Source organism: Spea bombifrons, chromosome 4 (genome assembly GCF_027358695.1).
Source record: "Spea bombifrons isolate aSpeBom1 chromosome 4, aSpeBom1.2.pri, whole genome shotgun sequence".
In the NCBI taxonomy this organism is placed as follows: domain Eukaryota; kingdom Metazoa; phylum Chordata; class Amphibia; order Anura; family Pelobatidae; genus Spea; species Spea bombifrons.
The window spans coordinates 41,724,465-41,868,643 of NC_071090.1; the positions used below are offsets into that span (position 1 = coordinate 41,724,465).

The 144,179-nt window shown below is 36.7% G+C and overlaps 3 protein-coding genes across 3 annotated transcripts; all 3 read left to right on the forward strand.

Moving 5' to 3' along the window:
- Nucleotides 1-2,351: 2,351 nt before the first annotated feature.
- On the forward strand, nt 2,352-103,078 carry PTPRQ (protein tyrosine phosphatase receptor type Q). Its single transcript, XM_053463664.1, has 64 exons — nt 2,352-2,431; nt 4,683-4,820; nt 5,192-5,333; nt 5,510-5,761; nt 6,374-6,591; nt 7,724-7,913; nt 8,981-9,265; nt 9,380-9,664; nt 10,851-11,120; nt 11,671-11,937; nt 12,537-12,667; nt 13,417-13,546; nt 13,771-13,921; nt 14,373-14,479; nt 15,660-15,757; nt 21,233-21,395; nt 22,128-22,388; nt 26,485-26,645; nt 27,548-27,659; nt 29,636-29,862; nt 33,480-33,549; nt 36,528-36,727; nt 37,186-37,429; nt 39,959-40,087; nt 40,320-40,466; nt 43,160-43,332; nt 44,971-45,148; nt 46,842-47,003; nt 47,094-47,273; nt 47,421-47,528; nt 48,337-48,618; nt 48,895-49,176; nt 50,291-50,575; nt 50,884-51,066; nt 51,963-52,064; nt 53,707-53,827; nt 55,338-55,498; nt 56,111-56,256; nt 56,461-56,629; nt 58,327-58,602; nt 61,057-61,208; nt 62,079-62,220; nt 62,655-62,924; nt 68,329-68,655; nt 71,161-71,282; nt 74,124-74,310; nt 74,973-75,217; nt 75,839-75,905; nt 77,229-77,387; nt 79,976-80,198; nt 81,146-81,219; nt 83,197-83,296; nt 84,145-84,273; nt 88,573-88,617; nt 91,402-91,428; nt 91,861-91,942; nt 93,553-93,643; nt 96,329-96,405; nt 97,202-97,336; nt 97,464-97,589; nt 97,898-98,046; nt 101,071-101,206; nt 101,916-102,042; nt 102,658-103,078. The coding sequence occupies exons 1-64, from the start codon at nt 2,357-2,359 to the stop codon at nt 102,693-102,695; spliced, it is 10,491 nt and encodes a 3,496-aa protein (XP_053319639.1). The 5' UTR covers nt 2,352-2,356; the 3' UTR covers nt 102,696-103,078.
- A 17,638-nt stretch (nt 103,079-120,716) lies between these two features.
- Nucleotides 120,717-123,034, forward strand: MYF6 (myogenic factor 6). Its single transcript, XM_053463235.1, has 3 exons — nt 120,717-121,324; nt 122,149-122,233; nt 122,540-123,034. The coding sequence occupies exons 1-3, from the start codon at nt 120,812-120,814 to the stop codon at nt 122,665-122,667; spliced, it is 726 nt and encodes a 241-aa protein (XP_053319210.1). The 5' UTR covers nt 120,717-120,811; the 3' UTR covers nt 122,668-123,034.
- A 6,253-nt stretch (nt 123,035-129,287) lies between these two features.
- On the forward strand, nt 129,288-131,601 carry MYF5 (myogenic factor 5). The gene is made up of 3 exons (XM_053464129.1): nt 129,288-129,886; nt 130,641-130,716; nt 130,867-131,601. Exons 1-3 carry the CDS (start codon nt 129,386-129,388, stop codon nt 131,058-131,060), a joined length of 771 nt encoding a protein of 256 aa, XP_053320104.1. The 5' UTR covers nt 129,288-129,385; the 3' UTR covers nt 131,061-131,601.
- Nucleotides 131,602-144,179: the final 12,578 nt, after the last annotated feature.

A 144,179-nucleotide genomic window follows, 5' to 3' on the forward strand; every position in this document is an offset into this window, starting at 1 on the left:
CCTGTTGCATCCTTTTGGGACAAGTGGCCTTCATGTGGTCATGATAAACAGTGTAGTAGAACAGTGTAGCAAATGCTCTGAAAAATACCCCTTGTCTAATAATCAGACCTCAAATAGGTCTGACTATGAGACTAAGATCCAGATCCCCCACATCGCTGCAGGGGACCTCCTGTCTTATGCCCCCCAACTTACCGGTGCTTCTGACTCCCGGTGTGTTGTCCGGGCAGCTGGTAGACGTCTACGCGATTTGCGTAGACAACTTCCACTGCAGCCGGAAGTTGGTGTGGTTAGCAGCGGGGTTTGTCTGCGTAGACCTGCGCAGACCTTCCCCGGCTGTCAGAGATCAGAGTTCCCCGCACCGGTGAGGGGAATTCTCTCTGACAGTCGGAGGGTGTATGCACGATGGACGCAGACAACCCCCGCTGTCAACCTCACCTCATTCCGGCTGCAGCGGAAGTTGTCTACGCAAATCGCATAGACGTCTACCTGCTGCCCGGACAACACACCGGGAGTCAGAAGCACCGGTAAGTTGGGGGGGTGTTAAATGGGGGGTATAAGGCATTTCTGTAGGCAGAGTACTCTATGAAATGCCTTTTAACCCTCTATACGCCACTCTGCCTCCTGAAATACCTTATACCTCCCTATATGCCACTCTGCCCCATAATATGCCTTTTTCCCCCTAAATGCCAGAGTGGCATATAGAGGTATAAGGCATTTCTGGAGGCTTGAGTGGCACATAGGGGGTCAAAAGGCATATAATGGGGCACAGAGGCATATAGAGGGTTAAAAGGCATATCATGGGGCAGAGTGGCATATAGAGGGTTAAAAGGCATATCATGGGGCACATGTGCATAACTGGAGGGGCAGGTTGGAAAATAAAAGGAAATAAAAACAAAATATTTTTCTCAATCATAGCTTTTATTAAAAAAAAAAATAGTTTACATTGATTAACATTTACTGGTAAAACTTTTTTCCTATTGGGTGGTCTTATATTCAGGCTTTTTCTTTTTCCCCCTAAATTAATATTCAGATTGGGGGGGTCGTCTTATAATCGAGCAAATACGGTAATTAAAAAGAGAAGCAATATATTTCATGGCTATTTCATCAAAACATTTATACTTTCCACAATTAATAAAATCGTAAATAAAGCCATTGTTTATTACATGAGAAAAAAGCATGCCACGTTTTTGGGACATATGTATAATACACACTTAACCTAAAATAGGGGTAAACTGTGTAACTAAACTACCTTTACAACATTCCCTCGCCCTGTCTCTTGGGCCGGCCTTGGACAAACTTTCTGTCCGATCTGGAATATAATTTGAATAATTTTAAAGTAGAGTGCTAAATAAAATTACGCAAATGAAATATGATTCACAGTGTAATTAACAGCTATGGGTCTAACTCTATGTGAACGCTCTCTTTAAAAACTCCTACCACACTAAGCAAGTACATATCTGACCATTGTGTTATAATACAATTATATTATATACTAATGTACCCAGTTTTTTTAAGTGTTTTTTCTGTGATGTCATTCGCTTTACAAGCAGCTGATTAAAAGAATGTGCAGTCCTTGCTGCTCTGTGGTTTACTTTCCCCTTCAAGTAATTAGCGCTTGTTTTTTTATTTGTGCTTCATTCTGTCTCTTTTTTATTATTTTCCTCCTCCTCATGTCAGATATACCATGACTCCCACATTCTCCCAGCCTTGATTTGACCAAGGCTGCCTGCCTGTCACCATGGAGACCCCCCCTCTCACTTTAACAAAATGCAAAGGGCAAGAATGGCCAGAACAAATTGGGGGATAGACGACAAACTGACTGAGTGTGAAAGAAACTTTTTCCATTCAGTCATAAGACGCAAGGAGGGTCCCTGCACAGCACATGCCGGAGAGGCTGAGGGTCTGAGGCCAAGGCCAGGCCTGTTATATCTGCCCCAGTATAACACGTGCGGAGCAGCAAGCAGTGCAGAGGGAGCAGCTGATTGGACGGTGAGTAGGTAATGAGGAATGGAAGCTTCCTGCTTGTTGTGCATGTATGTCACGTATGTATGGAACACGCATAGCTCTATATTCTGTGCAAACAATAATAAGTGAGGCATGTCGCCTTAACTGTGCCGTATATGTTTTATATCCTATTTTTTTCCTTAGGCCTTACACTATTTCTAGTGTCTCAGGCAGCCTCATAAACAAATAATGCAATTAAAGTACTTTGTAAATAATTAATATTTAATTTCATTTTAAGGTCATTTTGTCTGACGTGTTAGGGCTCATTATTCCACAGCCTCCTACTGTAAATGTCATAGTCATATTATTAACATGTGTTTCCTTTATTTAAGGTGTGAGAACATTTCCAAAAATGCTTATATTATCATATATTTCCATGGTGGACAATTTAATTTTCCATCTGCTACTTTTGAAGAGTATTTTTCAGGTATGAGCATTTGAGACTTTGTACATTCATTTTTATTTTGCTATTTCGTTTTTTTATATATTCTCCTCCAGAATTGCCTGGTTTTGCTGGCATATTCCTATGTTGATATCACGGAGGCCGACAGTCACCAGTTCACATCAAGGATAAAAAAGGTGATATGTGCGTCCTAGTGATATCTCTGATAAACCAAAAACATACAGTGGGGCAAAAAAGTATTTAGTCAGCCACCAATTGTGCAAGTTCTCCCACTTACAAAGATGAGAGAGGCCTGTAATTTTCACCATAGGTACACTTCAACTATGAGAGACAGAATGAGACAACAAAGTCCATAAATCACATTGTCTGATTTTTAAAGAATTTATTTGCAAATTATGGTGGAAAATAAGTATTTGGTCAATAACAAAAGTTCATATCAATACTTTGTTATATACCCTTTGTTGGCAATGACAGAGGTCAAACCTTTTCTGTAAGTCTTCACAAGATTTTCACACACTGTTGCTGGTATTTTGGACCATTTTGCACCAGATCTCCTCTAGAGCAGTGATGTTTTGGGGCTGTCGCTGGGCAACACGGACTTTCAACTCCCTCCAAAGGTTTTCTATGGGGTTGAGATCTGAAGACTGGGTAGGCCACTCCAGGACCTTGAAATGCTTCTTACGAAGCCACTCCTTCGTTGCCCGGGCGTTGTGTTTAGGATCATTGTCATGCTGAAAGACCCAGCCATGTTTCATCTTCAATGCCCTTGCTGATGGAAGGAGGTTTTCACTCAAAATCTCGCGATACATGGCCCCATTCATTCATTCCTTTACACGGATCAGTCGTCCTGGTCCCTTTGCAGAAAAACAGCCCCAAAGCATGATGTTTCCACCCCCATGCTTCACCGTAGGTATGGTGTTCTTTGGATGCAACTCAGCATTCTTTCTCCTCCAAAGACGACGAGTTGAGTTTCTACCAAAAAGTTCTACCTTGGTTTCATCTGACCATATGACATTCACCCAATCCTCTTCTGGATCATCCAAATGCTCTCTAGCAAACTTCAGACGGGCCCGGACATGTACTGGCTTAAGCAGGGGGACACGTCTGGCGCTGCATGATTTGAGTAGCTGGCGGCGTAGTGTGTTACTGATGGTAGCCTTTGTTACTTTGGCCCCAGCTCTCTGCAGGTCATTCACTAGGTCCCCCGTGTGGTTCTGGGATTTTTGCTTACCGTTCTTGTGATCGTTTTGACACCATGGGGTGAGATCGAGGGAGATTTTCAGTGGTCCTGTATGTCTTCCATTTTCGAATAATTGCTCCCACAGTTGATTTCTTCACACCAAGCTGCTTGCCTATTGCAGATTCAGTCTTCCCAGCCTGGTGCAGGTCTACAATTTTGTTTCTGGTGTCCTTCGACAGCTCTTTGGTCTTGGCCATAGTGGGGTTCGGAGTGTGACTGTTTGAGGTTGTGGACAGGTGTCTTTTATACTGATAACAAGTTCAAACAGGTGCCATTAATACAGGTAACGAGTGGAGGACAGAGGAGACTCTTAAAGAAGATGTTACAGGTCTGTGAGAGCCAGATATCTTGTTTGTTTGTAGGTGACGAAATACTTATTTTACCGAGGTATTTACCAATTAATTCATTAGAAATCCTACAATGTGATTTCCTGTATTCTTTCCCCCCATTCTGTCTCTCATAGTTGAAGTGTACCTATGGTGAAAATTACAGGCCTCTCTCATCTTTTTAAGTGGGAGAACTTTCACAATTGGTGGCTGACTAAATACTTTTTTGCCCCACTGTATCCCTCTAGATTGTAAGCTCCTTTGAGCAGGGCCCTCGTCACCTGTTCCTGTAAATCAAATTGTTATGTTATATACTACTTATTAAGTCCTGTCTACCCATTGTACAGCGCTAGGGAATATGATGGGGCTATATGAAAAATAAATAATAATAATAAAATACAACCTTTCAGCAGCATATTTAGCATTAGGTAAGTACGCTGCTGAGCAGTTGTATATGTTTTTAATTTATCCGAGATATCACTAAAGCACACATACCTTTTTATTTTAATTTAGCACTGGTCCAACCAATGTAATAACTTAAAATCACACATAACAACATAGGGAGTCTGGGTTTTATTCATATTCTGTTAATTAAATTAATATTAGTAATGGTTGCTTTGTGTCTATCCTACTATTAAATGAACCAATCCCTGGAAAGTAAAAATCAGAAATATCTAATTTTATTTATTTAAGCATTTTTTTTTATAAGATTGTACAGAATTTAGAATGTGATGAACGGGGCACAGAAAGGACAACGATTCATGTTGAGTGGGACACATTTCCTGAAGGGCAAAGTCCTGACTATTATTTTGTGACATTTGAAAGCAATCACGATGGAAATAAACAGGTAAGTGGGCCACAGTGGACTCCTGTTGCATGTATATTTCTGTGACAGAATCATACTAATTATCTGTTCACATACATACCATTTTTATAATAAATTCTCAGGAGAGAAGTATTTTAGATGAAAGCTATCTCATATATTCTCTTCAACATTTTGGAGTTATTTCCTTTGAATTGCTCGTGATATATGCATATTTATGTGATTATTCAAGTAGTCTTCTGTACAATGTTTGAGAAAATCCATTTCACAGTTATGTAGTAAAATGCTAAATTACATTTATAATTTGAACTCGTAAATTTATGGATTCCTGATTGTCAGATGGTTAATATTGTTATACTCAACTGTGAGTTATATTCTTCTTTTGTAATTTGTAGAATTCATTGAAAAAAACACCTAGTCATCAGGTTTATAATTCTTCTATACTATTGGATGTCTCTGATGAAAGGCATGTTTACAATCTTACAATTAAGTCAATGAAAGATGGCAACATCTTAGCTGTCAAATCTCTGATAACAAGTAAGTATATATTCACTAAAATTCAAGTTCTGACTTAATTTAAACATTTGGTAAAATACTTACGGGTGATATAGATAATTATTACACAAGGTGTCCATGTAATTAATTTCAACCAATGATATGCATTCATTGCTTTATTGTACAATACACTAACAATATTGTATATCTCCCCTCAGATACAATCAATCTCTCTGATATTACCACGCTCATAACAAGCACATCTGTGTCTTTTAACTGGAACATGCTACGTGGTGATTTTTATGTGACTATAATATTAAATAAGGCCACACATTCAATGTCACTGAATGATGAATTTTATGAATGGGATAATTTGATTCCTGGAAACATGTACAATTTTGTTTTTTTCTTCAAGCAACGTTTGGGCAATATAAATGTCTCCCAAAGTATCGATGTTCCAGTTGAAACAGGTATGTAATGTTTCCACCAAACAAAATATCGCAACATTTTCTTAATGTGGCTATTTCTTCCTCAATGTTTACTTTGTCTCTAAACTCAGTTTTCGCCTTAAGTTACGTCCAGCATAACCGACAGTTCCCTGGGTGACATGCCTTTTATATGTATAAATATAAAAGGCATGTATATGTGCTTGCTTTTGCTATCTGTATTATAATATATATATATATATATATATATATATATATATATATATATATATATGCATTATTAGGTAAAGTATAGGACATTAAGGTATTTTGTGTGGAAATTGGCTCTGGCATAAACCTCCATAGGGAATGTTAGACCTTCAATGTTCTTTGGAGTTCTATGGAGTACAAACATAGAAGAGTGTCAAATATAACTTTGAATAATGATATTTTTTGGATCATTTAACATTTTTTAGGTGGTTACTAAATGTGAGTGGTGTTTCTACATCTAGTCTTTTTTATCTGTTATTATGTGTTTGTTGTATAAATTGAAGATATAACATTATTTATTTTGTTATTGTCCCAGTATTCATTTCCTTCCTCAAAATGATGACATGTTAAGAAGGCAAGTGACATAAAGTAACTTTTTTTATACAGGGCTCTGTTCTGATGGCTGGTTGTCATTTAAGAACAGTTGTTATAGAATTGTTGTTGACAGTAAGGATTGGGAAAATGCTGGACGCAGCTGTGAGATGTTATATACAGGAGCCCATCTTGTAAACATACATAGTGGCGAGGAGCATCACTTCTTATCGTCCTATCTTCGTAATATAAATGAAATAATATTACTGTGGAGTGGGCTGGCTGACAGAAGGGTATGTTACAATCCTTTTACTATGCTCTTTACTCAGAATTACATTTTTGTGAGCTACTTTGTGCTTCTGTTTTGAAACTTATTTTCATTTTCATTAGATACAACACAGTATTTGATAGTATAGTGTGGTTTGGTGTTTTGTACTTAAGTACAATGTTCTCTAAGTTTTGCTTCTGCAAAGTAAGTAAAATCTAGTTGTAAATAACAAAAATAGCAAGGGTTTGCTTACAATATAATTAGAACTACAAGAAAATATGAACCAGTGCAATAGCTGGGACAGCATGTAAAAGCTAACACAAACCCTCTAATACCATTATTATTATTATTATTATTATTATTATTATACCATGTGCTACAGCATACACTCTTACACTTTATGCTAACACATACCCAATCTAACACCATACAGTAACACAGACTGCCTCCGAGACAAGGATAAGCAAAGTGTCCGTACAAGGATACCAGTGTCCATGGCAATGTTTTTGAATGTCCATAGACGATCATTAAATTGTTCATGACAGACCCCAGTAAATGTCCACCATGAGCAATGTTGATGCCTATCCCCTGCTCTGACACCATACACTAACAAACAAACACTCTCATTCACACTGTCACCTTGTGGGCAGTCTGTCTTCAGACTGTGCTGCATGAGCCAGCTGAGTGTCTCACTTACAGAGATACAATAAATATATATGATAGATATATATATATATTATAGTGTGAATTTACAAATGCCAGATTGCATACAATTTTCTATTGTAATATTTACGTGTGGGATCAGTTATAGTTCAATTATCTCCCCCTTGAATGAAAAACACAGTAACATTGAACTTTTGAAATGTACATATCTATCCACCCCTTCCTGTCTGCTAATGACTTAGTAATTTAAATAGAATATAACGGGCTAACAGCTAATTTTAAAGATTTTAGGTAGATAAGACTTTTGTTGAATTATATTGGATCTGTATTTGTGATAATTCTAGATCGTTAAAAGATTTCAAAGAAAATCATAGCCTAACAATATAAATGAAAAAAGTGTTACTATTAAAGATGGTTTTGCCTTTTAAAGTATGTACACACGATACGTTAATTCTTGCACAAATTATATTTGAAAATCTACATTTATTTTACAGGTTGAAGGAGAGCTTTTGTGGACAGATGGATCATTTTATAATCTAGACAAGGCTGAAGTGCACTTGTTATCAACATTATCACAAAATGAAACTGACTGCTATGCTTTACAACAAAATGCCACCGGACCAAATTATTTTTATACTGCATTTTTTTGCCAAATGGACTTGCCATACATTTGTGAATATGAGTGTAATATGAATTTATTTGTATATACTATAGTAGTTATTATCCCAACCATCCGTATGCATTATTTTATCTGCAAGGCTTCATGTATGAGTGCAGCCTGTCTATGTGTCTGTATTTCTGTGATATAAACACATAAAGGGATTTAACAAGGTACAGGAGTGAAATTTATTTTAAATTAGGAGAAATAGATAGAAGAAGGGGCCATCATCTAAAATTAGTAGGTCAGAGGCTTAGATGTAATTTAAGGAGGTAGATAACTGGAACACCCTCCCAACAGAATGCTAGAATTTAATGCATTTAGGGAATTTAACCCTGCTTTGCATAAGAAAACAAATATCTTGAATTTAACAAAAGATTAAGGTCTAAATCTTTACACCAGGAGAAATGGACCAAATAGTTCTTATCTCATTCCGTGGTAGAAAACATACTACTCATGCCTCAATATGGATCTTGTCTTTAGAGAAAATCTACCAAACACAAGAGCTTTCAGTGGGACAGAGATTTGGATGGATGAAACCAAAAAATGTATACATTTAAGTTAAAATTGGCAAATAAACTATTTATTATATAGTATTAATATAGTTTTTTTCCCACATGATTGCACTGATTTTTTTTCACAGAGCACATGTGTTTTTTTGTATTTTGAATACTTATTTTCAATAAACACAGATTTGAGGAGAAAAGGAAGGGCCGCATATCCTTTGTGGAGTGCGACCCTCGAAGAAAATTAAGAAGGGGACCTGGTGTCCGTCGCAGCCTTATGCCATGCTGGCACTAGCCACTTTTTTTGTTTTTCTTTGTTACAGAGCCACTGACCTCAGGGCTTAAAAAAAAATATATATATTAATATATTAATATATTCTATTAATACAAAGATTTGTTTAAATTGCTCTATTTTTGAGAACAGCTGCATGTTATAGACATGTTAAACATGTTAAAAGTCCTCAAATTTATTTTTAATGAATTGAAATATATTTGTTTAGATTTGCTAAAAGTGTCATGGCAAGGGGAGAAATTCAGAATGAGAATTAGTTTATGTTTACAACAAATGTTTTTCTTCTTCATTGCAGTACCACTAATTTCAGAAAATGTTACGTTTGCCCTGGAAGATACAACAGAAACGGAAGTTATCTTGAAGTGGAATAATGCCCCTAACTGGTCTAAGTTAGGTTATTACCCTCTCATTAAATATTTTTCCAGTGGGACAGATCCACAATTTGAAAATGTGTCTCCAAATATGACTGAAAAATCAATCCACAGTCTATTTCCAGGCCACAAATACAGTTTTATTTTTTGTATGAAGAATAAACTTGGGACACAGCTTAATCTAAGTCCAGTTCTTTCGAAAAAAACACGTATGTTAACCTTTTATATTATATTAATAATGTATTTTAAAGAAAAGCCTGTAATATTTATACTATGTTCTTTCAGTATGACGATAACATGAATGCTTCGCTGTCTGTTTCTAGGTCCTTCACCTCCTATAAACCTGCGTGCTAACTCTATATCATCAACAAGCATAGTTTTAGAATGGGAGCCACCAGGAGATCCATTTGGTAAATCTTTTTGTGGATACCTATTGACACTTTGGGATGTTGAAGAGAACACATTTGTAACTTTCCTAGAGCCTCAGAATATTACTTCTTTAACAATTACAAATGTGAAACCCTATCATGAATACAATATTGTGTTGCAAACTATGACTGAGGGCGGAAAACTGAGTTTTGGGAAAACCCTCTCTCCATTAATAACAGGTAATATTTGTTTTTATGCATTAAATACAGCACTTGTTACACGTATTTACATCATGAATTAGCTTATTTATGTGGAAAAATATAACTAAAGTCATATGTATACCATTTTTCAAAGATATTCTGTCTTCTGATAGAAACATATATTTGGTATTATACTACTAATACTTATAATTTGAATCAATTAACAAACCCAGTCAGTTAACTGTTGCTGTCTGCCACAGTGCCACTAATTTGTTTTTGATAACTACTACATCATTATTAACTCATTTGGCTTTTTCGGATTGGTTCCCTGTATTGCAAACATTTTATAATGTTACAAGCATTACCATTTAAAATATAGGTCAGAAGAAGACTGTAGTTTAATGAAGCCACATTTAAAAACCTAGAAAATATATCTATATCTATATAAAAAGAAAGTATACTCTTATTGAATTCTATTAACATTTAACAAACTAACTGAGGCCTATAGAGTCTGAGATGTTACTCTGTTTTTTTTTATTTATGTGAGCATTGCATGGTCTGACATTGGGGTGAATTAGCTGGGACATCCACTCCTGTAAACATTGGTAAACTGTCTTGAATGTTTTCCTCTTTTGAATACGCTTTCTAACTGTAGAATGATGGACTTTAAATTGTTTGGAAATGGCCTTATAACCCTTTCCAGAATGATGGGCAGCAACAGTTGCTTCTCCAAGATCATCTTAATGCTGAAAACCAGCAAACTGCTAAAGCAGCGGCTTTTATAGAGGTGGTCACACCTGTTTGCTACTTAGCATCTTAAATCCTATGAAAGCTGTAAGGGTGTACTTAGTTTTTCGCACATGGCTTCTCCATTTTGGCTTTATTTTTGTTGACTAAATCATGACACGGTGTCATGTGTTGTTATTCATCTGAGGTTCTATTTAAAGTACTTTCATTATTTATAGTTTTATATAATGTCATCATATTCTGCAGCACTGTACAATGGGTAAATAGAACATAAGTAGTGCATCACATAACAATTCAACTTGCAGAAACAAGAGGTAAGGAGGGCCCTGCCCAAACCAGCTTATGATCTAATGCAAACGTTCTGACTCTGAGTGTAATCTTTTAGTTTAAGATATTGAAAACTAATACACTGTCTATATAAATCAGGTATTATATTTACCGTATTTTATTTAATATTAGTCTTACATTCTTTAATTAGGAGTTAGTCCTCCTCAAGGTATGTGGATCGACCCTGCAGAAGTGGAAGTAGATTATTTGATTCTCCACTGGGAACCTCTACCACAAGCTGACCAGTTCTGCATTCAAGTAAAAGCTCTCAAGGATCCTGCAGAAACTGTTGTATATTTTTCAAATAATACAAAAAAGATGAAAATTGGCTCACTAGAGCCTGGAATGACTTATGAAATAGGAATGTCTGCAGTGCAAAATGGGAATATGAGTGAAATGAAAACCATTCAGCAGACTCTAAGTATGATTCATATTATCTCATTATTTTATTATATACAAATGTTTACATTTCATTTTTTTTTTAATACGTACTTTAACTTTGGTTTCACTTAGGGAGCTTTTAAACCAAACATCTGCTGTTTAAAGGTGCAATGGCTTTTCATTATGTATTATTACTATTTATTGGTTTATATAGTGCTATCATATTCAGCACCGCTGTACAGTGGTAAACAGGACATAACAAGTAGTGCATAACAATTTGACTTACAGCAACAACATGCGAGGGGGCCCTTGCTTAAAGAGCTTACAATCTAGAAAGAGGTAGAGTGTACTACACAAGAGTTCCACTCTTTGCGATGGACCAGCCACACTAGTCAATTAAATAATAATATTTCTGAACATTCTGAAAGCAGGAGAGGGACTAGGAAAGTTGAGGTAGAATTTGGTGGGAGAAAGGGAGTTAAGGTGTTTATACATATATTATCAAGTGAGATACACGGCAAGTACACTGATATGGTTGCAGAAAAATAATCTATATGTTTTCATTAAAACTTTTATTCCTCTTTTTCCAGGACCTAGGCCCGTAACTTTAGTGATTCCGTTTGAACTGAATACACATACAGTAGTCTTGTTTGTTCAAATGCCTGATTTAGGTGTATATGATGGTGTGAAGATTATATGCAGAAGTGATGTTAACAGAAGCATGTCATTTCCACTGAAGGCTGATGGTAAATACACAATTGATAAATTGATCCCAGGCACGGATTATGAATTCAGCATTCACACACAAAGTAAAAACATGCTGAGCATTCCATATGAATTATCTGCAGTCAAAACCTGTAAGTACCATGGAAACCATGCCTTTAAATACAATGTACTTATTTTGTTTGAAATCACAAGAGAAACAATATGTAGAAGGTTGCTGTTATGTGGGATGTGCATGCACAGTATGCTACTGGAATCTTAACATTTGCAGAGTTATGTGGAATAGTATAATAATTTAACTGATTGTTTTATCAACTTACTACTCCCTAAGAAGACTAAGTGTTCTTTTGGCATTAAAGAACTGCCTTTCACTACCATTCCACTTTAAGGGCTTCAATCGTTAAGCATCAGATTTTAGGTGGACCTCTGGCAAAACTTAACTGGTGCATGTGTGCAATCAACTGGGAGGCCTCTGATAGAGGAAGACAGATTGCTGGTGATCGGCCAGGGACAGACTGGCAGCATCATTCTGTAAACAGGGATTGGTGCACCACTGCCATCTTATTGTAGATTAGTTTATCCAGTTACAGGAACAATTGTACAATTCCTGCTTCCATGGAAAAGTTCAGATATTATTACGTGTCCAAATATATAAAAAAATCAAATATAAGATGAAATAAACTAAGAAGGCCATTTTAAGAAGCTAATTGTGTTTTCTTCACTGTAAATATAGGTCTTGCCAGCCCATCTCATGTGCATGAAGGTATGGTAACGGAAACCTCCATACAGATAGTTTGGGAAAGAGCTGAAGGAAATTTCCAACAATATGAAATTATATGTAAAAACTGCTCTAGCACATATATGGTAAGTGAAAAATTATATCCATTGCACCTATACACACATTTCACAAAAGACTGGAATTGTGCTGAGTAGACGCGGTTATATGTTGTTTGTTGTGGCCATGGGACCCTTCCTATTATTCCCAGTGGCCCATGGTAATGTATTGCCTGATACAGCAGCTCTCCTTAAAATGAAATACCTGTGTTCTTTAGAAGAATATATATATATATATACTTAAAAGGCAAGGTTCGCAATAGGGACTCCTCTAAAACTTTTACCTACAGAATTCACATTGATATTATATTCTAGCTGTGTTCCAGTCAATGGAGACAGGACATACAGTTGGGACTGGAATTAGGGATCACTTCACCAAGGATGTGGTCCTGCCATAGGAGATTTAGCTGTTGCTGAGGTTACCCATTAATCTAAAGGATCCTAATAAAATGGTGACACAGATAATAATAGTATCACTGTAATGCATTTTCTTATTTAAAACAAATTTGTGTTCATAAAAAAAAAAAATCCTCTGAATATAAATGGTTTAAAGTAAGTAACATTTCTAATGAGTTTCACTTTACAAACAACTGTGGATATTATTTGTAGTTGATATTTTTAAATCTTTTTTATCTCTTATAATTTAGTAAGCCATGATTTAAAAGCCATTGTTTCTAATTCTATTGAACGTATGGTACCTGCTACACATTTTTTAATTGAAATCATTGAATATTATCATGGTTCTGTATATGGTGATGTATTTGTACCCATTTTTTTAGGTGCAAAAAGTAGCCCAAGAGGAAGCAGTGTTTCTGCAGTTAATGCCTGGCACGGTTTACTCTTTTTCTGTGCGTACAGAAAAGGAACAATTCAAAGACAGCCACCCTGTTACAATACACATTCAGACAGGTAAGCTTACACCATGTTAAATTACAAAAATGAAAACAAGAAATACAAAAAAAATATGTATATAATATGTATGTATATAATATAGTCAATCTGACAAATATTATACATTTTTTTCTGAAGACATTTACAAGTATACAAATACACATTTATGTTATACAATGTACCTAATGTTGCTGATAATACTTTCAACCCCCAAACATAAGTTTTTGTTTGTCTGAGAACAGTTCCAAGTCCAGTGGAATACATGAATTGCACAAAAGATTCTGGGTCAATAACTGTCAGATGGTCACTAGCGTTTGGACAGATTGACAGCTACATTATTTTCTTGGAATCTGAGAATATCAATCGAACTGTAGTATTACCTCCCACAGAAAGGTAGGATGTTTGGCTTTAATAATGTTTTGCAGTGTAAAATTTTCATATTGTGATAGATATTGGCCAAAGGCATATTTTGCAAATTATCCTCAAATGACCTTATGCAAAAAAATATTATTTGTTTAGCATTTCCGAGTGTAGACCAGATAGCATTTCCATTTCGGCTTTTAATGAATATTATAAATAACCCAAACATTATGAACATAATATCTCTGTATGTATTCTTTTTAGATAATATTGAAAAAATGTATTTACAATCAATGTGAGTATTGGAGAGGAAGGCCATTATAATGTATGCTAATCAGGGGTAGTACAGCACAATATGTCTGTGAACCATAGTATAGATTAGATGCCCTCCTCTTCTCCATTAGGGAGTGGTAGAATGCAAGGTTTGGCTTGTTTGCTGTCTTGTTCTCCTTTCCAAACAGTTTTGTTTTGATTACTTTTATAGAATGTACAGATTTAATGAACTTTCGCCTGGAGTGGAACATTTAATCAATATTGTGACCACTTATGGACCCAAGAAGAGTTCACCTACTGTAGTAAATGTCTCCACAGGTATGTGCAAAGCTTATGTATACAGTGTGACAAAAAATCCTCACTTATTATAAGGTAGTCATATTTGTTTTTCAGGACACATTGTAGATGTTGCTGACCAGAATACGTAAAGAGATCCCTACAGTGTAGGATGTATCAGAAACCTATGAAATGTGTCATGGAAAATGGACAATGTAGTCACTTTAGGTTAACAAACCAGGCTGGGTCTGGTGGTCGGTTTGTAAATACTGAGCCTGGAGCAGATATTATTATTTCTTGATTTATATAGCTCCATTGTATTCCACAGCACTGTACACTGGGTAAACAGGAAATAACATGTACATCACAAAACAATTTAGAATTACAAGAATAAAAGGTAAGGAGGACCATACGATCTAGAAGGAGGTAGAAGTGAATTACACAAGAGGGCAAGAAACAAATATGTGAGGTGGACTGGCCACACGTGTATCACATTGCTAACTAAATAAATATATTACTAGATTACGGTATATCAAAAGACTGACTGAAGGTATAACATAATTCTTTTGATTGTAAAATATTGCAAGAATATGAAGGGGTTTTTAAGAATCAAATTTAGTTATAGGTTTGCAGATATTTGTGTTTGAGGAATTCAGTGTTACTTTGGAAAGCAGGTGCTGGTAAATAAAATTTCAACACCCTGATTAAACTCACTGCCTGATCCAAATAAAATAACTTATCTACAGAGTTATTATCAGGTGAGGAATAACACCTTACACCAAAGTACTATACTATTCCTAATGGTTGCACACATTATTGTTGATAGGGAAGCGTTGTTGGGGAGTTGAGTGGGCCGCAACACCGCTCTTCACCCAGAGAGTTCCTAGGTATGTGTATGAGGAGCGAGACAGTTTTCTACTTTAGACTCACTTATGCCACTGAGTACTCTCATAAAGCATCTACAATCCTGTATTTTCACACGTTTAAGTTCACTTTGCAAATACTATAATATTGGAAGGTTTGTTGGCCCTCAAGGTCTTATGTTTAAAATCATGCCTGAAAAACCCAACTGTTCTATGGCTCCAAAGTATGTGTTTTTTTTTTTTTTTTTAAAGGTAATACTGTAAAGTACTGATAAGCAATATATTTTATGTACAATCTATGCAATGTCCAGTTAACAATTGTAAATCATGATCATATGACTGAATACCTTTTGTTTTAGATCCTGAGCCACCATCAGAGTTACAAGTTTTTGCACAAGAGGAGCGCTCAGTATATGTGTCTTGGAAGCTTCCACGGGGAAGGTACCATCATTTCCAGGTACATTACTTTCTATGATATTATTACTTTCCTAATACATATTTATAGCTACACATATCTGGTCATCTACATGTTAAATAAATGCAATTTTAATGTATCTGAGAATACAACTCATACTTTGGTTCTTTGTCTGATGAGTAAGCATACCTAGCTGTATGGTTGAGGAGCACCGACCAGACTTTGAGGTCTGATGGAATGAACATATTCTAGGCACAGCAACCCACCATATCTTTTCTTTAATTAGGCCTGCAGTGTATGCCCCATGCTCCAGTGCTCAGGCAGCAGGGGCCTTCGCTTTGTACTCCAGTATGGTTAGCTTATTATATATGTTTGAATATAGCCTTTTTGGATAATAGTCTTCCTTGGCTTTTTGGGGTAAGTGTGTCTTACTTATTCTTCTGGAGTACTGTTGGGGCTCTGTAATGCTTTGCCTTTTTTGTGCCTACACCCGAAGGATCAATGTTATCCCCTTTTGCTGATGTCCTATAAATCACCTATTACATTTTGAGTTTCCTCAGGACTGTTGTTCTACACCAGTAACAGGTTGGGGATAAAAATTAAAAACTCTAAATTAATTTTATTTGACCGAAATAGTGAAGGGAAAATGTACTTTTTGTTAGTCTACTTACTATCTAACCTTAAATATAACATAAATATTTGGTACTAAAGATCTAGGTATAGAATAGCACATTCATTCTAAGTTTCCAATTTCTTGCTGTCAGAGTTATTTACTGCACTTTGCATAGCAGACTGGGCTTTAAGAGGTAAATAGGTAACTTAATCTTTGTGTTTGATGTCCAGAAGCGCTGGCTGAGAGGTCACAAGGTCACGCTCTATCACACTAAGGGCAACTACAAGGAAGCTCTCTAACTGATGTGAAATTACCACTCGGGTGATGGTCAGCCATCATTCTAAAGTTCTCTCCATAGTCAACTGACATCATGGGAGGAGTAGTTCCACATCCAAAGGAGAGAGAGTAGTTAATTACTCATTGATTTCACAGTAGCTCAGATATTGTGCCACGTAAATCCACAGACAAATGACAAATAATTCCAGTCAACATACATTAGGTGATCTTTACATTCAATCCTGTTACAACATTCAAAATTCTTCCACTAGGCGAAGCTCTTACTTTAGGAATGATGTTGATGACCCATAGCATATTATAGCATACAAGGAACTGTGAAAGAAATAAAATAATATTATCAAATGCATAGCTTGGTGAAAAATGACTTCAATTTCATAATCCTTTACATTTCATAGCGTCTGTTAAAACCTTTTAATAAACAGAAATTTTAAGCCAGATGAAAAGAATGTTCCTTCTAAACAATTGGTGCTGATGGTTAAATATTAATGGAGCAGGCATCAGTGTCCAGGTTGCCTAGCAAACACCACTAACTCAGCCAAGATCACTTTACTAATCATGTAAAATTTATCTTCATCCATGCCATCTAACTTACCATCTTTCTGTCAAAAACACACAACAACAGGAGAAATAATATTAGTACAGTTAATTAATTACTTTTGAAGTAGTGTTGCTTTTTCTTTCATAGGTATAGCATTTGAAAAGGGATGGTACGAAATCCCGTATAGAATATTACATATGAAATGACATACACTATACAGTATGGTGTTTTAGCAGATTTTCTGTCTAATGCGTAGATCAAATGAAAGTAATTGACAGAACTGGAATCAGTAGTGATCCGGATATCTCGCCTTCCCAGTTACTCTGACTCCTGCTTCGGTAATTGTGGCTAGAATTATCTGTAATACTCAAATAATGCAAACATTATTATTATTATTATTATTATTATTATTTATTGTTTTATATAGCGCCATCAAATTCCGTTTTGGAAAACTACACCAGTATTCACATTCCCCCCTTATCGTATGTGACAACACTGCTCTGCCATTGACAGGAGGAATATATGTATACCATTGCTAATACATTGTGAACAATTACTATATATCCTGTGTGGCATTTGGGTACAGGTGCTATCCAGATCATAAATATGGGTCCCTGGGGTGGAGCAATTGGAGAGCAGGGTAGGCCAATGCTCCGTTTCCCCATTTTGTGGAAATTCCATGCCGGGTTTCCCAGGAGGCAAGAAGTCCGCAGGATCTGGTCCGGGATTCCTATGGGGCCAGCGTCAGGCACAGGTGCTGGGCATTAAAAACCCCTGGAGCCTGATACTCAGGAAGACTGTTGGGGGAAACCCGGCATGGAATTTCCACAAAATGGGGAAACGGAGCATTGGCCCATACTGCTCTCCAATTCCTCCACCCCAGAGACCCATATTTATGATCTGGATAGCACCTGTACCCAAATGCCACACTAAGCATCTCCCTGGGGTTTACACTGTCACAATATATAGTATCTTTGTGAAAAATGAGCATGGTCAACTCCCTTTGAAAACTCTCTTTTATAAAGTAATGAAAATACGTTCAAAGCAATATATAAGCAGAAACTTTATGACGAATGCATGTAATGCAATATTGATTAACATGCAAAAGAAAGATTTTCCACTTTTAACTTTTCAACCTTAAGCCAAATATTAGAAATGGCATAATTGTTCACCCATCTCTAGCTCTAACATTGATTAGTCACTTTCAGAGGTTTTGAGTTAAAAATCTAGTATATCAAATGGTTTATTACATGATGCATTGCCCATTTAAATGTCAAAATTGGTTTTATGTTTTGCTTTTAATGTACATTTTTTCTCAGATAAAATTTAAGTTAATTATTTTTAAGTTTCCTAGGAGACGAGGCTAAAAACAAAATTGATGGATGATTTAAAATGCTCATAGTTCTGATTTGTGTTCTGAGTAATTGCTTGTGAGAAAGGTGTATCAATATATATATGCCATTTATTCTGTCCAGTTATAAAGACCCATGTGATCCTGCCAACGCTAAAACATCTGACTTTATTTTAATTTTTTCCATATGAAAGCTGTTATTTTCCTCAATTCCTCACATAGTTCACAAGGAAAAGTCATTACCATTAGTGGTGGGCCCAAAATATAGATATTGGTTAAAAAAGCATGATCTGGTTGGTTTCAAATGTTAAAATATTACATGTTATCTGTACATGACTCATCTACTCGGTAAATGAAACATTGATTAGTGTTTTTACGTATTATCACTTATCACGAACAGACTATTTAAAGAACGGAATTGAATATATGTTGTCATTTATAGCATGTTATTGTTGAAAACACTTTTTATCCATACTGAATGCCGTATGAATGTTTTTTTCCCCACCACACCTAATTCCTGCTACGATTTAGTCAATAAGTAACACCAAAGCCAAGAATAAGGGGCACTTAAAATATTGTTAATGTTACTCACACTCTATGGCATGTTAAGCAAAAAAAACAATAGCAGTTCTGTAATTTCATTATTTCTGCTGAAGGGTTAATCACATAGAAAACCTGAAGAAGCTTTTTCAGATTCTATGGCAACACCCTATCAGTGCTTGCGTTTATGTCATGGGACACTTAAGCGTTCCCTGCAAATTTTATGAATGAGGCAATATTTTTATTTTACCAGAAATGGTTTTGAAGAAAAAAATGTTTCTAAACCTGCATTTAGTTACATTTAGTAGAACAGGTGGAACAACAAAACAACAATTAAAATATGTTTTGCCTTTTTTACTTACTTTGTTTTATGTATTTTTGTGCTTTATTTGGCCTATATAGATGGCCCTTGAGGTTCAGGCTGGACACCATTACTTACTTACAGTAAAGATCAGCCTTGTAGCTATAGGATCGCTTCGTGGATGGAATGCAATTTTCAACATGCAAATATCATCCAACAGTGTAAATCATTTCATTCTGGATGGGTTTCTGAAACAGGGCACCAATAACGCTGATGGATAAGCACCAACAATCCGTTTGACTTTTTCACCCTACAGCTCTTTATCTCTTGCAATAAACTAGGGAGGAGGTTAAAAGGAAACACACCTCACCGGGAAAGGAATGCACAGTAGCGCGACCCCCCCTAACCTTCAGTAGAATTGCTTTTCTTTTCATATTTAAGGCTCATATCAAAGAAATAAGCTACTTTTTCTTTACCAAGAGGATGGTAGATAAATGGAACAGCCTCTCGGAAGTGGTAGAGGCTAATGCAGTGCGGGGTTTAAACAGGCATGGGATAGGCATAAAGCGATCCTCAATCTAAGACAAGATCAGTGATTGATTAAGGTCTAAGTCTCTAGAGAAAACAAAATGGTCAGACTAGATCAGCGGAATGGTTCTTATCTGCCATCCAAATCTATGTTTCAAAGAAAGAGCAACACGTATTTCTAATGCCTATTTGCATGCTTGCATTTAAAGATAATGTTCTACCTTCTGTGCCAACTGTAACCCTTTTATAACTAAACGCACCCATTTTTGGGACATCTGAAGTGCCAGAAATAATTAGTCAAAGTCAAATTTTGACTTAATCATACTTTTCAAAAGGGACCCTTAATTGTCTTATGATTCAAAAGCAGGCACTGAGGATGCGCCATAGAAACTAAGAAAGCTCTTTAAAGTTTATGTGTTGTTTTACGTAACTAACTCTTCAGAGACGAGAATACGCTGCCAGATCTGCTAAGCTTGATTTGTTTTGCATAATAGAAAGGTAAAGGATGAAACATTACTTTTATTATAGTTTATGTGGACATTTCAAACATTGCATATTTCAGAAAAAGAAAGGATGTAACATATGCATTGTGTCTATTATAAATCAGTGGCAGCATATTTCTACAGCTTGTTAATATAAACCAGAAATTGTATGGAATGTCACTAAGATTTAATTGAAAGTGGAAATGGGAGGGTATTTTCACAGTTTATTATTACCTATTAACTAATTTGTTTTTCTGTGTCTGTTGTCATTACTATTATTATGATTCTTATAATTTATTTATATAGCGCCAACAATTTACGCAGCGCTCATAAATAACTATTTGAGATTGTTAAAGAACATGAACCATGTATCTGATCTGTTATAAATGTATTTAGCAAATGTAACTAGAAGGAAGTTTTAGTTTACCAAGAGGGTGGCAGATAAATGGAACAGCCTCCCATCAGAAGTGGTAGGTGCCAATACAGAGAGGGAATTTAAACAGGCACGGTATAGGCATAAAGCTATCCTTAATGTAAGACAAGACCAAGAGCTAATTAAGGTCTACGTCACGGTATCGCAAAAAGTGGGAAGCCTAGATGGGCCCAGATTGGGCTTCAAATTCTATGATTGCTAGCCTTGGACTGACATAACTCCAAAAGCCTAGGCTGAGACACGCCGCATACTATATTTCTGGTTTATCACTGCGTCTTTGGTTTTCTCCACCACTGCTTACGATGCATATTTTGTCTAAATGCCAAAGTGTCACATTGTTATTAATGCCAAACCGTGCCTGATAGTATGGGCATGTCAGTACTGTTTTATTTCAATTTCCTGACAATATTTTCTTTTCAACGTCTTTGAAATAGTTGACCTACCAAGCAATCAATGACAAAGCCACCCACAGGCTAGTGATCACTGGTAATGAATCAGTAGTGAAAAACCTCTCTCCTGGAACAGTCTACAGATTTCAAGTTAGGACACTCAGAGGGACAGACGCAAGTTCCCCTATTGAGAAAGTAATTACTACAAGTAAGTGCACTCAATAGATCAATAAAATGACTACATGTGTAATGACTACTAATGATACATTATTATTTATTGATTTGTGTAGTATTGTCGTGTTCTGTAGCACGGTACAGTGGGTAAAAAGGAGGTAGCAGGTAGTCCATCACTTAAGAATCTGGACAAAAGTGATGAGGGCCCTCCTTAAATGAGCTTTCGTTAATATATTGCAATGCAGATCCAGTCAGCTGTGCAGAAAACTAGTAATGTAATAAGTGGATTTATTAGTCTACAAATCCAGCACTGTGAAAAAAATATTTGCCCCTTCCCTATTTTTTTTATTTTTGCATATTTGAATGTTTCAGATTATCCAATTAGTTTTAATTAAGAGAAAGACAACATGAGTAAACACAAAATGCAGCTTTTAAATTATCATTTTGATTATGGACGGTAACAGGATCATCAAAACCTATATCATCCATGTAAAAAAAGTAATTGCCCCCCTAAACCTAAAAACTGGTTGTCCCCCCCTTTGTTGGCAACAACTACAATGAAATGTTTGCGATAACTGGCAAAGAGTCTTTTACCTCGCCTGGGAGGACATTTGAGCCACTCTTCTTGGCAGAATTGTTTGAATTAGGCCACAATGATTATTATACATTATAAATTATGATATAAATTAACAGATAAGCCTTCCGAATTTAAAATAATATGTTTTCGTGTTTGTTGTTATGTCTTTCATTATGTCTTTCATTATAGGGCCTCCTGGAATTTGTGGTCTTAATGTGAAGGCCAAGAACACCTCTTCAGCAACTTTAGAGTGGAATCCAGTTACAAGCCATTTTACGCGTTATAGAATCGTGCTTTCAAACCATACGTTGGTCAGAGAGTACAATGTTACTGATGCCGCAACAGAGTACACCGTGTCGCATTTAACCCCTGGCGGTATTTATAATGTCACAGTTCAGCGGATTAAAGAGGATACTGAGGGGGCTCTTGCATCAGTTCTGCTTGTAGTAGGTATGCGCATACTTGTGTAAATTGTAATATTACCATTTATATGCACTCATAAGAATATCTGATAAACAGAACCACCACACATGAAATTACAAAAAATACTTCACCCTGACACAAATACTATGATACTGCAGAAGATCAATTGATCCTAAAATACATTACTTTGTAAGATCCTTAGACAAGACTATACGCTTGCCGACAATCTATGGCCTCACCAGTGGCATTGGTCTTAAATGCTTATGTCAGAAGATAACTTTGGTCAGTATGCCATTTTGACCTATGCTAAGTCACATTAAGAAGAGAAAATGAACTTAGTTCTTATTTGCTGCTCATATAATGTCAACTGATACTCTGTATCTGAAGCACCAGCTCAACATTTACCGAGAGGGTGGTGGATAAATTAAACAGCCTCCCGGCAGATGTGATAGAGGGAATTTAAATATGCATGAAACAGGTATATGACTATCCTGAATCTAAGGTTATCAAAGGACTGATTAAGGTTTGAGTGTAGAAAGCAAGGAAAAAAATATTGTACAAATGATTCATTCCGGCCCTCAATTTCTATGTTTCTATACATCCATATGTCTTATAAACAGGCACTGGCTATATACCCCCCCCCCCAATTAAGTAAGTAAATGATGTATGGCACACATTCAAAGTGTATAGTGCAAAATAGCACTACTGTACAACAATGTATTTAGTTTCTATTGGGTTGCATTGGTTTTATGCACAATACACCTAATTTATTAACTTAGTTTGGTTGAGATGACTTAGGGCATTTGTGTATGATAAACAGAAGAGACCAAACACATCATCTATGAAGCTGACATTATTAATATAACATTTAAATAAAGTCAATTGTCTAAATCCCTCCATTAATTATTTCTCTACGGGTTACCTAAAACCCTTAAAAAAACGCTCCCCACATTCCACAGTTTCAAAAGATTTTAATTCTATAAAATGCATATGTTCCAAATGCTATTTTAAATAGAATATACTGTATTTTGTGTAGTTTTCCTTTAAACACATTTCCCATCATTTCTAGATTTGGAAATAAAGAAAGAGTGAGATCAAAATATTGCCTTAAGCTGTTTTACTAGACTTTTTTTGTAGTTTGGTGAGTCATTGTTACAGCAATGCCAAAATACTTTGATCCAATGTTATCCTTGCAAACAATTAAAACTAATTAGTCCCAAAAATCTAATCAGTAGTTAAGCATGTGTCACTGTATCTTTTTAGTGTTTATGTGATGACAACACACTCATTATTTATCTTTGTGGCGTTAACACACTAGATTGTAATCTGAGATTTTGCTGGATGCCAATATTAAGGACAGATTAAACGACAGACAGATACCTGTTATTATTTATTTCCTTTATGTTTTTGATACTGTTTCTGAGTAATAAAAAGCATCTGATTTCGCAAACTTTTCTGGAATCTTGGACCAAACCACACTTCAACTCTAGACTGCATTCAATTTACTGTTCTCTATGTGTTTTAATTTTAGGGTTTAAGAATACTATTACAAATTTAAAAGGATAAAACACTTGCTTAAATCATTATTTATCATATTTTGTGTTCCCTTATGTTAACACACCATGAAACAGTGAAATTAGATATAAACCCAATTTACAAAGATATAATAAAGCAGACATATAATTTGGCCAGGTACAAGACGAATTATGGAAGCTAACATATGGTCAAAGGTCTTAACTGCATGGTCCAGGCAGAGCTGTCACATAACAGTTTCACTTGTTGCTGACTTGTCATTTTGATCAATGTTCCCTTTCAGCTGGTAGCCTGGACTGCCCCTTTCTGGAAGAGCAGGGTTGGTTTGGGAGATCATAGATCTCCCTCTAATGGGCCTAAAATAAAGGGAGAGCGAGGCCTCTGTTTCACTGCTCCCTTGCTATGCTGCCGGTGATTGCTGCTGAGTGCCGGGATATGATATCATATCCCGGCACTCAGAAGTGATGCCACTCACTAAAAACAGAGGCCTGTAAGAACAGACCTTGTGCTCCCACCACAGGACATCAGAAAGGTAAGAGGTGGAGAGAATGGGAAGATATACATAGTATGAAGAAGGAGAGTAAGAAAATGGAGAGATAAAGAGGAGGAGAGATGAACAGAAAGGGGAGAGAAAGGGAAAATGGGGGAGGTAATAAGAAAGATAGGGGAGAGAGAAAAGGTGGAGTGATAAGGAGCACAAAAAAAGACATAAAGAAAAAGGGAGAGATAGAAAGGAAATTTAAAGAGAAGAGATAATGACAAGGGTGATAAAAGAGAAGGGGGAGATAAAGAAAAAGGGGAGAGATATGGAGAAAAGGGAGAGATAAAGAGAAAGGTGAACGTTAAAGAGGTAACATCCTGTGCATGCAGTCTGGGCAAGTCCCAAATCTGTGTAATCTTGGTGCTGGGGCAAGTGCTGTGGGTGCAATCTGGGAGCTGGTGCAAGTCCTCATGTGTGCATTCTGGGTACTGAGGCAAATCCGATGCATTCAATCTGGGTGCCAGGGGTGGCCTTTGCTCTGTGAGACCTGTGATCTATGTTTGCTTGCATTGTTTATTTGGTTTATACCTTCAATGGTGTGTTTCTTGTGGGTTTTTTTTACCTGCAAGGCTGGGTTTGGGTATTATTTAGTTGCTCTACACCTGCAATGACTGCAAGGACAATGACACTTTTATTAGAGAGAGAGAGAGACTGCGTCAAAATTATTTTAAAACAATATCAGGCACAAGCATTCAGTGCGCATATACAGGAAAAGACAACATAAGTTTTCTGTGCACACCAAATACTAACATCCTACACGCTGATGAGTTCCAAAAATGCCAAAACACATAATAAAAGTAGGTTCAATGGTTCATTTCAATTCATTCTGTGTTTTTTTCATATATAACCCAACTGCAGGAAAAAAGGTGGTCTTCCACAATACAGTCCATACCAATCTGGTACATTTGTTCTAATGTAGCCAGGTCATAGAGACTGTTGTGTCTTAGGTCCTTATCCTTCAATGCACTGATGAAAAGAGTCATATGGATTTAAACTAAGTACTTTTGATTTAGAGATGGAATTCCATGCCATATTTGTACTAATCTCTCATGTATATTTTATACATATAATATATTTGTGAAATATTGGTTATGTACCATATATTACCGATCGTATTGCTACACAGTTGATAGCAGTTTGTTTTAAATATTATTGAACGTACTTATGGGTGATTACGCAGCTTATGGGTGATGCGTTCACCATTAGGTTTACTATCTCCCTTCCCATTAGTACACAGTCTCCCTACTTATTCATTTTCCCAAGTCACTGTGCATCTTCTGAGATCTTTTTACAGCGTTTTCTGTATTCACCTGCTTTTCTGACTATTTCTTCTCCTCTGCAGCTAATTTGCCTTTTTTTTATATATTTTCCGTCCAGGGACATCTTGAACATTTTATCCTTTCCAAACTTGGTTCAATGTCTCCTAATCGCTTTAATTGCACTTATTTCCGCACTCCCCTGTCGCTCCCATCACTTTTCTGCGCTTCAAAGTCTGACAAGCTTATCCGCCAGCGTATGTATCATCCAGAAGTATAGCAGATCAGAAGCTTAAATTGGTTAAATTGCTATGTCAAATGTTGATATTTAAAACATCCTATTACCCAAAAAACCCAAATATGTTTTCTAGTGCCAATATTTAGTTCTCTAGAAAATGTCAAGATACGCTATCTTTATCCCTTTTTAAATTGTTTATTTTTTCTTTTTGACAGAAAAAAAGACATAGTTTCTTTTCTAAGCGGTTATGAAATTAGATTTTTTTTTCCTCTAGATATATGCGAAACTCCCCACATGCTAAAGATACTGTCTTCCTGTATTATCTTGCAATTTTTGTCTGTCTGCGCATTTTTTAAATACTGGGAGTGAAATAATACCTGTGTTCTGCAGACCACGCAGAGTCATTTATCCATGCACAAGTCAATTGTAGAATAACAGCTTGTAAATATCTATTTTTTTTTTGTTGTAAAAACAGGGTTGGAATAAGGAAAGTAAGCTTAAAGCATGTACCAAATAGTGTGATTGCTTCAAAATGCTTTATTTTCTTCCCAAAAGAACCTGAAAAACCATTAGAAGTTCGAGCCTTCAATATATCATCAGAGTCCTTTTCATTGTGCTGGGAGAAACCATACGGACTGGTTGAAAGATATCGAGTGGATCTTTTTCCTCCGCATGGCTTTGTTACCGTCAGAGATCTTGGAGGTGGGGAGTATCAGGTATGTTTTTCATTATTGTGCGAGGATGGGCAACTTTTGTTTATACTCTAAGCTCCTGGGGATATTCTTTGCAAAGCAAGCCAACTGTGAAGCTTGCTTCTGTATCTTTTAATACAGAATGCATACCAAATGACCTATGCTAAATTTGTGAGAGCAAATTTCAACATGAGGGGCTTGTTACCTTAACAACAATTATGATACTTTTTTTTTTTTTTTCTTCCCTTTCTTAGTCTATCATGAACCTTCAGCCAGTCACCCAGGAGTTCATGAATAGTTTAACAAAGAAAGGGGAGTGCTATTGAGTAATAGACTCATTAATTGTGTACGGTGCAGGCAGACCTAGCTTTAAATCATTAATGCAGGCAGCATTTCCCTGTAAAGCCATCAAAAAAAGGCATAGGAACAATCCCACTTTCTGCAAAAAAAAAAAAAGTTAAAATAATGATTACCTTTCTTTTTGTGCCGCTTCTGTTGGGAACTGCAGATATACAGGTATGCTGTTTAAATTGCGAATCCACTTTTTGCTTTTTCATTGTGTTTTTTTTTTCTTAATGAGGACTGAACATAACACGGAACAGAAGGAGATATTGAGTTGTGAGTGAAAGCCAAGCGAAGGATGAAGGATTTTGTTCTTTTTGGATAAAATTTTTTTATTTTTTTTTTTAAAGGTGAAAATTCCGAGTCTACAGTAAAGAATGTTTTTGAACGTTGTTATGGATTTTTTTTTTTTTCCTGCATAAACTCATCCGTCACAATGTGAACGCCAACAGTATTCTCTAGGGATTTTGGATACCTGGATGAAAAAGTAGTTCCTGTGCAGGAAAACTTTTCATAGTGAGTCTTGCTTTCCTGTGTGCTGCACTTAATATTTCACTTATTGCGTATCTGTTTGACATTTTCAGGCAGATGTATCCAGCACTGCTCCTGGTACAACGTACGCCGTAACTATTTCTTCTGTGTCATCTTCAGCACTGAGCTCACCTGTTAGCAAGTCGGTGATCACCAATGAAACCAGTAAGTTTATTATGCCAACCCTATAAGTAATACTATAAGTTGTTTAGACTGGGTACAAAGATGATTTTATTGGCACATACAGAATATATAACGTGTGAATTGCTAATGTAATTGCATCGATACTTGATCATTTTCACAACCAACAGACAAGACCAGCATTTGTTTTTTTTTGTAAAAAAAATAGACCGTTTTAATGATCCGCTCCGCTGTAATTTCATTTCCTTAATCTTTAGGGAGATTCAGGGGACTTTCCTGTTGGTACATAATACCTAGACACAGAGTCAGGGACTTGCCAGGAAATATGAGAATGTCTGGCCACTTTATGTTGTTTGCTTTGACCAACTTCCTATATCTTCCATTTTTAATCTTATATACCGTAGTATTATAATTGCTATTGATAGACAGCATCTATACCAGCATTATCAGACTAGGACAAGCATGATATCATAATTATTAGATTATCTTTTATATCAGACAGCGGCTTTATCTTTCCTGTAGTTTTTTTTATTTTTCTAATTTAACTTTATCTTTATGCCTAGAATAGTAAATAATATTTTTTAGACCAAAACGCTAATTGTTTACAACTATTCCGGTACTTTTCACTTGTTGTGGTTCACCTGAATTCCTTTAATTGCTCAGTGTTGTGAGATAATTAAGTGCAATTACAAAATTTACTTTTCAAGAACTACATGCCAAATATCGTGAGAAAATGTGTTTGTCTTTAAACAATACTATCGTTTCGCATTTTTCCCTTGTGTTTCTTTCATGTATTGTCTAGCTTGTCATGGTACTGTTTTATAATTAGCACTTAAACTAAAGTTGTCGGATAATCTCGCTATTAATTCTTATTATCCCAAAACATGAGAACAGGGATGAAGGCAGCTATATAGCAGACAAGCACACGTAGTACCATTTTGATTAATGCTTTATTGCATTAACATTCGCCCAGTGTCAGCTCGTGATTTAGGGAGTGTCGATAGGAGGGGTTGAGTTTTAGTTGCACAGGTGATAATGAGGTGGATCCTGCTCCACGGACGTTCTCACATCATTCTTCTCTCACGCATTTTGTCAGGTTGATCATTTCTATTATAAAGTACTTGTTTCAGGCAAACAAAACCAAGTCACTTTAGCCAAATGTATGGATTGCGCCATTACACATCATTCTCATTCTACTGCAAGGGGATTTACTGCTTACAGAGAGGAAGTAGAACATCAAGCATGAGCTGTTCATAGGACTTGCAGTGTTATAGATACAAAGAGGGCATTTTATTTTCATAGTTCATTGGTCTTTTTTATGCTAACGATACTACACCAAATGCAAAAATTAAATATTCCTGATTGTCGTTCTATTCTTTCATGTGGTGCTACATGATGTCATAACTTAGTACAGTTGGGCTTGATCTGGTGTAATTAGTTATTTTATTATTTATTATTATTAGAGGATCCGTCTCATATGCAAACTGTGTATTCTGTATTGCGGTTGCTTTTTTGCACATGATGTCATGTGTTGAGGTCGCCATAATGAATGTGTCATTAAAGGGCTTGATACATTATTTTTAAATGGTCATTTTCATTTAGATCATGTGTATTTAACCCATGCGCTAACAATGAGCTAGCTATCTAGAGCAAAGCACTATTTTGTTATAGATATTTAAATCTGCTACTTTGAACATCTTTTTGCCGACATTATCATTACCAGAGGCAAACTGGCACTAAAATGAAGCTATTCTGCATAGTTTTGGAACACTGCATTTTTTACATTCTTGCTGAAGAATGTTTCTCATGTTTCTTAAAAGTATTTAATCATCTTTTGTAGCACTGCAGTAGGGAGAAGAGACTGATGTTAACAGTCAATTTGTCTTATGAAGCTAAACGTTTCTGCTGGCCAATAATTTTTTCTCCTTAAGAATGAACTATGAACAGTCTTTTTAAGAATTTGTGACATTTCTAAAAAATATGTGTCTCGTCCGGTTTAGTTCCAGGACCACCTTTGTTCCTAGCTGGAGAAAGAGTTGGCTCTGCAGGAATACTCCTGTCCTGGAATATACCTCGAAATCCAAATGGAAAACTTCTGGCCTACTATGTTATTTACAGAGAAGTTTGCCCATGGGTACAGTCGTCTTACACAAGCGTAACAACGACACCTGACAGCCTAGAAGTTCTTTTGACAAGTCTGACCCCTGGAACTACATATGAAATAAAGGTAATAAGCTTCTACGCATACTGTACACTGTGCTGTGATGATACATATACTTATGTCTGAGCAGTTAGTGATACTTTTTTGGATTTACGCTCCGGACTTGAATTGCTTACTTGAACCTGCAATCATTTTATAAAAGTGACTATTTTAAATTAAACCCTGGATGCTTGTATGACATTAAGAAATTGTGGATATTACTGACACTATTCCACCTCCAAAGACTGCATAAAATTCCATCATGCCCAAAATGCATCTTTTAATGTCCCAGTGAGTGAAAACTACTTTTCTACATTCAATATTATCGTTTATATTATAAGTACAGTAGTGTTATCTATCTTGGTTTTTTCTCCAATATTTTCAAGAGGAGGCATTTAATAGGGTCTCTTGAATCTCAAATACTAATAAGGTGACACTCATTCTGCCATCAGCCTTCCATATGCTTAATGCTACCTTGAGTCTTCTAGATAAGGCATTTCCTCTTTTCTCTTTAGATATAGAGTAGCCTTATGCATTTTAGGCAAGCAGCTTGTTCTTTTGGAATGTCCACCTTCAACATTTTCCTAAATATTACCTGTTTTTCATATGTTCATGAGCATCAAATCCTTTGCAGATTGTCAGAGGTTTTAAATGTCAATGTTCATTAATGGTAGAAGGGACACTACAGCCATCATCTAATGCACAGTTCCTTTAAATGTTCATGTTGTCCATTTTGCAGAATCCCCACTTATCCATTAGCCCCTTTCTCCACCCACCAGCTAACTGCATTGCAGGAGAGGGGTTCGATCAAACACATTTCCGTGTCTGTGATATACTCACCTCCACTCAGCTCTAGCGCATGTATGAAAAAAACTCCCATTGTTTTTAATGGGAGCCCTTTCCTTGCCTTGATTGGCTACTTTACATTTCTTTATTTTGCCTATATTCCATTCTGTTTCCTCAAGTTTACTAAGAATGTGACAGGCATAACAGAACAACATATTGTCAGCTGGGTGGCACAGTAACGTGGTATGTTCATGTATAATGCTGTTAATCTAAGAGAGGGATATTCTGTACCAACAATGATGTGCCTCCATCATATATTTATATACAAGTTGTATTTCTGATCATCCGCAGACCTCACACACTGCCAAAGGATTATATACATTATATACATTGCTAAGCAAGCAGCTAAAAGTTAGTGATATCATCTTAAAAGGTGGTGCCCCCATCAAACCAACTGGTCACTCAGTGTAAAAGCTGTGATCAAGAGCCAGCATTATCTAATTATCTAAGCAAATAGTATACCAGCCAAAGAACATCTTTGTCACCTCTATCTCCAAACATCATGTTTTTTGTCATTCAGAATGCCAGTGTTGACCTAAACCTCTCATGTTCTACCCATGTGTTGCAGAAGTTTCCATTGCCACCAGATCAACTTCCACGCATTGTGGACTTTTCCCTGTAAAGCTATCAAAAATGCTACCCCTCCCCCATTTTAGGTTCCATAGATAGTTAGTTGCCTGAGTCACCTGACACTAAGACGGGCCCTGCCGATCAATTTTCTGTCCTGGGATTTTCTCCCTTCTCTTCACCCAGCGTGGCTCCCTTCATTTCAGATTAATGCCATTTCCTGTACCCGGCCACAAGAAAGAAAAGACATTGGGATGTGCATTGTACTCTTGATAGATCTGCCCAGACGCAGACTAGGCAGACTCAGTTTTCCCCACTGATACCGGAAAAGACAACAAGCCATGAGTAGCATCAAGAGCCTCTGTCAGACATCTGTTTTTTTCTTCTATTTGGACCAGTTACAAGTTTCATAGATCTTGCTTCTGCAGAGGATTACATTTGTCAAACTTAAAATGTTTGCTTCTCATATACCTTAAAAATGTCTGTAGTAGTTGGTGTTCACCTAATCTGCATTCACTGCCCCCCATCTCTTTAGGCGCTGGATTCATTAATAGTACCTTTGGTTCCTTCTAGATGTAAATAAGGATGACGCATCATCTCCAACTTGTGGCAAATGAATCTTTACTAAATATTGCTTAATAATTTGTGTGTACATGAAGTGATCATTGGCTACATCTTATTATTATGAAAGATTACTTGGTTAGGATTTTCCCTCACACTGTTTCTACCTAGGTGCATTGTACACGCTTCTTTTTTCTCAATGACAAAATTGCTACAACTATAGTCTTATTCAGCTGGTAGTTATCCTAAAGGCTACCAGTGTTGTGTATTCCTATGTTGTAAAAAGAGCTTTTCAAATTTCTATGGTAAAATGAAAAAAAAAAGGTCAATATGAACCTGTATTACTGCTTTCATGGTAAACCATTTAATCTATATACTGTATACTGTGTTTCACTGCTGGAGAATAGACATACTATCCTATTTTGTGTGTGTATTCCACTGAAAGATGATACGGTACTTTTTCTGCTACTTGTAAGTCTGGTAGTATATTGTTTGCAACTACTGTTGCAAATCTGCACATTCACTGGTGTTGTTTACTATATACCTAAAAACGTGACAATTATATGAAATCTAATGTAGTATATGCAATTACCAGCCTTTAGCTAGTTGTGTATGTGATACTGTAGTAGTTATTTATGATGAGTGTTTTGCCAACACATATTTACAACTGCATGAAAAAAGTTTTCAATTAAATCCCAACAATAGGCATATAGTCTATTTTAAAATACACATGTTATCGTGTCTTTATTGCACACAATGTGTAAACATTCATAGTACAGAGTGGAAAAAGTATGTGAACCCCTAGTCTAATGATTTCTCCAAAAATGCATTTTCAGTTGGGAGTTAGCTAATCCAATTAATTAGACAAGATTGGAAGTGATGGTAATAACTGTTCTGTTATATAAAAACACTCACAAAGCTTGAGTTTGCGTTTCACAAAAAGCATTGCCTGATGTGAACCATGCAGAGATCTCCGAAGACCGAGATAACGACCTGCACAAATATCTGGAACATGCTAACGTCTCTATTAGAGTCTACTATATGTAAAACAATGAACATGAACAGTATTTGTGAGAGGACACCACAGAGGAAGCCAATGCTGTCCAAAAAACATTGTTGCATGTCGGAAGTGCGACAAAGAACACCTGGATGTCCCACGGTGCTACTGACCTAATATTCTGTAGATGGATGGCCAAATTTAAGTTGCTTGGAAGGAGCACACAATGATATGGGTGGGGAAAAAAGGCTTGTCACACTAAAATCAAAACCACATCCTAGTTGTAAAGTATGTTGGAGGGGGCATCATGGCTTGTGAACCAGTTATTAAATCCATGGGTTCACGTACTTTTTCCTGTGTGTTTAATAAAGACATGAAAACATAGAAAACTTTTGCTGTTCCACTCACCTACCATCTAAGTGATATAAGGATATAAGGTGTTAATTTATTCTCATACTTATTAACAAACTTGGGTAGTTCCCAAGATAGGGTACTGGAAGCTCTTCCTCTTCTGGGGGAGCAGCTTTATGAAGGAGTAGGGAAGCCGTTTGCAAGTGCTAAGCTAGTCCCCAGCAGCCTTATGTGTGATGAAAATGGGCATAGACTAGGTGCCCTTTGCCACAGACAACATTCATATTTCAAATACCTCCAAAAATGTCATCATTTTTTACAGGTGGCTGCAGAAAACAGTGCTGGCATTGGGGCATATAGTGAACCATTCCTATTCCAGACTGCAGAGAGCGGTAAGATATCTGTGAAACTCTATTGTCCCGATCTTTGCACCAAGGATGACCTCTACAGAACGATTTGTAGCGACTTTCATAGAAACGTAAAATTTGAGGGTAGATAAGTACCATTTGAAATTGACAAGTCTGCCAATTTCTCTTGATGTATGTTTCACATCATAGAACATTAAATATTTGTTCTAAGTTACTTATTATTTCTTAGTGTACCAGTTTAAGCCATAGCACAGACCAGCACATTTTCTGGATGTGTTTCTTTAATTTGAGCTGAGCCAGCTGCACACCTCCCTTTCTTCACCAAGAGGATTTATTACATTTGGCTACTATATTACCTTTCACAGTTAAATCCCTTTGTCTGATAAGGTTTTTTTTTTTTTGGGGGGGGGGGTTGTTCTTATGTATGTATTAGTCATATTGAAATTTGTTTCAACCCCTGTTCCATTTCTTAAATTGGAGTACAATTAAAATATTATTTATATTATCTTTATATTAGTATTTGGGAATAAATTATTTTCTTGTGGTGTAATTTTTTGGGATCTACATAATGGGGTTTATTCATTAAAGGGGCAGGGTACTTGTTTTCAACTTTTTCTCTTGGCTGTTCATTGTAAACACGTTTCGTCAGCAAGAATGACTGTCCTTGTCCAGTACAATGCATAATGCATAACTGAATGCAAGAGGAAGCTTATAAAAAAAACTTCCTGATTTTACTGTATATTATACAATGCCAGCCAAGAACAGAAGCTCATTGGGATAGGGAGGGCCTTCATGATATACAGTGCCCTCCACAGATATTGGCACCCTTGGTAAATATGAGCAAAGAACGCATTGAAAAATTGTCTTTATTGTTTAACCTTTTGATATTTTCTTCAAAAAATAAACAAAAATGCTCTCATTGACATCAAACAATTGCAAACACAACACAGGTTTATCCACAAACAAAATTTAAATTGTTATATATATGTGCCACAATTATATGTATATATATGCCATAATTAATATGAGAAAAAATATAGTTGAAGTATTTTCCTAGTGATATTTTACATTTTTTACTAGACCTGGTTGACTAGGAACAGGTGTATAAATATTAGGTAACGAATAGACCAAACTCCTTTAGTCATTCATAACAATGGGTAAGACCAAGGAACATAGCTGTGATGTGCAGCAAAAAGTTGTTGAGCTTCACAAAATGAGAAGTTGCTATAAGAAAATAGTAAAAGCATTGAAAATGCCCATTTCCACCATCAGGGCAATAACTAAGATGTTCCAGCCAACTGGAAATCATAGGAATTAACCTGGTAGAGAATGGTTCGAGTGGCCAAAACAATCTCCATGGACCACAGCTAGAGAATGACAAAAGTTAGTTGCGTCATCACAAGTTCTTTGGAAGGGTTTTAAGAAAAAGCCTCTACTCTCATCTGAAAACAATCTCAACCATCTCCAGTTTGCCAGGCATTATAGGAACTTCAAATGGGATTGGGTTCTATGGTCAGATGAAACCAGAATATATATTTTTGGCAATAAACACCAGAGGTGGGTTCAGCGCACATAGAGAGGCAGCTATACGGAAAAGTACCGCATGTGCACAGTTAGATATGGTGGTGCCTCTTTAATGGACATTTTGTTAGGATATATGGCATCTTGGACTCTATCAAATATCAACAGATATTAACCCCTTCATAACCCCACCATGGACATCCCAGACCCCTTATTTGAACCCCATAGAAAGCCTGTGGGGTGAACTGAAGAGACGAGAGCGTCGACCTTGTCGACCTTGAAATTTGAAGGACCTGGAGAGATTCTGTATGAAGGAATGGTCTCAGATCCCTTGGAATGTATTCTCCAAGCTCATCAGGCATTATATGAGAAGACTCAGAGCTGTTATCTTGTCAAAGGGAGGTAGTACAAAATATTGACTAAACGGGTGACAATAATTATAGCACACATATATTTAACAATTGTATTTTTTTTGGACAAACCAGTGTTGTGTTTGCAATTGCTTGATATCCATGAGAGCGGAGTATTTTTGTGTATTGTTTAAGTAAAAGCTCGAAAGATTAAACAAAACAAGACAGCTTACTTACCAAAGGTGACAATATTTGTAGAGAGCACTGTACTGTATAGTGAAACCAAGGAGTTGAAACCACAAATCTGTCAGCTCTCCTTTTAATGGATAGATCTCTTGGATAGATCTCTTGATGTAGTTTTGGTTAATGGGTAGAATGGATGTACTTAAATGTAGTGGAAATAAGGCAGAAGGCAAAACAAGGCATGAGACCCTCTGAGATGATTGTTAGAGCTTGGATTTCCACATTCTCTAAGGCATAGGCCTGATGACACTTCTTGGTAAAGGTATCCAGGAATTCTGAAGGTCACATGTTTTTAACCAGTAATTAACTATTTAAATATCCTTATATACAAAATATTGTAAACTAGCTTACCTAAAGAGATTGTCTTACTCTATCAGTCATTGTATGCGTGTGTGTATGTATATATAAAAATCATACCTGGGTAAACCCGGAGAGTTTCCAGGTATGATAATGGGACTGGCCAGTGTTAGAGTATCTAGCTTGAATGTATAATCTTGTGGAAGGTTCTTTTAACATGTTGCAGTATAGAATAGTTTATTAGAATGTAGTTAATATGTAATCACATCCTATCTGAAATTTGACTCCTCATTCCTGTGTTTCATACTGTAACTAATGTAAGTTGAATGAGATGAGATACATAAATCACTAAACAATTTTGGAGGATACACTGCTCAATAGTCATAATGTAAACAGAATATAATAAATGATGTTTCTTTGATCTATGTTTATACTTCATTTTACAACCAATGTTATTATATCCAAAAGAATAAAACAGTTGATCCTGTATGATTTGAGAACGTCTATTTCCATGAGTTCTTTTCCTCTTGATGTTTAACAGCCTCTATCAAATATATTTGTCCCATGGCGACTTTTTCTGCTTGTTTACAGCTCCAGGAAAGGTTGTGAACCTGACCGTAGAAGCATTAAATTCTTCGGCTGTAAATCTAACCTGGTTTCTGCCTCGGCAACCACACGGAAAGATAACGAGCTTCAAGATCAGTGTTAAGCATGCAAGGAGTGGGAGTGTAGTAAAGGATACAACAGTGAAAGTGGAAGATATTTTGAATGGGGCTTTGCCTGAATGTAACGTAAGTTATGGGCACCAATTCAAGGGTTTCTTTGTGTTGACTGAGTAAATTTGTGCTGTAAAGACTGAAACCTTAATCAATCTGTGGTCTTGTCTTCATAATAGCCGTATGCTTATCCCATGCATGTTTAAATTCCGTCACTGTATTAACCACTACCACTGCTGCAGGGGCGCTGTTCCATTTATCCACTAAACTCATAGTGTTGTAAAACATCCTTACGTGACGTCTAAGCCACCGACCCCCTAGTTTTAGAGTATGACCTCTTGCAGGAATGTGAGTTCATTGTTCTGCGGCATAGGAAGGCATGTTTTGTGGCTGCTTTTGGCAGACCTTCTGCCCCTTCAGTTATTAAAGCTATGGCTGGATGTTGGTAAAATTTTCAGCCCCAATGATTCACGTGGACTCCCTGCCAACTATGCATTACATACCACTGTGTCAATCTTTACTTTGCTTCTTAGGATGAAACTGAATCTTTTTTATGGAGCACCACAAGCCCTCCATCAACTCGTGGGCAGCTTACGACCACGGCTTCATATGTATCAAGAGCTGCTCTGTCTAGAACATTTAACTCCATATGGAATGAGCCAATCACTTTTATAGTGGGTCAGCTCAGACCGTATACTACATACCTGTTTGAAGTATCAGCTGTTACCAGCGAGCCTGGATACATTGATAGCACAATTGTCCGGACACCAGAGTCAGGTAAGGAAATGCAAGACGATTTATCACATTATAGTTGTATATAGAAATATTATTTTGATATGAATTACCTATGTGTTTAAGTTGACCTGGTAGGTAATTAAGATACATTGAAATATAATTTAAATAGTGATTGGTCCAGGGGGCATTCTAACTTTTGGAGTCATGATGGATGTTTTCCCACTTTTGGGTAAAATTCGCATGACAGTAGGAGTTTGCTTTAGATTTGAAGTTTTCTTTAAATGCAAAGACAGTTGGCTTATTTTTGTAAATTATTAGATTTGTATGAATTTTCCAGAAAAAAACCTTATAAAATGCATGTAAAAGGCCCTCCAAAGAGCAGCCAGCAACAAACATTGCCGTGAACATCTGTTTTACATTATGGCAGTAAATAACAGTACAAAAAAGCCAATATTGCTATCTTTTGAATTTTCGTGGCACACAAGGAATAGAAGAAAATGTAACCTGTTACCCTGCCAAGTATCATCAACATTTTCTGGGTAGCTGCTAAGTGTAACTGACCTTAGGAACTTACCGCCACAGATTCCCTACCAAGGTTATGGTGATTCTGTTTGGTTGCATCCTGCAGAAACATTCATAAAGTTGTGATGGAATTCTCTCTGACTCTTTTACTAAGGCAAGACTGTCTATTTGTACCTTACCGCTCTGGACTTGTCCAGAGATTCCCTTGGTTTTGTAGCATATATTTTTGGGTCCTCTTCTTCTTGTAGACTTGCACAATGAGCTAAATTACACTTCCTCCACTCATACCCTTGCTCTATCTACACCTTTGATCTCAAAAAACTCTGCCACCCCAAATCAATAAAATCCATTCTCCGTAGTTGTGGGGCGGCTGATCAGTTGTTAAACTGGTCAGCAGCACTTTGGTCTTGTGTGATTTAATTGCTCACTCAAGACGTCTATGTGGGATGTGATCAAACACCACTGTACAAGAACTATACATGAAGATGATAGAATCCTGAAGCACCATCCATTGTGATTATTCCAGCAGAGCCCTTTTTACCTAGGGTTAGTCTTGGTTAGTCTTGGTCTGTCAGTTCTAAATTTGTCTTACACTTTGAATGTCTCTATTATAAAAAGCACTGCACATAAATAAAATATAATAATAATGATAATATTCCAGGCAATATCCATTGAATCTAAGCCAAAGTGAAAGAAAGTGTAACCCTTGTCATCTCATTTGCATTGGGAGGAGTTTCATTAGTGCCAAAACCTATTCCAAGAGGAAGTGCATTTAAGTCACCCCAGAAGTGAGAAAAAAATAAAGACAAATAAAGCTGATTATTATTTATTGTTTTATATAGCGCCATCAAATTCTGTAGTGCTGTACAATGGGTATCTGAGGAGCTGATCAGGTTGGGTGGAGGTACTCATTGCGCCTCCTCATGTTTAGGTTTCTTGTCTTACCTGCCTGTTCCCTTTCCCCACATATTCACACCTGAGTAGAAAGAGACCGCGTGATTTATTTACCACTCAGAGATAAGTTTGAGTTGCTGCTGGCTGAAAAAACTAAGCGATACATCATGCAGCATATCTTTTTTGTTATCTTTTATTTGGTTTTGACCGTCATTATGAAAATGAACAAATATTGGTTGTCAAAAAAAAACAAACAATACACAACAGTCATTGATATTTTCGCTCAGTTGTATACAGGATAATAGCCTATTCTGTACATTTAATGTTAAACAAGGAGTCCAAAGAAGACTGATACAATTGTTTCAGCTTAACAGTGGTATGGTAAATTCTGCTCATGATTTCTCCAAAATCGATTTCTTGTAAAAAAAAAAAAAAAAAAAACCCATATAAAATAGAGTATGCAACTCTTTACATATGTATAGTAACAAGAAAAAGTAAATGAACCCTTACCTGCTTTTCTACATTCATTGTTCATAAGATATGATCTGATCTAACTGACAAGTACAGACAACCCCAATGTGCTTAAGCTAATAACACACAGACAATGATCATCTTCCATGGCTTTATTGAACACAGCTATTAAACATTCACAGCACAGGTGATAGAAGTAAACCCCTTGACTTAAGTCGTCGAACCTCCTTTGGCAGCGATAACCTCAGACAAACCTGTACAACGCTCAGGAGGAAACTTAGACCGTTCTTCCTTACATACAGTAACTGCTTGAGTTTAGCCGTATTCCTATGATGTCTGGTGTGAATGGCTATCTTGAGGTAAATAAGCCATTCAGATCTTATCTGACAACATGAAATATGTACTTGATGATGTTTAATGTTTATGATGCGCCTCTAGATTCATTGGCCTTTGTGCAAATCCTCTGCAGAATTCATAACATCAGATCGGAGTCATAGGTTTCAGCTGATAATAACTAATCGGATGTTTGTCATGCAATAAGTGTGCAGGCAACACCATTTTACTTGTTTACTTGGAGACACATAATTTCTATGCACAAATGTTTTTTAATGATATACCTCACATCAGTATATTTGCTGACATTAGATTGCTACAGTATTTTAACTAAGTGTCTTTTTCTCTCAGTCCCAGAAGATCCCCCACAGAATCTAATGAAAGGCAACATCACAGCAAGATCTTTCTCTGTCACTTGGGATGCACCAACCATTGTCACGGGAAAGTTTAGTTACAGAGTTGAGCTATATGGGCCAACTGGTAAGATCCAAAATATTATGAATGATAAATTATATTCAAATCATCTGTGACAAAACTAGTGATCAACCTCGCCCTTTTCTTTTCATAGCATCTCATAACTCTCCTTCCATTGCCATAGTGTATCTGTACATCTCCCTGTAGTTCTTTGCATAAAATGGACCAATAATTAAAAGGGATTTGATCTGCTTGATCTATATAACCCATAAATTGATTCTTACCTTTTTCTTATCAGGCCGTATTTTGGATAACAGCACAAAAGATCTCCGGTTTATCTTCACTAACCTTACCCCATTCACGACCTACGATGCATTCATCAGTGGGGAAACAAGTGCAGGTGTTGGGCCAAGAGCGAACATATCTGTTTTCACTCCAGCAGAAGGTAACAGGGATGTTTTGTTACAATGCTGTCAGAATATGTAAATCTTAAAGCGGGTACCTTTTCAAGCAGCAGAAGAAAAGACACATACTAAATTCAGTTCAGTATTTTATTGAATGAATAGTTATTCTGCAGTATCCCAAGGAATGGAATAATATCTTAATGTTGTTTAATATTTAAAAAGACATGTTATACTTATCAAAGTATAGATATGAAAAACATTTTTGAATCCCTGTGATCAGTTTTTAAAAATGACAAAAATATAACAACCAACCTACAGTGCAGTTTTTAATATGAGCAGTTAGAACATGCATCCAACTTTGCCTGGAATGATAAAACTTTTAAATATTTTAAACTGTGTATCTATAAAAGCTGGTCAAGTGGAGATCAGATGGATGGAGGATCTAAGCACACAATGTGTAATGTAATTGATTGAAAAGTGGTTTACAAACAGCAGTGTTAAGATTAGTATTCTATCTTTTCATGCCATTCTTCTTACAACCACACGGTGGCAGTGTGTACTAAGACATTACCTCCCTTCTATAGGGTATTTGTATCAAACATGCTAGCATATATTTATTCCCACTGATTTTTTTGTGTGTGATTTATTCAAATAATTATTGGGTTGTTTAATACAACACGTGGATTTGGATGTATGGTCCGGTTTATATGGGATTAATATAAATTGATCATAAAAGGAGAAAAGATGGAAAATTGCTTTAGATTCACAACTTAAAAACTGATTTGCTTTCTTTCATATAGTTTTCTATATTAGTGTATGCATGTTTGCAACAAATATCACAGAAATCTGTTTAATCTACGTTCTGGGTCACATGACATTTTTGCTTTCTTGCTGTGAAGTCGCAAAAATAAAAGGTCATTTTTGGAAAAGTGGCTTTATCACTGTGGCAACCAATGTATTTCTCCCGATGAGTGGTTATTTCTCACAGTCTGGAGACCTTGTTTATTTGGGCGAGCCATATTAAAAAAATAGTGAATAATCTCCTGGTCATTGTATGTTACCATGTAAAAAAATCTTAGAATGCTACATGGTCCCTATAAATCCTCCTAGCTAATATATCAAGGGGTTTCCACTTCCCAGTCATTGTGTTTTTTTGCATTAAACTATTAATTATAGCGGAATGATTTAAATTTCTCCTTTCTTATGTTAAAAGTGCTTGGACTGCCTTGCATATTCTTTTAACACAGGGACATAGCCTTCTGCCCTGCAATCCCCTTGGCTCTGAGATCCTTCTTATAATCTACAAGACATTAGAAATTAATAGCACTGACTCCTGGAACTGTTAAAGCCAATATATGTTTACCAAAGTCTTTAGTTTAAACTAAAAGACAATCGTGCGTGTAAAACAACTTGTGCTCAATGTTGGATTCATATCTTAATGTTGGCAGCTTTTGAGGCTTAGGAGTCTGCACAGTGGGGCTCATCCGTTTAATCATCATAATATTAAAACAAATTGTACATAGAATTTAAAGTTACACGATAATGTATATGCATTGTATTGACTGTATCCACCCCCTGATAGGGTGAGATGAGCCTTTTCCCAGAGGCAGCTTAAATCAGGCTAAGGCTTTGTAATGCACAAGTATGTAAGCACTGCATCAGTTACACCGTTACTTTGATTCACTTCAAGGAAAGTGTGCGTTCAGTGTATTCGAGCTTACCTGCCACCTACAAATTGACTGTGAATGACCTTTGCATTGTAATAATACAGACACAACAGCAGGTAACTGGTCTACTTAAAAGCTGCGAAGTGGTACCTTTTGTTTGCTGTTGTTACAAATCTGATGATAACGTGTGAAGGATCCCCTTTGCACCGATGTTAAAGTATTGTCAATGCAAATGACAAATTAAATGCACATGAAAGCAACCTTACCTTATCACAGTGTGTTTTTTTACTTGATTTTTAATCATATATATGTATATATATATATATATATATATTCCTAAATCAAGGGGTTAATTTATTAAACATGAGTTGTAGGTGAATGAACCCCTTTAATTAGGGGTTCATTCATTAAACGTTAGTTGTAGGTGAATTGCGATTAAGTGAAAAATGTCATCCTCTCGCATGGACTTTCTATTTGGTTTCAGGTGAAACCTGCCGGCGTAACACAGTTTTCTTTCATTTAAAACTCATCTAATTTAGTGAGTAACCTCCAGGTCACTGTATGTTATAATGCAAATTTATAATTACATTTCATTAATGACGTGCTGTACACCATTTTTCAAAGAGAAAGCAATTTTGGAGAAAAGCCTAAATTTATAGGGTCAGAGAGTTATGAGTAGAACAACCTTCAGGCGGATGTAATATAGGAAGGGAAAAACATTGACAGACTAAATGGAAGAATTGGTTCTCGTCTACCATCAGATTGTAGATTTCTCGGGATGCTGTGTAGTGGGCCTCATTTCCATTTGATAGATGTTAATGTTTGTGGGTATCTTTGGTCACAGTCTAACAAGATGTTTTTTCTTTGCTGTTATAGTTGTAACGACTCTTGTCTGAGGACTATTTTAGTAGTGAAAAAAACCCCAATAGTTGTTGTAATGCATGGAAATGAAACATAATATAAACCTATATACAAAGCTACACAAAATAGTGTTTACACAACAATTGATGCGCGTTTAAACACATTGTAACATTTTGTTTTATTTCCTAATGTTACTTTTCCACAAGTACCCAGTGCAGTGTCTGACTTAAATGCAAAAGAAGTTGAAGCCAGTTTTATAACAATTGATTGGCGAAGACCACAGCAACCAAATGGCATCATTACCCAATATCGAGTAAAGGTGTTGGTCAAAGACACAGGAATGGTCACGGAGAACACCATTCTCACGGGAAAAAATAAGGTACTTTTTTTTCCTGTCCCTCCTTTTTTTTTTTTTCTTAAACCTTGCTTGTTTTTGCATTAAGTAATTAGTTACCACTTATTGCTATGTGAGTGTTTTCTCACATCCCCTAATCTGCAAATACTGTGCCTGTCATCAGGATTAAAGAGAGCTGTTCCTCCTCTTACATGTATTCCGTAGTTCAACACCTCCAAGTGTTTCCTGCCATATTCTGCAATTAAAGGTTAGATGTAAGTATTTCACATTTTGGTAAGGAAGTTATCCTGCTTTGGTTGACAGACATAAAACCCATTTGTTTAGTTATTCTGCATCAACAGCAAAACATTAGGTGGGCTATTAACTATAATTGCCGTTTGAAAGACTATGCCAGTAGATGTTCATTTCCGAACAAGTGCAGCTCAAGCTGGAATTGAGCTCAGCTTTCGGCACACCATGATTTCACGAGTTCACACAAAATCAGTTGTTGTCTTTAGTTCTGGTGCTGATCTTAAGATAAATTGACAGTACTCAAGTGCAGTTTCAGCACATAGTAATTTTGTATGCCAGGAGACCATGCTACGATATTCCAATGTGAGTTTTAGCAAATAAACTTGTTGATTAGAAGTTGACAGCTAAGCCCAAATGGTGCTTTGTGTTCTATTTTGGGTCACCCCACTGTCACTTTTCCTACACCTTTTGGCATTGAATAGCTTGTCCGGAGCAACTCATTGCTAATTGGCACTACAGTGAGATTTGGGACATCACTAATGAAGGTTAAGACCAGTCTCCCACCGGTCAGTACTAACATGGGCCAGCATATCTGCTATCCAAAGGCAAAGCCAGCACATGCCTGATAAGTTTTAAAGGCAATACATCTACTTGTTAATATTTGCTTTATACAGCACGTAGTCAAAGGCCTGGAATGTCAGAATGACACAATGACACTCATAGACTAGCTATTATAACTTGTGATCTAATGAATAAAACCTAGTCTCTTGTAATTTGTTGGTCAGTGTGCTTGTTCAATATTGACAGTCTTTCAAAAAAAGCTATTTTGTGAACAACCGAAGTCTTCTTGAACATCAAGAGGCCCACTTTAAGCTTCCACTGGTAAACAGCCACTGTGTTTCATTACATATAACAGTGGTGAGTCCATAGCATATACCTAGAGCTGTGGATTTATTTTAAGGCCGTAATAGGCCCTGCCATGAATAAATAATTTTGTAGACCCTATACACAGGTTGCAGCTTAAATTGAGTTTAGTTAATTCCCCTGCCCATAGTTTTTCCCCTAGCTCTAGTACAATAATCTTCACATGTCAGAAAAGGTAGTACAAACTTGGAATACACTTGCAGTGAAAGTTAATGTATTCAGTAAAGCTCCAGACGTGCATAACTATCCTAAAGATTTATTAAGTAAAATGTGATTTAAAAAGGGTAGGCAGTATGGGCCAATTGGTTCCTTTCTGTCATCATGGTCTATGTAGCTATGTAACTTTGTATTACATACACATTCTAATTTTAAATGTTTGCTGCCTTCTTCTGTCAGTTTAGGTTTTTCATATGCTATACACGGTAAGGTGCCGCATAATTACAAAAAAAAAACAGTGATGTAATGAAATGGATCACTATTGATGTTATTGCTCTGTTTTAACTAAAGGATTCAAATAGCATGGAGCATCTGGGTTCAACCACAGTTAACGAAGTTATGAGATCACAATACTTTGGCCAAGGACAAGGAGGAATAACTGGGGTTTATGAAGGATCAGGAGACATCTTTTCCACAATGCCATCCATGTCCTCTGTGACATTTTATACTGGTACTAATGGTAACATAGGTAAGGAGAATCATTTTCAATGTTTTACTGGGTGTCTGTAAAGTGTGCACAAACCTTCATCCTAGACCAAAATGTCACATTTGCTCTTGTTAGGGAATCTTTAAGAGCAGATGTCAGTGCCACACAGGAAGGTCCCAACCACTTGTCACCCTGTTGACCTCCACTTTTACAAAAAGTAGCACCCTATAGCTTCCAGACATACTGCATAGACAATCAGTTGTTACAGTTGCCAGAGCAGGTGTGACTATAAGGGATTAATGTATTACCACCATACAAAGTCTACAGTCGGGTCAACATTTGACTAATGGCTCTTCGAGTGTCACAATTTCAGTCAACTAGGTCAAGCCAGCACACATTGTGTGTGGTGGCAAACAGGTGTAGACGACCTTGTAGAAACATTGATGTAATATTGCATAGTCATAACCTCTTGAGTTAAATAATACTCCTGGTTCGTAGAGGGAGAGACTCTTAATGAGTACCGTGCTCAACCCATGCTTAACAGATGCTTGACAGATATATGCTTAAGATAATATTTTAACAGTATATAGATAAATGAGGTAGTTCATACATCTTTAGATGAAACTCTTAAGATTCGTATTAAAACCGTGTTTTCCAAACATTTATCATGCTCAACATGATGGTTCTATCTTTAAAATGGAAAAACAGATGGTGGAACTTCCTACTCAAAGCAACATTATGTACATATACTAAAGGAGGTTCATTGCTGTGCAAAGCATGATCTCGCAACTAGACGGATTTCAATTATAATCGTTATTATGTCAGCGGTGTTAAACTCCAACCCTTCAGGGACGCAGGCACATACAGGACAATGCATAGACATTTGTACAATAATAATCAGTGTTTATTACAGAAATCCCAACTGTGACATGATTCGCATCCTTTTAAGACTGCATTTGATACTTGAATATCATTCCATTCTATTCATTATTATACATTAAGATTTTACCATAGTATAATATCAGAGTTGATCGTGTTAGGTTCTAAATGTGGTTAAAAGGACTGATTAAGGTCCTTCACACCAGGAAAAATGGGCAGACTAGATCGGCCGAATGGTTTTTATCTGCTATCATATTAAATGTTTCTATTTTCCTATGTTTCTATTTAAGTCATACTCACATAGAGTTTGATGCTTCATGAATATCTACTGTAGTTCGGTGCATACACATCGCCACATCTCGCATTCTAACGCATATGACATTTCAAGTGTCAGTGTGAAGTAACCTAATGTTTCTAGATCTCCTTTATTTAGATGGCTACACAAACTCCACTGTTTAGACCAAGACTCCTCATTGTTTTGGAGCGTTAGAACCAATATATATGATGTATCACAAGTACAAAAAAGGAAACTGGGAACATGGGATAACATAAAGAAACAATCCGAGGATGAAAATTCTAAATGTGTGGCAACCATAATGGCAACCAGACACATTTTCTCGTTGATTACCCCACACTTGACACAATTTCTAAATTGCCTATATTTATCTACAATGTCAACATTGGCTGTAATAGGTTTAAGATTTTTACCGATTAAATATTCTGAGGGAGAATAAGAGCACATACTTCTATTGATTTGTTTGTTTATATTTTAGCCATATTCTGATTTTGCTATGTGTTAAAGGATTTTGGTCTTTTTCCCACCACTGCATGTTGTCATTTTAGTTTTTTGTTCTAGATTTCGAGAACATACGCTATGGCATTGATATTGAGGCTGAACAGCTGACTTATATGGTTGAGAAACTGACGCCGTACACAGAGTATATGATTAGCGTGTCTGCTTTTACCACTGTAGGAGAAGGACCACCAACAGACATTGTACTTAGGACCAGTGAACAAGGTAATAATTCACTTACTAGTGTTTATGGGAAATTAATTGGGAATAGTTTTTATGGTTTTCAGCTATCCATCTGCTTCTTTTTCTTGTTAGTTCCCAGCTCAGTGCAGAATATAAGATATCAGAATATTAGCTCGACATCTGTTATGGTCTACTGGGATCCCCCTTTAGAGCCAAATGGAATGATAACTCATTATACAGTTTATGCCATGGAGTTACATACAAGTAAAGCATTCCGTCTGAGTACCAGCAACAACAGCATCCTCATTACAGGTAACTGCACGAGGGAACGTTTTCAGTGTTCAATGTTAAGAACCATTAATGGCAAAACATATCTCGTCAACTCACTGCTTCAAATGTCAGTGGCAATAATTGTGCTGTGTTTTTGCTCAGTTTATTAAATAAGCATCTTTTTCTTAGGTTTAAAAATGTACACTGACTACAAAATGCGCGTTACAGCATCTACAACAGCAGGAGAGAGTTCTTTGTCGGAAGTAAATGATATTTTTGTGAGAACTCTTGAAGACGGTAAGTGTAAATATAATTTGCCTAGATGTATACAGACATAAACAAAATTGCTAGTTGATTTGGTCCCACTTGTTTTATGAAGGAACTGCCAACTTCACATTTTACCGGTACCTACTTTCCACTGTCCACCATTACAAAACTGTCTACACAATATGCAATGCAAGGACGAGTTTATGATGTCCTTTATAGCTATTCCTCCCTGTTAATGCATGCAAAGTGACCAATTCAGGCATTCAAAATAAATGGTACATTTACTCAATTATCACAACTAAAATTGTTTTATATGAAACTATTGTGCTATTGTTCAAATGACAATGTCACATCAATTTATTGCCCAGAAGGTAACTTTAGAAAGGTAGCTTGAACCAATCAAGTGTTATGAATAACAAGGCATTGCTTAATGGAAAGGAAGAATAACGCAATGTTATGCACATATAAAGAGTTTCTAGTACATAGAACTTAGCTCTGAAAAGTTTTGAAACAGAGGCAAGTCCACGTTAGCCCATGCTGGCTGGCCCCATATATAGCTTTGAACAATTCAATCCCAGAGTCTGCTACATTGAATTATGTATTTCATTTCAATAAAAATGAGCAGTGTTTTTTCAACTCTTTCTTTGCATTCTGTTCTTGTTTCTGCATTAAACCATACGTTGTTCAGCGGGTAGAAAAGCATGATAGACAGACCAGTATGCTGGGTAATTAATAAACACAAGAATACACAACTTTGCAATGTGTTCACATTGCATTGCTCATTTTTTTAAAACTGTTGCTTAACCACACAATTCCATCTTGTTATGTTTTATTTTAGTACCGGGATCACCACCGCAGAATTTAGTTTTAATTGGAGTTAATGCCACCGGAATTACTTTGGAGTGGTCATCTCCTTCAGAACCCAATGGAATTATTACACAGTATGAAATCATTTGCACTAATTCAACAACCTTATTTGTTCAGAACACCACATCAACCTCATACACCTTAATTGACTTGAACCCTTACACACTCTACAATATATCAGTTCGGGCCTACACTAGATTTGGGCATGGAAACCAAACTACATCTGTGCTGTCTGTAAGAACATCTGAAACAGGTAGGGACATATTTTACCTTACAATTTACCATGAAACTTCTGATTGTTTATACTTTTTTGTAGACCCATTGAAAATAGTCTTTAGAACACTATTTAATGTATTATACGTCTTTATATTCTGCTTATTATAATTAATTTATATGTTTTAAATTAACTTCATGGTGTTTAGAACTACTGCCATTTTTATTTTTAAAAAAATTGTAGAAATTCAGTGACATTCATGGCTTGGAGGTTTATTTTATATTATTTTTGTTAAAATATTTGTACATTTTTCAGCTCCCAGCAGCCCACCGTACAATTTGCTCTACAGAAATATTTCTTCAACAAGGGTGATGATTACTTGGCTACCGCCACTTTATGCAAACGGAATTATACTTTTTTATAAAATAAATTATTGGAATTCCACGCACTCTCTGACAAGCATTAGTAATGATTCTTTGATTATTTTATCCGGCCTGAAGAAATATTCACAGTATCAGGTGGTTGTATCAGGCCACACTATACATGGAGATGGAAATCAAACCAGTGACATTCTGTACATGACCACTATGGAAGATGGTAAGTTGATATGATATTTAACTTTAATCACTTATTTAATGTGTTTAAAAATTATCTTCCTGTAATTTTTAAACAAAACATATTTAGTGGTATATTTTGTAATGTTCGTTTTCTGTACTCTGGCTGAAACCATTTTCTATGTAGGATTCGTATTTTATACACATAGTCCATGGCAAAGAGAGATGGTTGATTAACATAAGACATCTACTTTAAACCTGAATTCAGTGTTATGAGAGAATTATTTTGTTGTAGGTAACAGGTACGGTTTTAACTAAAACTCCCGCAGGAATACCTACGCACAGAGACATGACCATGAATGCATAATGGTCAATTATCCACACACAACAGTTGTCACGTTGGACAAAAATACCAACAATGGGATTGCTCCATGGGATGTAACAACTATTGTATGTGTTGATGCAGGGTATATTACATGGTTTTGGCATCACCCAAGCTTCACCTGCTCTAGAATGTATGATTGTGACAGATAGAACTTTATATATAGGGTCAAAATATTTGTGAAGTTGCTATACATGCTAAAGCACCAGAGCACTTGAGAAAGGGCCTTCACCATACATCTCCAAATGTTAAATGGGCAAGAAGAAGGTGTTTGCTTTTCAGGCTGTAGTTAGAACAGTGGACAGGTTACAGGGTTTTGGCCATGCTTTTTCTGTCAGTTATTGACCTATTCAGGCTACATAATGCACATTCAACACATATATTTTATTTACATAGTTTAGTTGCTAACGACCTTTTCTGACTTTTATATACACTTTACTGTGACTATGGGCTGTAATATAGTTAAGAATATAATGCACTTAGCTCTGAAACATTTAGTCCTTGTAAACTTACATCACTCTCATGTAAACTTTCTATACAAACTAAAAGAGCACTGTGTTAATAATGTTTACTGCTCAAGTGGGCACTGAGAACACATTACAAAACACAATGGGGCAATTTGGGCATTTAACTTGTGCCGCTGACTTGTTAACAAAGGGAAAAGGAGCAGTTATCACTGTCCACACTGTTTATAATTAAATTACAAAATATGGTGCTATTTCTCCATACCGACATCTCCTCACATGTCTCTTTTTCCTTTGTTTTTTTCCTGCAGTTCCTGATGATGCACCTCATAACCTGTCCTACCGAACTCTAAACTCTACTTCCATACAGCTGTTTTTCTATCCACCTTCCTCTCCCAATGGGATCATTACTTATTACTCAATAACATGTTTAGGAGCAGATGGCAGAGCTTTGCATTTCAATAGTAGTAGCTGCTCTGTGATTGTTAGTGGCCTCAAAAAATATGGCGATTATGCTGTCGCGGTTAGAGCAAGTACATCCATGGGAACTGGAATGGAGACAAGTAGCCCGCTTTTTGTAAGAACTGATGAAGATGGTAATTTGTACATAAAATTCAACTTATCCTGCAACATCTATACTCCACATACTCTTCTCTTTATCACTTGTTTTATGAGTAATTATCTGTCTTGTGTGTGGGAACAGTGTATACTGCAAGTTCTCTCAAGGATTTAAAAAAAAAATGTGGGAAAAATCCTGTTCATATCATTTTTAAATAAATTGAACTTTAATTTCTTATAGTCTCTTCCCCAGAATTACCAGTATAGGCCAGAAGCTTTATGTTTATTGAAATATACATATCTGTCCTATATGCTTATTTTCTCCCATTTTGCTTGTTTCTTGCAGTACCCGATAGTTCACCAGAAAACATAACCTATAGAAATATATCATCGACAGAAATAGTAGTGTCATTTTCTCCACCCCTTATGCCAAATGGCATCATAAGGTATTATACAATATACATTGCATGGCTGAATGGAACAATGGAGAGAACCCTAAACACCACTAATCTTTCAGCGAATGTAACTGGTAAGAATGTGATAGCTATTCGAATTATGGTAGTAACGGAATGGTCATACGGCCTTTATAGAAATGGTAAATTACCTAGGAACTTGGTAGGATGTGAGGACCCTCCTTAGACCCGCGAAATGTGGAAGTGCTGTTTGTAACTGATACAGATTTGGACAATAAACAAAAAAAGACAGTTTTTTTTCCATCAGCTGTATTTAGGATTATTGTTACTAAGATGCGTTCTGATATGTTTTGCAGTCGAAGGGCATCACTGTGGTAAGGCTTGCAAACTTAGGTAGCTGGGACATCACTGCTACCTAAAAAAAAAGAAATTATGTGACTTTCAGTCCGGTTGCCACCATAATTTCATTAAAGACTTTGTGTTTGAGAGTCAAATGGTACAGCTCACGTTTGTACTTTGATGAACCACTGGCTTATTGTGTTTCCTTCGTCCATAATCAATAACATGTACCAGTACACAGCCGTTGAGATAAAAAACAGCATAAACGCAGCCCAGGGGGTCTCAGGATTCATAATAATAGGAATAAGAAGAATTAGTATTTATAAAGCGCATTTCTCCCAAAGGGACTCAAAAGGCTTTTAGCGTATGCTCTCGAAATTAACTGGCAGCTGAATAATAGATGTTACACATTCACAGGAGCAGCAGCATTGTAGAAAGGACTACACACCTTTTGCCTAGGAAAGCAATTACAAAAATGGCACTACAATACTTTTAAAAAAGTGATATAACTCAACATTTGCATTTGAATCTGATTTTTGTTATTACAACAATTTATATTTGAGAAGGGAAAATTGTAGTAACAGACAAGATACCCAAACTATAATAGCATTTCATGTACCCAAAATGTAGTTTACCACAATTGTAACATCTTTTTTTATTCATTCACATGCAGGTTTGAAGATGTATACCAGGTATATCCTTAGATTGTCTGCTAGTACAATCAAAGGGGAAGGCATTCTCAGTGTACCATACTACATTCTAACAGAAGAAGATGGTAAGTGCAAATGTCTGGTGTTTACTTGTAACATAAACCAATGGATACAATAATTGAACAATGGGATAGAAGATTTGCTTGTGCTCTTAATAATGAAGTGTTAGTAGTGGGTTTGTAAATGTTTAATTAAAAATACACACTAGTTCATGTTACTTGAAACAAATGATTATACTGCAGCTCACAGTTAACAAGTCAACAGACAGTCAAGCTGTAAAGAGTTGTAAACTGTGAATAGAAGCCCAGTAGTTAAATGTAGAAAGTCATTCTGATGGCATGTTTGCCCGATCTGTATTACAGGTCCCTATGTATCAATCTTGAACTGATAATTACACGGGTCCAAATATGTAGCAATTATTGCTTATAGAGATTCTTTGGGAAACTTGTAAACAGAAATATCAGTATTGTAAGCACCTGAGGCGTTTATCTCTATGATTCACATAATTAAAGTACAAAACATAAGAATACGGTGATCATCTTTTCAAAACAAACACCTACCACATTTGCGTAACATAATATAACTGCACATGACCAAGCAAAAATTATTTAAAGAACCAACATGGCCCATCTTACTGGGACAACCCACCTTAGACACCAGCAGTTATTTTGAATTCTCATGGAGACCTTATTCACTGGAGCCAGGTAGACTTCACCTGTTGAACCTCCCAAAGGGACTTCCTGAAATTATTTATCTGGGTCATCTTGGGCTTGGTATGTTCTGTTGAACTTCCTCTAGCCATTCCCTCAAGTTATTCACCAGTGCCACATCAGGCCTCTTTTGTTTGAACTTCTACAAGTTATTCATACTTGGAGTAAACTATCAGTTCATTATATTTCTTCATTTATGTTGGCTATCCCGTATTCTGTATTTTCCTCTTTAGTTTGCCATGCACTAGTGAGAAAAGTGATAATGGTTAAGGCTTATGAGTGGGAACAACTACTGGACCCCATGTTGGTTAAAATGCTGAAATAGCACTACTGCACCATGAATTATGACAGCAAATGTTCTTAAAGTAACAGACCATAGTTTTGACCCTGCAAACAAATACTGTATATTTTGTTGGATAGTGTGGTTTTATAATGGTCAGTACTGCATACATAGTATATTGTGTGTATCAGTATGTTTTTTGGGAGATTGGAAAAGCTGATGCTCAGTGTGGAATCCCATCTTTTATGATCTCTCAATGTTCTGCTCAGTAGAAATTTTCCCACCCCTTATAGCCTGTAATCATTTCCAGCTTTTTTGGTCCCAAATGAGTTGTGCTGAAAAAATACTGTAGTTTTTACACACATTCACACCTATAAAGCAGCTTTTTTCTTTAATTGGAACAAAATAATATTACCGCTCAGAATTTGGATATTAGGCACATCACCATGGTATGCCTACTGAACTACTTTCTCATGGAATCGCTCTTTCCATTGAATCATAGAAACAGATGTGTTAATACCACCATGGAAAATTGTCCTCCTTTCCTTTGGCAAAAACATAAAGCGGTTTTAGTGGAGTTGATAGAGTTGAAATACCTGGTCTCCAGTTTTTAGTTTCAGGATTACGGATATTGCTTACAGTGAAAATGTAGCTGTGGTCAGATGTGGTGGATTACTTGACTCATTCGTAATTGTGTTTTTGATTGTTTATTTTCAGTTCCATCATCTCCCCCACTTTCACTTTATGTAAAACAGTTATCCAGTAGGGTTGTGAAGTTGTCATGGAAACCACCTCTTGAGCCAAATGGGATTATACTTTTCTACACTGTCTTCATTTGGTAAGATACAAAATCACTTGATTAAAAAATGGAAAATGTTTCCAGACATGTTCAGTAACTCTTTAAACAGTTAGAAGCTTGTGGCCTGGATCTCCATGTTTAAGTTAAATACATGTATTGCAGCAGTATTGCTGACCCTGAGCAGCATATATTGATGTGGCACTAAAATCATATATTAACTAGTAGATGTTTTACAGATTAAAAAAAACCAATATATAATCATTAAAATCCCACCTATTTTGTATACATGGGTAAATATATCTTCTTTTTGTCGGGTTCTAAATGATTATTCTTCATTGCTAATTATTGTTGATTGATTCAGGCAGGGTTTGTAAGGGTGAGGTTAGTTACTTAGTTACTTCAGTACAAGAAGTGGATCAGATAGTGCTGGCTCTGCCACAGGCTGGCACCAACCTCTGCTCACATGAAGTAGACGTTTTCTAAAACAAATGCACTGACTGATGGACAGAATGACATGCCATAGGTAACTTTGATTATTGAATTTAGTTTTACTAAAAGCTATGATACAAAGCGTTTCCCCAAGTTTCACTGAGCTGTAGTGGCTTAGGATCTTGTACAAAGGATCTCTTTGATTTACCTTTTCTCACCAGCCGTTACAGCACTGGAGCAGGAGTGTAACTAGAAACCACAGGGCCCCCAACTTCACCAAGCAACCTTTGTGCCACCTTTGTCCCCAAACAGCTTGTCAGTGACATCATAACCCCCTAATAGCCTACATGTGCTATCTTTGACCCCAAACAGCTTGTTTGTGCTGTCATTGCCGCTTCCCCCTCCAACATAAACTCCTACTCACTAACACACACTTATACACTCATTCTAACACACACACTCCTTTTCACACCACTCATGCTAACACACATGCCATCTCACACCACTTGCACATCTATGTTCATACACATCCATGCTCACTTAGACATAGACATTTATGCTCACATACACCTATACATAAACATCCATGCCTACATACACGTATACATACACATTAATTCTCACATACATACCTCACAAGCATCCGCTCACAGGAAGGTAATTTAATTTCTCATCTTTGTAAGTCACTGGTATGACACTACTTTGAATGTGCAATGTAATTTTGGTCACTATTTCTCAAAACTCTCCTTACAAGCAAAATAGGAAAAAAAAAAAAAAAAAAAAAAAAAAGATCATACTGCATAATATTCATTAATATACATACAGATTTATGACTGATCCAAGAAGAAATATCATTTTGTTACAGCCTAAAATTAATTTTCTTTTTAATAGTGGCACTATATGAAACAATAAATAATAATAATAATAATGTCAAATTAGGGAAAAGACCTCAATATGAAAAATAAGACCTTAGCTTGTATTAACAAAAAAACTAAGGAAGCAACATCGTTATACATATCATAGAGACAAAAGAGAACATTGAGCTTTTTAAACTGCCTGACATTTCATATTTTATTCTGCATCCATAGCGTCAACAGATTTTACTGTGTTTTATTTTAAGGAATGACGAATCTAATAAAACTATCCGTGCAGTAGACACAGTGGTAGAGTTGATGGACCTGGAAAACAATAAGGAATATAATACATATATTACAACAAGTACAAGATTTGGAGATGGCAATGTAAAAAGTAATACTCTTAAATTCAGGACTTCTGAAGGAGGTATGTCGGAAATCTCCTAATTAAAGTCATCTTTTCTGAGAAAACAACATTTATCTGTCAATTTAGGTATACTAGAGATGTCCCCTTCCATGTATATACACTTTAGACAGTGGGGACAATGATTCAGACTTCCTCTTCTTGAGAACTGCATTTAGCTCCACAAAATTATCCCTGCCTTTTGATAAATACAGTTCTGGAAGCTTTAGAACTGGAGTGATGAAAAAAAGAGGGGGTTATAGGAGGGGAAATTAATTAGTAATTCATTTTTATTTTTTGTCTCTCTGCAAAATTGGTAAAGAAAATGTTTAATGATTTTATTTCATGAAAAAACGTTTGCCCCTCTTTCTTTTCACGTTTGTACTTGTGCATAAGATGCTGTGGTGTGCATAAGATGCTGTGGTATGCATCCAAAAATATGTATGCTCTCACATGTACCTGAGTATGCGTCTTACAAGTGGCAAGACATTACAAGATATTTATATGTATCAACTGCATGTGTGCATCCTATGCAGCAAAAGTGAGGTACATGTTCAACCATATTTATTACTTTAACCTGTAATGAAGATTATCGGACCATGAGTTCCTACTCATCTCTCTACTCTGAATTTTAAGCCCCCAGTGATCCACCAAAAAATGTGTCATACAGAAACATAACATCTACGTCAATAATGGTCTTTTGGATTCCCCCAACCAAACCAAATGGAGTTATACAGTATTACTCCGTCTACTACAAGAATGTCACTGACACTTACATGAAGGTAAGAAGGAAAGATTTAGAATGCTTTCGTATTTTCTATATATTGTTTACACACACAAAAATAATTTAATTTCAGGTTTGGCTTTGACCTTTATAAAAGGAAAAAAACATATATCTAGCTGGCTTTCTATAAATTTAGCTTCCATTTTTTTTATTTCCCAACTAATAGAATTATTTGAATTAATATGTGATCTATTTTTTACAGAATGTAACAGATGATGACATAAGCAGTGTTGTTTATAACAGCGCTTTGTCTGCTATTATTGATGGTCTGTCCAAATATAGTCAATATAATTTGTGGATGACTGCGAGTACTGCATATGGTGATGGAAATCAGTCAAGTGAGGTGATCTTCGTTAACACGGAACAGGATGGTGAGTTAACAGAAGTCTTTTAATCTCTGAATATGGGATGTTATTGATTCATGCTAAAACCATTTTCCCCAGTATTGCTATTTACCTTGTTGGCAGCATTACACAACATGATACATTACATGTGATGTAATATATATTGGCTTCACCTGGCCTCAGTCTATTTTATGATTTTCTTTAAGACTTGAGTTAAAAAAAAAAAATGAGTTTTACTCCTACTCCTACGGGATGCTTGTTACAGGAGTTGACCCTTCCAGATCAGGAAATTGTGTTAAATGTTAGTTCTTGATGATCAATATATTTCCAAATAATATCTATACAGAAAATAAATAGCTTTGTTATATATTTAATTTAATAATTGTAAGTTATTTCCACTAATAGTTATATTTATATGACGTAGTAATTACCGCATTTGCTCAATTATAAGACGACCCTGATTATAAGACCACCCCCAAAATTTGAATAATAATTTAGGAAAAAAATGAAAAGCCTGACTATAAGACTACCCTATAATAAAAAAAAGTTTTACTAGTAAATATTAATTCACATGTAAACAATTTTTTTCATATTTAATAAAAACTATGACTGAGAAAAAATAATTTTTTGTTTTTATTTCCTTTTTTCTCAAGCTGCCTCCAGTTATGCACATCTGCCCCCCAGATATGCCTTATACCCCCTTATATGCCACTCTGCCTCCCTGATATGCCGCTGCCTTCAGATATGCCTTATACCCCCTATATGCCACTTTCTTGCCCAGATATGCCTTTAACCCCCTATATGCCACTCTGCCTCCCAGATATGCCTTTTAACCCCCTATTTGCCACTCAGCCCCCAGATATCCCTTATACACCCCTATATGCTACTCTGTTTACTGGGGGCACGATGCACGTAGACAACCTCTGCTGCTGCTGGCCGGTACTTCCGCCGGGGCTTCTATGAATGAGCACCGGAAGGTCATGTCACACCTGTGCTCTGTCATAGAAGCCCCGGCGGAAGTGCCGGCAGCAGGGGAGGTTGTCTGTGCGCATCCCACAAACCAGAAGGTCATGTGATGCCGGCACTCCTTCATAGAAACCTGGCCAGAAGTGCCAGCAGCGGAGCTTGTCTGAGCGCATTCATCGGCTGCCAGAGAGGAGGACCCAGGTCCCCTGCAGCGCTGCGGGGGATCTGGATCTTAGTCTTTTAGTCAGACATCTATTTGAGGTCTGATTATAAGATGACCTTGTCTTATAATCGAGCAAATACGATATATAGCTATATGATAGTATAACAATATATGATATAGTAATAACATGTATTAATAATAACATGCATATTAAATCATATTTAATGGTGCTGTTCCACCTACATGAAATATTGAGTTCTCCAGCATGTTAAATACATAAGTGCTAGCAAATTTGTAATTTTATTATTTTCTTTGAAGATTAAGCATATAAGAAGCCTTATAACTTTCTGAGGCATCATCCTATCAATGCCTGTTTTGTGTCAGACAACCATTAAGCTTTCTGTGAAAAATTATGAATGAGGCAAAATTAAATAATTACTTCTGGAATGTAATGTTCGGAATAACGCATTTAGTTACAAAAGTGTCAAAATCTGCAGAGCAGAAGGAACAGTGTCTTTACAAGGGGGTCAGATAAAACAGCCCCCTATGTGATCATTCTGATGCAGTATATGTCATTCTTTTATTTTATTTATAGTCCCTGAAACCCCACCCATCATCAATTACTTCAAAAACATAACATCTACCAGTGTTCTATTATCCTGGGATCAACCAGTGCAACCCAATGGTATTATAACTGGTTACAACTTACAGATTTATGGACCACAGGGAAACTACTCTGTAGCTACGTCAAACACCTCCACCATCTTGAAGGACCTAATGCCGTTTACACGTTTTTTCATGTATCTTGCTGCAAGAACTGTTAAAGGAACTGGTCCTTCTAGCCAGCTTGCTTTCCATACAGATGAAGCAGGTATGTTATTAATAGATTATTTATATTTATGTATTATATTATCTATATTTATACAAAATGTTTGTATTACTTTACCTGTTGATTTGTGGCCAGCTACATAATGACAGTTGACTGTGTTCTCTTTGTACGTTTTTTTCTGAAGTACTGCCCATGTATTATATTAGTCTAGGCCAGGCATGTCCAAAGTCCGGCCCGCGGGCCAATTGCGGCCCGCGTTCCGGACTGATACGGCCCCCCAAGTGAGCACCGGGACTTGGCGTCATCAGCCGGCGCAGGGAGAAGGAAAGCGCCAGATTTGGGCATCCACCGGGTACTTACCAAGCCGGAGGTTCCCACGAAGCCACCAATCTCTAGGGGAGGGGCGAGTGAAGAAGCCGCCTCCCCTGGGCCGGTCTTCAGGGCCGCGCCGAGGTAGGTGCAAGATCGTGATCTCCCCCAACTAGCCCTGATCAGCAGGGCTGGTTGGGGAGATCACGACCTCCCTCTAACTAGCCCGACATTAGGGAGCTCGAGGTCTGGCACTTCAGACCTCGGCTTCCCTGCTCCCTAATCACTAAGCGCCGGCTATTGATGCCGAGCGCAGGGATGACGTCATGTCCCGGCGCTCGCCATCAATTGCCGGCGCGTAGTGATGAGGGAGCAGGGAAGCTGAGGTCTGAAGTGCCAGACCTCGCGCTCCCTTAACTGGATGGAAGAAAGAAGACAGAAGATAAGGTAAGACATGGGGAGAAAGGGGTGTGAGTGCAGTGTATGTATGTTGGTGTGATATGGTCAGTGTATTTGTAAGCTGGTGTATGTATGTATGTATGTGTATATATATATATGTGTATGTATATATATATATATATATATATATATATATATGTGTATATATATATATATATACACACACACACACACACACACATATATATATATATGTGTGTGTGTATGTGTGTATATATATATATATATATATATATATATATATATATATATACACACATATACATGTGTGTAAAGGCAGGGGTGTGTGGTGAGGGCAGTGTATAAATGTGTATGTATGGACAGGCATATGTGTAGATATATATATATATATATATATATATATATATATACATATATATATATATACACATATATATATACACATATATATATATATATATATATATATATATATATATATATATACACACAGGGTTCATGTTTGACTGTAGACGAGGGTTGAAATCTAACCCTCCCCTACACAATTTCTTCATCAGATGCCCTTGTGGCTGTGTGTGCCGGCGCAGGGAGAAGGAAAGCCCAAATCTTGCGATCTCGGACGTCGCTAGATTTGGGCTTTCCTTCTCCCTGCGCCGGCACACACAGCCACAAGGGCATCTGATGAAGAAATTGTAGGCAGTGGCGGAACTACCGGGGTCGCAACTGCGACCGGGCCCTGGAGTTCTGCCAGTCAGGGGGGCCCAAGGGGTGCTGAGCGGTTGCTGTAAACGACCGCTCGGCACCTCTTGGGCCCCCCTGACTGACAGTAATCCAGGACTCCTCTGCTCGCTGCTGCCGCCGCCGCCTGCCTCTGCGCTGCCCAGAGTGCAGTGTTGGAAGCGTGAGGCGTTTGTCTCGACAGTGAAGCGCCGGCGCCCGAGACAAACGCCTCAAGCTCCCAACACAGGAGTTGACTGTAAGTGACCTACAAAGGGGAGTAGGGTAGATCGTGAGAAGGGGGGGGGAGGGTAGATCGTTAGAAGAGGGGTAGGGAGGGAGAGGGTAGATCGTTAGAAGGGGGGTAGGGAGGGAGAGGGTAGATCGTGAGAAGGGTAGGGAGGGAGAGGGGAGATTATGAGAAGGAGGGGTAGGGAGGGAGAGGGGAGATTGTGAGAAGGGGGGGTAGGGAGGGAGAGGGGAGATTGTGAGAAGGGGGGTAGGGAGGGAGAGGGGAGATTGTGAGAAGGGGGGTAGGGAGGGAGAGGGGAGATTGTGAGAAGGGGGGTAGCGAGGGAGAGGGGAGATTGTGAGAAGGGGGGGTAGGGAGGGGAGATAGTGAGGAAGGGATAGATGTGGTATGTCGTTTTCAATCAACTTTGCATAAAATAGTTAATTTGCATTTAATTTTAATGGTTCAGAAAATGTCAGGCAAAATGGTCGGCCCTCGCACATGTTCACTTCATCAAATCTGGCACTCTTCGAAAAAAGTTTGGACATGCCTGGTCTAGGCTATCTTCACAGACTACTATAATAGACATTTAAAAGCAATTTGCTATGGTAGAGATTTTAGCAAACACATCTTGGGGTAAAATTCTTTTATCTTCAATGTGCATTTTAACCTGGTTCATTAATTCATAAATTCTCTCTGCTGATGTTTTATTTTGTTGTTAAATATCTAAAAAGAATAAACATTTAAGGCAATTGGTTTTAGAATCGAGGGTTCTCATTAGTTTAATATATTACTGGCTCATCCTGTCTTTCCGGCAGAACCATCAACCCCTCCTCAGAACCTGACCTTTATCAATGCAAGTGAAAATGCTGCATGGTTGAAGTGGAGTCCAAGTCTGAAACCCAATGGTTTTGTGCTTGTTTACAGTTTTAAAGTTGTTGAAAACAGCAGCCAATCAACATTCTTTCAGGTATGTCCTATATCCTAACTTACATAAAATAAATACGTTTATATACATGGCCAAAGCTGATGTAGTATTAAGTACAGCAGATCACTTATAGCCACTACTCATACAAAACTAAAACATGATTTGCATAAGTACTGGTTTATGGAACATACCAAGTGTGACTATATTCTATATTGTATGCTGTTTGTTTTTGAATTTGTGTCAAAATTGTAATCTTATGCCCTATTTGTTATGTCCAGTTTGCCAGTTGTACAGCGCATAATACATCATAAATAGGCATATAAATCAATAAATAAATATTAATATAAGGGCAATGTCAGGACACCAGATAATCAATTATGGTGGGGCCAGAAGGTATTATCTTAAAGAGCAGCGCTGAAATGAGCTGTCATATAAGAAAATGTACAACAGAGAATTTCAATTTTGATTTTCCTTTTGGAACAGAAAGTGTAACAGAAGGCATCCAGAAGCCTTTTGTGCACTGTACTCATGATCAGATTGTGATTGCACTAGAAACATGGCTACGCTACTCACGAGGTCTTGATGCAAATTCACTTTTCACCATCAATTTTCAGTAGGAAATAATTGTACGAACTCTTCTCAAACTACCCAGGCTTAGAACTGTCTATTCATGCACCACTGGGAAAAAGGCCTTGGGATATCTGAACTCTTCAAAAATGTGGACTTGTTTGCGGCTACTGTAATTTTTCCTTTTCTGCTCTGTTGCAATACTCTTGATTTTTATACTAACAGCTTTGCTTTTATAACACATAGTGATTTTGGTGATTAATCATTTGAGTGTGCCCATGCTTGTCACCTGTTTTGTACTTTTTATATATTTCAAAGTTTAGACATATGCTTTCTCTTAACCAGAACATATCAGGTGAGCACACCCAAGCAAGTCTTACTGCCCTGGAACCTTTTAAAACATATCTTGCCAGTATATCAGCTTTCACTAGAGTCGGTAACGGAAACCAATTCAGCAATACAGTTAGCTTCACAACAAAGGAATCAGGTAAGATGTTTTTGAGAGATTATTTTGTGTTTTAATGTAAGTTTTGTAATTATAAAAATGGAAAAGATAGCAGATTGAGGAGGGCGATCTGGGTAGAGCCAAGGCAAAATTAGGGCTCATCTTGCCGAGCCAGAGATGCTTTTATTAGTCATTGATTTTCCACATAATTATGACAGTTCTAGCTCAGTAAGGTCATAGTTAAATATGCCGTGGTAAAACCCATATGCCACAATGTATAATGAGTGGTTGCATGTTTCTGTGCATTGTCATCAATGCTTAAAGGGACAGTAAAGGTTGTATGGACCTAGCCAATAAACACTAATTTTGTACATAAGTGGTACATATGTTGTAAGACTGTATTATTAGGATTACAACCCCTTTATTAAAATGTCACATACTGAAATATTAACCCATTTTTTGTTTTACTTTTTAAGCTCCAGACTCTGTCCAGCATGTGCACTGTGTTGCAACAAGTTGGCAGTCAGTTTTAGTCCAGTGGGATCCACCGTTACGGCCAAACGGATTGATAACACATTACATATTAACTTTCCAAAGCATCACTACCCGGGTCTCATCAACTGACAATGCCTACACATTCAGAGATCTGTTGTCGAATTCAACTTACCATTTTACGGTCAAAGCTGCAAATTCTGCTGGTGAAGGCATTGAACAAGTATGCAATGCCACTACAAAGTCTGAAGAAGGTACTTTTTAGATTTATTACATAACATCATTCCAACGCAGCCAATATGATAATGTAGGAGTCACTGCATTGTGTCATGGGAAGCCAATGTGAAACAAACCCCTGTCAATGAACTTCAGATTCCCCAAGATTCCCCAAGTAAACTGTCTGTACTACCTATAATATGAAATTAAATTTAACTTTTACTCAAAACTAATTCAAATCATAACCATGAACTCTATAGGATAGAGTCTTCATCAATTTGAAAGTTCATTTAACCTTTTGCTTGCTAAGGGCACGTGTATTTCATGCATTGATTTAATGTACGGCTTCCAGTGATCCTCATTTATATGACAGATGGCAATTAATCATCAGATTATTATTTAATGGCATACAAATAAAAAGTAACAAACCATTTTCCCATGTACCAGTGCAGTAAGAGTTGAAAGCAGTTATATTTACCTGTTGATAGTATGAGCAGAAATGTGTTCTTAGAAAAAGGTTTCACATAGATCATAGATTCACTTTAAAAACTCCTGGCTGGGAAGCGCTCACTTTTAAAATCTGCTAATTCCTGGTTAAATCAAATTCACTGCATAGCCCCCCAACATTGCAGGTGTCCAAAACCGGGCACCTTCAGTGGGGCCAGAACCATCCACCTACTTTGATGCAGATCGTTCGGATAGGATATCATTTTGAGGATCTGTACTTCACTATATTGTGAGGTGGCCCCTTGAGGTCCATACTAAAAAAGCACAGATCTTCACAGCCTCACAGCTCCATGGGCCACATCAGGGGTGATCCTCGGATCACCGGACTATCTGGTTTATAATTCCCATTCCCTGCAAAGGTGGAGCAGTGCCTGACTTAAAAATAACACTAACAGAGGTATGCAATGTATTCTGCATTGTAAATGTGAATGTGTTGATGAGTTAAGAAATTGGACATTTCAAGTATCTGGTGGCCTATTCCTTATGGTATTCCGAGTAGTAGATGCTGCACTAAATATGTACATATATATATATATATATATATATATATATATATATGTACATATTTAGTGCAGCATCTACTACTCGGAATACCATAACGAATATATATATATATATATATTAGATCTACTAAACATTTTTTTTTTGGAGATGATCATGTGAAGTTACAGTGACCCCAATTTATTTCTTTTTAAAACTATGTTAGCTGAAATAAAATTTCAGGGTGCCTATTGTTCCAAGAAGTTGTTTTGTGATCAGCAGTTTGGCTGGATCATAGGTTCATGCTTTTGGATGGAAAAGGTTTTATAGCTGTTGTCAGCTTCTTATTAATGGTGGTCCGCCATTAGTCATGCTTACAATGCCAACACTGACTCACTGACAATGCATTTATTTTTGATGAAAGGTGAAATCACATTAGCTTCACTGTCTCACTACACAGTGTCTGGCCTTAAAATTCCACACTAAGATTACTTTTTTTTAATTCGGTGGTGCTGGCTTTGGAGCCTGACTTGGCAGACATTAAAACAGGATATTCGTGTTTCAATTTTTCTTTTTTTCACAGTATATGTAGTGGATATGTCTACTGACAAACTACCTTCTGGGAAAACCTGTATTGTGTAGGGACATAAAAAAGGCAGGATACAAACTGAAAGGTAATTTGGGTCATCAGGTGCGTGGCCCTGGAACACCCTCCTTCACTTTTTCCATGTTTAGTGTACTGGTACAAATAATACATTTTTTTCCAGTACAAGTAAAGCATTCTTTTGAAACCTTTTTAACCAATTTTTATTAGTACAAACTATGTTGAAAAATCTGTGCTAAAATAAGAAATGTAAAAAGTAAATTTTGTTTGCAAAGAATAGCTGCCACTGCTGAAAAATGATATATTTTATGTTCAGCAAAATAATGACATTGCTTGGGTCCCTAGAATTATTATTATTTTTTTACATTTTATTTTATTTCTATTTTTATTACTTTTCACACTTTTTTTATTGCATTTTCCACTTTTGGAAGATAAACGACTTTGTCTCGCTCTCCTCTTCCTCACTGTTCCCTACTCACACCGTGATCAGGACGTAGGGCATCATAACCCTGCATTCCTGATCACAATGCCTGAAATCAGCCAGCAGGGGTGGGTGATCAGAGATCTCAGCAGGGTCTCCACTTCTTTCCTCAGTCCTATTTTGGCAGTGTCAGCAGTGACTCCAATCGCTCCATCATTTGACCAGCATTCACACCGTGACTGTATACTGGCACTTGCGCTGAAGTTGTCAGCACAGAGCCAGCGATCCTGATGATACAGGAGAGTCCAGCCTATCTTCAGATACTGCGATCCCTAATGCAGTGGTTTAGAGATCTCCCCTCTGCTGCAAAAAGACAGGGCATGTTATTACATCCAAAGGGTCATCTTGACACATTTTTCTGGATGTAATAGTGTGTCCATAGGTTCATGAAGGGGTTGGTGGGATTTTTTGTTACAATTACTGAATTGGTAACATTCTGAAAAGGTTACGCGGGGCTTAATTGTCAAAGGTTTTTGCCAAAAAAGTCCTGACAGCAGAAAAGTAACATAATAACATTACATGCACTCTTGCCTGACCTTTACATTATGGCTGCCTTATGTTTAGGATTATTAACTGTACTGGGATGCAATGTCAAAGCAAATAGCAATTTGCAACCAGCTGCCAGGGCCGTACATTTAATTTTTAACTCCAAGTATGCAACTCCAGGCTTCAGGCTTTGTTTTTACTTATCTGTGACAACAGAATACATAGGAGATATGTATTAAAAATCCAGGCGCAGATTTGGCCATTTGATTGGTTGCTCGAGTGATAAGGCCTGAATTAACAGAATCATGTTTTATACAAAACTCTGTTAGACTTCTAACACAAGAGAACAGAAATCCTATATCCTGCATTCAGGACCTGAGACCCTCTCCTTGAATGGCATACACGTGTTCTACAGATCTGCAAAAAAAAAAAGCTGTTTACGTGTATGATTAACTTGACATAAGGTTTAGTGTTGAGAAGACAAATATAAAACATATATGAAATATATTTAAGATATGTGCCCTTACAGTAGACATTGATCACTTCATCTTGTGAATCCCACTGTAATAAATGCAAACAGGCTGTACAATAAGTATAGGATATATGGAGCAATGTGCTTAAATTAAGACCAGCTGTGCATTGAAGATCCGATGAGAAGGGTTTTTTTTTGGTCTCTCCAAGAAAAAAAGATGGAAATCTGATTCTCCACGCTAAAGTGATTGTAATCTTGTTTGTATCTGTAACTCAATAGTACATTTGTCTTAGAATTGTCTTGTTGAGCATAGAGTTGATCAGCCTTGGAAGGTCACAGATGGTCAGGTGAAATTGGTATGTGAAAGCCCATTCCTTAGCTTTGAAGTTTTTGTGTATGCTATGTACCAATCAGTTCTGATAACGAAGGATTCAATGTTATTTCACTTTTGGTTAGTTAGTTGGTTAGCACCTGCATTTTCTTTAAATGTTTATGTATTTTTGTAATGCAATGGTGTCTCAAAACTGTGAGGACCAATTGATCAGAATTTAGCTCCCAATGTACACTAATTTCTTTTGATTGTTTGAAATGAGATAGTAGTTCAGTAGTTTCAAAATATAATAGAGCTTAGTGCGTTTTTAGCTGATCTTAATGGAATCTCTCGCAAAAAGCTTATTAGGTTACATTCAATTTTGTTAATGAAAACAATGTATTTTATTTTTGGTGAGATATGCACTGGTGGCACTTGTCTGTGGCACTAGAAGTAGGGGATATTTATTTTTCTTTTCATATACATTTCCAGAGCATAATTAAATAATTTAAAATATATATATATTAGTTACACAGGGAAACCATGTGACAAATGTGCTCACATTTACTTAAATATGTTGAATATATGAAGATCAATTTACCACCATCATCGTTTATGCACCATTTAAAGCCACGTGTGCTTAAACTTTTTTAAATTAAAGTACGAATGAAATAACTACCAAGAGAAACCAGCAGTCAGCATTTTACATAATCTATTTTAGAGATGTTTCTGAGCAGGTAGCTACATGAAAATTCAGTATAGTTTGATGATTAAGGTTATATGAAATGTGTTTGTGGGTTTTTTTGTGTCTGGGGAATCAATGATCAACATGGCAGTCATTATAGAGCAGAGGCATCATTTTGTTTGTGGCTGTGCTATTTAATTTGAGATCATCAAATAATAACATATTGACTTAATGAGATGGGGGCAGAATAAGGCAGGTATGTTAAGGTAGATTTAGAAACATGTAATTTTTACAAACTGAGGAAGTCACTGAAGAGGAAAGAGAGTATGGAAGACCTTAAAGGACCACACCACTCAGATATTTAATTATTATTAAATATTATATTAACATTATTATATATAATTATTATTTTTAGTGATTGCAGTTAGACGTCTATCTCTTGTCCGCACTGAGAGCAAGCAGAAATACTTATGTGTACTTCGTGCATACGCACTGTTGTTCTCTCATTAAAGTCAGTGTTCAACTAGTATACATACAACTGACATTTGCAAGAACTGTTTTCCCCATACAGTACAGACAGAGTTGAAGGAAAATGAGATAGAAGTCACTCCAGTAGCTTTGATGTATTGCACATTTGACTACATTAGGAAAATACAATGTTAGGTCTATTCTATGCCAATACCAATTATATATAATAAAATATTATCATTCTAATTCTAATTATATATAATATAGAATAATAATATATAATTATATTATTATACTATATATAATATTATATATAATGGAGGAATGATTCTTTGAAACATAGGGTTTTAGGAGTGGATGCATTTTATTATACACAAACTAATGCATAAATACAGTTTGATTAAAATATACATTCTGGAAACACGTGTTAGCTCTCAGGATTTTCCTTAGATGCTTTAGGTATCAGCAGCATATACTAACCTAGGCTGGATAATGTGTCTGGTTAGGGGGATCACGACCCAGTTTGCTACAAAACCAGGGGCTCGCAGGTGCGCCCCTACTCAGTGGGCCTGGTTCAAGGGGATTCTCTAATATTTCCAATAGAAGGGTGCATCTAGATAGCACAGTGTTCACACCATTTTGAAGTGATATCCTGGCAGAAGGTAGAGCTTCACTGGGTCAGGCATCTAACGCATCACAATATCCACCCTGTTCTACAAACTTTCTGCCCTCTCAGTGAGAGTCACTCCTCTCAATTGCCCCCTCTAGACAAGCTGTGCCTCCATCCAAAGCCTATATGGAGAAGGGGAGGATGTTGTACAATTATGATAAATAAAAGAACTACTACCTTTATGGCCATGACTCCTTTTTTTTTTACTTTGGCTGTGAATGGACATGAACATCACATTATTTTTAATATTGTTTTAAGTTGACACTGTTTCCCTTTTAGTTCCTGGTGCACCAAGGGATATCACACTCACTATAGTTCAGTCTACAAGTATAACTTTGCAATGGAATAGACCAGACAATACAAATGGCTATTTAAGAAGCTACAGAATAACAACGCAACTGCTACGTATTGAATGCAATGACTGGGATAATGAGGAATGTATCCATAATGATCAGAACTTCTATTCGTATGATGACGGTTACACCATTGAGAAGACCATTTATGGCTTGAAAAAATTCAGAAGGTATAGATTTAAAGTTAGCGCCAGTACAAGTGCGGGATATGGTGCTTCCTCACCTTGGATTCAGATACAAACATTATCTGGTCGTAAGTGGAAAAAAAAACAACTACATTTTAATATTTTAATAATGAACCATTTTAGCACCTTTACAACTAATATCAGCACCTATTTTAGAAAAAAAAACTAACAAAACTAATGTCCACCAAATATCTTTCCCATTCTTATTCTACTTTACAAATGTAATTAAATAAACTATTATTTTTTGTTTATGTTGTACAAAAATATAGGCACAGGTATTGATGTTACACAAGTTACACGTTTATAAAATTTGTATAAAGGATTAATTGCTTGACAGCTAGATTATAACAGTGGGCTATTGAAGAGCTGCATCTTAGATAGTTAATATAAGGCAAGATTAAGATTAGGGTTACATTTAATATTGGAAATGCTGTGCGCTAGTTGACTGTACTAGCGTTCAGCTGATATAAATGCAATTGGTCCCCGCTACGTCTAATGTCATTGACTCCACGTGTTTCAGAGACAGGCAGGGACATGAAGCCTCAGTTTTTAATTCTAGTAGAAAATACATGCAGGAATTTTCACCCAGAGTAATGCATCATTGGACTCCAGTATGCATCAAAAAATACTAGACTTCCCATTTAAATAATTTGCTTTGGAATGAACACCAATGCATAATAATATTATACTGATCCCTAGCCAAGATAAAATGTACCTTTCCATGAGATAATCAAACAAGTATAGGTGTGAAGTGTTAACCAGAAACATTTCTTAGAAAGCGTTTTCCCCAAAATTTAGCACTTTTGTCAACAATTGTTCCAGTTTATATAACTATAGCCCAAATTTTTATCTATATCTTATTATGTCATTATGGCAAATAGCTGTAGCTAAACTTGGATAATCTCATTTAATTTAGTCTACTATATTTCCTATATCCAAAGCAGGGCCCGTTCTTTAACCCCTTAAGGACAATGGGCGGTCCCTAAACCCAATGCATTTTGAGCCCGTACATGTACGGGCCTTGTCATTAAGGGGTTAAAAAAAACCAAACACTAAAAAACCCTTAATGCAACATATTACCCACATATTTCTCAATTGGCCTTTCTATACCTAACATTCACTTGACCTCCACTCCTAGATTATACATTTTTGTACAGAGCGCTCTGTACCTCATAGAAAACAATGCTTGTCAATTATTGTAAAACCTTTTAAATAATATATATTTTTTTAAATTAAGAATACCATTTATCCATCGTAAATGTAAAACATATTTTTTTCTGAAAATGCTATAATTTATATATATACATAAATACAACTGATAGGTATGTAGGAATCGTTTTTGGTTTTGCAGGAGGGGTATACACTGGCCAGTTCAAACAAACGATCCACAGAAAAGACTGAGTTCTGCACTCACTTGAATAATTGCTTGTTATATATCTAATAATGACTTATCCAGATTCTCTGCACAGCTAGCACACGCCAGATACCTTAGCATCAGGATACAGATGGATTGCAAGGATGACCCTGACCTCCACAAGACCCACATTCCCGTGGAAGGATAGAAGCATGTTAATCAGGAAATGATGCTTGTTAGTTACAGAAAATGCATTATTGTGAAACCAGAACAAAAAGTACTTATAAAAGGAAGTGACTGGATTATGAGAGGGAGAGATGGCCCATCTAGAGTCAGTAAATTGCTATGATTTATAATCGGTCTGCCAATATCAGTTTCAATGTTTAGCCAAAAAAAAAAAAAAGATGTAAAATCGATTATTTAAAGTACCCAACGTGTAATGGATTAAGATGTCTGTTTTGTCATTTTGAGTTCCAACACCTTCAAATATAATATGTCCCCTTACAGTTAAATATTTAAATACATTTAATACTGGTTAATTGTACATGAAGCTCAGGTGTAAACACGTTATTAGGTGAATCAATAAATTAAATGTGCGTAATGGCATTCACTCCCACTTTTATAGTCAGTTGAAAAGACTTAATGTATATGGCATTGAATCTTATTCACAATTACTACTGAATCAAGGAAGCACCGCCTAATTATCAGAAGCCATCAGCCATCAGATAGATTTCTTTAATCCAGGTAGGATGAGAAAGGAACTTTTGCCCACACTTTCAGTTTAGTACATTCATTGAAATATATTCCTGTAAAGGAATGTATTTATTAAAAAGCCTTAATAAATATGTTCAGTATAATAAAAGCTATCAGCAAAATTACTCAAATTAAAGTAACAGTATACTAATTGTTTTTAGAAGAAGGAGTTTTTCAAAGTAAAAAGCAGGAATTAAGCCTGCTCTAGATTTGCTTAAGGATTTACGATGTAACGATTGACTTTTTCATTCACACTGCCTAATCCAATTTTTTTTTACATTCTTGACTAGCAAACCCCATGTAATGCTACTACATTCTGCTAACACCTAGCATGTGTTTATTTACTCTTTGTAGAGAATGCACGTTCTCCATGGCAATTTGTTTCAGCATTAACACTTTTTTTTAAATATTTTACAATATTAAAAATTCAACTAAAATTTGAAATGAGATTTTTCATGTTCTACAGCTGTAGATGGACCTCCAGAAAATGTTACAGTAATAGCTGTATCCCACGAAAGCCTTAATATCAGCTGGAATTCGCCTTCAGTCATCACTGGACCAACATCATTCATAATTAATGTCTCATCGGTAAGGAATGCTTGTCAACAAAAATTTTGATTGTTTTTCTGTCTCACAAAGACCAATTACATTTTGGTGCTGCAGTTATGATGGACCACATTGGCACCAAACAATATCCCTAAGGTGCACCTTTTCATATTACAAGTCATGGTTGATTGGGGTTCTAGACATTAGCACCTATCTTAAATATACACTAGCCAGTAAATCAGCGAGAAGCGGTAAGCAATAATTAGTAAAATATAAAAAGGTAGGTATTTGGTTTATTCTCAGATCTCTCCTATTGCAGAGAGCTAGAATCACAATTTGTGTATTAGTACAATATACTGTTGGACATTCTTATAATAATATTTCAACTATGATAAGAAGACCAGCCTATCACTTTCTGACAGACCCGCTAGTGCATCAGCAGTCTTCAAAGGCATTGGTTGGGTAGGAAAGGACTGCTCCTAATGCATCAAGATTCATATCGATTTTAGACCCCCATAATCATATCATTTATTAGCGATCGGACTGGCACTTACATTTGCTGATGAGCAGTCGGGCAAAACTGTAATATTCTATAAATATTTTGAAAATGTGTTTTTTTTTCCCATTAAACTAGTTAGTATAGTGTGTCTTGAGACTGTGGATCATTCATATTAAAATTGTCTATATTTGATCTATTTCTGTATCCTATCATTTCTGTATATGCAGTGCATTACATGGCTTAGATAATTACTGAAATAAGAGAATGTACTAATTTAAAATAAATAGATGAAGTAAAATACGAGAGGAGGACTCTAATGGAAATTACAAATTATAAATTGTTTAGTAGGTCTCATATGTGAGCAGGGGAAAAATAGTGAGAAGAATGTAGGAAACAAAAAAAGTAATAAAAAATAGCTAACTATATACATAGTACACATATATTTTAAAATAACTACAAAGGAACAAGTAAGGGAAGTGATTAGTTACTGGACGGATCCTGTGGATGCCAAAAATTATTGTAGGTCATTCAGAGACAAAATTATTTTGTTGAGTAATACAACTGAGTAATTAAGGGATCTGGATTCAACGAGAGTATTATCCAGAAATCAGAGATCATTGAGTGGGAAACCAGAGAATTCTCTCAGCCGACAACATGGTGGTCACACACCATACAACACGCGTTAAAACACCCTGGTTTTTACTAGACTTGGTAAAGTCCTTGGAATTTCATGTAGGAATATGCAGTGTCAATCCAAGTGCTGCACCTTCTTCTACGTTGCCAGTGTTTGTAATTATCACACAATTCATTTCAAAGGAATTGATCATTCTGGTACTTTTTAGTTGTCAGCTTCATAAACTGCTTGTCGATTTGGTGTTTTCATTGGTTTAAACTATTAATTATGTTTTTTCCCCAAAAATACTGAAAAATGACCCTTCCTTAGAAGCATACTATGTTAAAATCGTGTTGCTTTATAAACAGCGTTTTACAGTCACACTTTATCTGTACCTTATAAAAAAAAGTGTAAACTCCCACTGTACTCCAGGGAACAGTGATCCAAAATCCCCAAATTCCACAGGAATTCTATGCACCACATCATTACATACTTATTAACACCTAAACTGTCATGTCAGGCGTGTTAAAGGTTTGTTTTATATTTTACAGGAAACTATAAATCACGACCTTGTCTTTACACAAACTTTCTTGATTTAATAAGCCCAGAATACTTCTTCATATTTTTGGGATCTTGTACAATATCAATTGCTTGGGAATAAAATTATGTTAGCCAATAGTGCAGAATCAATAAAAGGCTCACAAATTATTTATCTATATGTAAAGCGCCTAAACTGACCTAATTCTTATAAAGAAAAGAAAAACAAACGTCTGTTTAGTACATCAGAAACTTTAGTCAACTCTTAAGTACAGATAAACCAGCACATCTGTCAAGTTAGAAAAAAATAGACTTTCACAAACCTAATACCCCAGCAGCTGCATTTAATATACACTTCCCCCTGAGGAAAACTACTGTACAGCTACATAATCTGCTTATAAAAATGCACATTGAAACAATATTGTAAAAATGACGTCCTATTGGGTACCTCGAGAGGTTTTCAAACGGTATTGTGTGATTTCTTTTTTAATGTTTTGACATGCCACCTAATAACAAATGTGTTATTCGGCACACTAAATGTTTACCAGTGTGGTTTTTCCTTTCCTTTTCATTAGAAATGTGAGAAAAATATTTCATGTTCAGCATAGTAAACTATACTGGATTGTATACCATCTTGTGTGGTTGTATAACAATCATCCTCATACTGTCTACTCGACACCCATGATTTGGACCAGGGCTGCACAACTCCTGTCCTCAATGGCCACAAACAGGCCATTCATTCTGTGTGCCTTTCCCTGAAAACACGTACTTTCAGTTGGCATGTCTCTACTCAAGCTGTGGTAGCCAAAAAAAGGTTGTTTGAAGCCCTTGAGCGATAGAGCTGTGCATCCTCGGTTTACAGTGGTGTGGTTGAGCTATTTAATAAGGGATCACATATATTTCAGAATCTTAACTACAGTGATCAGGTACTGTTGATGTGATACAAGAGAGTTTGCTTTTCAAGCAGACGAGGTCTTTCATGTAATAGTCATTGGCCTATTTGCCTTTGCAAACCCATCCCTGCTTTGATGAATGAATTAATTTATTTATAGAACAGATGTACAATACCATAAAAGCAGCAGACACTCAGATACGTGGTGGTGGTGGTGGTATAATGCAAAGATTGAACATATAAAAAGAAGAGAGGTCCCTGCCTCAAAGAGCTTACCGGCTAAATGCTTATAGTATCTATACTGGCTTTTAACTTTATTTATGTATTATTGTTGTGTTCTAGGTCTATAGTGAAGAATATACAAATGTGTTTATAAAGGGGAGTAATGAAAGTCAAAACATTGTGGTGTCCGAGCTCAAACCATTCACCATGTATTCTGTAGTAGTGACTGCCTTCACTGGAGACTTACAGTTGGCTCTCATTGAGGGACAGTCAAGCAGTGCAGTCTTTGCTACCACTCTTGAAGCAGGTAAAGTACCTTCTTTATACGTGGCATATTTATCTTTACCTTGTTGTACCAGGAACGCTTTGATTAACTTCATTAATGACAGCACCAGGACCACATTCACAAGGCAAAGTGCCCGTAGACTTACCCTATAAAAATCCTTATGTAGCTGTAAATCGGTACAATGGGGATTGGCAAAGTGAGATAAAAGGAATGGGAAGGGCTTGACAATTGCTTATGACTATTTTTAAGGACTATGGCATTTTTAGGTTAATGGGGATGTTTCAAAGAGCTTTTGAGGGCTGCAGTCAGGAGTTGTCCTGAACTCCTCCTAACTAGAGCTTAATTAACTGGAAAATGGGGATGGAGGCAGTTGCAGATGTAGAGGAACCACAGAAATACTGATCTGTGTGGGTCCTCTCAGTCAGCAATTAATGTCCAATTTAATGTTAACCTAGATTGAAAACTCAAATGTTACAATATTCAATTACATCCAACCCCCTTATTGCATCAAAGCTGTAGTTTAATACCACAGATTTCCAACTACAGGACTAAACAAGGGTGATGACAGTTTAGTCCACTGAATTGATGATTGCAATCTTCAGGATATTTTTCATGAATAAGCATCAATGATGAACATTAAATGATATAAAGTGACTTTTTTCAATGTTTCCTCTGATCTTTAGTGCCCAATGATCCACCAAAAAATGTAACTATTCAGAAGATTCCAAATGAAGTTACGAAGGTCCAGATGACTTTTATTCCTCCAGCGGAGCCAAACGGGAAGATTCAAGTCTTCCAAGCGGTTGTCTCCAAAGAAAATGACCCTAGTTTTTCTCAGATCCATAATCTAAGCATCGTTGAAAGTACCAACGATTCTGTCACAACACTGATAGAAGGGCTTAAAGGTGGACACACATATAATATAAAGGTAAGGACTTTGGGCTGTTAGTTCCTTTTAAATTGTATTGGTACATGGCAAATTAAACTGGCACTGCTTTACCAACAGAAAAGAAACACTAAAACACTTTGAAAGCAGAATTAAAAGCTGCCATTCTGTATATTGTAAAGGTCAGAATGCTAGCAGCCTTTTAATAATCATTTTACAAATGTTAATTACTACTTGAATTCTACTTTGTTGCACTACATATATGCAGAGATGCATTTATAAGTTGGTATGGGAAGAGCCCAGGTTAGCCTAGAAACCTCCCATCCCCATTCAAGCCTTTTTATATGAATTATAATAAAAAATTTGAAGCGTTGCTCTTGTTCACAATTGCTATAAAAAACACAGGTCTATTAAGTTGTGTATACAATGCCCAAATCACTTTTTCTACATAGCCCCACTATGTTCTACATCATTAAGGTAGGTAATGGTTTGTCTGTATTGCAGGGTGAAAAGTTATAGTTTGTGTCTTCATATGGTGTCTTTGTTTTTCTAATGGACCATTAGATTGCTCTGAGCAGATGCATCTGACAAGTTAAAATTAGGAAAAAATACCTTATTAACTTGATGACACCGGAAATATATATTTTTATTATCCCTATCCAGGTATATGCAGTGAATGGCGCTGGAGCAGGACCAAACGTACAGATGAAAATCACAACAGACATTAAAGGTTTGCATGACATTCCTTCTTACCATGATTGGTCATCCTAAACATTCTTCTAGCTCTATCTTTTTTTTGGGATTACAATGCTAAATAAATGTGCACATAAAACAAAATATTACTGTGTAATACCTCAAAGTTACTAAAACAAACTACTCCCAACTATAAGGATTGGCCAAATAATGACATAAGAGATTAAGGTAAAGGAGAAGATGGTCATGCCGGCCTCAAATTACTGCATACACCTCAGTCTCACGTTTCCTGGAAGTCTCAACCTCAAGATAGACCAAACGGCTTATTAAATAAGCTCTCCCCATTGGTCACTGCATCTTCTTTTCTTTTTCTTTCTTTCTTTCCTTTCTTTCTTTCTTTCTGCTTTTCATTCGACTTGGCTAATGGTTACTCACTGCACATCATATCTCACTGGTTATAAGCCTACAGGATTTGCTGATATGGTATTTGGTATTTGGAATGATTCTACATGTCTTCATGAAATAAATAACAAAGATGCAACTACAATATATACATATATATACACATATATATATATATATATATATATATATATATATATATATATATATATATATATATATATATATATATATTGAATATTTTGGGCATTTTGAATGGACACAGCTTTGTAAATAATTACTCAAGCAGAATAAAAGCATTAACCTCTAAAGGTTTATAGCAGCAAGATATCATTTAAAGTCATAATTCTTGTTTAAGAATATTTTTCAGCCGACCCAAGCTCAGTCTATGTAGACTCGGAAATGTTAGTGTTATATTTCCATTACAACAATCCTCTAATATATGATGTAGTGCGAGAAATATGAACATCTGTGAAGTGGTGGAAATCATGAGATCTTCTTTGTTAAATGCTATTCTGTTTAATAAGTAATGAGAAATTTAGCATTTGAAAAAAGTGTCAAAACATTACTTTTCTATGGTTGTGTATAAACAATAACCAAGAAGTGTTAAGTATTGCAATGAATGATGTTTGGGTTGTAGCTTTACAAACAAATAGACTCCATAGGTATAATTCCTAAAAACGCTTGATTAGACTCCTGGGGAATGTATACAGCTGTACCCCAAGCAGGATGGTACCATTATAATACTATGTATACTTCACCGAGAAGGTGGTATATAAATGGAAGAGTCTACCAGCAGAAGTGGTAGATAAATGGAACAGTCTTCCATCAGAAGTGGTAGATTTTAATCCAGTTAGTAAACATGTTTGGGATTAGCTGTACCAGTGACTAGAACCTATAGTTAACATAATTTATAAATGTTAAAAGGAAAATATAACACTTTCTCTGTTTTTTTTAGCACCTCCAAAACCTATAAAGAAACCTGTGCCTATGTATGATACAAGTGGCAGTGTAATAGCTACCTCAACCACAGTGACCATCAAGATGCCAGTATGCTACTTCAGCGAGGAAAATGGCCCAATCAAAAACATTCAGATACTTGTTTCAGAAATAGGAGGTAATTATTTAAATTGCTTCTTATACTATTTTCCGGTGTTCTTCCTAAAAACAAAGTAATGTATGTACATTTCCTATGGCAGGAAACCCAGCACTCTCTTCTGGGGGTGTGACTTCACAAGGGGCGGGGCTAGCTGGCTTTGAAGGTAGTGCTAGCCCCAAACAGTAATGGGTAGAAAGGGATGTGAGCAGAGAGTGGGCGTGGCTAAATGCAGCTCCCCTGCCCAGATGAAGAGAGAAGTGACCCAGAGACTCAGTGAAGCAATGCTTCACCTGGAGACTCCAGATCAAACCCCGAGAGCTACCAAGTATGTATCTGTACAATAATATTTACATTGAGATTTGCTTTCATGTTATAACGTTTCAGATGCAACAGAATCTAAATGAGGTGGTGGACTTTATTGTGCTTCAATATGGATTTTAATGGGACATATTTTATTCATCTTATTTCAGTTACATCAGTTGTTTGAGTATCTTACAAATAATGATAAAAAGCAGCTCTCACAGTCAAAGTACAGTTATTGCTGCCCTCAGGACCAGAGGAAGTCGAAACACTGGACTTTTCAAAATGCGCAGCGTTCCATTGACCCCTGTTCCCTGGAGGTTTCATGAGTTCCATTCCTTTCCTGATGTATTTTATCAGGAAAAAATACTTTGTATTTTGACCTGATTAAGCTTTAGGCAGTTTAATCTTTTAAGCACCGAGGGGAGAGTATTTCATTGAGTTAGACTCCTCAGTCATTTTTCAAAACGGCAGTGAAATTCCACGCGCTTTGACCTTTAGAGGAATGACCAGATTCAATCCTTGGCGGGTTACATCCCAATTTGCCTGAAAAATAGAATAAAGTGTTGGATTACATTGCTATCCCTTTTTTCTGTTTCTTAACCTATCTTGAACTTTTTGTTTTCAAACCCAGCTGACCCTATATCAGCCGACACCATGTTTTTAATGTAAAAAAAAAAGTAATATTACCCTGCAAAGATGTTTTCAGAATATTGACCTTGAAAAGGTAAAATAATGATATTCAAAATATTTTGGGTCAAGAACTACGAAGAATAACTTTTTGGGTTCCTTCTGATGTTTTTTTTAAATAAGTCCTAAGGGAAAGGATCCTTCAACCTATGTTATACAAACTATACTGTGAATTGGTTTTATTTATATACGAGACACTGATGGTTTTAGCGACTCTAGCTGCACAAGATACTGTGATTAAAATGAAATCTCTTTGTTTCTTATTAATGTTTTATTACATTATGTCCTACAGTCAGTCTGAATCCCTAGAGCTTCGCACCGCCACACAGTGCTGGAAATCCCCATACTTTCCCCTAAATTTCCCAAACATTGCTACTTCTTAAATGTAGTTTTGTTTGCCTCAGCTCATGCTCCTGAATAATATGCAGCTGTAAAAGTTAGTCAAAATTTGGGTTGGCAAATAAACATCTAACAGGTTAGAATTCTTTGTCGCCCTTTGAAATGATACTTCTGTTTCCCAATTCCCTCGCTGACATTTAAGATACAGTCACCATAACAGCGTTAATCTCTACAAACTTAAACTTTAACTTCACCTTAGGACCAAAGTTGACATATACTTGTCACGCTTCTGAGACAAAACATGTAACAAAAAACCCAAGCCCCCTGTAATTAAAGAAAAACCTGAATGTGCAGGATTTCTAAGAGAATGCCTTATATATGTGATCACTTTAGCATATCTAACAGCTATTTGTCTTTTTTTTAACCAAGAGCTATGTATGAATCTAAACCAATTCTTACTTGCACCACCAGTACTTATTTTCATACCAGTAGAAAATCAAGGGCTTTATAACATATTTGTATATATTGAACTGTGCATGCAGAATTCAAAAGATGCTATTATAAGTATATAATTGTCATATTCACTGTTGAAAACTTGTTATATAGCTTACCTTCATAAACATTAAATAATTCTTATGTTCCCATATTTTTTTACACTTTTGATATTAAATCGTTTTTGAGCCCCACAGTCATGTTTTCTAACATTTCTTATCCACTCTTGAATCATAACATCTCAAGGAGAAAAGATCTGTGGTGGTGGTAACAGTCCTGTTGTAACACTAGATTAAGTAATGTCTCACAACATTAGGGCCATCATATGTCTCCAGTCTAAGTAGGTGCCATGACATTACATGCCGGCACTCTGTCTCAGCAGGGTGCACAGTGATACTGTAAGGGTGTGCCAACTTGGCACATACCTATGCACTATAAATGGGATAACAAGGAAAATCTCTGATCTCTCAACTCATTGAGCATTGGCACTCGGGAATCCATAATGCCCGATAGGGTGATCTGCAAGGAAGCACTCCGTCCACCATATGCACATCATTACCTATGGTAGCCTATTGTCACAGTTAAATATGTTTACAGGTATTCATAACAATCCCCTTCATGCATTCTCTCTCTCTTTACCCTCCACAACTATTTTCATTGCAGGAGATGTGTTTGATCGAATACATCTCATGCTCATGCTAGCTCTACCACTGGCATAACTCTCCCTTTGATATAAGTCTCTCTATTTTAGAAATTGCTTACACATTTTGTTTTTTGCTTTACAGCTCAGCATGATGGGAATATCACAAAGTGGCATGAAGCGTATTTCAAAAAACCTAAGCCCTATTTTACAAGTGAAGGTTTTCCAAACCCTCCGTGCCTAGATGGCAGACAGCGATTTTTCAGCAAAGAAGAAATATATGTCATTGGGGCTGACAACACATGCATCCTGCAAGACAATGAAGACAAATTCTGCAACGGGCCCTTAAAGCCAAGAAAGCAGTACTTGTATGTGTTGCTTTATTTGTGTATGCCTGAGCACACTTTTGCATGACAAAAGTTACCTTGAATTATTTTAATTGGTCATTATAGTTGATGACTTTTTATTATCTCGTTTAAAATGCCTGGCATGATTTTGACATATAGACTTTAATTGCCAAATCGACATGCTCGGCATAATAAGAATAATTGCTTGATATTGACTTCCATCTGTTAACTAGTACATATGCTATCCAAAGAAAACAAACCAAAATAATAAATATTTAACGACATTTATTTATTTTCTCTTTTAGCCCGGTTTTATTTGCTATATGGTTTGCTACTCAAAGGCTCTAAATATTAGAGACCTAATAAAATCCCTCATTCCATTTGGTTTGCTTTGCATAAAAGTAATAATTCCAAATATTATAGGGGGCATATATGGCCAGATTTTAACACATAAAACATTTATCCTTCAACATGAAGCCTTGAAGCAGACCGCATGTTATATTTCATTGAAATCCTTTGGCTCTTGCTAACAGATTTCATATTATATTATAACAGTAACAGCTCTTGCTAACAGATTTCATATTATATTATAAATTAGATTAAGGGTAAAATTTATATAATCCATTCCTACTTTATTGTATACATACAATATATATATATATATATATATATATATATATATATATATATATATATATATATATATATATATCCCACTTCTGTGAGTGATCACTAGTGATCACTTCATTTCGGAGTACTTCTGAGAAACTGCTTTGAATCATCAATCGTATCCACAGAGGAATGCACAAGAGTTGGTGTTTGTTGATGGAAAATCCCCAAAATATGAGGTCTCCCACTCTTGCATGATCTTAAAATGACATGTTTAGTCTGTTTTCATTTCTAAACTCTGTGAACTATTTTTATTTTGTGGACTTCTGACTAACAAACACGGCTTTTTATTTTTACAGGTTTAAATTCAGAGCAACAAATATAAAAGGCCAGTACACAGATTCGGAATATTCGGAAACAGTCAAAACATTGGGTAAGATAGATATTCTGGTTTAATTTTGTTGTAAAAATCATTTTTATGAGGAAAAATATGTAGTTTTGTGTTTGCTTGTTTTCAGATGTGTAGGATTTAATGCAAGTGTAGGTGAATTGCTGTAAATTTAAAGTGTTTTGACTGACCTCATTAAGTATACTGTATACAATGGCCTTTTGCGTCCTTCTTGTTCAAAAAATCTCACTGGGGTATAGTTGAGGAAGTGAGATGACATTAGTAATAAAAAGAATGGTTATGAGTAAACCAAGGGCACAATAATTGTTTTAAGAGAAATAGTTTTCAGTGATATAACTTTATGTGGAACCTGTGTCGCCTTTGTGCAGGTCTCTCCCATAATTCCCTAAGGAGTCCCTCAGTCCTAATCACTGGAGGGCTGGAACTTTCTGGCCCGGGGGGAAAGTAAATCCCATCGGCCCCTTGCCACGCCTCCCCACATACATACTGGCACACATTTGTATACACAAATTTACTCACTCATGCTAATACAAACATACACTGACATACACATACTCAACACACACTTACACATTCATGCTAACACACACAAACGCTAACACATAGATGCTTACACATAAATACACATCCATGCTCACGCACAAATACTCACACACAAACAGATACACATTCATGGTCAAACACAAACATACATACACATTCATGCTCACACACAAACACATTCATGCTCACACACAAACACACTGCTCATACACAAATGTATACATTCATGCTCACAGGCACTTACATATTCACGCTCATACACACATACAGTACACATTCATGACAACACACAAAAACAATTATACATACACTCTTATTCTAACTAACAGTACATACATACATTCATAAATACTCCCTCTCACTATCATCCCCTTACTTCACTCTCAGTTTTCTTTCTGGCGCTCCCACTCTGTCCGAGCAGCCTCTCTTTTACCACAGAATTACATAACCTTGGCTTACATGACCCTGCTGCATTCCTGTCTCCTCAGACCAGTCCAAAATTGATTACAAAGGGCTGGTCCGATTGCCCCCCTGCCCTCGGGCCAGTCTGCCACTGGTCCTAGGCACTTGTTTAATCTTGTATGGTACCACCACTTTCCTGCCACCACTCCACCTTTTGGGTTTTCTTGTTCTGCACAAGTTTTGTGCAGTTAGGTAGATTATTGGTAACAATATTGTTTATTGTATCAATTGTTTTGACAAAAACCTACATGAATATAGTTGTACGTTTTCATGTCACAAAGATTAATATTCATTTGGGAGGACACTGAGACCAAGGTTGCAAATACATTGCACATTCTTTTTGTATATGTCCTGCATTTCTACATATGACACACAAGACCCTCATTGGAACATAGTTTCTCAAATTTGTTTTTTCATACCAAATTAGAAATATAGTCTAATATAAGCAGAGATGGATCATTTGAGGATTTTGTCCACATGACAAGTAAACGCTCAACAAGAACAAGTCCTGTTAATCTGTTTGGGGTCCTGAGGATCATATGTTAGAACCTTTGGTACAGTGGGATTGAGTGGGATTTCGGATACATAACTTTCATTAGGCAATTTTATTATTTCAGATGTGGGTTCCGCCATCATGTCTGTGAAGGATTAAGTGATATGGTGTGAAGCAGAGAGAGTTATTACTGTTCATCATCCATTGATAATCACCATCTCTCATATGTCTCATACATGGCCAGGGTGTAATAACCCCACGAGTGCCAGAGCATGCATTCTTCATACCTCTTAAATCAAATGAATACAATATTTTCATCAGAATGAATAAAATAACTATGTGCATTTTGGCAAATACTTCCATTTCTGTTAACAAATATTTACTTTTCATTTCCTATGCTGCTTTATGTTTCCTGATAAAAATGTGAAGAGTATGCACTCTTGGCTATATCCCAGACAGCGACTCACATTTTAATCGACAGGATTTTCCTGCTTCCATTACAGCTGAGGGGCTATCAGAAAGAGCTGTGGAAATAATCCTGTCCGTTACCCTGTGTGTGCTTTCTGTTATTCTGCTTGTGGCAGCCATCTATGCCTTTGCAAGGTAGGAACAGGAGTGACAACGTTTGCCTCTATTGCTAGTCTATGCAATGTCTTTGTAAAATAATTCTATTACTAGCAGAACCGGGATTTTAGATTCAGGCATGCTACTGTATATAATGAATTAGATTAATATAGAGCATGTTAACTATATAGTGTGTCAACAAAAGCTGGATCTAAATACCAGGTGTCTAATATGAAATATAAATAAAAACCATACTATGTATGTGAAACATACACAGCAAAATTAGTCTGGACATGAGATGAATCTGTTTCTTTGATGCTGTTTATCAGTTCCTTGCTTTTCGATGCATACTAATGCAGTTCGGGAGTGCAGTAGACACATAAGTAATAATTTTACGAAGGCCAACTGTATTTAGTACATAACACTCACTGAGAAATCATAATTGCCATAGACCAAAGTGCTTCTTAAAGAATGGGTGTGGAGAGTAGAATGTTTGCAAAAAATGCTAAATATGTATTATATGCAAAATTCCACCTGATTAAAAGCCTCACAAAAACATTATCCTTGCAATTGCATTTTGCATTCAAGCAAACACATTGACTGCAGCACTGATGAAACATGTTTGCGTATAAAATGGTCATAGAGTTTCATACAACGGAATTGTATTTGCTTATACATATAAAATAGATGATAACACTATCATTTTCCTGCCGATTATTAGTTAAAACAAATGTTTTGAAATTTGTATCAAGGATTATGATGAGCAACAATTACTTATATATGAAAGGCAAGCTAAATAAAGAAACAAGTAATGAGACATGGGTCGGTTAAATGAACACCTGCACTGGAAATGAGCTTTTCTTAAAAAAATCTTATTCCTTGTTTAGAATTAGACAGAAGCAGAAAGAAGGAGGTACCTACTCTCCACGGGATGCTGAGATAATCGACACTAAATTCAAGTTGGATCAGTTGATCACAGTGGCAGACTTGGAGCTGAAGGATGAGAGATTAACGCGGTAAGATTACTCATTTGGAAAAACAGTAGTCCAATAGGTCACCAGCCATGACCCTGCCATAACCTTTACTTGTTTGGAAGTGTTTGCCCTGCTCTTATTTACATAGGTCACTGATATCCTCTTTCAAAGGATGAACTGTGTCTTTCAAACCTTCTACATTTATAATTATGAATCACACTTAACACACAATTTTCACTTGGGTAACAAATAGGTTTCAAAAGGTGAGGAAGAGAGATACATAACTGTTACGTTTACACAACTATATTTAGTATTAACTAATTATCTTTTTTTTTTTTTTACAAATCAAATATGTATGGATACATTAACATTTCCATACATCGTGGTTGTTTGACCATATTTTCCTCATCAATACAAAGGCCTATGAAACATCCATGAGAACAAAGAATGAATTTCTCCACTCTTAAATTTTGAGCAAAATTCTAATACCATTGAAACAACTTGCTAACCGATTTTCTAACCAGGCATATGAACGATGATGGGAAATCAAAATTAGAGTCTGTATTTAGATGTCCTGCTGCCTTGTGAATGTCTGCCTCATATGTATCTTTAAGTTTGTTTTACTTGCACCAAAAAATCATGATACTTTCAAAAAACAGAAGAAAACAATATTTATATAGTTATTATGTGTAATCCTTCAATCTTTTTAGGTAGACATAGAAGGTATTGAATGACATGCTAAATACTATTCAAGAAAGTTCATCTGAATATAGAAGTAATGCTTTATGACCACCTACAGAAAAAGCTCTGAATCTTTAGATTATATGGAGTTCTGACTAAGCAGGGTTAACGTTCAGGAATGGTATGCACTACCCTTGGCATGTATTCATACATTTAGCGTCTGATGAGTAGCATGAAGTGCGTGAGCGTTCTTTGCCTTTATATACATTTCTCAGTAGAATTTTTTTGTTGTGTAAAACTAGTTTGATCTGTTGAGTGACAGGTTGTCGCAAGCGAGTAATGCATTTTTCCTCCTGAGACATCCATATGTGTCATGTAAAAGAAGCAATACTATTGGCATGGTGCGTTATGTCAAAAGACTAATAATGGAGACAGTAAGATACATGCTATGAGAGCTTCAACATCACAGTAGTTACTAAGAATGCAGGGACAGCCATGTTTTCCTGTGGGAAATAATTCCTCCGCATACAAATGTTGGCAGTATTCATGAGGAACATGCAACCAACAAAACGTTATGTTAACAATAAATCTCCTGTTAGCAGGGGGGCACATTTACATTTCACATGTTGTTGACCAGCACATCTTAAGCGAATGGGGTGTATAACGATTCCTATCCATGAGCTTTTACATTTCACATACTGCAGGGCAGCACTTTACACGTGCCTCTCAGCAACATGTGAAAATGTTATGTCTGGAAAACATGGCTGACACGACAGCCCTAGATGCAGGGTAGCTGTTGCTGAACTACAGCTATCATAATCTTTTAACAGATTGTAAAAAGGCCATGCATGCTGGAAGTATTTATTATGGAATCCAGCAACTAGTTTAGCTTTTTGGATTATTAGCTGTAACTCAGTACCAGAAGATTAATATGAAGATTAATATTAGACCAACAGATGTGGGTCTAAGAAAGGAACAAGGTTGTCACATGGCAGTCACAAACATGTGAATCAGACTCGAGCAATGTAAATGTGTACTTGTATTACAAATGCAGAACTTCCGACTACTTTACAACAAAGATAATCTAATTGCAAGACCAAGTATTCTAAATTTAGGCTAATGGAACATTTCACCTATAAACTACACCAGGTTTCTTTTTCAGTGCTCTGCCCAATATAAAATTAAAATATAGGTAAATAATGTAACTATTGGCCCAGTCAATCTCCAGTCTTCAACCCAATTAAAATGCTGTGGTGGGACCTTAAGAGAGCTTTGCATAAACAAATGCCTGCAAACCTCAATGAACTAAAGCAACATTGTAAAGAAGAGTGGGCCAAAATTCCTCCACAACTTTGTGATAGACCGATAGTCATACAGAAAAGGATTACTTCAAGTTATTGCTGCTAAAGGTGAATCTACAAGCTATTGAATCATAAGGTGTACTTAGTTTTTCACACATGGCTTCTCAATTTTGGCTTTATTTTTGTTGAATAAATAATGACACTAACATACTCAGTAACACAAACATATCAAAAAAGTGGACAACATTTTGATTTTAAAGAAATAAAAATTGCAACCAAACATTTGGGATCAATATGAAAATCTTTAATTATACCAGAAAAATGAAATAAAACATTAAACAAATAAATGGTTCATATAAAAAATACAAAGATATATTGACAGACAATATCAAGAACCTGCACAATCATGTAGCAATATATTGCATATACATAAAAAAGGAATAACCAAATGAACTACACTTCTGAAAAAATTATCATGTTCCCAAAAGGGAACACCATTGAGTACTTTGGAATATAGTGATGTACCTTGGAATTTTATAAATGCAAACATACCCACACACACACACGTACACACACAATCGTATACCCAGAAAAACACATGTCCACAATAACATACAGAGACACACAATCACAATTCCTTTTTAAGGCTTCTGTGACTTCTCTAGCTCCCCCTTTAGATCTCTGTGAGTTTCTGTTCTTTTCAATGAAAGTGAAACATTTGTCAGGAGTCAAGATGACTTCAGACATCAAGGAGAAACCAGCGTTTGTTTATAACATTGCTGCTTAACACCACTTTTATGTATGCAGCTAATTAGCATACAAGAGAAGATTAGACCCCGAGTGAGATTCATTATCGCATTGGTTCTAATTATTCCTCAAACTCTAGGTGTATAAAGCTAGTCTGATCTTGTAGGTCTGTGGTATGATGGTGTGAGAACTTGTCTGTCTCAATTTGACTTGTCCAGGCCCGTCTCCCTTATATTGTCTGTTTTGAGCAATGATACATGGGAAATCTCTGCCGCTGTTCTTGAAAATCAACAAATTCAGTGTCGGTAGATCCTGAAAAAGAATTGAAATGGGAACACTTTCAGTTCACAATGACTTGGTGCTACATCATCAGAAATTATAAATGAAAGTGAATTGAAGTATTTTGATTTTCTCCCTACTTGAGATACTTGCCTCATGAACCTCTAAAAAGTATAAATGGTTGTATTGGGAAAGCATTGCCTTTTACAACAAATAGGCTGGAGAGTGATGTGCTAGGATATACTGTATATCAGCATTTTGAAGCTAGTTCCAAAATAGATTATTCAGTTACAAAATATAATTTCTGTGTACTTGAACATTTGATAACAAAAATCAACTTTCCTACAGAGACAATCCTTCCAAAATTCTGACATGCACCCATTGTTTTAGCTCTTTTAATGGTTCAGCATCCAAGACTTTGCACGCTGGGCCAACGTTTTGGGTCCTGAGAGCGCACTTTTTTTTGTGAGTTTTTATATAATTGGCAGTAGTAGCACCTGGGCAGTTTTCTAATGTATTTGGACTGAGTGCAACAGTATTGGACTATATATACATTATATCTATTACTATATACCTCCTTTATACACAAGAAAGCGACATAGCTCTTGACGGTCTCTGTTTCACCATCAGTGCTGGACTCTGGGTCACTGAACTAGGTGATCTCTGTGAATTGTGATCCAGTTGGCTTCCTAAGGTCTGCCTCTCTTGTGAGGTGGCCTTGTGTACTGTGAAATGGCAACAGATGGCATGACTGCAACATGATGTTTACAGCAGGATATTGTATGCTGTCCTTATAGACCAAGGTTTTCAGGACAGTATAGAACTTAAGAGAACCAGTTAATTGATATTACCGATTTAGTACCACACTCTTGTTGTAATTGTGGTGCACATCTTATGATAATGAGATTTTGAATCATTTGTAGATATGCACTGCATGATGATTTGGGTTTCCATTACTGTATTGTAAATTTTCATGTTATAAATTACATTGTGGATTATTGTGTGCCTATTGCGTGGATTATTATTATGATTAGTCTAACCACTGTTATGGCTTTCTAAGTCGCATATTGTGATCTCAGAAGAGTATCTCTTGTGTGAAGCTGAAGCAGATGTAAGAGGATTCTAAATGATATGTTGATTAATTAGGAAGCTAGCTCCAAAATTAGCTTTTTATATTGGTTAACAGTTTCACAACGTGCGTCTAAATAAGTTAAAAAGGGTAAAGTTTTGTAATATATAATTAACAGGTTTCCGGAAAACACTGTGTAATGTTATGCCTCATGTATTTAATATATGCTTATATATAAAATTGTTACTGGATCTTTACTTCCAGATATTCTTCATTTTTCTTTAGACGAAAGGACATATATGTCATCCAGTAAGTGATTAAATTTGGGGTGATTGTGTGCTCTATAAACTCTCTCGATCTTTAGCAGTGTCCAAATAAGCCTTTGTTTCCATCCTTTGTATTATGTAAACCAAGGGTTGGATACATAGGACATGGACCAAGGCATTCACATGAATAGTATATGGTTAACATGAAAACAAATAACTAAGCAAACACACAGTTAAACATGTTAAAAACATGCCATTTGAGATTTGACATTTATGTCCACACAAGCTGTAACCATATACTATGTGCTTGAACATATTAATATTTTTAGAAGCTTAATATAGAAGAATACAAGTTCATTACTAGCCCAAATGAATACATATCACTAATACTTAAGAGCTAAAAATCTAACATTTGTTGGATGGGGGAGTATTGCCACAAAAAGCAAAACACATTGCAAGTTTTTCTGCTACTTCATGGATTATTTGTGGTTATTTAAGAAAAGTGATCCTGATGCAAAGCATGAATAGTAGCCTTATAACTGTGGTAACCAATGGAATGGTCCAACCAACAAGAACATTACATTGGTTGTTTGTCCAGCTCAGCGCCTGAAATAATTGATGTGGTGTTCACAATAACACTAGCTGAGTTTGAAGCTGAATGGGTCATTGGTCTGTTGCATATCCCGTCAAGCCATGAGTCTTTGAAATCTTCTCTAGTTTCCTTTAATATTTAATATACTAATGCCATTAAAGATCCATATTTAAGAGCAAAAAAACGATAGTGTAGTGCAAGATCCCTGTACATCAACAGTAGTGCAAGATCCCTATACATGAAATTATTTGTGACACAATAATTATTTTGTGTCTCCAGCCACTGCAACTAAAAGTAGGATGGTAGAAGGTGCTCGTGTGCTACTTCACACAAATGTACTTCTTAATAACACCTACTTTGGGGCCTGTGGCCCAGTTAGTGCCCGCTGCAGTATATCCAGTAAAGTTTTTCCAATAACAAAATTCAGGATAGCATAGGATGCACATAAAGGCATACAATTGATAAGTGAAAGGGTGTTCGAAAAGGGCAGATTTGATGGACCAACTGATTCATTCCTACCATCACTATTCATGTATCTGTGAATCCTTTATGGAGACAATTTTATGTAAAGACGCAATATAACGATCTTGCAAAGATGATAAGAGATAATTGTCTTGTACTTGAGTTGTATTAATAGGTGTATGAAGCTAACACACATGATTTTACACACTATTTTTGCCTTGGCTTTAAAGTAATGGGAAGAATATATTCCGGGATAATTAAATGGCTTGTTTAGCGGTACCTACAGTAGAAACATTATGCAAAACACAATGAGTGACGTTTATGAAAATGGTCCATTACTATTAAAATAGTTTTGCATTTGACCGAGCACAGGGTAATTTAATTTTAATATATATCTTCCTCCCATACCACCAGACACTGTCACTTTGTTTTCTTTGTGTCCATATAACAGGGAAAAAAGATGGCTATATTTTTCTGCAGGACATAATTAATTTTTTGTTAAATATTTTTGGTTTTTTTTGGTTAACATGCTTCATGACAACCGTTCACAGGTCATGTTATTGCGGTCTTCATTCTACTACAAACCCTTTTATTCTACTTTAAAAAATCATAATAATAATAATAATAATAATAATAATAATACATAATAATTTCAGATACAAAAACATGCAGGAGTTTACTATTTGGACAGACCTGTGGATAGTATTTGTAATGGATTGCCTGTCTTGCCTATTAATGTTATTGCTTATACATTATGTTTAAGTATGTGTTTCTCCTCTATGTGCTTTATTCAAGTTTAATTAAAGTGATAACTTTTTATTATATGATTTCATATACTCATACAGTCTTGATAAAGTAGAATACAATACGTAGCATTCTCATTTTATGTTCTAATAGATTTTAGCATACATGACATTATAGCATTAATATTTTCTGCATCAAAAACTCATGGCTTTCGTTCGGGTGTGTGAATTGTAATCTGAGCAGAATCAGACGTTTTCTAGACTAAAGACCCAGACATGAAACTATACACCGCACAAAGGATACTGAGCTCTAAAAACAAATTCTGACAATTTAAAATACTCGAATTTACCATTTGTGCACAACGCATACATACATTTGATTTGCATGCCTGGAGTGAAAATAAGCCACTGTATCAAACACACAGTTGTAATTCTGCATGGTGAGCTAAAAGTTGGTTCGTCAAGGAGAATAATGCTTCTTTTATATACCAAATTTAAATCTATTTTAATGAACCAGCGCTTTGTATATTACAAAGGAGCATTTGTGACATAGCGTTGTTAACACTCTGTTGATATACAAAGCAGGGTGATTTAAATTAAAAGAACAATGCCATTTGGTAGTCTAGAGACAATAAGCATGCAAAGAGTTCATCTCATCTAAGTTATGGAAAATGTAGCCAAAAAGTTAATAACAACCATTGGCTTGTTTTACATTTTTTCATTTGTGTTTTTTTTCTAATTGTGGCCATACTATTAGGTTTATCCTAATTACCATAATTACCCTTTAAACTGCAACATATACACAGAGTGACTTGCTAGACTCTTGCAGCCTATCCATGCTGGGCTTTTGTACTGATGTACTCATTAAAAAATAATTAAAACTTTGGTTACAAAACTTTGATCTGTAAATGACCCCAAATAATTTGATCTAAAGTTACTTTTGTTTTTTAAAAGTAACTTTCTCCCTAGGCCGGGTTTCAGTATAATTAACATGTTTCATTTGTGTTTCTTAATACAATCTCTCTTACAGGTTACTTAGTTATAGAAAATCTCTCAAGTAAGTTAAACCAGTTTTTTATGTTTCTGTTTCTATGGATTTAATAGTGTGATGAGTGTTAATGTGTGGTGCCTTTTTTTCATGCATTTACAAGGACGACATTCAACCTACGAATAAATCATAAACGCATGACTAATCGCATGGTAACTGGAGAAATGCTTTGTCTCTCTCTAGGGTGAAACTTGCATGTCTGTGTTTTAGCTTGAGATGTTATTTGGTGATATTTAGACTTCTTAAGGCTGAGAATCCATGCAGTTTGCAGACTGAAATCAATACAGTGTTTTATGGTGCTATTGTATACAGAAAACAAGTTAATCAACACTCCATATCATTTAATAAGTTGTATATAATAAAATGATACAATGGTTCAGCGCCTGACGTGCCAAGAAATGCTTCTAGCAAGTGTAACTTTATATTGCACTTTCTCTCTAGGCCCGTAAGCAAGAAGGGTTTTCTCCAGCATGTTGAAGAGCTTTGCACAAATAACAACCTAAAGTTTCAAGAAGAATTTTCGGTATGTTACTAACAGTTGTCACAACATCGCAAGACCTCCAGTAATTTTCATGTGTCACACTTCATGTTCTTTTAAAGTATGCAAGACCAAGGAAAAAACGGTGTCCTTGATAATCAATACCCAATTACTAGGTTGATTGTTTAGATAGTAATTCCACACTGATTTGAGTTTTACAAGCCGCACAACTCCGGATAACCAGTCACCGAGTGTGTCCGAGGAATGGGATTTTTGCTGCCATGCTAATTTGAGACTCTATGTAAACCTCGCCAAACTGACACAAGCATTTCAGGGGTGTCAAGGATTTGTTCACAAAACGTTAAGGCCATGCACTGTATGTTTCATGTATGTGATTGTATTGCATATTTTATTATATTTAAAAAAAAACAAAACAGATATTTATTTCTATTATTTTTTTATGTGATCAGAAAAGAAGAATATGGTGCTGCCATCAGTGATCCACCTACTCAGCTGAGTGTAACACTTTTGTAAATCATAGCACAGTTGAATGCCCAAACCCTTCCTATAAATACATCTTAAGTCAAGTAAATTTTGCCTCATTCATTATATTGCCGGAATTAGCATGTGACACAAAAGCAAGCAATGATAGGTTGATGCTGTAGAAGGTGTTGTCTTTTTATTTCATTATTTATTTGATCAGATGAAATAATAAAATGACAGACCTGCTAAGATGTATTTGCTTTGCCTTCTAGATAGCTCAATTTGTGTTTTGTCTTAAGTGGTACAGCACAGTTAAACATTTGTCATTTAAATGGAGTACTGGTTGGAGTTATATTTTTCATTTGACGTCAACGAAACATTATTTTTGTGAACATGCCACCATGTGTGTAATCCTTTTTCACACGGGGACACGGCTCCCCACCATGGCCCCCCACCTCCTGCCTGTTTTATACGTTGGAAGAAATTAAAACAATGGCGATCCCTCATCTTTGGGTGACCAAGCATTTTGGGCTATTTGCTTTACTGTTACAGGCATTTCTTATAATTCTGCTTCATGTATTCTTTTCAAACACACCCCTAACAGGTACTGTCCCTTTGTGGCATAATATAAACACACAAAAGATAATCTTTACACATTTTCTAAAGCATGTACGTAAATATTACACTATGTGATTAACGAGTATTCCCTAATTAATGATAGGAGCATATTCACTGAAGTCTTTTTGTTGAGTAACTCTGATCTGTGCAATCAGATCATTGTGTGTTTTACTGCAGATAATATATCCTTCTTATTTAAAGAGTTTGCAGAAGCAACATCAAGATAACAGAGGATGCAATGTTAAATAGAACCAGTAGAAAAGTAATGTAATCGTAGAGATCACAATCTTCACACCAATACATGTGATTGCTTATCTCACCTACCCTAAAAGTACTAAAAGGTACTAAGACTGCATAATCAGAGTACCCCCTCCCAAAAAGAAGTGTATGAAGTGTGGCTTCACTGAGAGTTAAGGTAACACATGGTAACAGGTGTACGATCATAGGACCATTGAGGTTTGATATTGCTGGAAGGAAACATATTTAATTTTTTTTGCCTAATTTTATAGTCGGGTGAATTAACTCGTTTTTGGGGTTTTTCCTTTTTTTTGCAGGAGCTTCCAAGGTTTCTTGAAGATCTTGCTATTTCAGACGCTGATTTGCCATGGAACAGACCAAAGAATCGCTTCACAAACATAAAACCGTGTATGTACCTGGTTAATCCCTTTTTCTTTCTTTCATAAAATCTTTGATTTAGCTCATACTGCAGCTGAAAAAGCAATGCAAGAGAAATGTAAATATTCCAATTATATTCTGTCTAAACAATATTTACTAAATAATAATAATAATAACAACAATAATAATAATTAATAATAATATCTATTTTATATAGCACCATGATATTCCACAGTGCTGTACAATGAAGTAATTAATTTAAAATGTACACATGGTGTCTTGCCTCTTTCCCATTTATGACATCAACATATGGCCTTAAAATCACTTACTATGATAGAGTATAATTTATATGACAAAAGACACAGCATGGCCACTCAAAAACCTTTGGTTTTCTTGGTCTGTACTGTGCACTAAGGTGGTGCCATGGTGTACAGCACCCAAGTTGCATGAGTCTTGGTAGTAACATCAGCTCCACTAAAAATAAAGACTCCACACTTGAGGTAAGGGGGAGGGAGACAGAAGGGGGAAGCTCATCCGTAGGTGGGGGAGAGGAGAAGAAGTGGAGAGGGTAAGATAAAAAGAATTGAGAGGCAGGAGGAGAGAAAGAGGAGGAGAGGGTAAGAGGAAGTGAATGAGTGTTAGCATGTGTGTGTTAATGTGTGTGTGAGCATGTGATGTTAGTGCGTGCGTTAATGTAAGGTGTTAAGTGTGTTTGTGAGCAAATAGTGTCAGGGGTGAGCCTAGGGTTAGTGGCTCCTGGGAGAAAGAGTGTGTGTGTATGTGTGTATGCTTAAGTGGTATTAGTGGTGAGAGTGTGTTAGTGTGTCAGGCTCACCCCTGAGGTACAAGTAATGATTATTTATCTTCAGTTGCTTTTGCGTACTTTGATGAAGGATAGTATTCAGTACTGTTTTAATATTTTATATTTATGACAACTCAATTTTATTTAAACATGCCAAAATATTTGCAGGGGTTATGTTCATCTCAAGAATGTATCTATAGATAAATAAGAGTATTGTTTAAAGTACACCAACATAGTATTCAAAACATTTCTTAGAATAATAGAAATGTGACAGTTTTGAAGGAAAAAGACTTTATATTTCACTGTATCATCGGTGTCTTTTTAAACTTCTGCTGTGTTTTTCATGAAAAGCAACACACTATGTCCCAACTTCCTTAATTATGTTTTTTTTTTTAAATCAATTAAAATATTTTTTTCTATAATTTTTAAAATTATTTTTTCCTGACCCTTAAAACCATCTCTGTCCATATTCATTCCATTGGGAGGTTAACTTCTAGCAGAGGAAATCTGTAAAACAAGCTGAAAGCATTTAAAATAATAAGCCTGCAATCTTAGCAATACATTTCCAGTTTGTCAAATCTGTGGTTTTTTAAATGCGTTAACTGAATTACTATGCGCTGGAAAAATTAATACTAATGCCCACAGTTAATCATATCATATTGTTAGACTAAAAAGTAATTTCATTAATTACTGAACGTGATTCCTTCCATTTAAACCAATGTAATGTCAGGTATTATGAAATAAAATGGTATTATGAAATACAATTTTAAAAAGTGTGGGTTGGAGGAGATTGCTTGAGTGTCTTGACTATGGCCCGATTAAGTATTTTGCTTTTGATTTTCAAATACGCCACTACATATGGAGATATAACTGCACAAACCATTAGATAGTTTTTTTTTTTTTTTTGGGGGGGGGTTCTCATTGCTACTGTTGTATGATCTTCAAATGACCCTGGCAAGCCTGAGAGTAACAGCTCACCCACAAGATTTTATATGCAGGTGCTAGAAACTGTAGACTTAATAGTGTCTTAGCTTTGTAATGTGAACCAAGTAACCAACCTCTTTAACATTCTTTTCTTGACAGCAATCCCAAACTTTTCTCTTCACTCACATGTACAGCGAGGGGGGGAAAGTGTTAAATCCACATGTCATGCATTCATTTATTTAAGGATAATTGGAGTTCTAATTAAGTCAATTTTCCAGTTTGCTCATCTAATATGCACTTTTTTTCTAAGAAGTTGTAAAAAGTTATAGAACTGCTTATAGAACTAGAATAAGTAAGATGTTTAGAGGTTTGTGTAAGAATTCCTTTTATTCTACATATATAATGTATGAGGTGCTACCATGTTGCTTTGGGGCCCCATTCATTATGTAGAGAAGAAAGGATAGAAAAAATGTGACACTTGTTTATTATAATGCCAAATCACACATACGTAAAAAAAAATGATAAAATATGTATCGCATGTCATCTTTTCACTGGGGTTCTTTGAAAACCCAGATTTTCTCCCGAGGCTCAATGTGACAGGAAAATAATAGTGTTAGTTAATTCAATTTGAATATTATATTTACAATGCTCTCAAAAACACTGCTTCTGTTCAGAAAAGAAGCTTTCAAGACTCACATTTCGACTATACACAGTAGAGCATTGTAAACATCATTCTTGCTTTAGTATACCCCGCAAAGTTTTGTTATGGAAGACATGAAAAGATCGACACCCTTTCTGTTTGCTAAAAGGGAATTCTGTTACGTTCTAATGCACACATTTCCAGTAAAGATCCATAACTTAGGAAATGTAGGGCTAAAGGGACTGTCCTGAAACATGATAACTATGAATGAAAATATTCAGGATTTAAAGACCAGATTCAAGTGTTACGACGAAACTCATTTTAACTGTACATGATATTTGCGTCCCAGATAACAATAACAGGGTGAAACTCATTGCGGACGCTGGTGTGCCAGGCTCGGATTACATCAATGCAAGCTATGTGTCTGTAAGTATAAAAATACGTTATGGTAGATTTCTCCAGTTTAAGAAATCCTATTTCATACATACCTACTATATATATAAGCATGCTGGAGTTCAAGTGGATACTTGTAAGATGAGGTTTGCATCATATCTTTCTTAATTTATGAGGGATATTTTTACTTTGTGTTAGACAAAATATATATATTTATACATACAATTTACATTTTCCCAATCATCTGATAGTTCAAAGCAAGCATAGTTCAAACAGGATGGATGAGCATAATTGACACGTCATGGTGGGTATGCTTGAGACAGTAGATGTTTTTAGCTCTTCCCATTGAGTCCCTGCTCACTGTTCACCGTAGGTTCTTTGACAAGATATCAGATGTAAAGAATTATAATGAGACTACTGATGTAGTACCCTACCTTTATTAAAAGTACCCTACCATGGCTGTGCTTAGTGGCTAAAATCTTGGCTTTGAGTTTATATGGTTCTCCATGTTTTCCCTTTGGGAACAGACTTTTGGGAAAGACTTAGGTGATTTAAAAACTATAAGTGAGGAGCTTCTCACCAGTAATGTGTTTCTATATCGTGTTACTTGGTAAAAGATGTTACGTAAAAGTGGTGAAGAATGCAAAGAAAAAGTAACCCACATCCCCATTGCATGCATACATTTAGATGTCACATATTATATTAGCATGTTTTTTCTTAAATGTCACATTACATTTACCAGGATTATGATATTTTCATCCTATTTGAATGATATTCTTGGAATATTTGCATACAACAATAACAGTCACTTCTCCTGTGTCATTTATAGGGCTACATTTGTCCAAATGAGTTTATTGCTACGCAAGGACCACTTGCTGGAACTGTGGGTGATTTTTGGAGAATGGTTTGGGAAACCAGAGCAAAGACAATTGTCATGCTGACACAGTGCTTTGAGAAAAGCAGGGTATGTCTATTACAGGATATGTTGAAATATTGGTACCATCATGAGAACATGCTAATATGAAAATAATCAAACTACATTTCATGTGTGATGATGAGAAAGGCATTCTGACCAGGGATTATTTCTATAGGTGAGATGCCACCAATACTGGCCAGAAGACAATAAACCAGTCACTGTTTTTGGAGACATTGTGATAACAAAAGTAGTTGAAGATGTTCAGATTGACTGGACTACTCGCGACTTAAAAGTGGAAAGGGTAATTCAAATTATCTTATGTTGATCATTAAACATTCTAACACATCCACACATATATAATGAGATTAAAATGGTTGATTAAAACTGCTTTATTGCAACAATAACCCATGTGAAATAGCTTTAGTTTTTAAAAAAAAATATATATCTTATTTGTTATTGGATACACAACATTTTTATACATTATTATAGTTATATTTTATTTATTTTGTTCTTAACCCTTGGTCTTGTTTTTCAAAAAGTTAATATAATTATTGCCATGGTCATCGTTATTTAATAATATTCTCTGCTGTCTACGTTTGTTTATGATAGCATGGAGACTTTATGATGGTCCGTCAATGTAACTTCACTTCTTGGCCAGAGCACGGTGTACCAGAAAACACAACTTCTTTAATTCATTTTGTAAAGATGGTTCGAGCGAACCGGCCTCATGAAAACACACCAGCTATTGTACACTGCAGGTAAATATGCCATTTATATGTCAATGTGCAAAAAAAAAGCATGGACATTATGCAAAAAAGTGTACCATCTGAATAAAACTGGCTAAGGAGGTCAAAACACACACATGAGAAAGATGGGAAAGATGGGAATATCACAATACACATTTCAACTTATATTGAGTTTCATTTATTGTACAGTACAGTGCTCTTCAAGCCTGCGCAATAGTGTAAAGAGTGTGTTAAGAGTGCTCATTAGAATAGAGAGTTAGAATCTGAGTTACCTGATAAAATATATGAGGTTGCAGGCAATATTAGGAACTGTTGTATGGGAATAATAGACTGTTGTAGGAAGTAGACTGAATAAGGTATCTATTCTTTGTCTGATTGTGAAAATGAGAAGAAAGGTTGGTTAATATAAAATTGCAGACTCTGTTCACCTCTGAATTGACTGATTGTATACATTATTTTCTGTTTTCTGCTTGGTTGTTGAACTACAAGCAACACCACTTCCCATCAATGTATGCCTGACGATTGATTTATTGGTAGCATGCTCTGTTAACCTCTGTAGTCCTTGTAGTATGTGCTGTCTCTGCCTGTGGGTCACGGTGGCCTCAAACTTCACTCAGTCATTAAAGACCAAGAAGAGTGGTACGGCGCTATGGTACATGATGGGCTATATAAAACAATAAATAATTATTATAACAGTTATTTTAGTTACTAAGTAGTGACTAGGTGGCTGTTTTGAATATTGGCATCCCCTAAAGTATTTTTAAAGTGATGCAAATGTTAAAGAATAAACAGTTTTTGCTTTCTGGATAACATTCAACCTCAGTGTTGTCCTTCTTTAAAGCTACAATCCACTTTTAGAAATTAATTTTAAAAACAAACATTGCTACTCCTTTAAAGTAGAGTGTCATTTTTTTACGGGAACTGTGACAACTTTCTTAAGGCCTTGCCTTGTTGCAGTCCAGAAATCTTTTCAAGATAAAACTGATTATAGATAATAAGATGTTCCTCCATACCTAAAACACTATAATTTAACTAAATGCAGAAATAATTCCAGAAATTATTATTTAATAAAGTAGTTGTTTGCTCCGTTTTATGAACACTTCATTGTCATGTGACACAAAGAGTAGGCACAACAATGGTTGTTACCATAGAAACTGGGAAAAACTTTTAAAAAGTTCATGTGAATTGGATAAAATAAAAATAATGAAAAACGACACATCTTTTATGGTTTATTTGCTAAACATACACTTAGTTTTAGCTAAGTGGAACATCAGCTTATTTCCATATAAAAAAGGTTATAACTTTACTGCATCAAAAAATATATATTTAGTCCATAGAGGTTTGATTACATTCTGTACTCGCTTTAGAGGCTGACATTTGGTATTTTCTGAGCTAGCTGAAGTATGTGTTATATATAAACCGTAGGGTAAAACCAAATGACTTTGGTTTGATCATTTATGCAGTTTTCTTTGAGGACCTACGGTATGTTAAGTGAGCTCCCAGCTAATAGTTTTCCTAATCACTTTGGTGAGTGAATTATGCCTACAGCTGTACAGTGCCTTAGTAATGAAAATGACTTCCAGCAATTAACAAGATAAGGTCAAAATTTAAAATACATTTGCCAATTAGGTAGCCTGTGGAGTTATGAGAAACAAATAGGATACAATTCAAATTAGGAAAAAATGGCAAAATGAAAATTACTTAAAATGGTACTGCATGTACTGCATAAATAGTTATTAGATTGTGTATCTGCCATCACACATGTATGTCTTGCCGAATACTTCACACAAACTTTACCCACAATCCATGTCTAATACTTTCTTCTTGATTACAATGAGCCGACTCAGTACAGCCTACATTGTGTAAATGGGCATCAGAAATCTCCCTTGGAACTCATCCATTGAGCACACCAAGGTGCCTGATTGCCCAAGGGGGCAAGCTGGCGACCGGGTTTTATGGCGTGGCCGCCCCACATCTGATTACACATGTACATTTAAAAACAAAGCATTTCTTAAAAACACTCGGTTTTGGAAGCAAAATGCAAATGTGCCCCCTTTTGGATATGAGAGAGGGGTAGTTAGGTCAGCTACAACTATACTATACAACTACTATAAACATCCTGCTCCAGCAGTGCCTATTTATCAAAACCATGGGAATCAAAGTGTATGATTCGGTAACTTTCAAATGGAAGATGCAAAAATGATTTGTAGCTCTTGATAAATACCTGATGAAGGTTTAGAACCTAATCTGTCTCTGTGCTGTCAGGGCACTTCAAAGAAAGTTCTGTCATGGCTACACACATTTCTCTAGCCATTTTTAATGTGTCCACTGACCATGGCATTTGTAGCAGATGTCCGTGTCCCAACTGATCCTCATGTAACCACTTTTGTACAGAAGATTAAATACTTGGGATATTGTGTTTACGAGATGAGTAAAATTGATGACTATCCTTGAATGGAGCGTCCATTGAATAAAAATGCCCCTGCAGCTATCCACTTATTATCACTGTCCCATTTTTGTTTTATACCAAGTAATTAAAACGAACAGGCAGCACTGTATGATATGCTATTTGCCCAGCTAGATAACCTTTCCATTAATATCCATTAATAAACAATATATTTTGTATTTCTTGTAAATACATTATAGAAAATGTTTTGCCCTTTCATAATATAGGCACACATTCCGCATATTTCATGGTTTCGCTGTTTTTTTGCACCAGGCTCCATATAGTTCTCCAGTTGATGATACGTTAAACCTCCCAATGGGTCAGTTATAGGTGATTGGGCTACACATATCTCCAAGTTTGTGTTTCAATGATGACCATCATTAAACCATTTAATCATGACTATTATCAATTCTCTGCATTGAATCTTTATGACGGAGAATTGACGGGATCGTGTTTTGAATGTTCTCAGAGTCTGCTCATTTATTCAAACACCTAAAAGTGTATCTTATATTTTAGATTTTGTATAATGATTTTAACAGGTAAATATTTCTGAACACTTTTATTCAAACGGATTATTTTGTCCATTCTAGCGCGGGGGTTGGAAGAACAGGAGTTTTCATTGCATTGGATCATTTGGTCCAGCACATTAACCACCATGACTTTGTAGACATTTATGGGCTCATAGCAGAGCTAAGAAGTGAAAGAATGTGCATGGTGCAAAATCTGGTAAGTTTTTCTAGATGAAAAAAGTAATGTTCTAGAAAAAGGAAGGGCCATTTAAATATAATGTGATCTCTGTAATTGGCTTGAAGCATTTCTTTCAGGTATAAAACAACTCAGACTATTTCTGTAGACTGTTGTGTGTGCTTTAAAATGTTCTCTTAGCAGTGGGAGCATCCCACACGTTTGTATGCATTACTATCTCCCTTGGTTATCAGAGGCAGACAAAGTAGATGCCTGTTCTGTAACATTACATGGCCCCTCTACCACTTTACTTTGTAACTACTTCTCTGTATTTTCATGGCCATAGCAGGTGAATCAAAAACAAACAAAGGTCCACAATCTTTAGTGGAGGGAGATATCACAAGAACCAGATACTATTTTAGGAGTGTGCTAAATGGGCCAGTCTTAGTTATTACAGTAACTTTATCTTTACATATGTCCACTTTAGTTCAGTACAATACCTTTATCACTTCCCCATCAGCAATGTTATATTCGGTGACCCAAAAGTCAGATGTAGATATTGCTGTTCAGGATCCCAATAAATAACTGATAAGGATTTTTAGCTTTTTATTAAAATTCCAGGATAAACATAGAATAATGTCTTGACCATTTTAAGCTTCTCATCAATTACTTTGCATGATATGAGTTAGTAACTAGGCATTTCCAAGTCAGGTATACACACTGAAATAAAACATCTTACTTTTACCCACAGGCACAATATATATTTTTGCATCAATGTGTTGCTGACTTACTAGCCAGCAAAGGCAGCAATCAGCCTGCAATATGTTTCTTAAATTATTCTGCTCTTCAGAAAATGGACTCTTTGGATGCCATGGAGGGTAAGTAGATATGTATGATTCCCACATATTTAAGCCTAGCTGCCAACCATATATGTAACTATATGCCAACTTTTCTTTTTTGTATTAGGAGCCTCATTCATCTTCAGTGGTGATTTGTTGCAATATTCTTCTATTACAGTAGAAATCTTGCATATAACTGTACATCAGAGTCATTATATAGCTCAAGGAGTCATTATATAGCTGACATTAAAACTAAAATTTCCAGTACATAATCTAAACTCATTGGCAATTTATTATCTATGATAAGAAAGCATGCAACTAGGCAAACATATGTGAAACACACAAGAATAGCAGTCCCCCTGGAACCCGGAAGGGGTCAATCATTGCCCCCATCTTCCCTCACTCTGTGAGTAGTGAGGTAGCAGTATAACAAATAATACTTTTAAGTTGCTATAGAGCCAAATCATATTAAATATACACACTTGAGGCCTACATAAAGCTAAATGGACGTTTGTCAAAACATGTTTTTATACTCCCATATGGGTACTGTGTATGAAGTATTCCACATCTAATGAAGAGGCTCATTAATGTATGAGCCTTCTTTCAACGGAGCATCTTTGCATTTCCCAATGTGCTATTTATTTTTTCTTTTAGGAGATGTAGAGCTTGAGTGGGAAGAAACAACAATGTAACACCTTATGGGAATTTTTAACTGACATTGTCTTCACCGTGTTGCTGGAGCCAAAGAGTTCCCATCCATGGACAAGAGTTGCAGAGAAACTAAATAAGTCAAACGTTTCACTATTGCTGTGCCTTAAACTATTGATGGTAATAAATGTATGTGCACTCGGTAAAAAGAACATTAATACTTCCTTTGCACTGCTACAGTCGGAGAAGCATAATGTACTTAAAGGTGACACATTATATTTTGTTTTACTTTTTATCTTCAAAGAGATAAAACAGAGCCAAATCTAATGTAAAGTATTACTGTCCTCTGTGTGGATATTTCAGTTTGGCTTTTATCATAATTTTGTTTTGTTTTGAATTAAAAAAGAAAAAAAAATATATCACCTTCTTTAACTGTGGATTTTATTTATACATATTTAAATCTCTGTGTTTTTTTAGCATTTGCCCTGTGAATATCATCCTTTACTCCTGGAATTGTTGACAATGTTTTTTTTAGTCTATTTGTTTGGGACACTCGAGCTTTTATACCTAGCACTGACTGCCAACCTTTTGTTCTTGCACATACACTCTGAAACAGTACATTACGTATCTTTAGCTTTTATACCAAAATTAAAGTAAAAAATAAAGGTCTGATTTATGATACACCTTGATGAATTGATTTGGCAAATCTTGATTTTCCTTTTTTGAGCCACTAAAGGCTTTCATCGTTTAACTTTAAACTCACAAGGGCGTGAAGACACGAAACCCAGAAAAATGTGAGCTGCTAGCTATAAATTGTATCACTGTTATACCTTATAATTGATTACGCCTCTCACATGACATCATTTATAACCTTGTCTACTTCAGACGGAAAGCGTATTAATTGTGGCACGGTGTGAGGGATAGTACCCATGGTCACACATGATTTGGAAATGTTTGTTTTATGTACTGAGTCATTGATAGAATGAAATTGTGCTATGTGTAGTATTATTTTTATAAGAACATTATGGTAAAGTAATATGATTTATGGAGTGCTGTCACAAAATGACACTAGTGGAGCGGATGTGGAACATAGGTGTGTTGGTGAAGAATAGGTGTTAACTAGTATGGTATTTTACGCCTATGGGAACTTTAACCACCCCTGCTTTGCACGAGCCGCCCAGTCAAGGTATTGACAGTGTCATGAAAATACCTTTTCCTGAAAAAGGCATTAATTGTGGAAGGTAATGAAACAGCAAAATAAAACGTAAAAAGAACTAATGTACACATTGTCCAGTCTGATGTTAAATGATAACTATTGTGATTATATATATATATATATATATATATATATATATAATGTACTTTCAGTGTGTGTTTTTTTTTCTTATTGTGTGTTTGTAGTCAGGAATTCCTATTTTACACAATGTAGAATATTTATAGTGCAGCATTCTGAATGAGAGTACATTGAGTGAGCCATCTGGTCCCGCTGTGATTTATATAAGGAACAGAGAAAGTCTATTGTTTTAGCTTAATTCCTAAATGACAGAATTGAGCTAGATATGCGATATCCATGAAATTATTGCCCAATTCATGCTAGAATCAAAAATGATCTAAGGAGGTGTAAGATTTCTTTCCAAAAAAAAACTCCAAATAAAATTTGATAGATTGAGTCTGCTCCGAAAAATACTGTACCTGCAAATGTCACAATATAACTTAACATTTATAGCACAGTTTCACATCTTATGATCTAATTGACAGAGATATAGTATATATCATATACATTTAATGCCTTTAGCTATAATATTACTGGTGTTGTTTTCTGACTATGGGCCCATGTCACAGACATAGAACCATCCAGTATTTCTCCCTCCCCCCTGTTCCAAATGCAATGTCCACAAAACAAAACCACCTATATATGTGGGGTAATGTAAAAAAAAACATGTTGCTCCTGCCCTCTTGTGTACAGCAATTTTTTTTGTATTTATACAGATTCTTATAAGGTTAGCAACTAGCAAGGGCACGATACTGTTGCTCCAAGTTGCAGTGGATGCTAAATGGAAGGGGGGATTATGGGTGTTTGTAGTGGGGCTACCAAAACAGTTCGAGTTTTAGTAGTGCAAAGAGAACCCTTATATATTTTGGTTAGTAGTAGGTTTGATCACATCGCAGCAAAATGCTAGGAAGCTGACAAGACAATAACCATGGCAAATACTGTGGGTTTAACAAGCCTGTTTTGGTTCCAAATGTACTGAACAGTACTACTCACTAAGGTGCTATTTAGCATTCTTTCTAGAGTCTGGAAATATGTAATTTCCCTGTATAGACATAAGTCGTGTGTCTCAAAGTCAAAGATCTCTGAAGATCTACAGTATGTCTGATTCATGCTCCAAATGTTAAAGTTATACACTCAAGCCTCAATTTGTCAAGATCATAAGACCATAATTGGGAGAGACCTAGATCATGGGAAGTCCCACAGGACCAACATTTTGACAAATATATATATCTACAGTAAATATATATAGATATATATAGCTTGGGGTCAAACTTGGATTAGCGAATACACCGTGCCATTGAAACCCAGGAGTGAAAGGAGTGATAAAGCGCATCTGAATGCCTATGAAGATATGCCATTAAAAGTCAGCCTTTTCCAGCTACGTCATTTACAACATTAACAATGGCTACAATATATTTCTGTTCCATTTGATGTTATTTAATTTTAAAACAAGGAGATTTCTAAGAGGCCCCAAACTTTTGAATCTATCTATCTATCTATCTATCTATCTATCTATCTATCTATCTATCTATCTATCTATCTATCTCTATATATATACACCGTATATCCCTTTTTAGATTCCTTACATTTATGGGTGCATTAGGGCAATGAGAAGACAAAATCAGAAGTCAATTTTAAGCCTCAACATGATCTCAGACTACTGAGATGGTTGTGTTAATGGAATTCCTGGGATTAATTCCTTGGCAAGGAGAGAATGACTGTAGTAACTACTGCTTGCCTTGTGTTATTTTCATATCTAGTCTCTGGTGATCTCAAACACTTCCTCCTTGCACCTTTTCAAAAAATGACTTTGTCTTGATAAATAACTAAGCAGCTCTGCCAAGTCACGGAAGCCACACTCCATATCCTGCACCTCCACACAGTATGTATCCCCACAGGGCTAACCCTATAATCCTTCATCACATCAAGAATGAGGCGTTTACAGTTATATTCTGCATTAAGTCAACCTTTCATCTTCTTAAAGGGATGAGATACATCATGCAATATCATGTAGCCACTTGGTCACTTGGGACATTATTTCATGGACTAGGGCTACCAATTAACATTATTTTCCCATTGCAATGCACAGTGGTATGTCCCAGTGCACTATTTCACCTTGCGCTACAAAACCTGTGTTGAGTGAGTAAAAATAATTGGAGGCTTGCAGTACAGGGAGGTGTTTGTATGTCAATCTCCATGTAGCACAGCAGTCTGCAGCTGTACTTCTAATGAGCTTTCCACATTCCAGTCCACCTCATTCCAAAGCAACATATTCCATTTACCCAGGGAGTATGGAAACAAACTTTAATGGCTTCTATATACAGTTCATTTTTTTTCAGCCAAGCTAAGAGTACATTAACGGATGAAGAACAGATTCGTTATATCAGTTATTTATGCAACTGACATAGATGTACATGTTTATTCTAGCTAGAGATCTGATGTTACCAGTAAAGACAAACTACTTAAGCAATGTTTTGTTATTGTGAGAGATGTAGCTTTAGCTGCAGTTAATGCTCGTTCCATTTAATACAGTCCTGCAGGTCTGATGCCCACAAGATCCTCATCTGTGGTAGGTACGACCAGGGCATGCTAGTTTTAAGCTCTTTACACACTAGTGCAGAATTATTAACTTTATGTGAAATTCCAAAATAATACATAAAGATGTATTTATGAAATAAGAAGTGAATATGATTTGATTGGGAGATGGTTTTATAAATGTCGTTGTCCTGAAACCACAGGTTTGATTCCTATGCTTTCCTGAGGGCTTTTACTTGTAAGTTATTTTGGTCCTTGAATTGTGGAAATATGATGGGTTATATTATCTAAAGACTTTTTTCTTCATTTAGAACGAAGTTAACATAAGATTGACTGTAACGTGAAAGTTAGTTGCGCAAAGTATGCATTTTACTGTATTTCGCAAAGGGTGATTTAACCTGATGAGAACCTGATAATAATAATGCCCCAAAATCACCTTACCCTCTTTGTAATCAGCCATTCCAATGCCCACCTATCTATGTACATGGGTTAAGGAGTGGAGGGCAATTGCAATTGTTGATTATTTGTATATAGGTAACAGAATGGAATTCATGCACAATATGGTTAGTATGAATTTAAAAGGCTCAAAAATGATTATAGCTGTTTACTGGAATATTGTTGTGCATCTTAATAATTGTTAGACATTTGGCAACAAAATCATGTGTCATAAAGTAAAGTCTGTCATTATCCTGAATCCAATTAGTAGCAGTGAATGCCCAGACCTCATAATAGTGAATTGTGTAGTGCAACTATGAAAATGCGTTAGAAAATGTTATTTTCGATATTTAAATATATTATTCGGGCTAAGCAGCCTGAATTTTCAGAATTTAGGGCATATATCTCTGTATGCACGATGTGGATTTTGTATAAGATGTGGTCGAACATCATGTCGTTTGCTATGGTGATAAGACCACTTGTACCACAAACACATTTTATACATAATCCCCAATATGTCCCATGTCTGCATGCTGCTTTTACACAGAGCTAAAAAATACATGCTGTGTATCCTCCTAGGCTGGCTACCACACAAGAGGCATGTAACGAAACAGCAAAAGCTGCTTGTTTATCTCAACGCTTCCTTTGTATCCCCATGCTGACTAGCAAAACACAGTAATGAGTTAACTGGATAATGATTTTATACTATAGAATTAGAATGCACACGTTAAGAATGTCTCATTTTCTTAGTATGTCCTTCACTAAGAAGTTATTGATTATTTACTTCTGACCTGTTGCGTGTCTGGGTGGCCTGTTCCCTCCCTATTGCACTCAAGACACCACTGGGCACCAATAAACTCAGGTTACACTATGTGAGGTAAAACACTACTAGAAAATCAAACAGTTGGAAGCCACTTGGTTCCTCGGCATATTCTCTTCTAAAGAATGTGTCCTGCTGTTTTATAGGAGCTTTTCATCTAAAGAACCTCTTATTTGGCCTTGACATGTATCTTGTGTCAGCTTCAAAGCCGTCATCATCTTATACCATGGTTCCATCTACTGTATTTGATACATTAGTGGCACTATACAATAACCTTTGTGATGACATTATGGTTAATGCTTTATCATCTGCTCCATATATAAATGTTTTCCAAAATTTAGACACGTTTTGATGGTGATAATTTAGGCATCTGCTTAATGATATACAGAGTTAATATGTACTGTGTGCAACCATCATGCCTACCCAAAGGTTGCTTCTTGCTGGGACAAGGGGATACCACATTCTATGGGCTCCAAAAGAACACCATCTCTGTGACTGTCACCTTACCCTGTTTGTGGCCACAGGTTTCAGAGCGATCTCTATGTTATTTCCTTGTCCCTCCATCCTCAGACCCTACAGAGCAGATGCAGGCAGTAAAATATGAAGATCTCTCAATGGAGGTACATATCCTTTATTCCCTCATCCAGGCCAGAGATTAAAGACTAGAAACTACATGTTCTCTGGCAATGCAAAAGTACTTGCGCAGCCCATTTATGGAATTAAAGGTTAATGGGATAAGGGACCTTTAAGAATGATCTGGATTCTGATACTATTCTTAATAAAATATATATTTGTGGCCATAATATATTGTAGTAGGGGTGAAGATTAATTTATATTTCTTTCATTATTCCCCAGTTTCTATTTTCCCTTTGTATTATTTGAATCTATTTTTGGGCAAGTAAAACTTCCTCCTCTGGGATCCTTCTTGAGGATTGTTTTTCCGCATAGATTAATTTATTTATTTTTTAACAGTGGTGTGTTTACTTGAGTGCAGTACATGTAGTCTATATAATCTTTTTTAGAATAAAGGTTTTTTCAGTAGAGTTTATGTTTATGCAAGGCATCCCCCAAACTGGTAAAGAAGCAATGAAACCGTTTAAACAGCTCTTTCAGGGGCACATCCAGTTTATAGAAAACATCTCTGTATTATTTTACATAGAAGACTATGTTAAGTGTTTCAATGGGGAGTATTTTGTGCAAAGGCTTCAAATAAAAGTTTGAAACGAGTAGCCATCAGCATGACCTTATGTTTGAATCTACAGAACCAATCGATTACATTATTCTGGCTTTTAAACAAGGTTAGATCACAGTCTCCTTTTGTGTAAGTGTGCAGTGGAACAAGTGGCAAAGAGCTAGGAAGAATCTGTGAAATATTTCAGACACTCGAATGCCATGGTTTGCTAAACCCTATAAGCGTGTTGAACAAAGAGCCTTACAAGGAGACTTCATAAAAACAGAAAATTGTTGCAACAGCTGAAAGAGATAGAATTGTTCCATTGAAAAGAGCATAATAGGCAAGCGTCAAAGCGGACAGTTGGTGTCATATCCGAGAGGATTCATATGTTTCCATGTAGAAAACAGTTTTATGCTGTACTTAGCTAAATTCTATCAAGATGGCATGTATGTACCAATGTGAATTTTAGTGCTTACTAAAAGAAACTTGCCCAATAAAACAAGTCCTTCACTTTACTGGCTATTAAGTGGAGAGATCAGAAAAACGTATTCTCCTCCGCTAACCCTGTCTCGAAACCTAATAAAATAATTATTTGTTCTGGTTCAATTAGCCACATAAAATACTTGGGAATTAGTTACCAAATATCGGTACCATATTTTGTATTTGTTAAGTAAGAAGTGAACACTACATTCTGAATGAGACCATTCTATTTACAGCTACCTTAGCACCAGTTGGCCAAGCTCCCCAAAGACCTAATTGCCTCAATCTCAGAAAATATTTGTTCAAGCATATAAAACAAGCATACAGTAATTTCTAATGACCTTTTAAAGGTTATCCGATTTTTAAAATGCAGTTTTAGAGTTATGAGATCATTCACAACATTGCAATGTGGTAATGTTAATTCATAATAGATCAATCAACTGATTTCTCTTTACTTTGTGAAGCAGAATTGTCAAGAGAGGCGCTAGGCTGAGGGAACTCACCGCCTTCTGGCACGTCTCCTTGGTGCTAATGAACAGGACTTTTAGGTATATAACAACAACTAAGAATTGCCACCAAGGGGATAGATCTCTAAATTAGTTGTCAATAATTTGCAACAAATTTAAGCATGTGGAGTCCACAATAGTTTGATATTAAGATGTATAGAACCCAAGCAAACAGACTCCAATTCATGGAAAGAGGTCTGTCTGAACTTTCCAGCAAACAGAAGACATTTGAGGCAGGGCTAACAGGTTTGAGGATACAGAGATGACACTTGAAAGCATGCATATAGTTTATTAAGCAAGTCAAAATACAAGCATAATAATCAAAAACAGATTATGCTTATACCCCCTTCTGCATTGTGAGTCCCTCGAAGCTACACTATATGGACATATATATGTATTGGGACGCACCTCTTTATTCAGGTGTTTCAATCAGTCCCATTGCCACATGTGTATAAAATCAAGCACCTAGCCATGCAGTCTGAATTTACAAACATTTGTTAAGAACATGAGTGATTCTGAAGAGCTCAGTGGATTGAAGCGTGGTATGGTTATATGATGCCACCTTTGCAATAAGTCCGTTCGGGAAATTTCATCCCTGCAAGATATTCCACAGTCAATTGGTATTATTAGAAAGTAGAAGCAGCAGCAACTAAGCCACGAAGTGGAAGACCACCTAAAGTCACAGAGCAGGGTCCCTGAGTGCTGAGGAGCATGGTGCATAAAAGTTGCCAACGCTCTTATGATTCCATAGATGAAGAGTTCCAAACTTCCATTAACTGCCATTAATTTTAGCACAAAAACTGCGCAGCAAGAGCTTCATGGAATGGGTTTTCATGGCCAAGCAGCTGCATGCAAGCCTCACATCACCAAGTAAAAAGCCAAGCGCCGGATTGAGTGGTGTAAAGCATGTCATCCCAGACATAGGGGATTGCAATATGGCATCCCTCATGAAACATTCTATTGACTGGATTATGCAGAATGAGACACTAACACTGCCTCCTGTTGACACTTTCTCTACACCACATACATGGCACTCCTAGATGAGATTCAAAATAATCCTCTTTTGTACTCAACAATTTAGGTCTGGAAAATTTTAATTTGTTTGAAGCACAATACCCAGTCTTGTTACTCTATTTATCTTTCCTTGGTGGGTAATCCAGAATTTCAGGTCAGCCCTCCCCTCCACCCATATTTCGGAATTGGTATCGGCAATCATAACATTGGAGAGCTCATAGATTGACACACACAAGACATCCCTTTACACTGCATAGATGCAAGAAATGATCCCCCAATTCCAGTGGTTTTCCCGCTTGCAAATGGGAAGTTTAAGCAGAGCAACTATGGCAGTCTTTACTCGGAAAGACTGGAATAATACTATTGATGATCTAATTAAGTCTGCCAAGGGGCCCCTATACTCAATATGTATGCTGTATCCTCTAGTGATACAATGGGAGGGCATATCTACACCTACTGTGGGACGCTCCTACTGGGCGGAAATTAAGGGCTTTCTTTTATACTGAAAAATGTTTTTCTTTTTCTGTTTTTGGACACAATAGGACACAATGAATGGTAGAATAGATGTGTAGGAGATTAGCACGATTTATGCATTATGAAAAAAATGTACGGTATTTATAGAAAACTATAGATGGTTGATTTTAAAACAAAAACCAGAATGATTCCTGGAAGACGAACTCATGTCCTATAAAGCAGTAGCATTAGAAGGAAGACCTCTACACATACCTACACATACAGTGAGGGTGTACAGTTCTCCTGTTACTAAAGCAACTTTCAAGGACATAACTAACTTTGTGTCAATTGAAGAGGGGTAGCAACAATTTGTCTTCTTAAAATATATCTCTGACTGCCTCAGTAGGCACAACTAATTTAGGCTTTAACCTTTAGGAATTTGGAATGCTCAATTGCATAGAAATAATTGGCATGTAGAAAAATAAAAAACCTTGAAAAAAAATATTTTTCTCATAGATTGTAAAATGGTATGAAGTTTATTATTAACATCCAGCTTATGTGATGATTGTCATGTATGAGTAGAACCAGCATACGCGCATCAACACAGAACTCTCTGTATGGAAAATCTTTTTTTAATAGCACTAAATGCAGATAGTGTATGTTAAAAAATAGCCAATTTTACACGTTAGAGGTGTTTTTTTCACACAGAGTCCTTTAATACCTAATGATATTTCTATATACTGCATCGTTTCTTCTTTCATAAGGTTTCTATGGAGCTTGCAGAGGGTTTGATAAAAGCTATAAATAGTTATGTTCTCTTACTTTCAGACTCACTTCATTTCAACCCATTATCTCCCACCCCAATTTCTACTTCCATGGATGTCTCCAGGGTTCATTGCTGGAATCCCCCCTTGCCCTCCAGATGCCCATGTTTCCATGTCTTATCATACTCTGATGGTTGACGGAGCTACAATATATCTCATTTATACTCTTTCCACAGGCGGGGTGCAGTTCTGCAGGTTCTTCTAGGACTCAGAGACAAGTTGATAGAGCATTCCTTTACAATTTAAACAAAACAATAGAATCAGAAAATGACAATAGATATAGAACAGACAATAGAGTTTCATACGTTTCTAATGGTGCACGATTTAGTCATCTAGAGATTATGGTTATGGCCAACGCCCTTTCTGGACATCTCAAATGTTAGAAGGTTCAAAGAAAGACGAACACGTGATTATTGCTCTCCATTATCTAGCGGAATTCCTACTTGCTACTTGCTTTGACGTAAGAGTTATGTTGGTACCCAAACTGACAAATGTATTTTATTAAAGAGATTCCAAGCATTTTTTTCCCATGAATGAGCTGTAAGTTTCTGTTCAAAAGACTTTTTCCTTTCATTTGGAATTCTGAAGAAAGAATGTGGTAAGGTTTTTCCCTACTATAATATATATATATATATATATATATATATATATATATAGTTGCCACCGATCCTGATTTAACATAGCTACAATTATTACCCTATGAAATATATATATAATACTCCAGTTTTTCCTTATTTTAGGACAAAGGCAAAAAGATGCATATTATACACATTTATAATATGATTAGCATACATAGTATAGGTGGATTCATAGTATATCCAAGAGTTACATGCATGTCCTAAAATTCTGACTGGTTTTAAGCACTTGAGGACAGGCTTTGGCAAATCTAAAAAAAAACTTTTTCTATTGTTTGTCTGTCGAAAAAGAGCCTGTTATTAAAAAATCCACTAACTCTAATAAGTATATCAATTTAAGACCAGTGTAGCTTATTGCAGTCAGCGGCTTCAAATTGAGGAAACACCCATGAGAAAGCAGAATTTTGCGGACGAAAGACCAAAATAACCATTAACCCCTACTTTAACGGATACCTTCAACATAAGAAGTATTTTAGTTGTGGCAGAAAGATATAGCCCGCAGCCAGGGCTTGTACGGCGCAAGATGCCAAGTGGCCATAGAAGTGAAAGGGGGATTGAATGTGTTTCCTCCTCTCCTCTCCTCTCCTTTCTTTCTATCTTTCTTTCTACTTGCTAAATCTTTTAACATTTATCCATCCTTGGTGAGAGATGTATGGTGCACTATATATATTGTATAGCTTTCAATAGAAATGGCATTCATGAAACTATCTTTTGTCAGCTATGCTTATCCTATTTATCAGAAGATTAGAACTGGATGAGCCCAAACTAACTTTTTTGGGGACATCTGCTCACATGGTACTTAAAAAAAAATGTAATATTAAAATAAAAACTATTGCAAACTCTTTAGTGGAAGTTGTTGTTTACAGAATCATTTAGAGGACATTGAAAATGCCAGAATAGTAAATATGTTTGTGCAGCGGTGACCATTCATCAGCACCTTCACTGACACATACAGAACAGCATCTGCCATTTCAAACCATATATGTCATAAGCACAAACAATGCGGAAAGACGAGAACTGTAATCAATCTGGATTTCATCATAATAAACCGTACAAGTCTGTTTACTCGGAAAAGAAATATCTCTTGGCAATGGCATGACTATGCCAGGGGAAGACTTACAATATCTTCATTTATTAAGTGAAGAAGTGTTATTGAAATCATCAAATAGTATAAAACATTCATATATTTTAAAATGTTTCACAGCACACAAGGAATTGTGTGGATTTAAAAAAAAGAATGTGAAATCTGGCCATTAAGTTGGGCAATTCTGTATTGGTGCAGCAACAAAAAATGCTTTTTACCATATCGTGACACCCTGCTTTTAGTTGTGTCATCCTATATTGAAAAAGTGTTACTGATTAGAAGAAAGAAGGAAACTAATATGATTGTCTTATTTTTGTTATAGTATTGAACTATGTCAGTTTTGCCCTAGCCTTTTATCATTATGCTATGAATCGGTTCTGCTTGAATAGTTTTACAGGAAGGGGTTAAACAATATATATTTCAAATGAGTCTAACATGATAGTCAAAGGCTTCGATATGGCCTTACCTGGGCAGGCTACCTTTTTCACAAGGGGGCATGGTAAGCCACGCATGAAGGCAAGGCTAGCCACGGCCAAGGGCTGGGCTAGCCTCATCTAGCATTGAATTGGTTGAGGGTGGGAGGGGATTTGGTCAGGGAGTGGGTGTGGCTAAACCACCACTAGAAGGGCTACGTGGCTCTTATCCATTGCCAAATTATTTGTTTTAATGTTTGCATATATTATAAAATGAGTCAATTATTTTTATGCAAAGTACAGCATACATGCAGAATGTAAACCATACAGAATTTACGACTGTTTTCCTTTGATGGCAGTTTTTGCGCAGACCTTCCCCGGCTGTCAGAGATCAGAGTTCTCCGCACCGATGCGGGGAACTCTGATCTCTGACAGCCGGGGAAGGTCTGCCCGATGGATGCAGACAACCCCCGCTGCTAGCCACGCCTCCTTCCGGCTGCAGGGTAAGTTGTCTACGCGAATCGCGTAGACATCTACACGTTGCCCCGGCTACACACCGGGAACTCAGAAGCACCGGTAAGTGGGGCGGTGGGGGGGACAGGAGGATCCAGGTCCTATTTGAGGTCTGATTATAAGACGACCCCGATTATAAGACGAGGGGTATTTTTCAGAGCATTTGCTCTGAAAAAACCTCGTCTTATAATCGAGCAAATACGGTATCCGTAGAGGTTTTTTTTACTAAATATAAAGTGTTAGCAACAAAAGGTCAGTTGTCCAAATCCCACTCATGGATATGGATATGAGTAACTCAATCTTATCCCTGCACTGAAGAAGGTGAAGTATGGTACTTTTTAGGTTTATTTTGGTTGAAATGAAAGAAGCAAGTTGGCACCTAACTGTACTGTATGCGTTTAGCAGAGCACAAATCAAGCAACTTTGCCAAAAGAAACATATTGGTATTATTATTATTATTACCATCTTTTATTCATATAGTGCCAACAGTTTACGCAGCGCTAAATACAATACATATATTCAAGGGGTATGACAAGACAAGAATTGACAGACTAAGACAAGCCAATATAACCATAGAAACCAACAGGAAACATTTTTATCTGGATTAAATCTGGATTAAATGCTAGAACTGTAGTTTCATGCAAGACTGGACAATTAGCTATATGATGGTGTTATTAAACCAGAATCTATGATTCAAACATTCTAGACTGGTAAGCAAAGCACAAAAATATATTAATAACTGAGCAATGGTGGACCATAATATGAAGGCTAGTCTATGCTTATTCTTCTTTGTCTAGCCCTTGGGACTAGTATAATATGCTGATGAAGATTTTGTGTCCGTAATGGCCCAATTGAGTGAAAATCTCCCTTATAAATAAAGAAACCCATGAATGTGGGGAATTATTTTACTCAGGGGATGTTGCTGAACATGAAACAGGGTGTTTTCAATGTTTCCTGTTTTTGTTATATATATTAGACTATGTATAAAAAAACAGAGAAAGCACTATCTGTCCTTGGAAAAGCAATATATAATGTGAGTCACTAAATGGGCAAAAGCGGAATTGTAGCCGAACAAAGATATGCAAAAATGGTAAAGAAAATGTCTGTCACTTAGGGGCATAAAGTCCTGTGTCATGAAGGGGTTAAAGATGTATAGGCGAAAGTTCCTCTGTACATGTCTTTGTGAGGCAGATTATTTAAGTACTATTGAAGATGTGAAATGAGCTGGTTCTTGGGTGGATTCATAAACAGCTTTTAGCTTCGCACAGTAAGAGATTAATGTTTTCTACCCTAAAACGGAACCTAATATTCAGTAAAGCCACCATGTGAAAAGTGGTTAAGATTATGCTGTGCAGAAACAGTCCAGACACAGCGTCAAATGAGGTCATCAGTAATGCCTCGTGAAACCCCTGGCTGTACCATATGTAATCAAAAGCTCGTTTTACTAAATGTGGGATCAATTGTAAAATCATATCACACTGCTATCAAATGTCTAATATTACTCTTTGAATCTGTGCAAACAAAATGACAGATTAATAAAAACATGAAAGCTCTAACTATGGGTTCAGTGAAATTACCTACGTCTTTAAACATTTTATTGAGTCCCTGCCTTAAAAACCTTAGTTTTTTTATGATTGCCTGGAAACAAAGGTACATGATCAACAATATCAGAAGAACGTTTATTCCTAATGTTCAGAGATGTGTAATGTTACAATATAGACAAGATGATAGACAACAATATAGACAACATTATGAAAACATTACTTTTAATGAGCACCTGCAAAAGTATGCAATGTTTTTATTATAGCTAAATTTGTTCATTAAAATTATCTATAGCTTTTGGATTTCTTTGGCAGTCAGTGTAATTGTCTTGAGATATCTTGTTTAAAAAAGAAGTAGAGTGGTAGGACCTGCGTTATCTTATCGATTTCCAGTCCTGAATTTTCTCCCTTCTCCTCCTCCCATCACTTCTAAGTTGCTTGACCATCCAGCAACAATCAGCAACATACCAAAATGTGAAAGATAATGCAATGCAGATCTTGAGAAAATCATAGTAAATAATGTGGGTGATTATTACACATATATTGCTTATTTTAACTTGTAAACACAGTTCCATGGTTTTATTTAGTGTGTAAATTGTAGGATGCGCAAAAAAGTGCCAAATCTGCCTTACTAACCATATTGACCTGCTTATATGTAATTCTTAAATATTAAGGCTTCTGGAGCACATGCATATAGTTTGTAGTTGTGATGCCTTAAACCAGTGGTTCTCAACCCGTGTATCCACATTTGTCTTTGGTCATTAAGTCGCGACCCAAAAATAATTTAATTTCCGAAACATTATTTTTTATTCCATAAAAGAACTTGTGCAGTATTCCACATATATAAACAATAAACAAACAGTAAACAAACAAACAGATACTTTGCACAATGAATAATACAGTAATCACAGTGAAAATTAATGGGGGTGGGGGGACAGGGGTTGTGGTGTCTGGGTAACTGGGGCTGAGATGGTGCATAGGGGCTGTAGTGGGGGGACAGGGGTTGTGGTGTGGGGGTAACTGGGGCTGTGTGGGGGTAACTGGGGCCAAAATGGTGCATAGGGGCTGTGGTGGGGAGTAGGGGACAGGGAGTGTGTTGGGGCAGGGACTGTGATGGTGGTAACTGGGGCTGTGTCCTAGTGGGGGACAGAGGAAATAGGGACAGCAGAGCAGATTATATATATATATATATATATATATATATATATATATATATATATATATATATATATATATATATTATATATACATATACATAATTAGTACACTAAACAAATATATACTTACCTCAGAAAAGATGAGGGAGTGGAAAGGCTGTCCGTGGGCTGAAGCAGGAAGAGGGGAGGAGCAATCAGAGAAAAACTTTATTCAGCTCCCACTAGGAGCAGACAGCGACCGCAAAGCTTTGCGGTCGGGGAGTAATACTAAAGTACATGCCGGACCGGAGGCTGCCCGATAGCCCTGATTGTTGCGGCCGCGGTCCTGACAGCCTGCGGCTCGCGAATTGCCGCTAGAATGTGTAGAATTTTCCTGGTAAGCCTCCAGTCCGGCCCTGATCCTCCGCGACCCACTGAAGACAGGGTCGAGACCCATATTTGGGTCGCGACCCATGAGTTGAGAACCACTGCCTTAAACTATGTGAAATAAGGTATACAAAAGTAAACAAATCATAATGCTTAAAACCTTTTTGCTTAGAAAGCAGTGTAAAGATGTCCATGTTTTGTTTTTAATATACACAGACTAAAGCCAGAAACCAAATGCACAGCCTTGCCAGCTACACAGATGACATCATTCATGTAGAATAAGATTTTTATGATTATCACTAGATTCTGCTTTACGTAGTCTGCAAAGAACTATATGTAATACATAAAAAGAGGTGTGCAGCATTGTCTGACCCCAGAACAAATGCCGACTGTGGAGGGCGCACACGGGGTGTTGCACTAGGTCAGGCATATATCAGCAAGGAAGGTATATCTCCCGGCAGCCACCTATGGGTGGATTGTGTCTTCTACAACCATAGGGTCCACTACCAGAGGCCTGGGAGTTTAAGAGTCACACCCCCACTTTGGCCTTTACTCTCTACATCTCTTGTTCTTCTTTCAGACTCTGGTACTTTTCCGATTCTCATACTCCTTCTCCCTGATGTTGCTGTCACTTGGCACCGATATCTCTACCACCACCGCTGTCATCTGGTCCTTGTCTACGACCACAATGTCAAGTTCATTGGCCAGTATCTGCTTGTCCGTCTGGATTTGGAAGTCCCACAGTATCTTAGCTCTGCTATTCTCCATAACCATCTGTGGGATGCCCCATTTAGACTTAGGAGGGTTTAGCTCATACTCTGTGCAGATGTTCCTGTACACAATGCCAACTACCAGTGTACCCCTTTCCTGTGAGTGTCCAGCCTCTGGTAGGACTTTTCAATGTCAGCCAATTCAGCTATTTGTGGATGGTACATGCAGGGTCTTGGCGTGTACATAGTAAGACGCTTCTAGGTCTTCACATCATCAGCACCTGTGTCCTCGTTTGGCCAGCCCACCATGCTGGCAGGGTATCTGATGACTGGTAGGGAGTATGTGTTGATAGTGTGGATCTTGCTCCAACTGAGCTGGCTTCTCAAATTGGCAAATTTTGTTAACATTGAAATTGGTACAAATCGTAAGCACAAGTGTAATATATACACCGAACAGCCCTAACATTATGACCACCTGTCTAATATTGTGTAGGTCCCCCTTTTGCCACCAAAACAGCTCTGACTCATCGAGGCATGGACTCTGAAGGTGTGCTGTGGTATCTGGGACCAAAAGTTAGCAGCAAATCCTTTAAGTCCTATAAATTGAGAGGTGGGGCCTCCATGGATCAGAATTGTTTGTTCAGCACATCCCACAGATGTTTGATTGGATTGAGATCTGGAGAATTTGGAAGCCAAGTCAACACCTTGAACTCGTTGTTGTGTTCCTCAAACCATTCCTGAACCATTTTTGCTTTGCGGCAAGGGTGCATTATCCTGCGGAAATTGTCACTGTCCTCAGGAAATACTGTGCCCATGAAAGGGTGTGCATGGTCTGCAACATTGCTTAGATAGATGGTACATGTCAAAGTAATATCCATGTGAATGGCACGACCCAAGGTATCAAAGCAGAACATTGGCTTGCCTTCTTCCTATAGCATATCCTGGTGCCGTGGGTTCTCCAGGTAAGCAACACACAAAACCCAGTCTTCCACGTGATGTAAAACAAAATGTGATTTATTAGACCAGGCCACCTACTTCTATTGCTCTGTGGTCCAGTTCTTATGCTCATGTGCCCATTTATAGTCTCTTTCAGCAGTGGACAGGAGTCAGCATGGGCATCCTGATTGGTCTGTGGCTATGTAGCCCCATACACAACAAACTGCAATGAACTCTGTGTTCTGACACAGAACCAGCATTAACTTGTTTAGCAATTTGAGCTACAGTAGCTTGTCTGTTGGATTTGACCACACGGGCCAGCCTTCGCCCCGCACATGCATCAATGAGCCTTGGCCGCCTGTGACCCTGCTTTTCCTTCCTTGGAGAACTTTTGATAGGTACTGACCACTGCAGATTGGGAATACTCCACAAAAAGCTGCAATTTTGGAGATGTTCTGACACAGTCGTCTAGCTATAACAATTTGGTGTCAACGTTGCTCAGATCCTTAAGCTTGCCCATTTTTCCTTCTTCTAACACATCAACTTTAAGGATGAAATGTTCACTTGCTGCCTAATATATCCCAGCCACTGACAGGTGCCATGATAACAAGATTATCAGTGTTATTCACTTTACCTGTCAGTGGTCATAATGTTATGGCTGATTGGTATATATACCTGTATAACAAAAACAGCCATAATTGTGCACGGAATCTTCTGCAAGAATATCTTTGGTTATAATACTGTTGTCAATATTACCTCAATATTCAATATTCTTTTTGTAGTGAAAAATAGAAAATGTATATGCGTACTTTCATTAATTTTTACTATTTCATTTTGTTTCATGTATGTATTTTTTTGGTTCATTAAAATAGGCACTTTCAAAGAATAAATTATTTGTATGGGTTCTGTATTACCACCAATGTTTTTGATGCCCTTACAGGACAGCAAAAACTAATCTTATCTTATTTCACAAAGTTATTGGTATTAGACCTTAAATTAATGTTTGTATCATACTTATTATCAGTGGTCATTTCAGATTCTTGTTTAGTTTGCTGTAGAATTTCATTTTCATGGAAGTTGGAGCACAGAGGGCTGTACCCTGGAGACTTGTTGAAATCAGATTTGGAGGGTGATGCATTGCGACAGATAAAAGTTGGATAGGGTTTCAGTGGCTATATAAAGACAGAGACTTATGTCACTCTACTAATTAAATTCCTTTGAGGCTGAGCTGTTTTGAGCACAACGCTTAACTCAAGCAAGTGCAACCACAGTAATCAAGGGCAAAAGCATAATGATGGACCTTTTTGAAACAAGCCCTTATTTCTTTTATTTGGAGGGGGATAATGGAGCATTTCAACAACTGGAAATGACAGATGGATCCCCCTTATATCCAGGTAGTGAAGGCACATTATCCCCGTGTCAGGATCAGCTGCCGGCAGACGCTGGGAGCGACAGCAGTGGGGAAGAACATGTTTTGGCCCCACCTGGTCTGCAGCCTCACTGCCCAGGACAGTGTTTGATCTGGGCATGTAAGACGTGCAAACGGAAGTCAGCTCCAACAGACAGGAGGAAAGCAGCCACTCTCAGGGAAAGAAGGAGATTAAAGAAAATCAATGAAGCATTTGAGGCCCTTAAAAGAAGGACTGTTGCAAACCCAAACCAAAGACTCCCTAAGGTTGAAATATTACGCAGTGCAATTAGTTACATTGAAAGGCTCCAGGACCTCCTTCACAGCCTGGATCAGCAGGACAAACCCCAGAAACCAGATGATGACCCATTGGCATACAACTCCAAGGAAACAACTGTAAGAAAACAAGGGTGTTTGGTGGCAGACTAACCACAAGCCTTTCTGTGTGATAGTGTTTTGATGTAACACCATGCTAAATTATACTTATTATTCCTAATACGATTTAGAATAGTTGTTCTGAAACATTACATACCATATTGGGAAAACAGCACTTCTTCTGAAACTCACTTACTTTACTTGTCATAACTCAATTTCTTACAAAATAGTAAAATACTAATTTTAGACGCACACTATAACGGTGGTTATATTTTTCATATCATAAACAATAGTCATGCTGCATTTTATTTTTAGAGTTTAGAGGCGACAACGCATATAGAACACATGTTCAGGTAATATACCTGTGTCAAACATATAACATGCATGTTATTGGGCCGGGAAAAAATATTGTTACACTGTACAAGACAAAGGTAAAAGTTAGTGGTCAGGGCAAATGTTTTAGGTATAGAGTAAGTCAAAATTCTTCTGTTATTCTATATTATAGCGATTAAGCAGAAAGTATTATGCCTGTGCAATATAAAGAGCAGAAACAATAAATAGTTTCACATATTCACATGCACATACACAATCATACTGAAGCTCAACTTGACCCCAAACCCCCGGCCCCTTTCTGATTATGAATTAAAAGTCAGGTCTCTAACCTTAGGGCAGCCAGTTAATTACGGAGACAAAAATCTCTTGAAACCTTCTCTTCTGGGAGTGTTGTTTCACACTGACCATACATTGCATAGTGACGCACTACCCGTAATCAGAAAAAAACAGTTTTTGTAAGGATTCCTTTACACACTAATTTCACCACGGAATTTTAATTCTCTCCGGTCCAGAGAGAAGACTTCTTAGGCAGTTGTCACTCAAACTGGCAGAATATTCCCGACCATTCCCCGCTATCAGAGCTGAATCTTAAAGAAGGTAAATATATATATATATCGGTTGCTTTGTTCTGATCACATCGATTATTTATATGTAGCACTAATTAAATTGGAGGTGAAAGAATTGATATTTTTCTGCATAATAACAGTGCTTATTGCTTTAAAACGAGATGAGATCAAAGGTTTGAAGTTACATAAGAAAAAAGTATATTACAACTTTGTTGTATGTTTATTGTCTACACAATATTACACTGGCTCAAAATTGATTAATGTGTGTTTCCACTCAGCACTACCTAACAATTCCCAAGCATGAAATATTACATGGTAATTCTTCTGGCTTTTACAGAAGGATCTGCTCATGAATCCACAGGCTCCAGCAGTCTCCAATGTCTGTCTTCCATAGTGGACAGCATTTCTACAGACGACCACAAACCGCAATGCCAGGAGATAGCAGACAACAGTAACCCTGTGTAACGCTTCACCCAACCCACGGTCTTCCATAAAGAAGATGTAAAATGTTGGAGCTATCTTATGGTCAAATGCCAATGGTACAAATAATGTATAATCATGTAAAGTCTGTTTTAATGGTCATGTTTGCCATTTGTTATTTTTTTAACTTCATCATTTCCCGTAACATTCAACACAATTGCATTCCTCTATATGCAACATGTAAATAAGTCCAAACTTCCCCAATTTTTTGTAAATATTGTCTGTTTGTTATCATGGCTATAGAAGAGATTGATTTAATATATGGAATATTTAACAGTGTACATAACATTATATTATAACTATGTTGTTCTTAAATAGGCCTCCAAATAAAGTGCCAAAATGATTTAGTATATTTACTTGTTTTTGCTGTAATGTCAACGTAAGTCTTCAGAATGAAGAAGTATAAGAGAACAAAGAAGAACACTAAATGAGGTTTTTTGATATATTTATTTAGTTCCATTTGGTTAATATGGAATGCATCCTGGGAGTCTCTTGTGAGCTATTAATAATGTAATACAATCCCAGCTCTGTACGGTAGCCAAAATGTTTAACCTTGTTCATGTCAGAGGGATGAGCAATACATACATATATATATATATATATATATATATATATATGTTACAGTGAAAGACCGAAATCTGTAGAATGTTGACATTCACCGGTGAATATCAACATTCACATAGTCGCTTGGTGTATGTCCGAAATATTTGCTAAATACCCTTATTTCTTACTTACACCGGCCAATGTCGACATTCACCAAGTACTAATGGTGAATGTCGGAGATTTATATTTTCTTCACAAGGGTGACGTAACTTTTTCGCCTCTCTTTCCGAGAGGAGTGACCAAGAACTTAAAACAAACAGCACATTTTCAATAAGAAAAGAAAATATAATATTAATAATAAAAGGATTCAATTATGTGATTAGAAACTTATTTATTGCAACAACTTAAACTATTATGACATTTTGAATTACACAGAAGTCCCTTGCTTTTGCAACTGCATTTATTTGTGGAACACTTCCTTTTGCAATGACAGCGTGTATAGCCTTGCCCGCCGCTTCTCGAATTAGCTGCAGCTGCTTCTCTCAGCCCTCGGCTCCTCTCTTTTTGACCTCCACCAGAGCATATCTGTGATTGTCGACATACACCGGTGAGGGTCCGAATGTAATATAATGAAATGAAATATTCGATCTTTCACCGACGTATTTGGTATGTGTTGATATTCACCGGTGAAAGTCGACATTCACCAATTTCGGTCTTTCACGGTAACATATATATATATATATATATATATATATATATATAGTGCCGTTCATACATTTGAAACACATATATAACACTTAATACTAATATATACAATTTTTGGCAAAACTCTGGCACTGCTTGCAACGCAGTCGTACTACATATATAGAATATCTTCCTGACAGATGCTGTTTTCGTTGTCTGTTAAAGATAGACATTGTGTAACTCCATGGAACCTTTAGGTCAGCGCACCCTTTAACTCTAGTGTTTATCACATTGCTTACTCGTTATCGACAGGTCTGCCATTGCAGTCGATTTTTGATTGATGGGGAGAGCTAGGGAAATGCAGTATTATACACAGAAATTAAAAGTGGCACGTTTGCATTCGTTTAAACGAGAAGTCTACCAGGCAGAACACGTTGCCTACGAATTCCAGCAACATCAACCTGTACGTGGAAGTTAACTTGGCAGGTAAATAAATGCAGTATAACTGGAAATACGCTTTTGGAAAAGCCGATACAATTCACAGAGCAGCTTCTGGAAACTGTATTTGTAACCAAACTATGTGGCCCCTATACCTCTATGACCTTGTCACAACGAGAAGGTAGCGCCCCCAAAAATACACAATTTGCTTGTACCTTTTCACCCCTTTGAAGATGGCAATTGGTCCCTGTGGCAATTACAGGGTTAAACACTAGTGCTCATACCAAGTTAATGAAGTGCCAAGCTAAAAATAAAACAGCCCGAGCAATTTATTTTGTGAGAGTTTGATACTTCCCCCTTTTAATTTTGTATTACTGGAAACCAAGCAATGTTTAATAAACATGACTTTCTGCTACATATTGAACGGCAACTTTATATTGACCTCTATAAATCCTGCAAAGTAAGTGAAATCAAAATCTAGAAATGTATGTATGTATATATATATATATATATATATATATATACGCACAGCATAAGCCATATAGACAGCTGTTATGTCAGTTACATTGCCTTGATTAAAGACGATTAAGAATAATTTGTAGGTTTTTAAAAAAACTAGACTGAATTTTAAACTTTTCATACCTTTAAAGTATGCTATGTATGGACGCATTTAATGCTGTAGCTTTTAGGGTGTGCTTTATCTGATCGGCACAAGTGATATTCTTCTTACCAGCGTGAAGAAAAAAGAAGAATTCTACCTTTACAAATTACATTTGTGGGGTACATTTCTCCTCTGTTCTCAAATTCAGAATTACCCAGCCCTTACCACTTTTGACTGCCTTAATAATTACAAAATATTTTAAACGCAGACAAACACGGATTTTCACTGCAGTCACATGACCTATATGAATATATTCCATATCTCACACAATTGTCTTTTTCTAACACTACTGGAAGGATCTTCTACTATTCTTTTTTTCTAGCGGGACCCTCCCCACTTGTTATTTCTGTAAGTCTAATTGTTATGTTACATACTACTTGTCATGTCCTGTTTACTTATTGTACAACGCTATAGAATATGATGGCACTATATAAAACAATACATAATAATAATCTGCTGCCCTTTCTGTGATGGTGATTGAGAGCTATTTGTACATTAAAAGAATTAAGCTTTAATCATATAATATAGTATAAATCTGTTCCTATAAAACCCTGTTGTCTTTATTAATCAAGTTCAGCCAAATTCAACCTTAAAACATAAATACAAATATACTGCCTATACTGAAAAAAAGTCTAGAAGAAATATCTATATATATTATATAAAATATACAATTATCTACATCAATATATAGTATTACAAAAATATATTTTTAATTATATTATATTATAAATTATATTGGTTAGTACCTAGTAATAAAAAACACATTAAGCATAAATGTATATGTTTCTTCAATAGTGATAAGAAGTACAGCAGCATTAATATGATATATATATATATACAGTATACACAGTTTATGTGTGTGTTGGTTGGTCTCCTGATCTAAAGCCGAGGCTTGGCCAAACCTATAGATGCAATATAACCACTACCATTATCTGTAGGGGAACAATTACCCCAAGTCTGCGTTATAGGTAAAATGTAGGTGTTTGGGATTAGAGCTCCACGAGGAGTTTCACCTCGTCCCCTAGCAGGAACTAGCAGCTCTCCCCATTCTCAGAGCTGCTAAAAGTATTAATTTCTTTGATCTCTCTTGGGAGTCAAAATCCACGCAGAAACCAATGTCTTCTTCAGCTGTCTTCCACACAAATCCTTCCTGTAGCTCTCACAGGTAGTAAGTAATGTGTTTGCTTAGGAGTACAGGGTTCCCAGACCCTGGGGGCATCCAAACACGTCTTGTGTTGTTAGAGACAAGTACATAGTTTAACTACTTACATACCATGTGTTTTTGTAGACATGAAGAGTTAACACAGACTACTACTAAAAAAAAAGTCATGACAAAAACCACTATTTCATATTGACCCTTACTGATTTCAATTGAATGTTTTGTATGATGTTAAGTCATAATCGTATCTGGGTCCAATGATTACGGATACATTTTATTGACTACTTCAGAGAAAATACTCCTACATACGCCTGTTAACCAGGATAAAACGTAGCCAATATTATTTCTCAAAACCTGTTATTGTTTTCTAAGGAAATATTAGTACGTGGTTTCTAGGGATACATTTATCTATGGAAGTAGGTAATTAAATATGGACGGCTCCATACCAGTTGGAAACACGGTGGTTGACTTTGAGAACAGCAATTAATCAAAACAATAAAACTCAATATTTATTCATCCCAACTCAACCATTTTCTTTTTTCTCCACAAATATAATTCTGTTATTGTTGTGGGTCTAATGTGGCCGGTTAGATCATATTTCCTGGATTATTTACTATGCAGAAAACACTACACAGATACACACAGGTTAAAACTCGTTGACTTAAATTTGGTTTTGTATTTATATACAGCCGATTACAGAAAAGAATGTCAGAATAAAAATAATCTAACATGATGAGTATCTAAAAATCTGAAACATCTTTGACTTGTCATAATTAATATTTGAGAAAGAGATCACATAACTTGCATATAAAAGTATATAGAAGATAAGGTAAATATGAGCCAAAAAAAGACAGATGCTAAATTAGAAAAATGACCTACGAGCTTATGGCGGGTTTCTGGTTCCTTTTTTTGACTACTTAGTATCCAAATTTGGATTGGGAACATTTAATATGCTGTGGGCCATCAAGGGGTTACGGAGCGCTTTCACCGGTTATCGTTGGTGCTCATTGTGTAAAGCTTTGGAGACCATCTGAAGGCTTGTTTGGGTGCGCCTTGATTTCATTTTCATCACGTCAGTCCCTCGGCCCCCTAGGTACAGGATCCCTTGCCGCCCTATTAACTGACCTTGTAACTGGTGTTTTCATTTGCTTCGTTTAGTTCCACTTGCTTCTTGCATTAGTTTTAATTTGTTTGGAGATCAGTTTACAAAAGAAAGGGTAGTCCCTCAGGGATACTCACCACACATAAAGCAGCGACACAGAGTACAGAGAAAAGAGGCGATTTTCTGCTTGAATTGGGAGTTGAAACAACAGGACATGCCTTTAGGACCTGCAGGATAAACTATTACAGAGGGCAGGGAAGAATAAAAACATGACTGTGACCCACATCCATCATAAATCACAAACTTACACTACAAGGCCTATGTATCACGCCATTGTTATTATTATACTACTGACTGATGTTCAAAGCCACATGGAATATAAATATAATTATACACGTGAGAAGATTACGTGTATTATAATACATAATGAGTATAATTATACAGAGAAGATCGTTATAATACCAATCATTGACACACACATACATTTAAGTAAAATCCCATTTACATGCACAATGCCAGTCATTGTGTCTGATATACACAAAGAATATACAAATACACATATATGCCAAGGATAATTGTGACTTTGTGTACACAGACATAGATGTACACGTACCTGCATGAAAATAAATGCACCAGGTACATCTTTAAAGTTAAATCCTTAATAGTACCTAAGAAAATTGGCAAAAAAATGTATGGGGCTCGGGACCAGAATGGATACAGCCACATTAGCCCAAGAGAAAACGGAGTCTTTGGTTGAAGTTGATACCCTTCATTTGGCCAGCATTATGTAAAATTACATAAGCTTTCAGGACCTCAAAATGGAAATTTTGTATATTAATAAATCTTATTTTTTAAATTAATTTTAATGTTATTGTTAATCCCCCCTACATTCTAACAATGCTACAGAATCCACTGTAGCTCTATAAATACAATGGAACGGCCGCCTTAATAAAAAGCATGTATTAGGCCAAATGCATTTTACACAAGGTAACTTTCCTCACATCCACTTTCCTTGAACATACAGATTAGATTAGAAAATGACCCCTAAAACCTGTGATTTGTCAATGACTTACATCCTTTGCACTGTGGATGGACCTTCCTTCTTCCTGAACCAAATGTAAGAGGCTATTCAGACCTGGCCAGAGTGTTGCTGCACCTTGGCAAATGCCTGCTAATGGGCTCATTACCACTTTAATTACCCCTAACAGCTTCAGTGTTGCACTTCAGGTTTTGGGAGATTTTGTCACTTGGTTGTGTGAACCGGCCGCGGTGAAAACTTAAGGTGGAGATTGCTGGAACAGCTGGGATCCATCTGTAACTGTGTCAGGGAAAAGATCCCAGCTACTGTGTGCGTCTCAAATTCAGCTTTATTTCAGCAAGTAAAGGGTTACTGAAATGTGCCGTTTGCACCAGGTTTCCCGGCCATTACACAATATCTATCCCGAAACACAGTAATTTTAGGTATCATGCTATCTTTTTCCAAACTTATGATATCTTTTCTTTTCTAGAAATTGATTGTAAATATTAAGTAACACTCTTGGAAAATGTAGAGACTTCTTTATAAAAAGTTAGATTTTTAGCCAGAATTTACAAAAAAATTGCTTTTTTTCCCCCTCAATGTAGCGCCACGATTACCTGAAACATGCGCGTAGCAAGGATGATTACTAGATAGACAGCAAGGTTTTGTGTTAGCTTGCTTAAATCTAATAGACTCAAATAATTAATTTCATGTTATCTCAGTTCTTCAAAACTTTTTGGAAAACTTTTCCCAGGGAGCGCAAACCCATGATGTGTTCTTCTGTACACATAATCCAAGATAAAGCAAACAGCAAAGTGTCAAAAAGCCATTAAAGTGAAACCAGACATAGGAGGAAAGGAGGGGCTTCTTAGACAGCCCCCTGTAGGGGATGTAGTGGGATATGCTAATGGTTATTAGCCTCAGTGGACCAACCTCTTGTAATGGTTTTATATATAAAGGTGGTGCATCAATACAAAGGCACTTAGCCCAGGCTAGCTAATTATTGAGGAAATAAGTCAAAAGGACTCCTGAGTCATTTCCTGAGCCTTGATCGCTGTATCCTGTGCCTATAGCCTTCATTTACTTCTACCACTAGAAATGGAGTTGGTAGAGGGATGCCATTTTTCCCCATCTGAATTCTTTTATGACAGTTCTTGTATCCCTTCTCCTGAGGATGAATTCATAGATGACTTTGAACATGGGATGCCTGCTTACAGCGCTCACAAAAAAGACCTTCAAGAATCAGATGAAGATGAGCACGTTCGAGCACCTAATGGTCATCATCAGGCTGGTCACTGTCTGATGTGGGCATGCAAAGCTTGCAAACGCAAGTCTTCTACAATGGACAGGAGAAAAGCAGCCACCATGAGGGAGAGACGGCGGCTTAAGAAAGTGAACCAGGCTTTTGAAACTCTCAAAAGGTGCACCTCAACAAACCCTAATCAAAGGCTGCCCAAAGTGGAGATCCTGAGGAATGCTATCAAGTATATAGAGAGTCTTCAAGACTTGCTTAGAGAACAGGTACAGAACTTCTACAGCCTACCAGGACAGAGCTCTTCCGAGCCAGGGAGTCCAGTGTCTAGCTGCTCGGATGGCATGGTAAGAACATTCTTAAATATATCCTAGACAGCAAACCAGGTTATGTCCCTATAACCTCAGCTGAATTCTACAGTAACGTCTAAAAATATCATCGCTTCAATACATATCGACCTTGTAGCACTGTACTTGTAGACTTAGTAAGTAAACATTTAGACCTTATTTCTATGAAAATATATACAATATATTAATCTGGGGTGTTTTTGAATTTCACATCGCCCAAAATCTGGACATTTTAATGCCTTTGAAGCAAGCTATTTAGAATGAGTTTTAACATGCAATGACAAATGCTAGTTTATGGATGAGCATTATAGTCCTTTGTTATCGTAAGGTTATATAAAACAGTGCATGTTAGAGCCATTAGTGCCAAGGATTTATTGTCTCTTATTCCCATGTGAAAGGAACAATTCAGAAGCTGTGCTTTTATTGTTTGTTGGTTTATTCAGCCAGGTTTCCATGTAAAAAAAAAAGCTCTGGGAAAGTTAAACCAGTTTAATTGGTATGGCCTCCCTCATCTTCAATCCATTCTCCATGCTTAACGTGTTACACATTTTTGCTAGATTTCCATTTTGCTATGCTGCTCGGTTTTCAAGCCGGGCTCATCTAAAATATCAGCAGTTAATGTCACAAGTCTATTACAAGTCTGTGTTTTTCCGAAAGCTCTTGCGAGTGGAGTCTGCTAATTCTCCCACGCAGAATTTCATTGTGACCTTTAAAACCATGACTCAAATTATATGCACCTTTTCTGTTTATTCAGACTGAATGCGGCAGCCCACACTGGTCAAGAAGAAATCGGAGCTTCAATAATGGCTTTTGCTTGGATCTGCAGACATGTAAGTATTCTTTATATTTATTTCTATGTATTATAAATGCATATTTATTATTTAGTGATAAAGCGCCAACATATTACTACATAATTTTGCTAAGAGCCTAGAGAAGGTATCATGTTAAAAACATATTTGTTTTCTTCTTTTGTGATCCAGCGATCTCTCCGGACAAACTCACAGCACTCTCCAGCCTTGACTGCTTGTCTAGCATAGTTGATCGGATCTCTTCTCCAGATGAGTGCAGCACCAGTCTCCACGATTCTGTTTCCTTGTCTCCCAGTACCAGCATGGACTCCCTTCCAAAGACCCCTGAATTCTCGGACTCCAGACCAGTCTACCATGTGCTATGAACTCACCTCATGTAAATGCATTAATAATGCCTTTCTGGGCTATATGTCTCAATCCACAAATTTTGACTGGGGGATGAAATCTTCCTACAACCTTTAAAGACTGAAAACTAATATATATTTGTATATAAAGGAATATTTTGTACATGTCTAAATTATATTTCTACTTGAGTACATTGTTTATTTAACTACTTTATTCATCATTTGATTGCGGTAATGAATTTGATTTATACAATGACCTGCATTTCAAAAAATGTTAATTATTGAAACACATCTTTCAGAAACCTGTTTGTTAACCTCTAAATGACATTTAGCACACTTTATGTCATTTAAACTATGGTTTTAGTGCTTATTTAACACAGCAATGGATGGAATTTACACTTTGTTTTTTTGTTTTTTTATAATTTGCTTTTTGAGACAGGAATGTAAGGGTATTTTTCAACTTTGTATAATGTAAACATGAGCCGAGTGTTCAGGAAAGTGTATAGATTGTATGTATACACTTATTGTTACAATAATAATTAAATAATAATAGTGATCTATCCTTATGACTGCAAGTGATGGGATTGCAACAAGCGAGGGGGTGCAACGTGAATCTTACGCTAAAATACAACCTTATAACTGTGGCAAGCAGCTTTGGCCTTCTCCAACTTGAATAAAAAAATGCTATATAGGTGTGCAAAACAAATATCAAAAGGATAGAATAATGGAACTAATCTGTAACAGTCAATAATACAGCAAGGTAAGTAGTACAAGGTCCGGGTTTAATTTTAGTTAGTTTGAGATTTTAATAAATCAAGAAATCCCATTATTTATCAACACATCACAAGTCACATTAACTATTTTATTTACTGAAAGTAATTTTCACAGTTTGTAGGATTACAAATCATAACATTTTTTTTTAAATATGCTGTAGATTCCCACTCAGATTTAAGATTTTAACCCAACCCTGTAGCGTATATAGATCCATCAACACATTTCATAAGAGCTTATAATAATGTAGATTAATGATAACAGAGCCAAACAGGGCAGTAGCTTCCATGGGGCAAGAGGCTCACACCGACAGCACTTGTCCTGTGCTTCCTTCCGCCTCTGTATCTGTATGTGATGTCGGTATGGGGCAGGACCTTTGTCCCTGTCCCAGTTGCCAAAAGCCTTGGTTGTGACTCTGGCCTCACCCAAAAAGGGCTGCTTATATATAATTTATAGCCTTAGGAGGTGTATTGTGTTGTCCCTTGTATTTCCATATATAGCGACCAGGGTGTCTAGACCAACGTGAGGTTTTCCTTTATGTGTTTGTGTGAATATCACTTCTACAAGGTAGCTACGGGAAATAGCACCTTAAGTATATTGAAGATACAATTTTGAAATCTGGAACAAGGAAGAATATAAGAAGGACGGAACCTTACAATAATTATATATATATATATATATATATATATATATATATATATATATATATATATACAGATTACTACATCCCACATACCACATATGCCAAAAAACCTGGGGGTCATTCTGGTTAAGGAGAGTTTAGCCAAAAAAATAAGAACATAATTTCAATGTTACTCGCTAACAATATTATGAATTATGTCTGCTGTTGAGTTGCTTCTTATCATATTCTATATTAAGTTATTAATGTTATTTTCCAGCAAAAATTGCCAGCTGAATTTCACATACTTTTGTCATTAAAGGGACAACACAGTCCTCAGGACTGTAATGTATATTGGAGACTGCTTTCTATAGAATCCAATGCATTTTACTGCATGCAAATTGAAGCATGCATTATTATATTGCTGCTGAAAAAAGAAGACTTCTGTTGGTGTTAGGAAAAAAAGACTTCCTTACAAAGGATTAGTATGTGCATGTTTTGAACATGCTCAGTAGCACTCCTATTGTAGTAACTGAAGGAGCAACTAATCCCATATATGATAGGACATCAGAGTTCAGATACATGTGATCGGCTGCTGGTACTTCTATTTCTGAATAGGGCAATGGGAGTCCTACCAAGTATGTAGAACTCGAGGAGTATAGAAAATACACCAGTTTTCTAAAGAAAGTTTGTCTGATGCTTTTTTCTTTTTCTTCCAAAAATTGCTAGGATAGGCCCTAGGAGGTCTCAGGTGCCACTTAACCAAATATACAATACCAAATGCTCAAATTATCAAATTCCCACCCAATAACTTTATTATTTATTTTCACATTTGACTTTTAATACACTTCAGAACACTTGCAACTCCACCATGTGGTATGGAATGATAGCGCAAGAGCTTTTTGGCCAATAAAAAGCATATAAACCTTCTACAGCAACAAGAACATTTGCCTTAGTTCTTAAAACTCAATTTTTTGATGATGTCTATAGTGCTTTTATTTTGGAAAAACTACCTTATATCCATTAGAATTTGATGGGAATTTACCTCAAAGGTTTTTGCAATTAGCTAGTTATAAATGTGTATAGTCCATTTATAATACAGTGGGCCTGTTTAAAACAATCAGCACCATCACAAGACCCAATGAATAATTGCTCATGCAACTGGTATGCAACACAGAAAAACCCTTTTAGGTAGACATGATTATTATTATTCGTTGATTCACATTGCATCATCGGATTTTGCAGTATGGTACAATAGGTGGACAGGATAAAACAAGTAGTGTGTCACATAACAGTTTGGACTTCCAGAAACATGGAGGCTCTTGCTGGAAAAAGTTTATAATTACAGGTCTACATAAGAGACTGGAAGGACCATCTACTGCAGGTCGACGTTGTACTTACAGCCAGTTCTGAATTCTGTACATCTCCGCTAAAGCAGACCTGAGCCAGCCATAGAGCTCAATTCCAGCTCAGGCCTGCACAATGACATCTAAATATATACACAGGGCTTAAGATATGTATGTTACATGGGACATATATTCTCCATATATATTCCCCCAGAGAAAGGAGGCCACTGTACGAGTGCAAATCTTGCCTTGCCACCTCCCGTTCTCCACTGCCACCTTGAAAGCCAGCCCTCAATATTTACTCATACCATATCAGTCTAAGATTTGGGATAGAGGGCATATTCCCTACAGGCATATTTTCATGTTTCAGAGCACCGCTGAGCGGCTAATTGGAGTTATTCTGCAATGTTATTGTCTGTTTCTGTGCCTAGAGCTTAATACTTGAAATGCTACAAAATAGAAACAAATAGCTTTTCAAGCATAAAATGTATCACATTGACCTTGGGCGTTTCTAGTAAGCAGAAATAATCTTTAAATGCTTGTCCTTATACACTCCCATTGACTATAAATGCCATCAAATATGTAAAAATAAATCATATATCTATGGCTAGTTCAAGCTAACAAAACTTTATTCATCGTCAAGTAAATCACATTTGACATTCCCTTCAGAAACAGAACAGAAATGAAGGCTATAAACACAATGCTTCATTCATATACAGTTATTTTAGGCAGTTATGGCAAAAGTGGAGCAACCAGCGGAAACAACGCCATTGGTGTTCATAGTGACTGCTCCAGTTTAAATACATTGCCTTAGGGCTGCACTTTGTAAATATAAATGTATCAATTAAAGTAGTCTTTACTATGAGTGTAAATAATATAGTCATTCACAATGGAATCACAATGTATAATAACTTCATTTAGAACATGTCAGGCACGTGAATCAAATATACAAAAAAGAGGGTAAATTGAGTCGCCATATTGATGTGCCTAACAATTATTTCACAACAGTTTGTACCCAGAGTAGGGGTGGATTAACAATGGGGCAGTTGCTCCAGGGCCCCTGTTTGCTTGCTTGCTTGCTAACTGCAATGAAATGTATGTATGAGTCTGCACTGCACAGCATGAATACAGTACTTGTGCCGGGTGATGTAAGGTCCCAGATAGGGACCAAGGTAATGTATGTGGCCTCTCTCCCACACCAGAGCTATAAGCAGAGACACAGCCTTTATGGATATCAGTGCTGGCACTTTCTTATTTCCTGTCATGTGACAGGATCAACCCACCACAGTCACAATCACATGCTACAGTCAGTAAGAGGGGATGTTCTCTGCTTGTAAGGACCGAAGATACCACAGCCATCAACCTGCAGCTTAAGGAAGAGAGATACTCTGAAGTTAGGATCTGGGATCTGTGTTCATGGCAGTCAGTGTGTATATGTGTTTATGTGTGTGTGTGCATGAATGTGCATTATTCCATTGCATCTATGTATATTAGTGCAACAGCCAAGGACAGAAGCAGCTTCCATGACAAATTTAAATTTTTATTTTTAAACTGCCTTATCTGGGGGTAACTTGGTTGTGTTGAACCCTCAACGAATCTAACCTTCATGCAGTTTTGTGGAAACAAAAAGTGCTTTGCATGCTGGTGTTTTGGCTGTAGCTCTTTTCCTGTCTACTTGAGTATGATTCCTGGGGATCATACCGTCTGGAACCACGTAACCTTGATCTGTCCTTGACCCAGGGTGTTCTTAAGCTTATAAAATACAAGCTTTCTAGCATTATAGCGCTCCCTACTGGTTTCTGTTTAGAAAGACAACGACGGGAAAAAGCTGAGTTTTTAAAATCTTGAGCATTTCATAATAAATCATTTTTAAATCAGATTGTTGCATAAACTTTTTTTCCAAAATTTTCATTAGATATATGCAGTCAGCACACAAAATGGGCGGCCAAAACCCCACTAAAGAAGAATACGTAAAGTACTCTGTGCATTCTTCAAAAGCAACTTACATGTAGCCATGTAAGATTTCTTTTGTGTTCTCCTTAGGCTGATTCACTCATTCATAAGATGTCATTCATGTTTCAGAAACTAGAGTTAAATAACTTAAATCAGAACTTCCTACACTTTCAAATGCACATGTTTTCACCACCAGGTGGAGTCAGATCTGGGCTTAATGTTGAGCCTAGATCAGCATGTTATTATTTATTGATTTACACATATACCTTTCTATTCAGCTGTTTAAGTAAACCTAATTTAGTTTGTGGTCGTTTTTCTTTCATTTCTATTTGAACAGAGTCTGAGTCTTGGTGAACCTGACAAGTGCAAAACTGGTAATTGAGAAGTTAATTACCAGGAAGGATGTCTATTCAACTTCACTGCAGCACTCTCCTATACTCTGTGTTTGCTTTTGTGGCAAGGAGAGTAAGATTTTGGGAATAAAAAAGGGGGGGGGTTCTCGCGTCGTTGCTTATTTAAATACTGAATTGTGTTTGGCTTGTGGGAGTCTTCCTTCTTTTCAAGGCTAATCCTAAACCTTGGTGAACCTGACAAGTGCCAAGCCAGTAAGTGAGGAGTTAATAGCCAGGAAGGAGTTGAAAGACAGGTAGGAGAGAAAGTATAAAACTGTAAACTTTCACTTTTATCTAACTTGTTTTGTAGCACAAGTGATTCAATGCTGGGAAATGCCACTCAGTGCATATCTTGTCGCATCTCCCCCAGTAGCTGTATTGTTGTAGAAAGTGTGAGTAAGAAGCCTACTTGGAATCCTAGATATTGGATCTAAGAGAGTCACTGATAACAATGAGGGACATTGATAATATGTTGCCTCCCCTGTGCACTATAGGAAGCAATAAGTATACAGCAAGGATAGAAATGTCAAAAAGGAGGAAGGGTTGCCCTTTATGTAAAACATAGCTTAAAGAACTTTAGAACTTGGTAATAAAATGGTTGTTTACATTGGTGTGATATATAGACTGGACACACAGAGAAGCGCGACCATCTGCTAGTTGAAGAAATGACTAAGATGGCAATGAAAGGAGAGGTTTCCATTATGGAGGACTTTAATCTCCCGGATGTAGACTGGAAAAAACAAGCAGCTGGGTCAGCCAGGAGTACAGACATCCTAAATAATTTTCCTTACAGAGACAGTGTCTTAGGCAATTGATAGAGGAGTCAACAAGGAAGGAGGCTACACTGGATTTAGAATTTACAAATTGAGACTTGATTTTGAATGTCACCGTAGGAAATTGTTTGGGCATCATCAATCAAATGGAAAGGTTTGTAGGCGAGTCTTTGATTGTCTAGACATCTTTAGATGGAGTAATGGGACCTTTTAGAGATGCGCAGCAGAACATTGCATTTAATGTGTTGGTAAAACTTAAGGAAATCAGAAACCACTGCGGTGCCTTACAGATGCGGCAAATATATTGAAGAAGAAGATAGATTTAGGACGCGCCTTGGTCGGGGGCACTGTAATGGAGCCAGAGGGTCCCACTTACCCAGACAACACATACCTGGGAACTTGCTGGCTTCCGCTACCTGGAGCCTACCCTTGCAGACGTGGCCAGGACTGCCAACTGATCTCATTGGGGGAGGTCTCACTGATGTCTGCAGTGTTCCTGCTGACATTTAAAGGGGAAATGAGTAGGGAGTGTTATAAGCCAATGTGTTATAGTTCAAATACTTTTTTCTCCTGTCCCATTTTTGTAAGCTATAAATACAAACTGAACAACTTTACAGTGGTTTTCCCATTTTCATGTATGTCCTTTTCAATTGAATCAAACTATGCTGGCCAAATATGGGTGTCCATATGATACTGGTTGTATTTATTTTGTCATTCATGGGCATAACTCTCCATATTATGCCACGATGAGATTGGATACATATGTCCTATATATTTTTGGTGAGATAAATTTCTTCTGACTATGTTTTTTTGTTATTATTATTGCAGTTTATTGGGCTATTGTTGGTTGCATGTTATTATCTTATTAATAATGTATCTTTGACTATAACGTGTAATTTAAAAGATGAAGCAAATATGTGATATCACCTGCAATACATTCTTTTGTCCAGAAGATGGCTTTTGAACACCTTTTGATTGATGTGTAAATAGGATGTATTGTGTTTATTTGTATATTGATACTGAATTTGCCAAATATAGGCCGCCCACTGACGTCAATGTGATGTCGGTGGGAGTACCCTGACATCAGTGGGAGGTCCCGAGATGTCAGTGGGAGGTCCCGCTGACGTCAGGGCCTTCCAGCTGATGGCAATGGGAAACACCCCCATTTAAAGGGAAAATGGGCGGGGAGCGGGGTGTGTGAAGACCCCACTCCTGCTGTGCTTCTGCGTTGCTTCACACGGCAATCTCCGGGTCAAACTCAAATAGTTCCCAGGTATGCTCATATCCCATTATTCCCTGAGATATGGGAGAGGGCAGGTACGTCTTGGTGCCAATTTTTTGCTCCTTGTTGCTGAGTTCCTTATTCTCCAATATCCCAAGTTTCTGTTGTTCCTTAATAAAATATAATATTTGCTTTAATTTTTTTTTAAATAACAATAAAAAACACAAAAACACATTTCTTTGTATTCCCAACTATGTTATGGAATTGTCTAGGCAACTGTTTATTTTTTTTAATAATTTACTGCTAAATAGATTAAATAGATCTTTGGGATTATTGTACAAAATTGGAACTGCACTTTCTCTTTCTTTTTACTCCTCTGAGTAAGTGAGTTACTTACTCAGAGGAGTAAAAAGAAAGAGAAGACGCTTATTACATTAGCAACCATTGAACCAAGACCTTTTACGGCCGGAATAATACTTGCCTGAATAACCATGATTTTCAACCAATAATAGTATGAGATCTATGGTAAATTATTCTTTTTGTTTTTGAGCTAATATAGAACTTTATGTTTCCTTTAATATCTGCTGAACTTTGGCATTCAACATATATTATAGAAAACACCACTTTCATACAATAATTAAAGCTAGCTTGGATTTTCTTAAAATAATTGCATTTTGATTTATTTCTTCATATAAATGTGTCTATGTAATCCATTTTTATGCAGAGGCAGCAATTGAGCTCTATTGTTAAAAAAAATCAAGGCTTCCCATAGCTGTGGATTTTCTTTTAATGTATAACCATTGATTCCGTGGGTTTTTCCCCCCAGGATTCAAGCGCATATGCTGCATATCATTATTTTTTAGCCTTAGTAAAAAAAATCATTCATCAGTTGTGAGATTATTCAAGAAGACTGATCACTATTGCGCTATTATGTATTTGAAATATATGCAGAATGGTTATATTTCTACGTTAAGTAATACAATTATAATCTCGGTGTAATATTATACCCATTCTCTTCTCATTCTAAAAGCACCCCAAAATAAATTCCAAACCTATTTTTTTTACAGGTTTTACTTGTATGTTTAATGTAGTATTTGAGCTCTTTACTACATTATTTGGGACTAGATGCCATTTGGATATATTGGACATGAGGGAAGGTTTCCAGTAAACTTTTAACCTTTTTGGTCCAAATAGATAGAAAAATGGTTTATAATCTTTTGAGTGGCCACTAACATTACGTATAGTGCTATATAAAATAAGTCCGTCCATGGACATCCATAGAGTTTTTACGTCCCAAGTTAACCTCTTGCAAAATTAGGACTTTGATGGATTACATAACCATCAAACCAGCATTTCCTGGGACATAAAAAGGTGAATGTGGGGCTAGTTTTCACTTCATTATAACAGGACCGTTCAGGCGAAACCAGGAAAGATGGAAACCATAGCTACACAAAACGCCTAACTTTCCACCCAATATAGATGTCAGCAGGTTCTCGAAACAGGGCACATTGTTGACTAGTTGAGTTTGGAAGGCATGGATGGGTGGTATGGTGTGTGATGCAGCAGGAAGGAAATGTGCATAACTAGACATCACTACCCTGTTCTCGAGATTAGAGGCTGCCAATAAGATCCAGTAACTAGCTGTGCTACTCAGAGGCTCTGGTGAAAACCCAGAGATTCCCAGTTATTGAAAACCAAATGTGTAGTGCCGCAGGATAAAATTGCAAATGGGAAATAGGCCCAAAGTCAAAATCTGAGATTTTTGGCATTCCTTTCCTTTGCTGCCTTGGGATCCAGAGTCCCTCACTCCTTTTCCATCCCTTCCAGGACAGTTTGGTCTATCTATATCTGTATATATATATATATATATATATATATCAGGAAAGTGTCTACAGTTCCATGTTTATAGTGGAAACGTGGGAAGAAAATGGGAGGGGCCACCCCCACTCATAGACAGCCAGGCCCGCCTATTTCCTTTTTACCTAATTTATGTGGCCGGCTCATTCATATCTAAATATATGACCGGATGGGCTTTAAATGTAAATTACCCCTAAGCAGTGCTTTTAGCACGTACTGATACCCATATTAGAGACTTACCCTCTGAATGGCCAGAACTCCAGGCCGTCTAGATCAAATCTGACAATCTGCTCCACAGGAAGTGACGTGTTCATTGTTGAGAAAGGGCCCTTAAGACCTGGACCAGGCCGGCTGGTTAACTTCTTCCACAACGATCTCATCCAACCATAACCAGAAATAGTGCTCTTCTTACACTGACCTGTCTCGCAGTCCCCTGTAAAATGGGTAGGTGGCCATGTCTATGCCCCGCCCCTTTCAGTTACTGGCCCCACCCTTTACCACGCCCCCGACATGGATGCCCCGATTTAGACACCTAAAATATAGTGATAGGGGAGGCGACATCTTGTCATCACTGCCCATGAGTAAAAAGCATTTCCCCAGGTATCACTGCAGCCACTTTAAATCAATTAACCTTTATGGCTACCGTTAAAACGGAACTCGGTAAGCTGAATAAGTTATATATTAGCAAAAAATTGAATGATATTGATGCCATCATAAGAAATAGCACCTGCTACAGTAGTGCATGAGCATATCACTGCACGTCATGATGGTGTGGCTTTTGTACGTCAATTTTGTGACGCAGGCTGACATTTTATCACACACTTTGTGGTAATGTGGCAGAAATGGTGTCTCACTTCTCCGGGTTGCTGCGGTGATAGTTGCCGAGTGCTGCAGTTAACTACAGTTCCCATGAGGCTCAGCCGGACACTACACTGCCACACACCTGCCCATACACACACACATATATATATATATATACATACACTGCCCTTACACCCCTTTTCTTACCATCTCTTACCTCCATCCTGTTGTGGGATCGCGAGTTCTGTCACGTCAGACCTCTGCTTTAGTGCTCCCTCATCACTATGCGCCTTCGTTTGCCGGCTTGTAGTGATTAGGGAGCATGGAAGTCGGGGTCTGAAGTGACAGAGTTCACGTTCCCTAATGTTGAGCTGACTAGAGGGAGATTGTGTTCTCTCCAACCAGTCATGCAGGCTTCTGATCGGGCGGCTGTGTGCCCCCTCGCAGCTGTGTCTGAGGCGACTGTCTCTCTCGCTTCACCCTTCCTACAGCCAGGGCCGGCCCTATAATGGGGCAGACTGGGGCAATTGCCCCAGGCGGCACTTTAGAAGGGGCGGCACTTTGCCGCCCCAAGCGCTTTTTTTTTGTTTGTTTTTTGAAGCGGAGGAGAGAGAGGGGCGCCGAGTGGTTTTCGCTTACCCGCTCGGCGCCTCTCTCTCTCTCTCCTCTGCGGCGAGTCTCCCTGTTCGGTCCCGGTGCCGGCTTGTAATGCAGAGCGCCGGAAGTGACGTCAATTTCCGGCGCTCAGCATCACAAGCCGGCACCGTGGCAGAGCAGGGAGACTCGCCGCAGGACTGTTTAAAGGTAAGTACCCGTGGGGGGGGTAGTAGATAATGGGGTCGGCGAAGTTTAAAATGCCGCCCCGCCCCCCCCGGCTTCGGCGGGGGGGGCAGCATTTTAAACTTCGCCCCAGGCGGCGTTAAGTCTTCGGCCGGCCCTGCCTACAGCCCTGGCCGCATGATAAGTATATATTTGCAAATGTTGTACTTAACACCAATGTAATATTTCATAATGATTATCATTCAGAGTTAGAAATTAATAAACTACAGGTTTTAAGGTAATGGATGAGCTCAGGTATCTATACCCATGTGGACAGGCCCGCCCTACCAAGAGGGTACAGAAGGTGACATATTTTCTTCAACATGGAGTTAATGTTTATTGCTGCAAAAAGCTGTGTATTCTAAAGCCAAGCCATTTGTATGCAAGAAAAACAGTTAACACAATCACCCTGCTTCCTGGGAAAAATAACGCAGATTAAAACTAGAATTTCAATGTGTCCAGCTGTATAAAACTTGATGTCAGGTTACTTGATGCATACACACTGCCGTCCTTTTACTTATAGCTATGCTTCATCCATAATTATATATGTTATCATTATCATTTCTTTCATCTCCAGTTTTCATGTTTGATGAAGCAGGCTGATATCTTTTTGAAAAGCCACATTTCAAACAATACTTGCATTTCCATGTTTTTCCCTCTATGGTAGAAAGACACTTAACCTCAGCTTCAAACTTCAGCTTTGCATTCAGGATTTGGATGAGACATTTCCTTTTAAACATTAATGGATGGTTTGAATAGCAAACAAAGTGGATAATTTTGTGAGGGTGATATTGCATGCTAAGCATTTCGTTATTTCCATGGCAACATCTTACATACCACATGAATGCAGAAAATTATCGTCAGTGACTGCTGAACATAAGTGCAAGCTTAATATTGAAAAACTGCTAGATGACAAGTTCAGTTGATTTAACACATTACACATATATAGGTAAAAGCAGAGGGCAAGATCTAACCACAGCCTTAATCGTTACAATTCTTAAGTGTGTTCTAAGGTTCAGAAGAACAAACAACATTTAATATGTTGCTCCTTGGTGAACCCCACCAACATTGTAGTGCAGACCTGAAATGTGAGGCAAGCAGTGATGCATTTACCTTCTGTGCCGCCTTAGGCCTGACCTAGGACATTGCCCCCAGTTGCCCCATCTTGTCGGCGTCTGTACTGCCTCAAAGGGCGCGCCTTTAAGACACGGGATGTCATATCCCTGTGCTCTGTGTCTCAAAGTCACACATCGCCTTCTAATCCTAGAAGACCACAATACATCACTGGAGGCCTCCATTTTACAGAAACCATAATTAAATTACCTAGAGTATTGTCAGCTGGTCGATGAGAGACAAAGAAATTGTACAGCCTTAGTGCATGAACAACTGCATATGCATTCCTGAAAGGTTGGTGGTATCCATTGCTATTGTAATCTAGAAGAGTGATGCATGGAAGGAATTCAGTCACTAAAAATATTTATTGTATGCATCTAACATTTATTTTATTTCAGGAAATGGATGCGGAACTTGTGGTTACCTTGACAACAGCTAGCTGTGACTCCAAAAATGCGATGTCAGTATGTTAAATACCAGAGACCTCCACAAAAGTGCATGTATACTGCTTCACAATTTTTAAAAGCTATAGATAATTTTTTTTTTGTTTGAATGTATGCCATCTACATGTATGCAAGGATGAATGAAACAAAGGCTTTAATAATATGTTCTTCTAAATGCTGAGCTTCAATTTTAGAAGGTTTTGGATATACTGTACATGGGATGAGCGTGCCATGATAAATACTTTCCTTTATAAGGTAGCCTCAACCCCTTAGATTTATTAAGTAAAGTGTTTTGCAAGGCACTTTGCAGATGCCATAGAAATCTCTCCTCCCGAGTGTCCCTGTTTTGGAACCCATATCCCACTGTCCCTCTTTTCAACGAGTAGATAGAATGTTTGTGGGGTATAACTGTGCACCAGTTTCCTACAGTTCTAAAAGTCAAAATAATACATACGATATAAAACAGCAGAAGTTGTGAATATATAAGACTTTTATAAATATATATCATTTTTAGAATAGAATTAGAAAATTCTCCTGATGTCTGTAAATTGGACTTGTGACCCATAAGTAGCACATTCTATGGTTTATTGCTACACCACATCCCACATACACTGTGTTCGTAATGCAACGTTTTTCAGGTAGCAAATAAGGTATGAGCTGACAAATATTTATATTTATTAAGTTTATTTACTAACTGTTTATCACCAACATGTTCAGCAATTATCCCCCAGCACAAAATCCAGCCATTTGATTATATGGATTGCAAGTCAAGTAATGAAAGAGTTGTAACAGACAATATATGTGAAATATGTTTTTTGTTCTAATTTAGTGTAATGAACTGACACGGACATGTTATCTTCATCTAATGACAGTAATGCTGAACGCTCATAGTAATCTATCAAGTGTGTTGTTCACCTGTTAGTTTTAGTGAATGAGCTACATGATTCTGTTTAAATCACATTTATTATAGTTGTAGGCTTAGACACTTTATCTATGCCACTCAACTCTCAAGATCAACATGACTGGATGAG

Bases quoted from the DNA above. Each gene is read 5' to 3' on its own strand.
- MYF5 (XM_053464129.1), top strand. From the start codon at position 129,386: ATGGAGTTGGTAGAGGGATGCCATTTTTCCCCATCTGAATTCTTTTAT. The intron at 129,887-130,640 runs GTAAGAACATTC...CTGTTTATTCAG, and splicing joins CTAGCTGCTCGGATGGCATG to ACTGAATGCGGCAGCCCACA. The intron at 130,717-130,866 runs GTAAGTATTCTT...TTTGTGATCCAG, and splicing joins TTGCTTGGATCTGCAGACAT to CGATCTCTCCGGACAAACTC.
- MYF6 (XM_053463235.1), top strand. From the start codon at position 120,812: ATGATGGACCTTTTTGAAACAAGCCCTTATTTCTTTTATTTGGAGGGG. The intron at 121,325-122,148 runs GTAAGAAAACAA...TCTCCGGTCCAG, and splicing joins ACAACTCCAAGGAAACAACT to AGAGAAGACTTCTTAGGCAG. The intron at 122,234-122,539 runs GTAAATATATAT...TGGCTTTTACAG, and splicing joins AGAGCTGAATCTTAAAGAAG to AAGGATCTGCTCATGAATCC.
- PTPRQ (XM_053463664.1), top strand. From the start codon at position 2,357: ATGCTTATATTATCATATATTTCCATGGTGGACAATTTAATTTTCCAT. The intron at 47,529-48,336 runs GTAAGTGTAAAT...GTTTTATTTTAG, and splicing joins TGTGAGAACTCTTGAAGACG to TACCGGGATCACCACCGCAG. The intron at 50,576-50,883 runs GTAATTTGTACA...TGTTTCTTGCAG, and splicing joins TGTAAGAACTGATGAAGATG to TACCCGATAGTTCACCAGAA.